This window comes from Pleurodeles waltl, chromosome 4_1, assembly GCF_031143425.1.
Source record: "Pleurodeles waltl isolate 20211129_DDA chromosome 4_1, aPleWal1.hap1.20221129, whole genome shotgun sequence".
NCBI classification, from domain to species: domain Eukaryota; kingdom Metazoa; phylum Chordata; class Amphibia; order Caudata; family Salamandridae; genus Pleurodeles; species Pleurodeles waltl.
The window spans coordinates 134,714,501-134,830,410 of record NC_090442.1 but is presented as its reverse complement, the minus strand read 5'-3'; the positions used below and the strand labels follow the sequence as shown (position 1 = coordinate 134,830,410).

The 115,910-nt window shown below is 44.5% G+C and overlaps 1 protein-coding gene across 1 annotated transcript; it reads right to left on the bottom strand.

The window, feature by feature from the left end:
• Positions 1–21,466: 21,466 nt before the first annotated feature.
• Positions 21,467–95,018, bottom strand: RAB19 (RAB19, member RAS oncogene family). Its single transcript, XM_069227894.1, has 4 exons — positions 94,762–95,018; positions 66,396–66,605; positions 45,296–45,479; positions 21,467–22,125 (listed from the first exon to the last, which is right to left on the bottom strand). The coding sequence occupies exons 2-4, from the start codon at positions 66,588–66,590 to the stop codon at positions 21,860–21,862; spliced, it is 645 nt and encodes a 214-aa protein (XP_069083995.1). The 5' UTR covers positions 66,591–66,605; positions 94,762–95,018; the 3' UTR covers positions 21,467–21,859.
• Positions 95,019–115,910: the final 20,892 nt, after the last annotated feature.

Here is a 115,910-nt window from a genome sequence, read left to right as displayed (position 1 = left end):
TACATTTTAGGTGAAAGAACACTGGTGCTGGGGCCTGGTTAGCAGGGTCTCAGCACACTTCTCAGTCAAGTCAGCATCAGTATCAGGCAAAAAGTGGGGGGTAACTGCAACAGGGAGCCATTTCTTTACAGTCTTGCACTGGCAATTTCTAGGAGCTGTGAAGCTCTAATGCGAGGTTCTGCATTGTCGTCTAGGATGTGGTCGACAAGGTTCTTGTGATGCAAAGTCCTGCATAGAGATGCATCACGCACTGGCTAGCTCCGAAGAAGCTGTAAGGCTTGTGATGCGTAGTCCTGCGTCATTAAGGAGGCCACTGACAGGTTTATGATGAGAAGGTATTCGGCGTGCAGCGTAGGTTCCTCGAAGGCTTAATGCTCAGTTTGAGGATGCAATGTGTTGTGCGGTGGCTCTGATACAGAGTGTCATGGAGGCGATATGTTGGTTCTGATGGGACAACAGTTGAGTTGACAGAGCACCTTCAGGCCCACTTCCAAGGGTCCAGGACTGGGATGGCACCACTTGAGAGGGTGGGACTCAAGGCTGGTCGAGTCCATGTGCAGGTTTCATGATGGAGGAAGCCAGTTCTGTCCCTGAAGCTTCTGATCAGGAGGCCAGCCAACTCGCAGTCACTCCAAGTGATCCTTGGTTCAAGATGCAGGTCCAGCCCTTCTCATTTAGGAAGGAGGGCATCCGGGGAGTGCAGCAGAGTGGCAATCCGTCCTGCAGCAAGCCGCACAGCAGTCCTTCTGAGTCTTCCACAGGTCCATACGGTATACCAAGAGTTATGGTCTGAGGTCAAATATTTATACCTGGTGGCCACTTCATAGCAAGTGACATTTCTCGAGGCATCCATCCGCCCCTGAGGTATCAGGCTTCCCCTTCCTGCTCTGGCCTCAGCTTGTCTGGGGACACAAAAGAATAGTGACAAACCCTTTGTGAAAGCACTCGGGCAGAGCCTTTGTGCTGTGCAAGTGTGATAGGTGACCGTGCCTCCACCTCGTTAAGTCAGAGTGACCCATCCTGCCACACCTATCTTCCCTTTGTCTCACTGTCTAGGAGTAATAAACGAAGACCAACTGTGTGTATTCCTAATTTGGAAGTGATACACAAAGACCAACTGCCAGATGCACCTAGTCATGTGGCCCAGGGACAGACTACAGGCATTTTCAGAATTGTGACCCAAAATCTGACTTTACCATTTAAGAGGGCTTTTAATTACAATTCTTTAGACACCACACCTGAGGTGTCTACCTGCTCCCAAATGAAAGTTTTCACTTAATACATGTAATAAGTTAACCCAGTGTTATCCTATAGGAGAGGTAGACTTGCAGTACTGAAAAACTAATTTAGGAGTTTTTACCCACCATGTAAAACTTAAAGGTACATGTCCAACATTTTATATGTACTATACCCTTACCCTCTGGGCTGTATAGCCCCTATCCTTGGGGGTAATGTGTGTATATATAAAAAAGGGAGGTTTGGGCCTGGCAAAAGGTTTATGATGGCAGGTAAAAATGGCAGTTTAAAAGTGCACTCACAGGCTGCAACAACAGGCCTGAGATTTTTGAAAGACTGCGTAAGTGGTTGGTACGAGTGCTGCAGGCCACTGGTAGCATTTAATTTGCAATGTGTGGGTACATGTAGCACCACTTTAATAGGTACTTACAAGTCAATCAAATGTGTCATTTGACTATAATTCAATTCCAGTGTTTGAGTCCTAAGGCCAGCAGAGAGGAGATCAGAAAAAATAGGAGGGGTGAAGGCAAAACATTTAGGGGGAAAGACCACCCTAAGGTTGACAGGTCTAACATGGTTCTTCTAAGACAGTAGCCTTCTTCAATAGCTCCTCAAGACCTCCCAATAGTTCAACAAGAGTTCGAGATCAAATGCTACATATTTTTTTAGTGCCGCACACACAGTTTAACAACAACTATTAGCTAAACCCTGAGCAATGTTCTTTCCTCCCTTTGCAAATGGAAAGTCCACCAGGGACTTTTCAATTTCATATGGTGTCACCCAGTCAAAGCCATCTTTTGTCAGCCACCTGAATGTTGGATGTCCAAGTTTCTCTTGGATGGAGAGAGCATCTGGATCCGTATGGGTAAGTTAGTTAAACTGTTTATCGGTATTCATGAACAACCTTTTCTCCAATTCCTCCCTTTCAGATGGTTCTTCAGACAGCCTAGGATCTTTGGACCTGGCTTCTACTTGCCTGGCGATGCTCAATTCTTGAACTTCGTCCTTTATTTCAGAAGGTTTAAACATGCTGCCGCTACTGTAGGAATGTTCTATCAATAGATAGAAAGAAGTTCTATATCCTTCCTCATCACTGCACAATTTGAATACATATTCTTTTGAGGAGTTAGCTTTTGAACGCGTTGGTCCCTTTACAGAGTATCTTAACTTCTTGGCGTTCATCTGCAAGTGCTCTATTAGATCTTATCTTAAGAGCTAGCATTAGAGGCTCTCCTTTTGGGCTTTGTGAAGAAAGCTTAATCTGCATAATTGCTCAGTGATATCACAACTGTTTCCCAACATCTTGAATTGGGTACCATTTAGAACTATCAAACAGACCTGAGCAGCCCTTCACCGAACCACACCTCAAGGGCATGATGTACCAGTTTTCTTCGGCCTAGTGACCTACAGTCTTTTGGGACCTCAGACTGATTCTAGCCAGACTGATGGCTCGATGACTCCAAGGTAGAGAAAGATCCTTTCCAAAAAAGACTACTTTCTTGGTGACCATAACAAAAGCCAGACAAACAGGTGAGCTTAAGGGCTTCATACTTGAGAAAATCACACCATATTCCATTGTGACAAGGTGGGCCTTAAGATACTTTGTTTGTCACAAACGTATTGATTGAATTCCATTTGAATGAGATCCCTTTTCGAAATGTATGTGTTGAGCAGTTAAAAAAACAGCACACCACCAAAGCAGAGGAAAATAAAATCGGCTGTCAAATGACAGTTTGAAAACATCTACTTAACAACATGCTTGTAAAAAACTCACACCCACCTCAAAAGAGGAAGGGAAAATTTGGTGAGCCGTGGGTGGAACTGGGAGTAGATACACGGAGAGGACATGAGCAAAATAACACAAAATAGATAATCGGGTGTAATCCCTGAGTAAATGAGGTACGCACGATTGTGAAGTGAACAAAGAAACCGCAAAGCTTCATTCTTGTGGGTGGAGATTGTGCACTCTGGGTGGCAACTTTATTGCTGACGTGGTAATGCTGAAGAAAGTCTTACCCTCTGGCACCGTACCAGAGAAAAGCCTCAAATGTGTACGCCAGGAGTTCATATTTCACTATACTATCACTTTCCCTGTGTTAATCGGGTCAAACTAGGATAAATAGGTAGCCTGCAGGCTCTGAATGTAAGGTCTTGTTTGCTATGGAGACCTCTCTTCGCACAAGCGCCTCAAATGCACGATCAGAGTCCCAGCAACTGGGGTTCTAACTTCCGGTCACCTGGCCAAGGTCCTTGGCACCATGCACCTCCTACAGGATCTGGGAATATGCGTCCAAAATGTTTCTCATGAGATGAATGTAAGAACTTTAAGATCGGCTTCTGAAAGGGGAATTGGGGGGGGGGGGAGGGGAGCGCTAATATCCTGATCTTGAATGTCGTCCATATAATGCACTTCCTGCTCCATTTACAATAACAAAGGTTATTGCACATTTTTTACAAACTCTTCAAAGCTGCTTTTTTCACAATGTGCTAGTGAATGTCCCCACTGAAAACTACAGCTTTCAAGCCATGCTGCGAATGGAGGAAGCAGATGTTGGTCACAGACCTGCACAAGGTGTGTCTTTGGTGCCTGAGCTATGGACTTGATTCTTACGTTCTGTAATAAGTGCACCTTCATGCACCCAAAGGTGATCCGGGAACAGAAAGCAAAGAAGTCACTGAATCCTTCGCATAGGTCCTGCTTCAAATCAGGGGCCTGGGCATTGTCCTGAGGCTGTTCCCTGACTTTCAACTGCAGTCAAGCGTAAGATGTCATCAAATCCTTTGCATATATCTTGTTCCAAGTCAAGGGCCAGAGCATTGTCCTGGGGCTGTTCACGGTCTCTTACACTTCACATTCGAAGTCCTCTGGTAAGTCCAATTGCAAGCATGCATACTGACACTCCACCTCCATCCTGCCACTCTGATTCCAAAGAGAAGGCATCAGGGTGTCGCAATGTAAGTCTCAGCCATGGAGAAGATTCCTCAGTTGGTTCTGATGCACGATTCCCAATCCATTGTCGACCCCGCAGTAGACTGAGGCCTTCAAAGACTTTAAGCTACAAAATTTCAGTGCTCTTCAGCTTCCTCTAGCATGCCTTTGGGCCACATCGAACCAAAGGTGTCTCCATTCAGATTACCTCTGGCAGGTTCCTGCCCTTGTGACTCACTACCCCACCTTTACAAATTCTGTTACTTACATTTTGGCTCCACGATCCATGCTGGTTCCTACTATCCCAATGCTGGAACAAGACAACCAGGGCGGAATTATGCTCCAGTGGCAACACCCATGTTAGATTCCAAACAGCCTTCCGCTGGAGCCAAAAAAAAGACAAAAAAAAAATGTCCCCTGGGTATGGCCATTGGGCAAAGGGGCATGACTCCTGTCTTTGCTAAGAGGAGTCATTCCATTGGGGGTTGTGTCATGATTTTTGACTCAAACCTGACTTGCACCATTTTTTGACGCACAACCTCCATTTTCCCCTTCGCCGGCGCTGCCTGGTTTGAGTCATTTTTTTTTTACTCTGCTCAGCCCGCAGCGCCGGCTAACATCAATCCATAAATAAAGCACCCGCCTGGCACATCGGAATGGTGTCAATAAGTATAAATATGGGCCCCAGAGTCTAATCCTGTGCTTCTACTGTGGCACAACTATCAACAGGGGATCTATCGTCTTTTTGGCTCTGATTCCTATCCTGTGGCAAGGTAGGGAGCATCCTAGGATATTGATGATGGCGGCGTACTCCGCCCTCATTATACTGATTATTCATAGCTTGACTTACAGAAAACCATTGGTCTTGATACGTCTTCTGTGACAGGGCTTGCTTCACCACATGGACCATCAACAGAAGAGTGCGTCTCATTTGCAGTTGTGGTCCGAAGGGGACAATACATGTTATGACAGAAATTGTGCAACCTTGGCCAGCATCTTCCTCTACCACTTTTTGATGCCTTCACATATATTCTGACGGCTACACGGTTAAAACCATTTTCTTGATTGCCTGTGAACAGGCAAGTGGCCAAACACCACAGACTGTCCCTTGTGACCCCGATTTTCTCACTAAGAACCCTACTCAAAACAAACTGTTGTACAGGCCTCAGCTAGTGAGGTAAATTCTAACTCATTAACAACTATTTCTCTGGATGGAGAACCCAAGAGGGTTGATGTTACTGGCAAATTTATATTTTTTCCTGCTACTATTGGTGGTGATATCTTGCCAGCAGTTCCAGAGACTCTTAGGCCCGTATTTATACTTTTTTAGCACCGCATTTGTGCTGTTTTTTTTTTTTTTTTTTTTTTTTTTTTTTTTACACAAAAGCATTGCAAACGTACAAAATACCATTGTAAGTTTGTGCCGCTTTTGCATCTAAAAATGATGCAAATGCAGCGCTAAAAATGTATAAATACGGGCCTTATGGTCTCTTTGGCACAGATGATATATGCTGGGCAAGACGAGGCCGAGTTTGGGCCTGGATACCACAGACTGCCTTGACACAGCAGTTAGTACCAGTGTTGTTTTCATAGACATGCCTGGATAAATCCACTAGGTTCTTTGGCAATATTCAGGCTTCGGTTATGGACCTGCCCTTTGATGCCTGTTTTAAGAGAAAGCACTCTGCTTTGGAATGCATTAAAGAAGCAGTTCCTTGTTGCTGTTAACACCTGCCAAACATTTTCTGCACTAGTTCCAGAAAGTTAGGGGCTATTGCAGAGGGCTGGCATATTGGCAGAGATAGCCTTCCTAGCCAGTGATGCAGCAGACAGACCAGTCCCTTTAAGGCTGTGGACCCCGATCTGGGAGACGTATTGATCAGTCGTTCAACTTCTGCCCACCTGCAACAGACAACAAACTGTAGGAAGTTGGCCTGGTGTGTGGTGGACACCTCTGGTGTTGGCACCTTATACAAGGCCCAGGCAACCCCTATTGGTGAATGAAGGCAGTGTCAATCACCTTGATGCAACAGATAGGGTAATATGTATATAGTTGAATGCTCAGCTTGTATTGTTTAATTTATTTTAATGACTAGTTACTTATCTGCCCAATAATGTCATCTCCACGTCCCATCATGACAACTGCTTATATATTATGTAGCTGATATGTATAGCATTTCTTTTTGATTTATTTTTTGCTAATGTCTGTATGGTGATGCTTGCAGGAAAGTGGATTATTTGGGGTGTCCACCTCAAAAGATAAGGCCACCACCTGTGCTTATTCATGGTAATATGTCACAAAGCAATCAGGCTTAATTCAAAGGCAATGTGTAAAGTATTTAAGCAGAACATACACTGTTGAAAGTCACACAAACCACAACAAAATTCCACAACCAATTTTCAAATAAAGAGAAACATTTTATGAATCGAATAAAACCAAAACAACAAAATCCAATAAGGTGTGCAAGAGATATGAATTTTTAAATATTTAAGTGGAAATGGCAATAAAAATTGAAAAGCCCCAATGATATTCTATGGAAGCAGTGGACTAGAACGTAGGCACACTTTAAGGCCATTTGCAATGGGGCCCTATTAGGAAACAAGAACTGGATTGGCCCTAGTGAAAGTTTGAAATTCAAAAACGTTAAAAAATATCCTAACTCAAATGCTGAAAAGGACTTTGTCACATATTGTGAAGAAAAAGCCTCTTTGAGCAGCTTGCCAATGAAATTGTAGCTGTTGAACCAAAGGCCAGATACTTGAAGCAGGCTGATCCCATTGGAGCTACAGAGCCTTGGAGATTTCTTGCTGAAACATTTCCAAGTCAACAAAGAATGGGACCTAGTCATTTTTATCTGTGTTTTATAGGAGCCGTGCCTGGAACAGAGCTGCCACTGGTCAGCTGGGTACTTCCATAAAAAGGCCTCTTGCAGCTCGTTATGTCCCTTTAGCCCCAAAGAAGATCAGTCAGCTGACCTTTGGAGTCCACATTTTTGTCCTGGGTACGGAGGAGAGCAGGCCCAGTTCTTCAGGGCACATCTTAGCCTATAGACAGCAGGTCAAGTCCTCATCTGATCTTCTTCAGGCCCAGAAAGAGTCCAGAGGATGCAGCTTTGTAGGTTTCAATAGCCTGTGGGTGAAGGACACCCTACTACACTAGTCCCTGATCAATGAAGTTAATATTCATAATTTTTCAATAGTTTCTGTTTGTGATACTGCAAACAATCCCACAGTCCATCCTATTCCCAAAACGGGGAAACTCTTTTCCCCTGGAACAGAGCCTCTGTGCCCACCCAGAGGTGTGGCCGGGGTAATAAGTAGTCCCCTCTGTGGTCACTCAAAACCATGTCTGACAGAAGATGTCCTCCAATTGGGATAGTGCCAGCCTGATTATGAGGACAAAATCTGGGATTGTACCATGAGTCCCCTAACATTTACTTGTGACATCGAAAGTCCGTTTGAGGTGAATTAAGTTTGTGGGCTGACCCCAGCTGGCCTTCCTGCAAGGGGGAGAAAACACATCTCCCACTCCCAGGCCACTGTCCCCCCTCTGGGAGCAGTTTTCACACCTAATTTCAGGCACGTACAGACTGAGCAGCTGCTGGAAAAGTAATGCAATTTAGCCTCCATCAGCTTCAGGGATGTTAAAGGAAGCTTTCTAAAACATACATGCCCCATATTTTTAGAAATGGGGTCTTTGGTTGACAGTCAGGTTACCCCCGTTCAAGCAAGGACCCTCACTCTAGTCAGGGTAAAAGAGAATCACCCTCAGCTAACCCCTGCTTACCCACTTGGTAGCTTGGCAGAGTAGTAGGCTTAACTTCAGAGTGCTAGGTGTAAAGTATTTGTACCAACACACACAGTAACTTAATGAAAACACTACAAAATGACACAACACCAGTTTAGAATAATAGGAAATATTTATCTAAACAAAACAAGACCAAAACAACAAAAATCTGACATACACAAGTCATGAATTTTTAAAGATTAAACTCAAAAATAGCACTTAGAAACACAAAATGCTTTGATGAGGTGTTAACACGGAGTCGGGTAGACCCCCAAGTACCGTACCTTTGGTGAAGAGTGAAAACAAGTCGATGCGCGAAGTCGGGGATTGCGACGTCTGTGCGAAACGTTGAATCCGCGCACTTCGAGCGGCGTCGGTCATGACGTGGTGTGGCGACTTCCACGGGGCTGCAGCGGCGTCGGACCTGAGAAGAGCGTCGCGTTCCAGCGAAGGTCACGGCATCGGGTGCAGGCGGCGTCACCGGATTCAGCAGCAGCGTCGGTCCGAAGTCGATTTCCTTGGATTTCCACCAGCTTTCCTTTCAAGGGCCCAGGGACTGGATAGGACACCACTTGTCAGAGCAGGAGTCTCTCCAGAGACTCCAGGTGCTGGCAGAGAGAAGTCTTTGCTCTCCCTGAGACTTCAAACAACAGGAGGCAAGTTCTAAATCAAGCCCTTGGAGATTTCTTCACAAGATGGAAGGCACACAAGTCCAGTCTTTGCCCTCTTACTCTGGTAGAAGCAGCAACTGCAGGATAGCTCCATAAAGCACAGTCACAGGCAGGGCAGCACTTCTCTTCAGCTCTTCTCCAGGCAGAGGTTCCTCTTGTTTCCAGAAGTGTTCTAAAGTCTGTGGTTTTGGGTGCCCTTCTTATACCCAATTTCTCCTTTGAAGTAGGCCTACTTCAAAGTAAAGTCTCTTTTGAATGTGAAATCCTGCCCTTCCCAGGCCAGGCCCCAGATACTCACCAGGGGGTCGGAGACTGCATTGTGTGAGGGCAGGCACAGCCCTTTCAGGTGTAAGTGACCACTCCACCCCTCACTCCTAGCACAGATGGCTCATCAGGAAATGCAGGCTACACCCCAGCTCCTTTTGTGTCACTGTCTAGTGTGAGGTGCAACCAGCCCAACTGTCAAACTGACCCAGACAGGGAATCCACAAACAGGCAGAGTCACAGAAATGGTATAAGCAAGAAAATGTTCACTTCCTAAAAGTGGCATTTTCAAACGCACAATCTTAAAATCAACTTTACTAAAAGATGTATTTTTAAATTGTGAGCTCAGAGACCCCAAACTCAACATGTCCATCCGCTCCCAAAGGGAATCTACACTTTAATCAGATTTAAAGGTAGCCCCTATGTTAACCTGTGAGAGGGACAGGCCTTGCAACAGTGAAAAACGAATTTAGCAATATTTCACTGTCAGGACATATAAAACACATTACTATATGTCCTACCTTAACCATACACTGCACCCTGCCCTTGGGGCTACCTAGGGCCTACCTTAGGGGTGTCTGACATGTAAGAAAAGGGAAAGTGGGTACACTTGCCAAGTCGAATTTACAGTTAAAAACTGCATACACAGACACCGCAGTGGCAGGTCTGAGACATGATTACAGAACTACTTATGTGGGTGGCACAACCAGTGCTGCAGGCCCACTAGTAGCATTTGATTTCAGGCCCTGGCACCTCTAGTGCACTTTACTAGGGATTTACTAGTAAATCAAATATGCCAATCATGGATAAACCAATCACATACAATTTATACAGCGAGCATATGCACTTTACAGTGGTAAAGTGCTCAGAGTTCAAAAGCCAACAGCAACAGGTCGGAGACAATAGGAGGCAGGAGGCAAAAAGACTGGGGATGACCCTGCATAAGCAAAAAAGTCCAACACATATATTTAATATCACTCAGTTTATCATTGGATTGGACTTTTAATAAACATAAAAATACATTTTGAATGCAGTCTGTAGCTTGTAAAGGTCAGAAGTTCTAGATTAAAGGTATAATCTATACTTCGACTTTTCCTTTGTACCTGTTACAGTCTGAACAGTGGTAATAGCTTTTTGGGCCTCGTCACTGGGGGGAACATACCATTTCTATTCTATTGTGTACTGTACCTTGTTTGCAACAAGGTATACAAACAGGTGACATATTTAATATTTAAAATTAAGTTTTCTTACCTTTGAAAAGGGTGATTTAGACAGATCGGTGCAGCAAAGTTCAAGCTTCTGCTGGCAGGCGACACACAGTAGGCCCAAAGCTATGTTTTCTCCACCACTCTAGTGGAAGGGACAAAGGGTGCTGCAGTGAACAACTGGCATTTAACTTTCCATGCCTTTGGTGTGTTTCTGCACAGTATACTATGACCTTATAGGAAAGTAAAATGTGCTAAGCCGGTTTTGACACGTTAGGGGCTCAGAGAACATACACTGGGCACTGGATAGCAGTGTCCTAGAGAGTTCATGATTACAAGCCTGTGAGTCTAAAAAAACATGAATAACAGAGGGCTCACTTTGCAACAATCCGTACATATAAATAAATAAATACAAGCAACTTCTTAGGCTACTAATGAATTTGGGCTGATTTTGATTATACTCCAGTAATTGTCATTCTATCCTTTTAAAAGCAAATGATTCAGATTAAGAAGTATTTGGGATGTGAAATATCTCCATACAAAAATGTCCCCTTGTGAGATTGTTCATAGATTGACAAATCACTTCCCTTACAATCGCCCTATTATTTGAGTTATTCCCAACTTCAATGAGGTCATATCACTTCATAAAGAACACATAAAAAATAGAAGATAACATACTTGAGCCTAACATCGGAGACTTCATGAAAATGTATTCAATCGACTTCACTTTGCCTTTCTATGGCTATTGTATCCACAGTTTTGCAAGTTCATAATGCTGAACATAACAAGGGATGTCTTTACCTCACGCTTAACATCCTGATTTAAAGAATGAAAGCTGAATTTTTCCCTGCTGGGATTCGAACCTAGGTTGCACTCGAATTTCATACAGCACTTATAAGAAGATCAGTGGTCATAATGAACCAAGCAGAAGTGAGTGCCACTGCATTTATTTGACTATTATCCAGTTCACGGCTACTCACCTGTGAGGTCTCAAGGCACTGGGGAAGAAAGGGGCTGGAGGGAAAGGTGGATCCTCATCCGAAGAGCCACGCCTTGAGGTTCTTCCTGAAGATGGTGAGCGATGGGCTTTTTCTGAGTTTTAGGGGCAGGTTGTTCCAGATCTTTGCTGCGATGTAGGTGAAGGATCGTTGTAAAGAAATGGCTCCCTGTTGCAGTTACCCCCCACTTTTTGCCTGATACTGATGCTGACTTGACTGAGAAGAGTGCTGGGACCCTGCTAACCAGGCCCCAGCACCAGTGTTCCTTCACCTAAAATGTACCATTGTATCCACAATTGGCACACCCTGGCATTCAGATAAGTCCCTTGTAACTGGTACTTCTAGTACCAAGGGCCCTGATGCCAAGGAAGGTCTCTAAGGGCTGCAGCATGTCTTATGCCACCCTAGAGACCCCTCACTCAGCACAGACACACTGCTTACAAGCCTGTGTGTGCTAGTGAGAACAAAATGAGTAAGTCGACATGGCACTCCCCTCAGGGTGCCATGCCAGCCTCTCACTGCCTATGCAGTATAGGTAAGACACCCCTCTAGCAGGCCTTACAGCCCTAAAGCAGGGTGCACTATACCATAGGTGAGGGTACCAGTGCATGAGCATGGTACCCCTACAGTGTCTAAACAAAACCTTAGACATTGTAAGTGCAGGGTAGCCATAAGAGTATATGGTCTGGGAGTCTGTCAAACACGAACTCCACAGCACCATAATGGCTACACTGAAAACTGGGAAGTTTGGTATCAAACTTCTCAGCACAATAAATGCACACTGATGCCAGTGTACATTTTATTGTAAAATACACCACAGAGGGCACCTTAGAGGTGCCCCCTGAAACTTAACCAACTATCTGTGTAGGCTGACTGGTTCCAGCAGCCTGCCACACTAGAGACATGTTGCTGGCCCCATGGGGAGAGTGCCTTTGTCACCCTGAGGCCAGTAACAAAGCCTGCACTGGGTGGAGATGCTAACACCTCCCCCAGGCAGGAACTGTGACACCTGGCGGTGAGCCTCAAAGGCTCCCCCCTTTGTCACAGCCCAGCAGGGCACTCCAGCTTAGTGGAGTTGCCCGCCCCCTCCGGCCACGGCCCCCACTTTTGGCGGCAAGGCTGGAGGGAACAAAGAAAGCAACAAGGAGGAGTCACTGGCCAGTCAGGACAGCCCCTAAGGTGTCCTGAGCTGAGGTGACTCTAACTTTTAGAAATCCTCCATCTTGCAGATGGAGGATTCCCCCAATAGGGTTAGGATTGTGACCCCCTCCCCTTGGGAGGAGGCACAAAGAGGGTGTACCCACCCTCAGGGCTAGTAGCCATTGGCTACTAACCCCCCAGACCTAAACACGCCCTTAAATTTAGTATTTAAGGGCTACCCTGAACCCTAGAAAATTAGATTCCTGCAACTACAAGAAGAAGGACTGCCTAGCTGAAAACCCCTGCAGAGGAAGACCAGAAGACGACAACTGCCTTGGCTCCAGAAACTCACCGGCCTGTCTCCTGCCTTCCAAAGATCCTGCTCCAGCGACGCCTTCCAAAGGGACCAGCGACCTCGACATCCTCTGAGGACTGCCCCTGCTTCGAAAAGACAAGAAACTCCCGAGGACAGCGGACCTGCTCCAAGAAAGGCTGCAACTTTGTTTCCAGCAGCTTTGAAAGAACCCTGCAAGCTCCCCGCAAGAAGCGTGAGACTTGCAACACTGCACCCGGCGACCCCGACTCGGCTGGTGGAGATCCAACACCTCAGGAGGGACCCCAGGACTACTCTGATACTGTGAGTACCAAAACCTGTCCCCCCTGAGCCCCCACAGCGCCGCCTGCAGAGGGAATCCCGAGGCTTCCCCTGACCGCGACTCTTTGAATCCAAAGTCCCGACGCCTGGGAGAGACCCTGCACCCGCAGCCCCCAGGACCTGAAGGACCGGACTTTCACTGGAGAAGTGACCCCCAGGAGTCCCTCTCCCTTACCCAAGTGGAGGTTTCCCCGAGGAATCCCCCCCCTTGCCTGCCTGCAGCGCTGAAGAGATCCCGAGATCTCTCATAGACTAACATTGCGAACCCGACGCCTGTTCCTACACTGCACCCGGCCGCCCCCGCGCTGCTGAGGGTGAAATTTCTGTGTGGGCTTGTGTCCCCCCCCGTGCCCTACAAAACCCCCCTGGTCTGCCCTCCGAAGACGCGGGTACTTACCTGCAAGCAGACCGGAACCGGGGCACCCCCTTCTCTCCATTCTAGCCTATGTGTTTTGGGCACCACTTGGAACTCTGCACCTGACCGGCCCTGAGCTTCTGGTGTGGTGACTTTGGGGTTGTTCTGAACCCCCAACGGTGGGCTACCTTGGACCAAGAACTGAACCCTGTAAGTGTCTTACTTACCTGGTAAAACTAACAAAAACTTACCTCCCCCAGGAACTGTGAAAATTGCACTGTGTCCACTTTTAAAACAGCTATTTGTCAATAACTTGTAAAGTATACATGCAATTTTTATGATTTAAAGTTCCTAAAGTACTTACCTGCAATACCTTTCGAATGAGATATTACATGTAGAATTTGAACCTATGGTTCTTAAAATAAACTAAGAAAAGATATTTTTCTATAACAAAACCTATTGGCTGGATTTGTCTCTGAGTGTGTGTACCTCATTTATTGTCTATGTGTATGTACAACAAATGCTTAACACTACTCCTTGGATAAGCCTACTGCTCGACCACACTACCACAAAATAGAGCATTAGTATTATCTATTTTTACCACTATTTTACCTCTAAGGGGAACCCTTGGACTCTGTGCATGCTATTCCTTACTTTGAAATAGCACATACAGAGCCAACTTCCTACAATCGTCCTCCGGTGGTGTTTTTTTTTTTAATGCGAGGGATAGTGGCCAGAGCAAGTTGAGCGGAGGGATTTGGCAGGGGTGTGGAATGAGATGTGGTGATTCAGGTATGCCGGCCCAACGTTGTCTATCGGGAGCCAGTAGACGGAGGGTCCTCAGTTGCTGGGAGATATTTTCTTGGCGTGGAAGGTTAAGGACCAGTCCGGTGGTGGAGTTCTGGATAAGTTGCAGCTTTTTGATGTTTCTCATCGTAGTGCCGGCTTAGAGAGCCTGCTTGTGACTAAGGTGTTGGTGACTGTCCTGCGTCAGTCTGCTGGTATCCATTTGCAAATTTTCCAGAGGTGGCGGAAGGTGTGCCAGCAGGAGGAGGTGACTGATTTTACCTTTCGGGTCATAGATAGAGAGGAGTCGAGGAAGATGCCTAGGTTGCGGGTGTGCTCAGTCGGTGAAGGCAGGTGCTGAGAGATGTGAGCCACCAGGAGTGGTCCAGTGCTGAGGTGGCGTTTCTGAAGATGATGAGCTCTGTCTTGTAAGAGGCAGCTTTCTCTCATCCAGGTGGGGACGGCTTCCATTCTTGAGTGAAAATTCCTTTTGGCCGTGTCCGGGTCTTCGGTGAGGGAAATGATGAGTTGTGTGTCATGACACGATGTTCATTCCGTGGCTTCTGACAATGGCTGCGAGTGGGGTCATGTATATGTTGAAAAGAGTTGGACTCAGAGAGGTTCCTTGGGGAACTCTGCAGCTGACTTCTGTGGGTTTAGATGTGTAGGGAGGGAGCCTCACCCTCTGAGTCCTTCCGGAGAGGAAGGAGTGGATCCATTTCAGGGCTGTGCCGCTGATTCCTGCGTCATGGAGTCTGGTGCACAGTGTGCTGTGGAAAACCGTGTTGAATGCCGCAGAGAGGTCGAGGAGTATGAGTGCTGCGGTGTTGCTGTGGTCTAGAAGTGATCGGATGTCATCAGTGGCTGCAAAAAGAGCTGTCTCTGTGCAGTGGTTGATGCGTAACTCAGACTGGGAGATGTCCAGAGAGTTTTTGACCTCGATGAAATTTCATAGTTGTGTGTTGATGTCTCTCTCCAGTACTTTGGCCAGGTAGGGTAGCAGCGAGATGGGCCGGAAGTTCTTAGGTTCTGATGGGGGGGGGGGCAAGGGTTTCTTTAGGAGGGGACATACTTCAGCGTGTTTCCACTCCTCAGGGAAGGTGCCAGTGTTGATGGAGCGGTTTATAGAGTTACCGAGCTCAGGACGATGGATGTGCTGGCTCTGACATAGATGTTGTGCGGGAAAGGGTCCGTGAAGGCTCCGGAGTGGGTGCTGTTCATGATGCTTTCTATTTCCTCCATGGTGAGCGTTGACCAGCTGTGGATGGTCCGGGTGGGTCGGTCACAGGTTCTGGTGCTGGGTTGGTTTTCGGGGAAGAAGCTTTCGTAGATGTCTGGGATCTTGCAGTGGAAGAAGGTGGCAAGTTTGTCGCAGAGGTCTGGTGGCTTCAGAGGTGGGATTTGTGAACTCATTGATGACTGAGAAAAGTTCCTTTGTGTTGTGTATGGAGGAGTTGATGCGTTCCTGGAGTGCGTTCCTTCTTGCTTTCTTGATGGGTTGGTGGTGGATGGCGGTTGCAACTCTGAAGGAGGTGAGATTTTCATTGGTTTGGCTATTCCTCCATTTTTTCTCTAGCCGCCTGCGGGTGCGTATGGATTCTTGGAGTTTGGTGGTGAACCAGCTGGCTTTCTTTGGAATGCGCTTGGCCATTGTCAGGCGGAGGGGGGCTAGAATGTCTGCGCATTTGGTGATCAATGTTGAGATTGCGCTCTGCTGTGTTGCTGTCATCAGAGGGAGGTGGGGGAGGGATTTGGCAAGAGTTGTGGTGAGTTGCTCGTTGGTTATTTCGTTCCATTTCCAATGGGGGATCCTGGGGGTGTGGATGTGGCTGCTGGGTGTGGTGATGGTGAAGTGTAGGCAGCCGTTTTCGGTACAGTGTGGGTCGTAGATGGTCTCAATAGTAATCCTGTTGCTTGAGGTGAAGATGGGGTCCAGTGTGTGTCCTGCGATGGGCAAGGTGATCAGCTGTCTGAGGCCGAGGGTGGCGAGCCTGTCGAGTAGAGCAGTGGTGTTTGGATCGTTGGTCCTCGAGGTGGAAGTGCAGGTTGCTTAAGAGGAGGTGGTAGTCGTCGGACACCAATGCCTGGGTGGTAGCGATGCTCACAATGTCGTTGATGAAAACTGGGTGGGGTCCGGGTGGTCTGTAGACCAGGGTGTCACAGATGGAGGATGTTGTGATCGGTGTGGACCAGGAAGTGAAGGTGTTCCATGGTGGTGCACTGTTCTTCTGAATTGGCCCTGATAGGTAGTGAGGACTTGTGTATGATGGCAAGTCCTCCACCCGGGCAGGAGGGAGGTACCTCCTTAGGATGCTGTATCCATCCAGGATGGCACTGTCCGGTTTCGAGGTGGGGTTGGTCTAGGTCTTGGTAAGGAAGACGATGTCCGGCCGAACGGTGTCGATCAAATCCCATAGTTTGGTGGTGTGCTTGTGGAGTGAGTGGATGTTCAGGAGGAGGCAGTTGATGGGGTTGTGGTGGGTGTTGGTGTTTTTGGGTGTGTGGGAGTGCCTTCTGCTTGTTGTCGCCGGCACTGAAGTTGCAGTTCCTGCACAAAAAAAGTCTGTGGGTGTCCTTGGGGGATGTGGAGCAGTGGTTCCTTAGACGTCCAGTGTTAAGGCGCTGGAGGGTCACGGCATCATAATGGATGCTGGCCAGGGAACGTCTTGATCGAGATCCAGGTTTCCTGGTGCTGGGCGCAGTCTGGGCACGGACGGGCGCAGACGGGCTTGCCTTTGGTGTGCCAGCGCCGCTCCCGCTGCGCACAGCTGCCATTAAAAATGGGAGAGGAGTGGGGGGTATGATCAGCTGGGAGGCAGAAGGGCAGGAAAGGTGCTTTGCGTGGAGGGGGCAGGGCCACAGGAGCGGCGCGGGAGGGAGAGGGTCAGGGAATTGACAAAAAAAGAGGTAAAAGCCAAAAAGTTAAAATCAAGTGAAAGAAAAGGCAGAAATAAAGAAGCAGGATTAAAGGGGAGAGAGAGAGAGAGAGAGAGAGAGAGATATATATATATATATATATATATATATATATATATATATATATATATATATATATATATATATATATATATATATATATATATATATATATATATATATATATATATATATATATATATATATATATATATATATATATATATATATATATATATATATATATATATATATATATACATACTTTAAACGGCCAGTAGACGACTAGGGATGAGGTGCAGGCAGGAGCCTCCAGGTGGAGGAGGGCTTCGAACTGAGAATCGGGCAGGCCCTCAGTTCGTTCACAGGCAAGGCAGCAGCAGCCAGAGGGTCTGGGGAGGGCAGCAGGTGCTAAGCTTAAAGCATTTCTCTTTTAATTTAGATTTAATTTAATTTAGATTTGGATTTCAAACTGTGGAAGCTAATTGTTCCATTGAGACAGGCAGAAAATAAAGGATTCTCTCTTTTGACCTGCACCCTCTTCCTTCCAACAGCATCCCCTGTCACACTGCTTCTTTTTAGGTCTGGTTTGTCAGTGCAGCTGTCTGCTGACCTAGTGGTTTAAAGTATTGATCAAGTGGCCTTCCGCCCCAACAAGGCGAGCATTTCCCTCTCGCTTCTTTCTACTGGCTGCTTGCTGCCCCCTACACAGTGAGTGCATTGGTACTGTCTTATTAATAAATTTACTTCTATATTTCATAGATGCATGGCATACAGAAAGTATTTGCTTTTTAAAGTGTGAGTCAGGACTCAGAATGCAAGCCAGACATATTGGATATTGGCTTTGCTAATGCTTGCTTTATTATGCGTCTACCCCTGAGGAGTAGCATGTGCCAAATTAGATCATTCCTCTATCACTGCAAAAGGAATTATTTTAAAATACTTTAAAACTCAATTTTTACAAACTTGCTACATTTGTTTGGATCACAAGCAGTTTTCTGTGATACATTCTGTACCACCCCATCTAACTGTTCAAATAAAAACAGACAAACACAGGATCAAGGAAACACATTTTATGTGCAGAAATACAAGAACCATGAAAATAAAAGTTAAACTTTTAACAGGTATGCAACCGTTTGGGTAGCAGCAAAAAGTCAGCAGTATCTGAGAAAGACATTTCTGATTTATAAATACTGTCTACTTAACATCGCGAACATTTCTCACTAAAAACAAAAACACTGCACTGTATTTCCTTGTGCTTGATTGAACTGGGCCTGAATCAGCCCTGACGCCATCTTGAATCTCAATGCAGCCATGATGCGCGTTTTCATTTCTCCTCTCATCTCATCTAAAACAATGTGATCTATGAAATGCTCTGTATTGAAATGTTATTCATGAAGAACTCCAGTGGTAGTTTTCCTTTCCTTGTCACAAGTACATTTTACCGCCTGTGCCACTGTAAGGCTACTCATCATAAAATAGTCCTACATTTGAATCCGCCATTGTTTTGAGTGTAACTAGACTTGTACTGCCGCATCCAATTACATGACCAAAAGGGAGTAATATTAATATTCATTTAGTGGATGGTGTTACACGATGGAGCGTTCCTTTCTGAATTCTGATTTGTCAACCTGTTTAACAATTCGATCACCTTATGCTGGCAATGCGATTTTCACTGTGTTGTGTTATTTTAAAAAAGTCTCAATTTCGGAGATAAGGCAAGACAAGTTTCCCTCGACTTTCGAGAGCTGACCCTTATCAATCTGTCTCTTGCTTAGGAGTTAGAATATTCTTACTCTAACTTAACTGCATGTCATATTCTTTGCTGCATTTGAATGAGTCTTATGCTAATTCCCTGTTTTGATTTGCCTTGCATTTTGACTAATCGATACTTTTACCTTCTGTAATGCACTTTAAATTTAATAAATCTTCAAGGTTTCTCTTACTGATCTCTTGATCCTTTTTGAGAGTTGAGGCTTATTTAATCGACTATGCTGATTTATTCGATCACAATCTGTTATCTGTTTGCACACATTCCCTCCTATGATCTTGAAAGTAACATCGTCCCTGATCTTGCATAGGCACTTTGTCTAAGATCATCTACCAAGACAGCATCTACACATCCAATTATTTGTTAATAGTTTTACAAAGAGACTACTTGTACCATGGACTTCAACTGGGTAATGACCCCCTGACTTTCCTTTATACAATACTGAATTGTCCTTGCTTACCCATGCTTTTATAGCCCTTTAGGGCAGGAACAAAAAGTGCATAGAGGACTGGAACTCTGTGCCTTCTAAGGTTTCCAGTCCTTGACCTTCACCAGCAAATAAGAGGCTGGTCACAAGCTGTGGGCAAGGGGCCAACCTGGGATGTCATCAAGGGTCAAAGTGTGTGTGCAATGTTTCTTTGCTATCTCTGCCACTTTGTTGAATGTAAAGCCTTGTACCATACCCTTGATGCGCTCAGCACCACATACATCTGCTGATGGTGAACAATCCTTTGATCAGATGATCGGAAGATGCTACTAGAGCCACCCATGTATGTATAATCGAGACATGCTAATATTCCTCCATGACTGTGTACATCTTTTCTGTGGCATCTTTAGTTTTTACACGGGCCATCACTTGGCAGCACGCCGGAGCTTAGCTCATTTACTGCTTATCCCTTCTACCACCGATCTGTACGCTTTTCTCCACATATCTGTGTTCCTGGGATATACATGTGTAATATCCTTTAGGTTAAAGATGATTATCCTAAAACTATATACATTTTGCATGCATGCCAGCCCATCCTTTGGGCTTTGAACCTCTGATATCTATCTGGCGTTTATCCTCAATGTTATTCAGAATACTAATTGAGTACCTTACAATTACTCTTCAAACAAACCGTGTGCATAGCCTCTCTGTTATTGTATTTCCTAACCAGAAAAGTACGTATGACTTTAGCATGGTTGGTGTGGCTTTACTTGCCAACAAATTAAGATATTTAGGAGTCACCCATTCTGCATCTATACCAGCGCTGAGTGAGGCAGGCATCGTCCAGAAAATCATATGCAGTGCTCCACTCCGCAAGCTTGACAGTTCTTGATTTTGTGCACACAACTTGTGAGTGCCCTGACGATCATTCACAAGTGGGAGTTTATTCAGGAGTCCTATAAAGTCAGTCCCCCACTAGTAGACGGGCCCATTATGGAGGTCTGAAGGAGTTCGAATGATGGATGCATATTGCCTGGCTGCAGCTGAAGGAATTGGCAGATGAGAGCTCCATGTTGTAGCAGGTCTCAATTTGAGAGGGGGCGGAGTGTACTTTTTGTGACATAATATCCAAGGCAAAGGAGGGCATTCTCCTGTGGCCAGGTCTTTAGAAATGCCCAGAATGGGTAACAGTGACCAGCATTTCCCATTTGATCTTCCTCAAGTCTGTCCTTCGCGTATGAGGTGTGATTGCACCTTGGAGAGAGGTGCCTAGTGAGTCTCATCACAAAACTCAGCTATGCAAACTGATAGCTTTTAGCATGATGCTAGCCCTAACGCTGAATCACCTCTGAGACCTTCTGAGTAGAACTGCACTTGATTCCTGATGCAAGTCAAAGCTAACATATGCAGGGAATTTAATGGGAAGGAGAATTGCTGTCATTAGGGTGTCACTATCCTCCCTATATCATTAAACAGATGTTCTGTATGATTAAAAACCTAACGTGCTTTCATGTGGCAGGTGTTGCCCGTTGCTATGTGTATGTTTTGTGGTTCTCCTGGTGCTGTGGTGCCCCACTGAAGCCTAAACTGTAATTAGTGGTTATACGTGACTCTTACCCCCCCCCCTCCCCCCTCCCCCCCAAAAACCGCTCTCCCTCCAGCACCATCTCTGGTCGAGGTCTAAAAACAAGGCACCACTGTAAGGATATGAATCTGAACCACGGCTCTTAACCTACTGCAAGATATAGACTTTCCTGGATGAACACGAAGAACTTATTGCAAGAAGGCATTTGGTGTTGACCGAAAGATGGATTTTTAGGGCCCGATTCACAAACTGACTTATGAATCATAATGTTACGAGTGCGGAGACTTCGCATTTGGGGCGCAATGTCCGGTGCTCAGTGCGGAGATTCTGCCCCGAGTTCACTCGTAACTTTACGAGTCGTAAGTCCCTTTGTGAATTGAGCCCATCGTTTTGAATTTGGTCTTCTCCCCCAACCTGAACCCATGAGAGAGAAAATAATAATATAGAAATTCTTAACCATGAAGCTGCAGACCAAGAAATGTACTACCTGAAGAATACACAGGCCATCTCAATTCAGCTGCTGCAGATAACAACAGACTCTTAGAGTCGGGGTGACCGGAGGAGCAATAGAAGAAGGGAGAAGCTATCCGGAACATGGACACTAGATGTTTACCTGCCTCTAAGCACAGCTTTCGAAGGGTGATAGTGAAGGGACATGGTGCCAACTGAACAGCGACCACTGAATTGCAGTCGAGGGCGGATCAAATTATGAATGATTTTTTTTTTTTTTTAACACAGCTACACATTTCTCTGAGGATTTTAATCTGAGGGTTGTTTGCGGAGGCACAGATGGAACAGTCTTTCAGAAGATGGGAGGACATTGATCTAAGCCAGACAGCAGTGTCAAACCTGGGGGAAGAGATTTCACATCCACTGCAGTCAGGCGGTCACTTGAATGGCCAAAGGAACCTTCTGTAACCATCATCAACAAGGCTTCCTTTTCATCAGAGGTGCCATTATTGAAGGCAGTACTAAAGAGGACACTGGCAGTCGTACAGCAATTGTTCCAACAGCAGGAGCTTGACATCAAGACATCCTTTCTCTGAGGAAAGCTTCTTGCCCCAGGAAGAAGTCCTTTTCTTTGTTTCCTTGCAGCACTAGAGATGCAGATTCATCCTGAAGGCAAGACACTGTTCAGCAGGGACATTTGTTGTTTTCTATGTTCTGGGCTGTGATCACTGGGCGGGAATCCAGAAGGATGCTATTGCGCGGACTCCCCTGTTGAAGGTGCATGCTGTTCCTCACCATCAGCTCCTTGGCCATGAGTACAAAGACTTCATCTACGTTCAGTGCTTCCTTCGCAGAGGTCTCCAGCACCGCCAGCAGCCCGTGCTTCTCAGCCAGCGTGCAGGCGTCTTCAAAGAGCACCTGTCGATTCGCCAGGAGGTCTGACTTATTCCCTAGAGAAGAGAAAGAGATTGCATTTACCTCACAGTATTTAAGCAACCAGCATACAAGGACACTAAGAAGAAAAGCACTGTTCCTCAGTCCAAGTCCCAAAATACACTTAATTCGCCAATGCGTATACCTGTACTTTTGGGACAGTGGCATGGTTTTGGCTTTAGCACATGTGTATAGGCACTTGATGTTAGGAAGAGTTTGGGAGTTTCAGCTATTTACAAGCAATGGGGCAGTAGCAAAACCAGTTCCTGCTGCTGCGTTGCTCCCAGCTTTTGTTATGTTATGAATATTTCTAAAGCGCACAAATATCCTGAGGTGTCTTGGCGCTATAACTCTTGCATGTAGTTGCCCCAGCAGCCTACTGACATGCTTCCTGGCGGAGCTAGGACAGGACTACCCTGAGCTGCAAGCCCCAGGCCTGCATTAACCCTGCATATTACTTGGGTGAGCTCTAGTTTCCAGTCTCGGGTAGAGGCAAATACTGGATATGCAATCCATGGTTATTAGAATTGTGATTTCCTGACACCACTTCAGTGCAAACAGATCAGTGTGAACATTAGTGCCCTGGATGTGTGCACCTCGGACTGAAGGATGTAGGGGGTTGAAAGATAGAAGACCCTCAGTCGTATGTGACTGGAGAGAGGCCCAGGAATATTTCATTTCTCATTAAGGCCCATATTTATACTTTATTAGCTCTGCATTTGCGTCATTTTTTAATGCAAAAGCGGCGCAAACTTGCAAAATACAATTTTGTCCCATATTTATACTTTTTTGCACCGCATTTGTGTAATATTTTTACGCATAAGCTGCGCAAACTTGCAAAATACAATTTTGCCCCATATTTATACTTTTTTGCACCGCATTTGTGTCATTTTTTTACACAAAAGCGGCGCAAACTTGCAAAATACAATTGTATATTGTAAGTTTGCACCGTTTTTGCATCAAAAAGCGGCACAAATGCGGCGCTAAAAACGTATAAATATTGACCTATATTTTGTAAGTTTGCACCGCTTTTGCATAAAAAAATGACGCAAATGTGGCACTAAGAAAGTATAAATATGGGCCTAAGTTTTGTAGAGCTGGGGCAAGGCAAAGAGCATCGCAGCGCCTTTACACACAGGAGCAGCGTTTCACAAATAAAATGGAGTAGTTACGTGAAAACAAAATGTATTCTTAGATAAAAGGCATTTAAACATATAAATTCTACCACAAGTACACAGAGCACATAATCGATCGTAGATACAAAACATGGACAGCCTCCGGCAGATGCATCTGTGCAGAGATGTAAACCGTGGTCCAGCTCTCCCAACAGTAGTTGTGGTCAAAGTAAAACCCAACTTTCAAAGCAGGGAGTATAAAGAGCCCCCGCCCACCCCTGAGTACCAGACGGTTCCCCAGGTGCAACTCCAAAGACACTCTTAAAAATCCGTCCAGTGCACGGGGCTCAAGGAGGAAGCAGAAAAACGAGGCAGTCGTTTCAGCTGTTGATGGAATGAGTGACATGAGGGAAGAACGTGGAGGGGGCGGAGTCTCAGCTTTGGGTGCACAAACAGAAGGCGCACAGATGCTGCGTCACCACTTTGCTGAGCTATATTCATGCCTTCTCTGTCCAGAGCTGAGCCAGCGAACAAACTGCTGAGTCAGATCATCGACTCGACGCTCTTCCTCTGCCCTGGGCCAGGGTATTCTCCTGCGTCTTGGAAAACAGAACCGCGACCTGCATAGCAAAGCATCCCCAATGCCACGGAATGCCGGGAGGGCGAAACCACATATTTGATGCAAAACATTTTTTATCGAAATTTGAGCCTGCTTGCTGTAAGAAAGCTATAGAATACAGACTCATTTATAGTGTTTATTACCCTGTAAATTATTGCAGGTATACAATATGTTTGGGGAAACCCTATCTGTTTAATCAGATTTATTTCATCCCATGCACCTAAATTCTAACAATTCCCCACGTCTGCACCATCTCTTAACTCCCTTTTAAAGGGATCTAGGTTCCTCCTGTCTTGTGCAAATTTATTGCCCCTGTAGGGGCCGTAGGGCAGGCAATCGGCAAATCGCTCCTAAAACCCTTCTGCTTCTATCAAACGTTTCCCATTGCAGGAGATACGGCTTAGATTTATGCCATTAAACACAGTAACCGAAGAGCAAACTAAAATCTGCTCTTGTAAGCGGTTATGTCTGCCAAGTGAGACCCAAAAGAAAACAATGTCATCTAATGACGAGGAAAGAGGACAGGTTTTGACAATTCGAGCTCAGCCATGATTTTTATTCTACAATGTGAAACAACATTGATGCAGGATGCCATCAATCCAAGGTTCTTTACAAACAAGGAAAAGGTTGAGTCTATCTACAAAATAAACTTCACTCTTTTAGGCTGGGTACCAAAAAATGACCAGGCAAAGCACAAAAGAGAAAGCCTTCTTCATCTGTGCATTGATGATTTCGAAAAATAATCCTGGGAAATTGAGAATAGCCGCTAACCTTCTACAATTCAAACAGGATTTGAAGCTCCATCTGTTGAAAGAGTAGGACCTCTCTTGTAAATAATCCTATATAATTCCTCAGTGTCCTGGACAGGTGTGCTCAGGTACCAACACCTAATCCAACGTGTTCTCTTGAATGCAGCCAAGTGGGAGCAACTATGTGAAAACTGAAAACGCCCACACCGAATGGTAGAATGTAATTTAATGGAAAATTAAATAATTCATGCAATAGCGGATCTATTATTAGAGCATAGATGATATCCCATAACAGTTACATGAACTGAAAAAATGACAGAGAGCAGACAATATAGCTGAGGTGTCTTATGCCCTGTGACGCGATCCTGGAGACTCCTTTTTGGCGTTCACAACCAATATCCATACACTGCGATGGTAAGGACAGCCGGGCCATAAGTAGCAGTATGTACTCCTCCCTATTTGAAGACTCGAGGATCTCTGGTGATACAGTCTTTAATTACTGGTAAAGTTGGCAATTGCTTGCTTAATTCCTTGGTTAGATATTGATATATTCATTCTTGTTTCCTCTACGCTCCTGAGGTTGAGGCTACCTTTCCATGTGAGGCAGATATCCGTCTTCTCCTCTTGTGCCTGGGAACCAGTTCAGTGTTGCAAACTCTGTAGCACAGATTTCCATCCTCATCAGTGATATGTAAGCTACTGCATGTTGGGGTACCCAGTTCTGCCAGGAAATGTTCTCAACCTTTATCCCCTAACTACTAAAAGGGAAAAACTGGTGAAATACTTAGCCTGCTTTGAAAATCCTTGGTAGCATTCATGCTAGCAAGGGCTACACATTTAAGACGCTCTGAGCAAATGTGGTTTTCTTCACAATGCACGGCCACCCCGCATTCCCCTATCCGGAGCATCAAGACCATCAGTTTATGCACCCCAGGTGGAATCTCTTTCATGTATTCCAGCAGGGCAATGAGCTAGGTTCTCTGGATAAGAGAACTAGAAACTTTCAAAACCATGTGGATTACAGCTGACTGGACCTCAGCCAGAGGTGGGCATCACCATACCAAGTGAATAATGCTTACATCATGGATCCAGCAAAGGATGCCTTTTGAATGATCCCTCAGGCCCATCTTGTATAGGGGGTCTGGAGTGTGTTAAGGTCTTTGCAGAAATGTGATAAAAGGTAGATATAGTCTGTAATTACACAAGAGTGTGCCTGTTTAGCCGCAGTACAACTGCAACTTCTCACTAACGGCGAAAGAGCCAACTAGTCAACCACTTAATTCTCACCTTCAGGACACAGACCGGCGCACTGCTTTGTATAACAGTATATATACGGGAGATATGTTTCTTGAACTAAGAGGATTCTTCAAATGTTGAAAGCATATTTAGCCATGGAGGGGCCACTGTGAAGGTGCTAAGGTTCTATCTGCAAAAATAAGTCAAGGGTGGTGCACTCAAGCATCTCTTGTATAGACGCAAGGAGGAGGAGGAACTTACCAACCTGATCCAGCTCATGAGGTCTGTGTAACTTTAAGTGCGTGAGCTGCAGCCACCAGCCAGGGACAAGAAAGAATTACATGCAAGGGGATCCCAGCAGCAAAGATGCAATGCAATTGTATCCTACAATGCAGACAATCCCAAGCCCAAGCCATGCACCAGACTATTTCAATCTCAGTGGTATGGTGCTGTTCCGGGGAACAAAGTTCAGTATTAAATGGGTACGGATGCACAGTGTCTGTCTCAAGCTTTCAAGCTGGTGGATTATACTGGTAATGACCATAGTTGTCGAAAGCACGGTTAACGATAAAGTTCAAAGTAGGTCAGAGCAGACCATCCTAGTCAAAGGGCAGCATCAGTGTTTCACATCTCAGTCTAGGAACTTCTCATTCACTTTAGAATTCCTAGTGAGGGGAAGTGCAATACTCATAACTAGGTAGAGGAACCTGGAAAAAACGACCATTATTGCAACGGTAATTCTATCAGTCGATGCCAGGGGCAGCCGAAATCAAAAGTGTTTACTTTTTCTTCAAGTCTAGTGGTATCTCTGCCATAATTCTCAATTCATATTGTGTCAAAATCGATATTAATCCAGACCCCAGATATTTCACCACTGATAAAGACCACTTCAATAGGAACTTCATTGGAAACTCAACAATGGCCGGAATTAGAGGGAAATTATGCACTTAGTCAAGGTCAAACCTAATGAGCTCTGATTATAGTCTGTGTTTGTCTTAGGTTCGTGAATCTATGCGACGTCATCCACTTATAGCAAGACTCCCAACGGGGTAGCTGCGAAGCTAAGCAGTCTCTGAGAGTGATGTTGGGGGAAGCCTGGCAGCAACCAGCTTCAATTTAATCTAAAAAAAAACATTGGCAATGGCAATAAGTCTTCTTTAGGAATGAAAGTGTTCTCTGTCATTGATGAGTTTATGCACTCAGTAAGTCATCAAGCATGCACTGTCACTAATTTCTGCACTCATGCATTCCCTCATCCATCCACAGATTCATTCCTGTATTTCCCCTCTGACTCACCTACAATAAAAGACTCGCAAACTCAACAACATATACAAAATAAACTAGAATATAAATAGAAAAAATAAAACATGCTGCCATCTAAACAGGGTGGATATATGCTTGCAATAAAACTAAACACAGTATAGGTTGTCCGTCTTGCAGAAGTATTGGTAAAGCCGTCTACCATTCCAGCATGGTCACCACATCTGGGACCCACATGTTGGCCATCTTAGAATGGTAAAACAATGTTATACTATGGACAACAGCATTATGTAATGGTCGCCCTGCTTAAGGGGAAGTGGCCACTTTGCAAGCAGTGCACTGCAGATAAAATGAGCATCAATCAAGCGACCCATTAGCACTGCATATAGAGCTGTTCTATCCTCTTAAGAAACATTAAAATAAAAAGTGGAGCAGCAAAGAAATGAAACAGGTACTATAAAAGGAGAACACTGAAATTAAAGGACTGGGCAACTAGCCCTGACATTGAAGCACACTACTTTGCAGGTACATGTGCACATATGATCAGAAAATGCTATTATTCACAAGGCAAGAGAGCAGGTGATTGATGTGGACTGAACAATTACCCGATGCAGGACACTGTTACGGCATGAAGCAGGGTGTAGATGACACTCAGACAAATGGCAGATGACAGCTGTAGGAAATCTGCCTTTTCTGCATGGTCACCCTAGATTTTTTGCTTTTTTCCAGACTATATTTTTGCTGGCTTTAGATCTCTGTGGATTGTACTCCTGCTAAGTAGTAGTAAAGTGCCTGTGCTCCCCATATGAACATGGTTGAATTAGCATACTCCTAACTGGCATATTTACCTTGTCTGTAAGTTCCTAGTATGTGGTACCAACTGAAAGTTAAATGTCACTAGTGGACTACTGTACCAATTGTGTCATCCACTACAGTGGCAGTGGAAACACAGCTTCAGGCCTACCATTTTAGCCTGGTTGTAGCTGTGTAACAAGTCAATGCCTCCCTTTTAAATATTAATAAGTCACCGCTAGGTAGGCTTTGTAGTCCACAAGGCAGGGTGCATGGTATTTAAAAGAAAGTAGGCTATGTATAATTTTAATAGGTCCTTAGAGTGACTAGCACCTAAAAGCCATTTTCACTGTGGCAGGAGTGGCTGTTCTATGTGGAAAACCAGAGTGTAGATTAAAATATTACTTCTGTATCTTTGGAATGGGACCAGTTAGAAACATAATTAAGGAGCTGTTTTCAATAGTTATTACACATCAAATTCAATGGTGAAGTTTAAGGAAAAGTAGCTTTCTGAAACTTACCTTCTTCCTGTCTGAAGTTCCTGGAAGCTAATTTGCATTTGGTTCTCCAGCTTGTACCAGCCAGTAATTGGCTTTGCATAGGTGGAATAGGTGTAAAATGCCTCCTGAGAGCAAAAGTAGGCTGATCAGAATTGACAGATGACTCCTTTAAACTCTGCAGAATTTGCTTGGGGGAAGGGAGCTGTGGGCATCTTTTTTGATACTTCAGTGTCACATCCTGTTTCACAAGTCTGTTGAGTTTATGTATAATACTTGGAGCACACTTGAAAGTGGAGAGAAAAGGATGCCAAGATAATTCTTGTGACTCCGCTATCAGGATGCTAATGGACTCTGCTTTTGTCCAACCAGACTTTTGTCTTTGGGTTTATAGTGGGTATAGTGGCTGCCTCAAATTAGACTTTAGTGTTCAATGTGGGAGGACCCAGATTACCATAGTACACTCCCCACACACTCACCCAGCCTTCAGAGCCCAAGTTGAGTTTGGCCAAAAGCTTTTTCCATCTTGAAAATGCCCCAAATGGGTAGAGTTGGCCCAAGGAACGTTTGCCCGATTGGTTAGGGCGTGCCCAGGGATCATCCCCAGCCACTAGCTTTTGCCCGGCATAAATGTGGCATCTCCAAGTACCCAGTTCAGAAGACTTGCTGGATCTGAGGAAGAAAAGAAGAGGACTGGACCTGCTGTCTGTGACCTGAGAGGAGTCCTGAAGGACTGGACCTGCTCTGTATTGTACCCAGGATTAAAAAAAATGGGCTCCAAGGGTCATAAGGCTGACCTCCTATTCAAGCTATGTGTTCAACAAAAATAGCTTTCAGGGTACTACTGAAAGCAGCTTAGGCTCTACCCACATGCTGGTTCTCCTGAGCGTAGAATTTAATTGGGCCCAATCAGTGTGCTTCAATCAAGAACACTGCTTGCATTACACTTTTTGGCTTGTGGTAAAAACGTATACTTGATACAGCAGGACTGAGTTGCTTATGATGGAAAGCCAACAATCATGCCTATAGACCTGATCTGTCCATGATAAAGGCAGTAGGCCTTGCATATGTATTGTGAAAAGCATACGTTAAAGTAAATAGACATTTAAGTGTTAATTGTTTTCACTCTATACTAAAGGCTACAGATAGGTATTTTGTTTCATAAAATCTCACAGCTTATAGTCGTGGGCAATGGTTTTGGTTGCCTGGTCTGACAAACCTGGGGTACAGAAAGTTTGTTCTGTGAGAAGTAGGCCCACTTAGGAGAGAGAGTATTTTGCTTAATCAATTGTAATTTTTTGTATAAGTTTCTAATTTTTGGACTGTTTGTCTGATGATTGTCTTGTGGAAAAGCTTGTGCTCAAGAGTGTAAGCCTGCATTGGTTGTGGTGACACGTCATAGGCCTGATTAGTGCACTGGGAAATGGTATATCTGTAGCCATAGGTCTGGTCCACCTTTTATTCAACATTATTGGTCTGGCTTATTAATTGAAAAAAGCATTTTCTAAAGACAGTAAGCCTTTATCTGCTGGTTGCAACACATTGCGTTGCAGGCCTCAGGCTGGTATTTTGGTACATGGAATATCACAGATTATCGCGGTAGGCAAGGTTTTTGGCACTGATGATCCACCTAAACAAACTAAGGACAGAAGATATGCACTACAATAATACTTATTAGTCTCTCTTAAGTGTACATTTCTACTTTTATGTCTGTGTGTGGAAAGCTTATGCTCAGTACAGTGTGCTTGAGTTGGTTTTATTGTGACAAGCCAGCCCTCATTATTTATTATGAAAAGTTATAACTGACATTGCTTTTGGAAAGCATTTGTTAAAGTGGATAAGCATTTATGGGTGGATTGTTATTACTCTGAATTACTCTGAATTCTTCTGAATTACTCTGAATTCTTTGTTATACGGACTCTCACAGATAACCTCAGTAGGCAAGGATTTTAGTGTTGGTTACCCGCAGTGACAAACCATGGATGCAGACCATTTGCACTGTGACAATCCTTGTCAAGCACTGTTAGGAAAGATAGTAGTTTGCTTTGCTAACTGTAATGTTGTATAGATTTGCCATTTTATGACTGTATGCCTGATAGCTTTCTTGTGGGGAAAGCTTACTTACAGTACAGTTGGGCTATGGTGGCAAACCAATGACAACCACTATAGGTGTGATTGCTGTGCAGTGAAATGCTATAAAATGTTTTACCAAATGTGATAGGTCTGCCTGTTTATTAGGAAAAGATATTACAAAGACTCTAGTCCTGGCTTTTTTTGTATGAAAAGGATATGGTAAAGCCATTAGGACCCTGACAGTGGATTGTTATCCGATTCAGTTACAAGCTGTAGACAGGTATGTGGTTACCTGTAATTTTACGGATCACCATATTAGGCAAAGGTTTTGGTGTTGATCACCCTCTCTGACAAACCCTGGGAGTGGAATTTCAGGCATTGTTAGGCTCTATTGGAAGTGGTTGTATATTGTTTTGTCAAATTACATTTTGTACCTATTTGTGAATTTATAATGGCGTGCCCGGTGGTTTCCAGCATATGTGCACTGCGGTGTTCTACATAGTGTCAAGCGATTTGTAAAGGCTACATAGTTTCACTGGGAAAAATGCCAAATTTTTTTGCTGCAATCGGTTTATAATAAAAAAATATATATAACAAGCTATGCGGTCCCTTACTTACTGTGAGCAGCATGTGTAAAGGCAGTAGGCTTTTAAAAGTGGATTGTTAAAACACTGTATTAAAGCCTATAGTTAGGTATTTCTTTTTTTTAAATAAAATCTCACAGATTGCCATCGTAGGCAAGGGTTTTGGTGCTGGAGATCCATCTGAACTGTCAATGTGAATATACAATTTGAACTATAGTAATCCTTATTTGGCTCTCCTAGTAGAGATTTTAAATTGTTTTGACAACTACATTTTGAACATATATTTCTAATTTTATTACCTATACCTGATGGTTACCTTGTGGTGAGTTTATCACCAATATAATAGGTTTGAATTAGTTATTGTGACAAGCTAATGATAAAGGTTATAAGCCTGATTTTGTATAATGAGAAGGTACAGTAAAGGCAGTGGGCCTAACATATTAATTGTGAAAAGCATATGTTAAAGTCAATAGGCATTTAAGGGTAGTTGCACTGTCAAGCTAGACCTAAAAACCATGTAGATAAGTGTAGCTCTAGACATCCCCCACTGCTCTCGAACACAAAACTGCATTCTGAACTCCATAGTTAATATTGGAAGGGGAGGGTGCTGCACCAGAGATACATTCTTTATGATTACTTTTCTTCCATCTGTACCGCAGCCAGAGTTACGTAAGGCACTTTAAAAGCATAACAATGTCATGTGTGTGTGCCCCTGAAAGTTCACACTCAAGCAGCCAAGCAATTGTTTCTGTGGCAGCACACAATTCCAGTGCAATCAAAATATGTATTCTTGGATACCAGCATGTGGGTAGAGCCAAAGCCCCTCTCTTGTACCTTTTAAAGTTCTGGGCCCAATTTAGATCTCGGTGGACAGGTTACCCCATCACAACATGACGGATATCCCGTCTTGCGAAATCTAGATCCCATTATGTGCTATGGGATTTAGATTTCGGTGGACGCGACGTCAGTCACCTTTGTGATGGAGTGACCCGTCCACCGAGTCCTAAATTAGGCACTGTGTTTTTTAGCTAGGTCTAAATAGGATTGGCTTTAATGTGCTTAATAGACACACAGACTGGTATACATAAATGATGCCTGCATGCAACAGCACATTTAAGTCAGAATTACTGGCCTTGCCCGTGCTAGTGGATGCCGGTTTCACCGATGGGCTACAGTAAAATGGCTTCATCAGTAAAGCAGGGTTTTCATCTGGAGCACAAAAAACTCAACAGCCTGAGAATCCAGGAGAGAGGATTCACGATGTTAAAGCATAATCAGGAGAGGTCAAGGTTACGGACACATTTCCCAGTAAATATATGCAAATTATTTTATACTGCAGTATAACCTACTAGTACTTCACATAGAAAGCAAATGGGGTTGTTTAACTCCATGTGTTCATAACACATGAAATGTCAACGACTGCAGTTATCTAGCAGAAAAATCCGTTCCAGAAACCTCATGTGAACTCGTTTGTCTAGTGGGGGAGAACGTTGGGAGGTAGACAGAGAAGGCGAAAGAGAGCGTGGCACAGGAAGGAGGAGGGGGAGGGAAAGAGGAGCGAATGAAAGAGACAAAGAGGAAATCGGTGGGAGAAAGAGAGGGCAAAAAGTGTGAGAACAAGAGGGAGTGGTGCCAACATGAGAATGCAGAACACACACAACCGACGGTGGGAGAGAGGTGGGAGGTTGAAAGAAAAGACGCAACAACCAGGAGAGAGATAAGAGATGAGGGAAATATAGAAACAGAAAGATAGTAAGACAGAGTGGTAGAAGAACAGAGAAAAGAATGGAAGAGAGAGATATTGAGGGAGAAAGAGATAAAGGAAGGGAAACTAGGAGGGAGAGAAAAAAGATAGACCTAGATATTTACATAGGTTTTATTAGACATTTATTGTAAATGGCATTTTCTAATTGTACTTTCTTTTGCAGTTTCTTTGTCAGATTAGATTTGAGGCCTTCGGGTGAGCCCTGCTGGACCTCTTGCGGTGTAGCTGGCCTCATGACATATCGCCAGGACCCTTTATCCTGAACTTTTGCAGTTCCGGCCCAGGATTAGCCTCGATGGCAGGTGGTCTCCCTAGTCGGTGCTGAGTGCTCTGATAAGCAAGTAGTTTTATCACGCTCGGAATCCTGCGAGCAGTATTCATCTTCGCCTGACAGCTGAAACCAGAAGGAGCGGCGACATAAAGCCAAGGCGTTTCTTGGGACGGCCAGCAGATGTCAGCAGAGGCATAGTTAAACGATTTGAACACACAAAACCAACATTACATTGTCTCTTTCAGCAACCAGCGTTCTCTAGCTAGAGGCAGAGCGTTTAGTACCACCTATTACCATCTGTTGATTATACTTAAGAGATGCTTATAGATGCCTCGCCACGTACTGAGGTTTAGAGTGATCTGCTCACACAGAAATAATAAGCACTTTTTTTCCGGAACAAGCACATAACGTCTGCCCAATCAAATCCTGTAGCCTCGGTCTCTACCCTCCCATGTGGGCGGGGCCAAAGTGATTTCCTGGGGATTCTCATGTAATTATCTGATGACAGCTGCGCTGTAAAGCTAGACCATAACAAGCAATGGCAAAGACAACAGGCCTGGCTTCAAAAGAATGTTGTACAATACTGTGAACAGTGGCGGCCGGCAGCTTTAGGAGGGAAGGGGTGGGCAGGAAGCAGACACACACACTCATTCTTTCACACACATGCACGCACATCCATTAACAACAATCATAACATTCAAACATGCACCCACGTACCAAACATTCGTTTTAAAAGATCACAAACTCACACATTCATTCTTTCACACAGACACGCACATCCATTAACAACACTCATAACATTGAAGCATGCATGCACGCAAAAAACATTCATTTCAAAAGATCACACACACTCATTCTTTCACACACACGCATGCACATCCATTAACAACACTCATAACATTCAAACACGCACGCACGCATGCACCAAACATTCATTTAAAAAGATCACACACACACTTACCTTCAGCCTCAGGGGTCCCAGGAGGGTTGGGACTGCTGCCTTCCCTCACTGGCTGACCTACATAAGGCTCCAGCCTCCTTTTCTGCTCATTTTTTTATTACATTAATAGTGATTCATAATTTATCATTCACTATTAAAAGGTGGAACAGCAGGATCTGGAAAGGAACCTCCAATGGCATCTTAGGTAAGTGAATAAAAATATTTTTCAGTATATTTTATATGTGTGCATGTGGGTGAGAGAGAGTTTGGGTGAGGGAGTTTGTGTATGTGTGAGCATGTATTTTAGTAAGTGAAATAGTGCGTGTGTGAAGGTGAATGAGTGAGAATGTATAGGTGGGTCAGAATAAGAGTGATCAAGAGAGTGAGAATGAATGAGTTAGGGTAAAAGCGAGTGCAATTATTGTGATGTCATGAGGGTTAAGGTCATGTGATATCACTTCCCCTGACATCATTAAGGTCAAAGGGTGTATGCTGTCACTTCCGCTACCCCTGACATTTCGGTGAATCAACTCCCATTCCTTTCCTTGGTAAAAGTTTTGATGTGCGTTGTGCAGCCTGGATTTGAATGAATACCCAGGTGAGGCGTGGAGCCAGCAGCATACGGTGCATCTTTAAACCATTTGTGAACAAGGAGAGAAAATAAACAAGCATTTGCAATGTAACGGGTCTCGCGTTACGTCGAGTTGGAGCTATTAGCTTTGTAAACTCTTAACCGGACTTTTCTTGCCACCTTAAATGGAAAAAAAAAAAAAAACAAGTGCGATCACGCTGTGTAAAACACAGCGCAATCGCACTGCAAAATAAAGAGAAAAAGTAGTCCAGAAACCATACAGAAAACATGGAGCCCCATAAATTTCCAGTAGTTTACCGGTGCTCTCAAGGAGGACTAAACACCGGAAAAGGCATGACGTATGCCTGCCTTTCACAAATGAAAACAAGCGGATTTTAAAAGGTAAGCCCACGAATCCAATGAAAGTGACTGACGTAACATGGGCGTGGTTAAAATCCCCCTAAAAAGAGAGATTAGAAGAGGGAAGGAGCGCTTCGCGCTTGCCCCTAAAAACATGGACTGGAAAAATAAATGAACTTGTGCTTACATTAAGGAAAGCGTTCTTTTTAAATAAATTATCCACACCTGAGTCGCACTCTTCTGCAATTCTTTGAAAATGCACTGACCGAGAATGTATGTACTCAAGCTTTTAAAGCTCTGTGAAAAGCCAGGGAGTCAAACACTTAAGTCGTGTTCAGGAATACCACTGCCGCCCCAACTTTTTGGTTTGGTGCAGCAATGTACACTTTGTCTGGAGATTGTGGATAGGGGTGGGCAGGAAGGAAGCTGGAATAGTCAGGTTTATTGAGAATGGGACACAGGTGTAGTACCCACTTAGAGATCAGTTTTGCCAGTATCTTATCTTTAATACTGATCATTGAAAGGGGCAGATAGGAGTTGCACTGTTCAGAGGAATTGTCAGACTACAGGAATACCAGGAGGCTGCAAGGACCAGGGAGTGGTCAGAGAGGGTTCTGGTCAGACGTTCTATGCACAAGTTCCTGGTAGGAACATTCCTGGTAGCTAACCTGTAATCTATTCTAGACTGTGTTACGTTCTTCATTCCATTAGCTGTAAACTGTGATGGGTTTCGTCTGCACTGTATTTTGCTATACATATTGTCCGGTTGTACAGACATTAGTTGCTCAATGAGTGTTCCTTCCCACCAACTAACCTGACAATCTATCAGAGGAACAGTAGCAAATCATCCAGCCCAACAGACCCACATACAGTGTAAATAAATCTATAGGTGATCATTGGAACTTGGACATATGAGAGTAGGGAGCAATACCTCCACAAGCAAATTAACTCAAATAAAGCAAAACATGTACGAAGCCAGGTCAGGCATTCTTCTCTTCTTAAGAAAGAGAACAATGACAGAGGATGCAGATTAAACAGAGTGCCCAGCAAAGTGGTTTGCTAACTTGTAGTCAGAGTGAAGCAGTTAAGGGGGGAAATGGAGGTATCCGGTGGGGGTTCACAGAAGCAGACACGGTGGCAGTCAGCAGAGGCAAGATTGCATACATGTTCAAAGTGGGCTATTTAGAAAGTGGGTTGGTGGTTTACTGGGGTGTAGGTTCTGGTCAAGCAGCAAACACAATCATACTCAGGGTAAGACACAAGCAAACCCTAAATAAACCTGTGCTCACCCTTTGGTAGCTTGGTACAGAGCAGTCAGGCTTAACTTAGAGGCAATGTGTAAAGTATTTGTGGAAAACTTCAAACAGTAAAACAGTGAAAACACCACACAAGAAGATTCCACACCAGGTCCCAAAAATACATCTGAATACAATAAACATGACAAGAAAACAACAACAAAAATCCAATAAGAAAAACTGAAGATTTTCAGTTTCAAAATAAAAATAGCACCAAGGGGGTATGACTTGGGGTGTCAAGATGTCGATTCCTAGGAGTGTTCCGGACCCCTCTGTCATCCGCCGCCATCCTTGTCACTATCCAGTATTTACTCTTTCAAGCAGTCAAACCTGTTTTAAGTTTGTCTGTTTTGGAATTAATCATGGATAGTCTTTGCTACACTTTGGTCAATGAGCTACGTAGATCCTGCTCTGGAGGAGCATCGGCAGGGAGAAACATCTTGAAGGCCCCATGACTCTGGTCTTTGCTGGCAGATCTCGCCAGGGGCTGCATAGAATTTAGAGCCAGCAGCATAGGTGTGCGTGGTCACCAGGGTCCAGCAGGGCTGACGACACAATGCAGATGGAGTAGTGCAGCAATCCACCACAGGACCCCCACTCTGCCAAGTGTCCACCCACACCCCACAGACTCAGCACATCAGACTTTGTGCCAGATGGAGGGGGCACAATCAGGCCCAGCATCTGCAGCAAGGAGGGCTGCACAAGCCATTCCAGGACTGGGTAGGCCCGAGCGGCTGGGAAGAGTTGGCAGCAACTTCCAAACAGTAGGGTTCACTGAGGGTAGGCAGAGCTCGAGCCCCCGATAATTAAGGGGGGGAGCTGCCTTCACAGAAGGCACCCAGGCCAACAGGCCTGCACAGCCAAATTCTCCTCGCAATTCACCGGGCCATTCTGCCACTCAATGGCCACCTCACTGGAATCCAGAAGTGTGCAAGCCCAAGCTATAGCTCAGTGCAGCTTCCTTCAGCCACGGGCTGCAGGGACCATTGAGCCACGGAGCCCAGGCCTGAGCAAGCCCACCAGCAGTCAATGTCTCAACAACACAGTTGGTGCAGAGGATCCAAGAAGGAGGAATCGTGTCTACCTCCAATTCCGGAGCTCCGCACTGCAGTTATAGGCAGGGATAGTCACTCTGACAGGGGTATAAATGACGAATTGGCTTCACAGAAGGCACAGCCTCTCCTGAAGTTGGCCATGTTGCATCCTTACTCTCTCACGCCACCCATCAAGGTTCTAACACACACTAAACCCTGTTCCTTTGTAGGGCCCACATCCTTTGTTAAACTTCTCTATTGATATGTTTGCACTATTTATGTACCCAGGCATAAATACATACATACATACATAAATACACACATACATATGTGATTCTTTTTGGAGGAAAGAAAGCCATGCTCTGGAAGGTGAGCAGCAGCCACCTGTGACTTCAGTTTGTTCGCAGGGACTCGAGCTGTTTGATGAAGAATCCCAAATCAAAACAGAAATGTACATCAGCTTGAAAAGTTGATGGATCATGGACTATGCCATGTGGGAAAGATCATTTCAATGAAACCTTATATCCATTAGAAAACAGAATTAGTAAAATCCAACCAGATGGATATGAATTGGAAAAGTGATTCACGCACTGTGAGAACAAGCTATAAATGACTGTCCACAGCATTTGATGGAGAACTAACATGTGCTTGTATAGGGCATAATTAAATCTGAATTTAGAGGAAGATGTGTCCTTGATACAACAAACTTAAAAATCTAATTTTCAATGCTAAGAAAAGTGGAGGAAGACATTGGAACAATGCCACCAGTGTAGGTGATTATGTACCTCCACCCTTTCCAAAATATTATTTTAATTGCATTTTAATATTTTTTCATTTTGAAGTCTTACCTTAACTTTCTAACTATTTTTGTAAACCTTTTGTAATATTTACTTATCTTACCCTTTAACTAATTGTCTATTTGCTTTTATACATATTTTATTTATTACATAACCCTTACATTTAATGTAAGGTAATAATATATTCATTTTTATTACACTAAAATGTACTACACTTAACACAAATTTCCTTCGGTTTTTATATTTTGCTGAGCATGTGTTAATGTGTATATGTATATAAATGTATTTATATAACACAAACCTAGCCAAACTGCAGTGCAGAACTGTTGATGGTCAAAGACAGGTATAAGTCAGTGAGTGATAGGAGAGGTAGCTGGAGTATTCATGGCTAATGCATTGCGATGCTGGGTTCTTCAAAGAGGCGAGTCTTCAACTCTATCCTAAACTGGAGTAGCGCTGGGACAGCCCTGAGGGATACATGGATGTTATTCCAGATACTAAGAAACTTATTTTCAAGCCCAGTGGGACGCCGGTGCGTCACTTTGTGATGCACTGGCGGTGCATTGTGCAGGCTCATATCTACAAGGATGTGCAAAGCCACTTTGCGTGGCTTTTCATGGCCTTGTAGATATGGTGAAAATCAACATAGCGCAATTCGCTGCGTTGCCCTACAGTGCGTCAAGGAGACATTCCATGGGCACTGCAGTGGGTTTTCCCACGCAACACCCATGGGTTTTGGCGCATTCCCACATTTACACGTCAAAACTGTACGCCTCCACAGAGGAGACGCAACATGGAGAAATATAATTATTTCGTCTAGTTTTTTCATCTTTCAATGTATGCAGCATTATGCGTGGATTGTTGGTGTGCAGAAAGGTGTGCCTTCCTGCACAGGAATAATCCTGTCTACAACGTAGGCTCTTTACACCTTGGTGCAATGGTGCCTGCGTCAGCGCTAGGCAGCCCATTGTGCACCAGCCCATGGGGAGAGGACAGAAATGCGTTGTATCTTGAAGATACTGTATTTCTGCCCTTTCCTCATGGTGCAGGGCAGTGCACTAAGGTCACTTGCTCATTGCCCTGCACCACAAGGCTCATAAATAAGCTCCTAAGTGCCTAGAAGTCTTGCTTCGAGATTTAGGAGTAGGTTTGTAATTTTCACAGGTGATCAGCAAAAAATGATATTTATGAATTGTGATTTGTCGGAGAACGTTCTTCAATGCAATTATGTATATATAATTTCTTGTAAGAGTTATTTTGCTAAAAGTGTAAATATTTACCTAGATGCCTTGTTTTCTTTTTTACACTTCATCACAGTCTGATGGTGTCCTCACTGTGAGTCTGCTAAAGAACACCAGAGATGGTGAGCTTGTCTGCAAGATAAGCGGGGTGCTGATCATGGTGGCTTTGTAAATGATGCAGCTGGTTTTGAGGATGACACGGGCAGACAAAGGGAGCCAATTGAGTTCCTTCAAGACAGGGGTGGTTTGAACATATTTCTTCAGTACAGCATCCATTTTAGGACATCCTCATTCCTCACTCCTCATCCCTACTTCTCATCCCTGCTTCTCATCCATCATCCCTACTTCTCATCCATCATGCCTACTTCTCTTCCATCATCCCTACTTCTCATCCATCATATATTATCCCTACTTCTCATCCATCATCCCTACTTCTCTTCCATCATCCCTACTTCTCATCCCTGCGTCTCATCCCTGCTTCTTATCCATCATCCCTGCTTCTTATCCATCATTCCTACTTCTCATCCATCATCCCTGCTTCTCTTCCATCATCCCTACTTCTCATCCATCATCCCTACTTCTCATCCATCATCCCTACTTCTCATCCATCATATATCATCCATCATCCCTTCTTCTCATCCATCATATATCATCCCTACTTCTCATCCATCATCCCTGCTTCTCTTCCATCATCCCTACTTCTCATCCATCATTCCTACTTCTCATCCATCATCCCTGCTTCTCATCCATCATCCCTGCTTCTCATCCATCATCCCTGCTTCTCATCCATTATCCCTACTCCTCATCCCTGCTTCTCATCCATCATACATCATCCCTACTTCTCACTTCTCATCCATCATCCCTACTTCTCATCCATCATACATCATCCCTACTTCTCATCCATCATCCCTACTTCTCATCCATCATCCCCTGCTTCTCATCCATCGTCCTTCATCCCTACTTCCCATCCATCATCCCTACTTCTCATCCATCATCCCTGCTTCTCTTCCATCACCCCTACTCCTCATCCCTGCTTCTCATCCCTGCTTCTCATCCCTACTTCTCTTCCATCATCCCTACTTCTCATCCCTGCTTCTCATCCCTACTTCTCATCCATCATTCCTACTTCTCATGCCTCAGCCATCATCCCTACTCCTCATCCATCATCCCTACTCCTCATTCCTCATCCCTCAGTCATACTAACACATTTTCAGTTTTGTGAAACACACCTTCACACTGATTGGTTGGGAACAGCCAATCAGAGTTATGAGAGAGAGCTGCATTCTATTTCAATGAAAAACAGCCTCCTCATTGTACATGGTGGGTGAAGAGGGAGGAGAGGAAATGCAACTGTGTGTTTGTTTCCAGTGAATTCAAGGCTGCATGATATTTCATTTTATTTAACTCAGTGTTTTTCTGTTTGCACAGGCCTCTGCAGAAAGCTCTGCTGGTTTGGGAAATACAAGGAGTGCACAGCCTGGGCCATAAATCAGCTCTTGGAGAACCGGTTATACAGGTCATCTACAGTTCAACCGCAAACCTTTCTGGTTTCAGTTTCATATGTAGAAACAAAATGTTTAAAATCAACTCTGGTGACAGTGCAATCCAATTCATCCAAATCTTTTCTGGTTTCATTTTTATTTGTAACAAATAAAATGTTTAAATCTGAGCCTGCTTTTTATTTGTAACAAATAACATGTTTACATCTGAGGCTGCTTTTATCTCTGAGAGCTGTTTTTCTTTCTTTTCTGAAACTAGGAAGATTTTCGATGAACTGTATAACCCTTTCTCCAAGAGCTGATTTATGGCCCTAGCTGTGGGCTCCTTGTATTTCCCAAACCAACAGAGCTGTAAGAATGCAGCTCTCTCTCATAACTCTAATTGGCTGTTCCTAACCAATCAGTGTGAAGGTGTGTTTCACAAAACTGAAAATGTGTTGGTATGACTGAGGGATGAGGAATGAGGAGTAGGGATGATGGATGAGGAGTAGGGATAATGGCTGAGGCATGAAAAGTAGGAATGATGGATGAGAAGTAGGGATGGGAAGCAGGGATGAGGGATGAGAAGTAGGGATGATGGAAGAGAAGTAGGGATGAGAAGCAGGGATGAGGAGTAGGGATGATGGATGAGAAGTAGGGATGATGGATGAGAAGTAGGGATGATGGATGAGGAGTAGGGATGATGGATGAGGAGTAGTAGGGATGATGTATGATGGATGAGAAGTAGGGATGATGGAGGAGAAGTAAGGATGATGTATGATGGATGAGAAGCAGGGATGAGGGATGAGGAGTCGGGATGATGGATGAGAAGTAGGGATGATGGAAGAGAAGCAGGGATGATGGATGAGAAGTAGGGGTGATGGATGAGAAGTGGGGATGATGTATGATGGATGAGAAGTAGGGATGATGGATGAGAAGTAGGGATGATGGATGAGAAGTAGGGATGATGGATGAGAAGCAGGGATGATGGATGAGAAGTAGGGATGAGACACAGGGATGAGAAGTAGGGATGATGGAAGAGAAGTAGGGATGATGGATGAGAAGTAGGGATAATATATGATGGATGAGAAGTAGGGATGATGGATGAGAAGCAGGGATGAGAAGTAGGGATGAGGAATGAGGATGTCCTAAAATGGATGCTGTACTTCAGGCTCTGGATGAGATGTAATGTGGTATGTAGTTTGCCTTTGAGGGAGACCAGTGTAAGGGTTTAAAAGGCCATCGAGTAGGGCGTTGCACCATTCAGATGGAATGGAATGAGCCGTTTGAACAGCAGTTCAGAAGTCACTTTCTGGAAGAAATGGTTACACTTTCTTTAGAAAACATTGCTACCCGGCAGTTTTTGTGTTTTTTTGGCAAGGTGTTCCTTCAGTGTGAATCCAAGTGACTTGGCATTCGGTGAAAGCTGGAGGTTAAAAGATTCAAGTCACTGAGTTAGGTTGCACTATTTCTTGTTGTTTTTGGCAAATAATAGGAATTCTGTCTTGGAGGGGTTGAGCTTCAGGGAGGCACTCGACATTCAGGTATGTATGATGTGCAGACAGGGTTTGAGGCATCAGATGCCTGCTGCAGGGGAGACTTTCAAGTCGAGTTGTGTTTCATCTGCATATTGGTGAACCTTGATGCTGTTATCTGCGAGTACAGGACTGTCAGGATATTGCACTAATACATTTAAAGGGCTGATGCACAAGACTGAGTGAGAGTTCTAAAGGATGAGGGCCCTGGCACAAATAAAGAACATCTGTGCAGCACAATATTAAAAGTCAATACCATAAAGAATGTTTCAAAATTAAGAATCATTACATATGGCAAAAAAGGAGGTAGATTCAAATCTCCATCAATAATGCATTACAAAAGCCAATTGTGAGAGGTCATACACAGGGGAACTGGCCATGATCAAAATATAGTTTAGTAATTAACTAACATGAACTACTCCATTTGTAAGTTAAGGGAAAGAGAAATCGGCAGCCAGTCGAACATGGAGACCGTCAGCTACACAGAGGTCCAACTATAAAGTCAGGCAGCAGTTCGACATGGGGACTGCTCAGTAGGAATAGGAAAAAGGTCTCATTAACATCTGAGAAAACAGCGCTATGAAACAAATCCCATTTTGACTATTTTTTTTAAAGAAAAAAAAAGGTGAGAAAAATACATGCACGCAGGAAACTTATTCATGCGACTATAAAAGCCACATTCTCTTCAGCAACTTTAAAATGGATGTCAGTGGAAATGATCAAAGGTTCCCTAACTAAATCTGTGAATTACTTATGCTAACTGAGGCACGTATAAATAAAAATTTTTTATTCACGTGTGCTTTAGTCAGCATAACTAACGGTGTGCCCTAGTTCTGCTAACTAAAACCCACTTAAATAAACATAGTTTATTTACATGGCTTTTAGTGAGCATAACTACATTTGCGGCTAAGTTATGCTACCTAAAACCCACATAATTTTAATGTATTCATGTAAAGTTAACATAACTAGGCCACAAGTTAAAACCTAGCCAAAATGGAATTCATTCCACGGTGCTGTTCGCTTATACTGGATCCATCTGTGTGCCTTAGGAGGAAGTTAGGTCAAGATGTTCACATATGCTGCAATAATCAAGGCTTTTGCTGCGCTAGCCACAACTGCATTGTCTCTGCATTTTAGAACGGCTTGTTGCATAGTTTGCTTCAATAGTGCAATCCTGTTTCCCTTGCTTGCAGAGTAAAGGGGATTCATATTTATTAGTGAGTTAGACATTACTTAAAGTAACTCATTTTATGTAGCACAATTTCTATGATGTTAATATGTTTATGTATCTCGATTAGTACAGCCCTATGGAACCACTTCACATCATGTCAAAAGCACTGTTGTTCACTTCTCAAACTATAACATGGGGCTTTTCTGGGATGTGTACCAGAGCCTTTCACAAAGCCTGACTCCACGACAGCCTGTTTATTTGATTTATGCTTGGAGTCCTTTTCTGTGCTTTCCCTGATGTCTGAAGCAGAGGAGACTTTCAAGTAGAAGTTCTGTATTGTCAGCATATTGGTGAATATTGATTATATGTGAGTAGGTCAGTGCTTACATTGAACTTGTGGTGGGCTGGCACTTATTTTTCCCGTATATGAGCACTAGTGGTCAAATAGCAGGAAAAGATCTAAACCTAATTTACATTCAATGAAACTCTTAATCAATCATTGGAAATTATTTTTCCCACATCAGGTATTCACCAAGTTCAAGACAGGGGAAAACATATAGGAAAGACTTAGGAAGAAAAAGACAGCAAAGCCGTCACAACCAGAAAAGAACCCGCATGTGCAAGAAAAAGGGGGGGGGGGGGAGGTGTCTGGTAGAGAATAAAAAAAAAAAACTTTGATATTTGGCGCGTCAACCTTTAATTGCACCGGCCTCTGAGCAGAGTTTTAGACACCAGCACTCTTTCTTTCACAAATTAAGCATTGGAGTAGAGCTCCGTGTACAGGTTGGAGATAACAGGAGACAGTATGGAACCCTAGGGGGCTATGCAGGTTATAGAGATCTTTGGGGATCTGGAGGTACTAATGTGAACAAGCTGGTGCCAGCTGGAAAGATAGGCAGAGAACCAGTGAAGGACACTGCTGGTGAATCCCATTCAGGACTCAAAGGCTCCTATGAGGGTGGAGCGGGCGACTGTGGCAGCTAGGAGCATGAATCATCTTCATCTGTGGTCAGGAGGGCATGGATATGCATCCATGTGTACGTGTACAATATTATTTTACTGTTTAACATTTAATCCTTTTCTATTTGCTAATTACTGAGTGCCAAAGCCATCAAATATGCAAGTACTGGAATGGATGTATGATTTATAGTTTCAGGGAAAATTTATGAATTTTATGGTTGAAAATACTAGGTGTCAATAGTGTTTCCAGACCCTATATGTATTACTCAAAAACCTAAATTTAAAAGTGAGCTGGTTCAAGATTTTTGAATCCAGAATGGAAATGGTGACTTTAATTTCCATCTATTTGAGATTTAACTTTGGAACCACCAACTGTGCATAGTCACAGACTGTAAAGTTCTGAATGGAGAAAGCCGTTTTCTAATTAAAGTGGGTGGCGTTATGCAAATGCAGACAGATGTGAGGAATATAAACTGAGACCCATCCAAACAATCCAAACATAATGTTACTATAAACACATAAAACACCTCCAAATAGTGACACAAGCAGTGATGGCAAGGTGTCCCTTGCTGCACATAACAAAACGTTGGATGTCAACTTGACTCAGGTGTAGTTTTCGACTATCACTCTGCAATACAAATCATACTACAGACAATTGGTTTACCAGATTTGGGTGCATTTTAGCTGTGATAGGAAACCACTAGCTAATTTGCACTTCAAATGATAAGTATGAAAGCCACAGTTACTACTCACTGTCTTCCTCTAGAAAGGATGGAGTAATACAAAAATGGTTTTGTTAGGAAATACGTAATCCTACAAGAAAGACAAACGGACATTCACCTACCAATTAACATCAGGACTATATTTGCTGCTCCAAATTTCTCAACCTCGTGAATCCAGTGAGGCACTGATTCGAAGGACTTGCGCCCAGTGATGTCGTAAGCAATGATGGCACCATGGGCGCTGCGGTAGTAGCTCTGTGTGATGGTGCGGAAACGCTCTTGGCCAGCAGTGTCCCACACCTGGATCTGATGGAGACGAGATTGTGTTAATGGCAAAGCTACAATGACATCCATGGCTCTATAGGGTTCACTGTTAGTGGCATGTTTGACAGCATCAACTGCATGAAAAAATACATGTATACCAAAGAAAGAGACCAAAGTGTTTAATGTAAGCATGCAGCTGCAAATGTGACTGATCCACATCATAACTTGGGATATCAAATTTGCAGTACATGCAGCAAGACATAAAATATGCATATGATGTCCAGTTAAAACCAATGTTTGGATGTCACAGCTAACAATCACTTTTTGGGGTATTAGACGGTTTGTGTGCCAGACCCTAGTCCTTCACAATACTGGGATGTTTTCAGAGTTAAAGGCATGAGGATGAGAAAGAATCCAACAACTCAGAAATAAAGTTATTCAGACTGACAAATCATGGGTGAGCAACCTCCAATATTGAACCTAACCAAGGTATTCCATGTGACCAGATATTGAGCCACACACCACACCCTGGAAGCAGGATAAGAAATTAGCAAAATAGAGCCTAATATAACTATTATCTCCAAAATTCCAAATATCATTGTCACTTCTCCAGTTCATCAACCTAAATATAGGATACCCTCATGTCTCGCCCTAATCTGATGCTACTGAGAGAGGGGAGCGGACTGGAGTGACAATACCTCAAAATGTTAACATCTTAGGAACTACCTCATTTGCATAACACATGCACCCAAATGTCGAGAAGTGGGCCCCCTCTTCCCCTTGCAGCTGGTGGCAACACACTTTTAACAACTTCAAGAATTTATTTATAATACGTCTATTCAATTTAAATTTGCGAACCAAAAAACCTAGAATACAAATGAAGAACAAAAACCCAGAGCAGTTGTAAAACACATGACAAAAAGTCACAATTTTCTAGTTACACAATTATAAACCTGTAATGGAACAGTATCACCATCTAAATAAAGCGTGAAGCACTGCACATCCTAAAGTTACATGGTGAGTGGAAATTAGCACCCGAAAGGCAGCAAAAAATACCCCCCTTTAGGGTGTCCTATCCAGGCATCCATTGTGGCCCAGAAGACCCACAGGCATCGATATTGAGAGACTTCCTCAATGATGAAGAACTCAGACAGGCCTGCACACTGGACAAGACTGAACAAGTAACCCCGCTGCTTAGAAAGCCGGGACCGACTCGAATGACCTAAACAACTTTCTTCCAGTGACAACTCTCCCCTTCTTGATGAAAGGTCTGGAAACTTCTTTGAACTACTCAACAGCCACCAATTGGGTTTCATAGCAGGTTAGACCACAGAGATTGTCATGCTACACATCATGGATGCTGCACTCAAAATTATGGAACAAAAATTCCTGCCTCCTGACCTGAAAATTATTCCTAGGAAACCTCAAAACACACCAAAGACTCCTGTAGTCAGGTCAGTGAGTAACTTTGAACAGCTATAGTTAGTAACCTCTGTATTTGTGAAATGAGTTCCAAATACAGCACCATAGAAAACTCTCCAAGTTTAATTGAAACAAAATAAAGATGCTTATCCCCATTGTCCTTTCTCACGTTTTCTTGTTTGTCAATGCTCTTCCTTTCCTCCTTTAGTGTGAGACTCCTACTTTAGATACTTTCCATAGCAACAAAAAGAGAAAGATCTTTAACAGTACTTAATTTGAGCTGGTGGTTGCCGGTGGAGCCACCACCACACACGGTAAACCCCTATTTTATACACCACGCATGCCTTGTGCATTTTTATTATCGCTTAACCCTATTCCACTAGTGATAGGTTTCTGCTGTTGACGGTTCTTTAGCGCTAAGATCCTCTGCCAGGGCAGCTGTGCGCTTTACAAATTCTAAACATATGACATGGGTAGTAGGATCTCCTGTATGCTTTTTCTGGATGAAGCACTTTCCTTTGCCTCTTCCAGGCTCCTCAAGAACGCCAGAATAAGTGTCTGTTTCTCTACAAGTGTGGGGGATACCAAGTCAAGAGTTTCTGCTCCCTCTTCCTTTTTTTACGCTGCAGGTCGGATGCATCTCCCCACGTTTACATCCTCCAAGTCATTGCAATTGGACACCGATCAAAAATGGCCTCAGAGTTCTCCAACCAAGGCAAATGGGACTCTGCATTTTTGGGCCTGCTGTCAGCCCCATACTTCTGACGTTATCACACCTCACAGTACGTGGTGTGACGTGGCCCAGTTCCACCAGGCAATGGTTCCTGCTGGTTGCTTATCTCCTCTAGCCTTCAGTTGCCAATGTACTTCAGTCCTGATTTGCCTGTTGCTGCGCTCCAAGGACTCTCTACAGTTCCTAATCAGTGGCACCACTGGGTTGACTCAAGCACTGGCCCCACATGTCAGGCCTAATCTTCACTTCAGAGTCAGAATATTTCCTACTGTATACTTTGGCTGCATGGGAAACAAGGGTCTGCAGTTCTCTTCCTCGCAGCAGTGTAGTAAGGGGGTGCCATGGCCCTGGTACAAGCAAGGAACATAGCCCCTTAGATTGCTATTGGGGTAGTAACGTCAGCAATTAACAATGTTCAATTGTCGCTGGTGCCACTGCACCTGCTGCACCGTTGGTAGCTATGCCCCTGTCTCGATCTGGAAATACACTTCAGCTTTAACTAACACAATTTGTACTGCATCCTGAGGGGCAGGAATATACTCGTCACTCAAAAACTCTCGGCACATATAGTCACCTGGATCGCTTCCTCTTGGGTGGGGGGACTTGTTGTCTCACAACTATCTGCAGCCTCGCACTTGGGTAGATTCTTGTCCGACCATGCTATGGGCTTGTTGAAGCTTCGTTGGGGTGCCGGAAAGGATTGGGTGCACTCTTGGCGTATGACTCCGGATTTCCTTTCGGATGCTGAGGGCCTTGAGGAGCTAGCATTGTTCTAAAACTATTTGGAGCTGAATTGGGGCTCCATGCAGAGTAGAGTGGTGGAATGGGAGGCATTAAAGGTTGTCATTAGAGGAATGTGCATAGGAACAGTGTGTGGAGTTCAGCATTAGCTGAAGGCTGAACTCAAGGCATTGGAGGGGCGCATGGCAACCCTACAAGGGGGAAAAAGGAGTTCTGCTGCAGCCTGTGGGGAACTACTGAAAGTACATGGGGACCTGCATGAGATATGGGGGAGACTGGAAAGGATGTCTCTGAGGACTTATCATCAGGGACTTCACAGAGAGGAGGACAAATCAGGCAGACTATTGGCTTTGATTCTGTGGTGGGAGGCAGAGCCTCCCCCCATCCTCTGCATCAGAAATGGTGCCGGCGAGGGGGTTACCAGCAAACAGGATATTTTAGGCGCCTTTGCAGACCATCTCTGGGCTGTTTATATGGCCAGGCATGCGAGCTCGGAAAAGGGGGTGGATCTTCCTCGGCTGGGTCCTGAACAGACAAGTGAGCTGGAGGAGGATATCACAGTGGATGAATGGGGGAGGCCGTGAAGGCGCTAAAAAAGTTGAAAGCACTAGGCGGGGATGGCTTCCTCGTGGAGTTTTAAAAGTTATATAATGCCACACTCAAAAATAAACTGCTGGAAGTGTTTCAGGAAGACTCAATGTCTATGGCACATTGGAGAGGGGGAGGATGTCTCCTGGCAAGGGACATTTATCCAGGGAAGTGTTTCATCTCCCTTCAGAAGGCACGGGCAAACATCTCGTTTGGAGTAGGCCCTGGGCAATTTTTACAGAATGATAAATTGGAAACGGTAGTACGAGAGGTGTGGAGTGCCTTTCCAGATGCCCCTTAGGCCTCGGAGGTATTGGGGGGGCTTCTTTGGTGGGGGGGCTTCACTTGATCACACGGTTTTATAAAGCACTTCGAGGAGATATGTAGACTACACCATTCGTTGCCTGTGGCACCTGAGAATGAGACATAGGAGAAGCAATCTCTGATTCCGATTGGGGACAGGCGTTGGAACTGGTCAACACCGTTTCATGCAATAATAGGTCAAACTGTTGCATTTCAATTTTCTGCATTGTACCTACATAACACAATATAAATTGAATGAGATAGATCCTGCCAGGGGAGCCAGCTGCACGCCTTGTGGAAAAGAAGGGGCGACATTCTTACACTTAGCGTGGGAGTGTGATGGGGTACAGGGTTTTTGGCAAGAAGTGGTACCGAAAATAACAGGGGCTACAGAACTGATTTTCCATTTCTCCCTGATACCTGTCTGTTGGGTGTAATAGCAAGCCCTTAAGGATGGAAAATTCCTTATAAGCTCACCAGGCTGGCCCTTCTTTTAGCAAAGAGGAGGGTGGACATTGCATGGATGGTAACCGGGAAGCCACTGCTGGAGCAGTGGCTGAAAGACAAGATGGAACGGGGTGCAGTGGAGGAACAGCATATGCGATTAATGTGCACGGATGAGGGTGCAGGAGCGGAGATTTTAGTTTGGGTACAGCTCTTTGAACAATTTACAGATGAGAAAGATTCCAGTTCAGATTTCCTTGGAGGGGATGAAGGGTGAATACCTAAAGATAATATTACATAAATAACAATGGTGACGACCAGATGAGTACAGACCTCCTATGATGTAACAGATTGGTTGTCATAGCTCGTTGATTTGGTTCGTCTAAAAGTTGTATGTAGGACTCACTGCCAAGTTGTGTATGATTGCCTAAGTTAACATCCCTGTAGTAATTTACTCTTAAAAGCTTGGTTGTCTCTGTCCTCTATCCCTCTATGTAATGCGACGCAGCAATAAGACACTGTCTAGTTGAGTAATAGATTGTACTTTCTTGCATGTTTTCATTGTGAGAAAAACTAATAAAATAAAGTTTTTAAAAAAACTAACACAATTTGTGATAAGGAATTATCTCTAAACGGCCTGTGAATATTTTAACTTAATTAAAATGTGTAACACTCCCCAGTGTTTTTTTTATATCAAAAGTATTCTCTCTCCTTTTGTACAGCTGCTTAATTTGCAACCCAACAATTTACAATCGCTTTAACTCGATCACATGGAAGACAGTCTGAATGGGTTCTGGCTTATGTCACTGAGTTTACCTGTGGATTTAACATTAACTACGAGGATGCAGACTCAATTTACTAGAAAATAAAATATTGTTTTAAAACGTTTTCAATATCAATTCATTATGTCTGTTATTATTAGGAATAAATACCATGATTTCTCTCTTATGTGATTTAAAGTTGTGAGATTAAACCTTCTACCATCCACCCCATGAGACAAATAAATCCTGCTAATTTTGTTGACTGTGGTTTCAAACTTGAAACCTTTCCTTTTTCAGCAAGAAAATGAAAACGTTCAACGTTAGAAGATAAAACAAAGTGTATTAAAGCTGAGAGGAAATCTTGGAGTTAAAGTAAGAAAATCTATTGCTAGACATCAGGGTGTATAGATATGTCCTGGGCAGCATCAAATAAGTCAAAGGTGTAAATCATGCACTGCACAACTGTGCTGATGAGCTCAAGTCACAATGTACAAACTTCTGCATCTATTTTCTACCCTATAAAAACAAAAATTTAAAGTCCTTTTTAAAGCACAATTTTGAGCTTAGAAATTCTAACCCTCTCCCCTCCTTTACAATCTGGACGCCCATTGGGTTGATCATCTCAGAAGTCCTTTCTGTCTCCACACACCACCACACGCCACTCCAACCTCTCATCCTTACTCAGATCCCTCAATCTGTGGGTAACATCCGTCAGAGTGCACCACCCCATTTCCTCTGCTGCTCTCTACGCATTTTGCGTCTAGGCTCTGCATTTTTCTCATAAGTCTGTCTCACTTTCCCTACAATTATGTGAGTGTGCATGTGCGAGCTCGAAGACTATGCGGTAAGCATGTGTCAACTAGAAAGCAAAGGAAAGTAGGTAAACCAGTATGGAAGGGTTTTATAGATTTGTGAAACTGGACGTTATTTGAAAACATCCCAGTGTACTAGATTTGTTTTTCTAGGAAATTAACAGTTTTCAATTTAAATCCTGTTAGGTTTAAAAGCAATTTACGAAGAATGAACTAGCATTGGCAAAACTAAAAGGCAAGGCCACAAAAAATTATCAACTCAATATTACAGTATATGCTTGCAATACAATGTTAATATTAAAAAACAGTTATTGCATATAGAACATGGTGGGTCGTTCCTAGCAGTCAGGTGTTTTAGAGTAGGTACGGAAACCCTTTGTAGTTTTAATACACACCAGGGAAGATCGGATTCTACCCGGTACAAAGAAAGTTACCATTCGCTTTGAATTAGTGTAACATTAAGAAATAGTCTAAACACATAAAAATGGCTGGAACAATAAAAATGATAAAGAATGGAAAGTAAAAAAAAAAAACATTGGGAAAGTAAAGTACAGGCCCACCACGCGGCAATGAAGTGTGCTTCTTTTTAGGCAGATGTGCACTCCCAGTGCCAGACAACCAATAGCCGAATTGGTGTGACAGACTGCCATTCACCTGCTTCTGCCCCATGTGGTGGGCGGAAGCAAAATGTGAATGGCAGCTAAAAAGGCCAATGGCTGAAAGAGAGAGTGGGAGTGTGCTGGGGGAGGTGTGCATTTTTAAGTGTATATTTTATTTTTACATTTTGTGATAATATAAGAATGGACCAAAAAAGGAAAGTGAGGTTTATGTGACAATCTGCATCCAAAAAGGATGACTATCCTCTTGGAACCAATTACCATTTGATTGCTAATTCCTGAAATGTACAAAATCTTCTGACAGCAAATTAAACCAGTCTCCTGAGTAACACACACCATGAATGAGCAGTGAACGATCATGTAGGAAGAGAAGGTGAAAGCTGTTTCACATGCCCTATCTAAGGTAAGATTTAGGTAGGTTCCTTAGGCTTGGGATCACCATCCATTTCCTCTTGTGTCTCGAAGAAAGCCATAGACCCGAGTGGCTGTGATATATGGCTGACACTTTGTGGCACTAAGGATAACATATATGGATCTATGGAAACAAACAATTCCAGGAACATCTGCTATTCAATTTGAAATCCACTCCCAGGGCCGTTATTCACAAAGAGACTTAAGACTTGTAAAGTACGCCCTCGTGGTACAATATCCACACTGCAGTGCGTAAATTCAACCCTGAGTGCGGGGATTCCGCCGCTAGTGCAGAGACTACGCACTCACAACTTTATGAGTCTTAAGTTCCTTTGTGAATTGGGTCCCTGGTGTATGAGAACCAAAGCTCCAGCATCTTGTTTGAGCTTGGTACAGCAATAATTGTTCTGCAAAAGGATAAATCATTCTATGATGAAGCATGCCACAAAATTGACTTTTTATCTTAAAAGAAAAAGGATTCCCTACAAAGTCTAAGGAAACTTTTCCTCGAAACCTCACCTAGTACATAAAATAAACAGTCATTCTTTTTCTGCCTTTTTGTTGTGTTTGTATGTGTAGTTTACTCTTACCTGAAAGACTGGCAGAAAGAAGCCTCAGATATTATCAGGATGACAACATCAACCCTGTCAAATTTAGAATTAGCTAGCAACATGAAGAAATCAATTCTGAAGCCCAGCCTAAGACTTGTTGTCGTTCCCCAATGACAAAGTGACATTATTTACGAATATTAGGTTTCCATTTAAATCGAAATATTTCTCTGCCACCATTTTTCCCACAGCTCAGCACAATAGCAGCACAAGTGCTACACTCATTAAACAATAAAAGATGCATTACATTTTATCTTCAGAGTACAAAGCACTTTGATCAAGCCGTCTATTCATAACTTACGGTTCCTCAAATAAGGGTAAGCCTAACCCAAAGCATTCATTAGCTTCATTTACACAGCTGGCTCATGCTTCTATTATCAGAACAGTCATGGCTCACTTTACAAGAAGTATGGCAGCAATGTCACTTGATGGGATCTTGCTAAATGACATTTGTAAAGCAAGGACACAGAGAAGGATGCACTCTGGCAAGATATTACTGAATCGACATTTAGCAAGAACACACGCACCGGTCAGAGCATGGGTGCTCCTGAGCCTCTTTTCATAAAGTGAATCTCATCCCCACCTTTCCCTGTTCACTGTCCTGCTTTGATAACTTGAATTCAAGCAAGTGAATCTATGAACAATCCAATGCTGGAGAAGAAAGGGAGTTACTCAGTTGTAACTTTGGTTCTCTGGTATTGGTATCTTTCATAGATTCACAGATAACCCACCCGCCTCTCTTTCATGAGGATCTAACTTAATATCTGGTAAACTGTGACAAGCTATAATATATGGACTTTGGAAACGTCTGCCAGGGTTCTGGCAGCTGATTGGCTGACGTTAGGAGACATATAATGATATGGACGGGCTATATATACTCATAATCTATGGAAATTCATATGTTGTTGAGCGTACTGGACACTAGGTTATCTTGAGTACCGAGGGCCACCAGCATAGTGACAGGAAATAATTCAAGCATGTGAATCTATGAATGGTACCAATGGTAAAAATATAAGTAAGTAGATGTTTTTCATTTCTTGACCATGATCATTCCAAAACTATCATTGGAGGCAGATTCAGGGTCCAGTTTGGAACTTTCCATACTTCCATAATTAGGTCAGACCTAAAGATTTGGTGATGTTAGGGAACAGCATGCAACACTAAGGATTTGAACAACCAGGAGAGGTTAGCTGTTAAGTGTAGTCACTGGCGAGGATGACAGTTTCGAAGGGCATCGACAGAAGCACCTTGTGGATCAACTCCTTGGTGGACTTAGGAATATTTCCTAGAGAAGAAAGAACCAGTGAACAAATTGACTGTCACAATTCTGAGCTAGATAAGAGGGATTGAGACCCTTGGGGGCAGAGAAGGGTGCAGACTTTAGAGTATGAAATGTGACCTTTAAAAATCTGTTTGTAGGCAGGAAAGAAGCTGATGATCAAGGGCATAGTTGTAGGGGTGGGGTTTGTATGGGGGTGTTATACCCCCTAAAAATGCATTCTGTAGTAGATAGTTGGGTACAAGTGCTCTGGTATGGTGAGGTGTCTGTCGGATTTCACAGACCAAAACACACACACTTTCGCTCTGTTTCTCTCATCTCTACTTTGAAGGTCTTAAAAATGTTGCTTGTTTTGAAATTTTGAAAAATATTGTGTTTTAAGTACTCCTAACAATGCTCACTGCCACTTAAGCTCGGATTCTCATATAATGCATTTTCACAAGCTATGTCAGTGTTAATAACCCCCCCCAATAACCCCACCAATTGTACTGACCAAGCTAGACCCCTGCTGATGATGGTCCACCGTGCCAAAGGCCGTCAAGAGGTAAACAGGACTCTGTCAAAATCGCGTCAACTTATGTAAATCGTACAGGGACCCTCCTCAGTCTCAGTCAAAATCCTGCCCGCGAACGGTGCTGTTTGCTATTGTTCTCAAACACATAATAACTGAGGGGAAAGGTCAATTAGCAGCTGGTACCTTGTGCCGGTATACGGGCCACACGGCTATTTGCATCAGTTGTACCTTCACAATCTCCAACACCAGACAACAAGCCATCTGTCGCCATCTGCGTCAAACCTTTGTTTCACACTTTCCGACTAGAATGCAGGCAAACCCCAGTAGGTAATGCCAGCATTTTGAGTTTGAGCATAGCAGCGCGCAAGCGCTGCTTTTCCGACGTGTTGGTATGTATCTGGGCTTTTAACCACACCCACCGCACGCCCATCTCTCTCACTCGTTCATGGGATTGACCTTCAAAATTCCTTTATTTTCGTTGGTAAATGCAGTATGTTTGTCCCTCCTTGGGGCGTTTTAGTTATCGCCTTGGACATCGTCCCTGTTACATGGATAATTGCACTTTTGCAGATAACTTTGACTGCGAGCGAAATTCTTTTACCTTTTGTGTCTGTCCTTCGCTCTCATGGCGGCGCTTTGAATCGGCTTGCTTATGTCAACTGTTTTACTTTTTATTTTTAGTTTGTGTGGCAAGAAAGTTCCAGTTAGAAATTTACAACGTTAGTAGCTCTAACTCGAGCAAACGAGAGACCTATTGCATTGCAAATGTTTGTTATTACATGAGAAGACAATATTGGCATTCCATAGTGTGTGCTAAAGAAGGGTTAATGCCCTCTGCTGAGGACCTAAATTGTTTTTTTTTTTTTTGCCTGAACCAGAGCTGACGGTAGGTACACATAATGAGTAAAAGGGTAATTACCAGATGTTAATGCGTGCTAGTTACTAGGCTACAGTAGCCATGCGACTAAACGCCCTTGTCACAGGCAGACAGGCAGGGCAACTCCCCATGCTGGATTTGTGTCCCTACTTCACACTGTCAATGAACTTGGAATGCAGGCAAACAGGAAAAGTTTGTTAGCATTCGAAGCATTCTGATTGGGTGACCACATCTCATCATTCCATGAAGGGTGCCAATTATCAGGGAGGCCACTTTTATAACAAACGCACCAGTCGTAAACCCTGACTAGCCGGTTTGTCAAGGCAAGTTGGGATCACTCACAATATTGCCATTCTAGCAGTCGGAGATGGATTGCAGGTCTCGTGCATTTTTGGAAATAACGTGGACAACTCCATATTGGACTTTAAATCATTGTTTTACATGGGGTACGAATTTAATGAAATCTCTGCCTTTCGCCTGCCATTTTAACACAACTGCATACATTCAAAAAGTGAAACAAAAGCATTAAACTTGCTCTAAGGTACTTCATTTGCTCATCTTCAGTTTCACTCGGGGGCGTCCCCGGGTTAGGGGCCGACCGGTGGTCAGATAAATCCCATACTACTGCGGTGCCCAGCCACTGCAGTGCCACTTTCATGGCATTTACAAACCTTGAAGGGCCCTTCCCACACTAATCTGCTCATTCAAATGCCAACTGCTGCAGACACTGTGAGAAAAAGCTCCAAGCCTCCCAGCTTCCGTTGGTCGGAGGAAGAAAGGATATCAGTGAAAATATATTTTAAGTGAATAAAGGAAAAATGCAAAAAAATATATATAATATTGTGTCTAATCAACACACCCTACGCTACAGTGCATCAGTCAGTGCGCGAAATATGCCTTCCAAAGGGAAAACCGTGATAACTTGGTTAAAACATCCCTATTCATTGGCAAGGAAGAGAGTAAATTCTCTCCAGCACAACTTATGAACAGATGTAAAGCATCTAAGAAGAGTTGCAGGCTCGGCCAGGTGGACAATGCCTGTTGTACTATTACTACTAAGATGTATTTGTTTGTTTTGTATACTCAAGAGCCTGCTGGGGATTAGAAGGGCCCAAAGTTCACCAACTGCTCACGAAGAGGCGGCAGTAAAACGCCATGTGTTGTTTACCTGTCTCGCAGGGCCTGGCGGGATCAGCATTCTTCACTGTTGCATCAGACACACTCACCCAGGCTCAACCACTTCCTGTACTGCTGTCACGTGCACCCGGCTCTGCAAAGTGGCAGGGGTTTATATCCACTGGCTTTCTTCACTCCCCGAAGACAATCCCAAATTTCACGGATTCAATTTAGCCCCCAAAACTGGTGACTGTGTTATTTTCTAAGCCAGGTCAACAAACTACGTCCCACTTCACCATGTGTACTCTGCAAAAGTAACAGAGCTCACAAAATAAAACAAGCATTTGCAATGCAATAGGTCTCGCATTTTCCTGAGTTAGAGCTATTGGCATTGTAAATTCATAACTGGACTTTTCTCGCCACATAAATGGGTCAACCCTGCCTCTTAATTTTGTCTTTTCCTGCCATCTAATTCCAGTGGCCCAGCATTTAACTAAAGCACTTCCATTTACCTTCGTCCTCTACTTCAAAACATATACAATTATATAAAGCTTTATCAGAAATAAACTTTTGGCGTTAGAGTGTAATGCTTAAAACGCCATAAAACAAATATCATTTGGGACGGATAGGAGGATGAAAGGAAAGAGGGAGTCGGGAGCAAAGATGGAGAGGACAAGTGGTGTAGTAACAGTGTGAAGGGCCCCAAAGTAAGAAAGGAAAATGGTTGATTGGAATTTCGGTAGGAAAATACAGCAGCAATTAGAGTGAGGTCTGTAGGTCTCTGGGCCCCGGTGCCACTGCACCTGTTGCTCCATTATAACTAGGCAACAGGAGAGAAAGCGGATGAGGCAGAAAAAGAGAAGCAAAAGGAATACAAATGGAAGAAAGAGAAGGGGTCGCAAAGAAATAAAAAAAGGAAAACAAAGAACAAGAAAATGAAAACACAACTAAGAGAAGAAATAGAGCAAATGTGTGAGAGAAAAGAAAAAGGGAAGGAAGCTAATGAACAAAAGATAAAGAGGAAAAAATAATGAAAGAAGTGTGAAAAGAAAGAGAAAAATGAACATTAGATAAAAAAAAGAGAGATGGTGAGAGAAGCAAGCAGCCAAAGAACCAGGGCATGTATGTACTGACACGTTTCCCACAGACACAGAAGGGGAAAACCACTTTGACACTTCGGGTCCTTACAAGTAACTTGTGGTTTTCCACATACAGAAGGGAAAAAGAGGGAGTTATAGTAAAACGTGAATTGACAGATAAAGATAAGAAAAACACCAGAGAAAGGAAGAGGAAAAAAAAGTTAAAGGATGCATACTGAGTCAAAGGAAAGAGCAAATAAAAAAGACAAAGAAAGAATTAAGGGAAGAGAAAAAAATAGTGAAAGAATGAATGCCTGATGAACAAAAAAAAGAGAAGAACGAAATAAGGAAAGAAATAACCAAGCTTTTGCAAGTTCAAAAGAGGAAGTAGCAAGAGGAAGAGGGAAATAAAAAAAGGGAGAGGAGCAGAAATAAACAGTTGAAAGAAAGAGCGAAACTGTTAATGTGTGGATTTTAAGAGCTGGAAAGAGAAAAGAGTGAGATAGGTGAAACAGACCCTCCCAAATAAAGATGGCAGCTAAGAATAGATTTAATTGGCTCCCCCACGTCCTCAAACAGAAGTCAAAGTGTGGAACAGCAGGGGGCACTGCAGAACAGCAGGAGGTGCATTAGCAGAGTTGTATGTGAACCCCAATACAGCAATATTGGGGCACTTCAGATCAGGATTGTGGTATAGACAGAGCTCTGTTCTGGCCCACTGCTGGAATAACAGGAAGGCAGCGGGCGAGGAATGAGAAACGGAGCGCTGTGTAATTCCTGGTATTGGAATAATAGGGCGCTGCAGGTTATGGTTGAGGTGCCCTGACAAAGTTGTATGTGGGCTGCAGTACTGGAATAGTGACGGGCACACAAGGCCAGAAGTGAGGTATGTTAATGGAGCTACGTGTGGAACCTAGTATTGGTGTGCCAGTGTTGCCGAGTGTTAGCCTCAAGGTGCCCTGGTGAAGCTGCGAGTGGGGCCGAGCATGGGTGTGGCATTGCCTCTGAACCATAGAAGCAAGGAGTCCTGAAGGCTGTGTGTGTGAGCCTTAGTACGGAGAAGAAGCAGGCACTGAATGTTAGAATTGATGGATTCTGGCGGAACTGTGGTGGTTCCCATCAACAGTGGCGTTGGATGTTAGACTTGAGGTGCACTGGCTGAGCTGTGTTTTACTCTTTTGGGTACAGTGTAGGCTTGGCAGTGGGACTGAATATTAGAATTGAGCTGTTGTAATGGAACTGTATGTGAGCAGGGTTCCAGTATAGGAAAGGGAGTGACCTTGTTGAGGTAGAACTGAGGTGCACTGATGGAGCTGTGCCCGAGGTCAAAGTACTGGAGCAGCAGAGTGTACTGACTGCAAGAACTGAGGTGCTCTGGCAGACAGTGTCTGTGTGGTTCCTGGCACTGGCATGGCAGAGGGCTTGGGGTGTGTGAACTGAGGTGCACTGATGGTGCTGTGAGTGGGATCCTACTATGGAACAGAACTGGGCACTGTCTCTAAGGATTGCGGAGCCCTGGTAGAGCTGGGTGCCTAGGCTACAAGCAATTGCAAGTGATCCTCCGCCCTTGCTCTCAGCACCGGGACCACAGGCAGGCACACTTGGTAAAGAAAATCCAAGCCAAGAAAGTGCAGGAGCCAGGCAGCTAAGAGAGGATGCAGAGTACCCACAAAGACCAAATGCGACCAAGATAGCCTGATTTATAGCCTTGTTTACAGCTAAGCTCCGAGCAAGAATGCTCAGCAAATGAAAAGGAAACCTTCTCTGAACAGGAGCAGGAAACAAAGTAAAAAAAAAAAAAAAAGTTTCCTACAGACCAGATAAACAGGACAAAGCTTCCACACAGAAGGAGGAGGGACAAAGATACCTTACTGACCACTAGCAAACAAGGATTTTTAGAGGACAATAAAACTAACAAATTAAATAGCTGGAAGCCAACAGAAGAAGTATACAAGAGGTTGTATTGCTTATGCTCAACCTAAACAGTATTTGAAGAAGCCATCCAGTGCAGAGGGGAAAAAGTAGTTCTCTCTACCCAGTCCAGCATCTCTACCAGTCACCAACAAGAGCTATTCCAGAATGTCTCTTTGTTTGATGACGTCAGCTTGAATTTTGAGATATGCATCTGTTCCCTTCCTATAAGGCCAGATATACCTATGGGAGAACCTAGAGGCATTCTCATTCTGTTGATTTTGGAAACTGAACAGGCACTTCCCCCGTAGTATTAAGACTGCTGCATTATGTAGGCCTGTATACGCAGCCGAGCATCTTTCCAACACATCCCAAGCCTCAATATGGTGACCAACAGTAAAGGCTACAAAATGGTTACAAGCGGTGTAGGGTTCTAAGGTGAAAGCTGTGAGGAGTATTCTTTGCCTACAGTAGGCATGGTATGCCCACATCGATTGGCCAGTTCCATTATTCAATGCAATTTGAACACTAATTTCATGGTTTTGATCATTCTGGAAGCCCTGTCATCCTCTTCTGGGTTTCCTGAAGTTCCTTGGAGTAGATCTAGTGTTATCTAATGATTCACAAAAGAAAAGACTGTTCTACCCGCAGCAGAACGTTGTGTGGAATCATTCACATCAGATCCCGAGTCTGCAAGTCTGTAGAATAGGGATGCTTTGCAAGCACTGCCTGAGAAGTTTCAGGTTTCATTCTCAACCAGGATACGAGAGATGCAGTCCATTTCCAGTGTCCGTGATTCAAGTGCAAAGAGTTAGAATGCTACCACCAGTGACCACCAGTGGTTAGACAAAGTGAAAGCATTTCTCCCCCATCCCCTTTTGTGTGTTTGATGTACCACCTTAAGTGGCAAGGGCATGCCCATACACGAGTCCCATGTTCACAGTGCCACTGGTTGAAAGCTACGCTCGACTGACAAGCCCCAATCAGGGTGAAACTGGCCTGGAGGTTCGGCTGCACAGTTCGTATTGGAGCAGGGTCAAGACTGATTTACACATGGCTGGGTCCAATCGGAGTTTGCATGATGGACAAAAGAACAATGGGTTGGAATGCTACCTCAAGCAATTACATGGTTAGATTTATTGAAAGCAGCACTTTCAACACCTTTTGTATGTTTGGTTGGATGATACTGCCTGCCCCTAAGGGCTCTCTGAATCCAATCAAACAATGTAATTTGTACAGCATTCGGCTGCTTCAGAAGAAGTGTCCTGGCACTAAAGGCACAGACTGAGAACAAGACCAAGCAGTCAAATCTAATTCTGTTCACAAAGCCAGGCTTTTAATTCTGTCATGAAGCAGTGTTAGGACTCTGGCATGTGGATTTTAACAGTGAGGGTGTTCCAAAGGTTCACAGTCAATACTGAGAAAGAACTGCCACTGTGACAGACTTTGACAAACCTGGGAATGTGCATAAGATGCAGGTGGTTCAATCTTGGCGATCTCTCCTGTTGGTACCGGCTGAGCCTATTTCTCGGGTATAAAGGACCCTTGCAGCAAGGGCTCTGATTGCCAAGGTCAGAACTTGAGGCTTTTTGCCACAGGAAGCCAATGAAGCTGCCTCAGATGTAGCAAGATATAATTGGCAGAGAGAGACCTTCCAGATTAGTTGAGCGGCTGCATTCTATATAATCTGGAGCCTGTGGATTAGATAAACAGGTAGACCCAGATAAAGGCTATTCACATAATCCAAGCGTCATGTCACAAGAGCATGGATTACTGTTTTTCAGGTCTCAGCTGGAAGCAGGTGAACACCTTCCTGCCTCATCTGAGGTTCAAGAAGGAGGCTGAAGAAATTTGCCTGGTCTGGGAGGAAAAATAGATATCACAATCAAACAGAATCCCCAAATTTCTGGCAGATGCGGCTGGTGCCACAGGGGGATTCAATTTGGCCAGCCACCAGAGGTTTTGGGGGGGTCCTTCTGCTTGTTGAAGAAAATAACTTCTGTTTTATCTGTATTTAATTTTTAAAAGTTTGAATACATCCATATGGCAATGCCTCTTAGGCTGTCTTTACATTTGAGGAGGGCCTCTTCAGAATGTTCTTGAAACGTGAAAAGCAGTTGCGTGTAGGAATCTACCTTTACTACCCGGGATTCAACAATAGTGGCCAAGGAGTTAGGTAGAAGTTTAAGAGCAGTGTGCTGAGTGTGAAGCCATGAGGCACCCCACAAACCAGGGGTTTCAGAGAGGAGGAGAAAGAGTGGAGAAAACCCGTTGCAAGCGTTCTTCCAGGAAAAAGGAATCCAGGACAGAACTGTGCCCTGAAAGCTAGATTGGCTTATCCTTTTCAACAAGGTGAAATGTGCCACCGTGTCGAATGCTGCTGACCGATCTAACCGAACCACCATGGTAGAGGAGCCGCTGTCCACAGATTCCCAGAAATTTCCCTTAAAGTAGTTCTTGCAACAGCCAAGTGTTATCTATACTATGCAGTGAAACATGCAACAGATTTAAACGGCAATCAGCAAGGTTTAAACACAAAAGATTTAAATCAAGTTAAAAAAAAGGCCGGCTGTTCTCAGGAGCCCGCTGTGCATGAGCGGTATGGGTCTCCTTATATAGGTAACTGGGAGCAGGTCTTACAAACACTGGACCGCTCACCAATCCAAGACGGATCCCAGGATTGGCACATGGTGACAGAGTATGAATGGCACTCCGCTCTGTGTCAGTGCGCGATCACAAATGCCTCCAGTACTATCAGATACTGCCTCCAGTAAAGTGCACCGTGCTAGTGTGCAAACAGCAAAAAGATTTCAATGCACGACTGATGCCCCCAAGAAAGTGCGAGTGCTCAAAAACAGATCAGGTTCAATTTTTAACCATCAGCTTAGCTAGCGGCGATTCCCAGTAATTTCCCACAGTATTTCTTGCAAAAGCCGAATGTTAGCTATACTATATAGTAAAACATGCAACAGATTAAACAAGCAATCAGCAAAGATTAAACACAAAAGATTTAAATCAAGTTAATACAGTGCTGGCCTTTCTCAGGAGCCCAGGAACTCTAGAATTGCATGGTATGTAGGGGACAGAAAAGCAGGTAAGAGTGGGCGGGGGCGCATGCAGACAGAGGTGACCACATCATCTCTGCTTTTGCACAAACCAGTGTGAGTCTCTGGGTTGCAATAATTTTCCATTTGTATTAATTGTGGATCAGCTAGGTGTGTTCAATCATCTTTGCATGACTCTATCCTGAATATTGGCATCTTGCCCTTTTGTCTCACTGTCAAGCCTGCTTTTGTATGTCCTAGGGTGGGGATCTCTTGTCTTCCAAATTCCTTGCAGGGACACTGGTAGACATTATGGAGCTCCAGCAAAAAACTTTGGTGTGTACAAACCTCTTTCGGGCAAATGTTCCCAGGAGGCGGCAATTATTGAGCCTCCTGGTATCCAGGAAGTCAATCAGAGCACCACAACTGCCTGTAAAGCATGCTGATACATCAGGATAACAGCAACATTGATGACTCCTGCTAGTGTCCGTGTTGGCACTTTCAAAGACCTATGCAGAAGCCATAACCCAAACATCCGTCTTATGCACCTTTGCTCTCCAACTTCTAAGCACGATTAGAGATGGATTTCAACTCCGCCTGGGGATGTTGTCAATTATACACTACAACTTACACAATCAGCTACCTCTATTGGCTTTCAAATGGTGACTGTAAGTCCTTCTTTTGTACAGCCTTTGTCATTTTGCTGTAAAGGAATCAGGAATATAGAGTGGTGTTTGGGATCTATATTTTCAAGGTGTTGAAGAAAACACTGCCAAGAAAATTGGGTCAATATCCTCGGGGGGGTAGACGATGAACACTGAAGCTGAGAAAATGGTATTGCATGCTCTCTTCTGTATCGGAGGCAAGGTCTTATGTTGAAAACAGTGATGTGAGCAGCGGGGACAGCTAAATACAGTTTGCTGAATTAATTGATTTATGGAGAAATATCCTGATGGATGTGTGTGAATCATTTAATGTTCTGGTGAAGCACACTTTAGTGCTCCAAAGGACCTGAAAGAACCCTCATCACCTTTCATGCCTTGAGCATGTGTCATCAACGTCCCAGGTAGTGAAGGATGGTTCTTAACTATTTGGGATGCAAATTATTCTGAGTATTGACTTCATACTAAGTATTTGTTGGGTCACACCTCCTATAAAAAGGAAGGCTGAGGCTATAAATTGAAATGTAAAATGAGGACTTTGTTTTTATCTCAAAAAGGTATTTCAGCATCGAAGGAAACTATTTCCACTTCACAACCTGGGCGAGGGGAGCAGGGGGATTAAAGAAAAAGCTTTACATGCGCCAAAAGGGGGGAGGAGACCATAGGTACAGACAGAGCACAGAGAGAAACTTCAACAGGGTACATTTAACCTCCCTCCGTCCAAACAAAAAACAGGTTTCCAACTTAAAAATTGGGAGCTTGCGTCCAATCAACAAAATAATTTGATTTTTTTCATACTGATTTGGGTCATAATTACAGACTAATAAGTGATTTTTTCTGGGCATCTGGAACCAAACTTATGGCAGAGGTGTTCAACATTTAGAGGGCTGGACATATGCCACATTTTCAGAGTAGCCTCATATCTTTTCCTTAAATTACTTGATCTAAATCAGATTCGGATCCGGGCCTTTTCCTCCACACCCCTGTTTTATGGGTAGTTAACAAACTGAACTCTGGGGATGCAACAACTGTGGAAGAAGGCAACTATTTGGGACAATGTTTATTTACCGGCAGAAAACTGGTAGATGGACTCCAGTACCACGTCTGTTTCAGAAAACGCGAGGCACCGGCAGCCTTGCCACGTGCATCTTTCACTGGAAAGGGGGTGAAGAGAGCGGAAGGTTTATTTTAATAAGAAACGACTGCTTTCCTTATAGGGTTTGCGTGACACGTATGGAAGGTTCCTTGATATATTGCTTAACGTTACATACAATACAGGCCTGACTGGAACCTAATATGGTAATTGTTTGTGCATTAAATTTACTAGGGTGCGTGGTGGTACAGGGCCTTGCTCGCTTATACGATCGGTGTGCTTGATGGCCATGATTTCTGACACTAAAAGGCCAGAAAAGGTAAAATCTCATTTTCTGATGCCCTTTCACAAGCACAGCAGCTGAAACGTGGTTATGAAGAAAGATGACCTCGCACGTTCCATCTGGCAGAAAGGAAGGAAAAAGTAGCAGCAAAATCCTAAATGTGTCCAGAGGTATTGCTCACCTTCCTGTGTAGCACAACGGGAGTCATACATGAGCTCCAACCCTCCTCACACCACAAACCATACGTGAGCAAGGTGTTTGAGATACCCGTGCAGGCGAGATGCGAGGCACAGGGGCTGCTTGCTGAAGGGATGCTGAAATGTGATGATCTGATTTCAGGCCTGATGGTCTAATACGGCATGCAAGGAGGCTTTACCTGGCTTGGCATATTATGATGATGGACTAGTGCTGCCAGGCTACCAGGCAGCTGGTTATTACCCAGGTTGTGTTAGAACAACTGGAGAGGGAATATCTTGTGAAATATGATTGGGGCTTATTTAACCTTTGCCATAATAAGTTTAATAATTGCCGAGTTGTTCATAATCGCTACAGGCATTCTAATTCACATGAATTGCAGATGAATAGTGTGTAATAAATAACCATATGGAGTAAAATAACAACCTCTGTCCGTGGATATTGATTTTGGAGGCACGGGGGGGGGGTTCTATATACCACCTGCAGATCAGAGATTCTCTGATGGGTTTTGTCTGACTCCTAACACTCACTTACACAAGCATAGCTCTGTAGGGAAGGATTAAGGCACTTGCCAGTTTTCCTTTTCTATGAAAAGGTTATAGATTCATTTCAGGTCTTAGAAAACCTACCTCAAAAAGAGGCCTGTTACGCAGTGGTAAGTAAAACAAGTTTCACTACTACCCAAGACAATGAGATTCATTGTAGCAACTTTGGATGGATGAAAGAGCTGGGTGGGTGGTGCTGGCACTGAAATTTGAAGGTCATACACAGATCTTACCAACCAAAGTTAAACTTGCTGAGTTATGTAACTGGCCATTGACACTCACTTTGATTTACAAATCCTCTGCGACTCATTTTTATACACATATTGATTGGTGCCGCTTCAGTACTGTGGCTCTTTAACAGACACCAATGGTGACCAAAATCCATGATGTCAACTCCAGCACTGGGGCTTATACAACCACCCAGCACAACTCCATGAGCAAGCAGATCCTGATCCTGAAAGGTCTGGCTGGCTTTTCTTCCATCTCATAATTTAGCAGTCCTGGCAGAACATCAGGCAAGGTCAAGTCCTAAGGCAGAAGATCTTCCAACCACTGAGTTTCTCTTACTCATGTTAACTCCTGAAAGCTTTTGGACTTCTTGCATCTTGGAGTCACTGGTTCTTTAAAATTTAAACAATTTGCTAGCTTTGGACAGGACATAAACTTAAGATGATGGTTTGAGAATTTACTTCAGTCTTTGTTGTTGCACCTGCAGATCTGCAAGTTATGTCTTATCACTGTGAGCTTTGGAACTCAAAGTGTGCTTAGTTGTATACCTTCGTAAACGCTTAAATAATGACCACAATCCCACACTCTAGCCCCTCAAGTCTCCTTTCAGCCATCCTTGGTGACCCCGGCTCATAAAAATCAGCAGTATGTCGGCGACTACCTCAGACCTCCACCCAAGCGCCCAGTCTTACCTTGACTCTCTTGCCTTCGATGTTCAAGGAGCGCACAGTGAAGTCCACACCTATGGTGTTGTGCTGCTTCTCGCTGTACAGCCCAGACTTGAATCGCTGAACCACACACGTCTTCCCCACGTTCGAATCACCGATCAAAATTATCTTAAAGAGGAAGTCAAAGGGGTCATCCTCTCCAGAATCAGAGGCTTGCATGGTACCTCACATCCCCTGTACAAGGCATAAGGAGAAGAGAAAATCACCAGGAGTACAGGAACGCTTGCAATACTTCACTCACAGCATATCCCGAGTGCCCATGCCCAGATCTGTGCTGCCCTCTGCATTAATGAAGGAATTGTTCAAAGCCAGAAGAATGCAACTGTTCAATGCACTCCTACAAGGCTATAGCACATTTTATACAGCGTAAATACATTATACTGCATCTACATTGTGCTACAAACCACCACACACATGCGTTTGACACTCAAATTTTCCACCTCATCTACTGTGAACAGGGGACTTGCCCAGATCCTCATCTCTGTGCGTATGTATGACAGAACACAACACATACTCCTACAGCACCCTATGCATTACGTATAGCATACCTCGCACTGTTCCTGCATTCTCCACACAGCACTCTCTATACAATTACAGATGTCTACGTCCACTCTATTGTGCATAAGTATATTCTTCCCATTCTTTACCCCCTGCATAGCATTTTCTTCCTTGCATCCAATCAGTCGCATGTGGTGCACACTGTGTGCACATTTGTCACAGACATGTGTCACACCTACTCATCTGCACTCCACACATCCTATAAACTCCACTGTAGCTGTTGTATTAGCATCAATGTATAACCATCCGCCATATTTTCTATTCCTTCTCCCACACCATGTGCGTAGACATCCACAGGCTTGGACACACAACTCTTCATAATAATTCTCCATGCCTATCGACAGCCAAAGCCCACATTGTGCATGGTCAGCAGCAGCACCTCACGGTGCCTCCCACGCACACAGCCGCATAGCCACAAGCCACATATTGTATCCCTCCACTTCACTCTGTGCATAACCTTACATCTCATCTGCTGCACCCTGTGCATGATCATCAACCAAGCCCCACTGCATATTTTGTTCATCGAGTAACCACAGACACCACAAAGACTGTTGTGCACGTTCATCACCTGGAATCCCCGCACTCCATTAAATTTCTGCAGCACCGGTTTTTTTAAACCTCACCAATTCACATTCCTCAAAATGATCAATGTGCAGCTCACCAACAGTGATCGACGCATTAGTATAAGACGTGCTGTGTTACAGGACTGAAGACATTTAACCAGGAGAAGCGCAGGTGACGCCCCACCTCAAGAGCTCACCCCCCTTGGTTATACCCATCACTCAGTGAGGCTAGTGTTCCAGGATGGGAGAGAGGAGACTGCTGGCCCATTATGGGGGATCAGGGGAATACGGAAACATACATTTCCTGATTCTGCAGCCACAGACTTGATGGAGCATGGATGTAGATGGGGTGGCAAAGATGCTTTCACGTTAATTCGATGAATGTCACCAACTTAGAGATGGTGAAAAAACACCAGATTGGGAATGGCTAGAATTCCTGTACCCTGCAATCCTAAACTCTTCTCACAATCTATGTGTCGGTGAAGGGAGGTTTCGTATGAATCACTGCAGCTGCGGATAACACAAATCTGAATGCCTTTATGTGCTACCATTCCTTTGACGATAGCATTAGCACAGCCAGAGCTTTTCCCAAGAAAGTCAAGTGCTCATGAGCTATGTATTGAGTAGCAATTACACAAACAAGCACGGCTGGACCGAAAGTTAGAGTGGACATCGGTAAGGAGTCTGATGCTACCCCTGGCTTGAACTATGCTTCAAACCCTAGGACCTGCCCCACCTACCAATGGTCTCAGGTGTAATGAGTTCAGCAGCAGAAACAAGTGTCCTGGTCACTTTCCGCAGCTTGCACTCCTGGCCTTTCCTGTACCGCCTAGAAGCAAGTAAGAGTTAGTAGATGGGCCAGGGGACAGACATGCACCCACTCTTGTGAGATAATCAATTGTACTGATATCAGTGGTGAACTGAAGTCCATGGAATACGTCTACACATCAGGCACAGGCACACGCAAAGTAAAGCTAAAACCCTGGACAATTTGTCCCCAGTGTATTTGAGATTCATGTAGGACATTTTCTATAGTAGTGTGTTGCGTATAGTTGTAGTGTCATATCCATGGATGGTACAAAGGAATCCCCCTCTCACCGGCACTGTGCCACCTTTGGGCGACCTCTTAGGACTTGGTATCCTTTCTCCGGCCGCCTGCCAAAAACCTTCGCCTTGCAGTGGCATCGGTCTCAGAAATACTTTTTGGTCTCTGTACTTGATAGTGAATCAGTTCACCAATAAAGATGAAGCCACAACTGGTCTGCTTAGTAATCTCTTGGCTAAGGGGGGGCGCTGGAGCAGAGGTGACCCTGAAGTTAGCATCGTGGCTTCTTCCAGTCTCACTGTGAATCTTAATTCAATCAAGCCAGGTGACTCATGAGAGCAGAAACGATCATTATAAGCAAAGTGTCTGGCTCCAAGCCGCTCCTCTTGCTTCAATCACCCCCATCCCCCCCACAGTCAGCAAAAGAAAAACAAAAACACAAAAAATGTATATAGAGAGAGGGACATATTTAAGGCGTTTGTAAAGATTTCACAGAGATCATTTGCTAAATAAATTGCAGGTTTCATTTTTTTGTAGCTTAAACGGAGCAAAAGTTACTAAAGTAAAAGTGATACACATGGTGCAATTCACTGAGAGGTTCTTTAGCAAAACTCAACTGCTCACCTTCCAGCTGACTGACTCATGAAGGTATTGAAATGACAAGGCGTGGCTTTTGCCAAGACAGGATTAATGTCCCCAGATGATGGACCGAGGAAAGGTCTGCGGCACGAAGAAATCCCACGCACTTAGATGAAAGTCAAACAGGCTGGAAATAATGACCCCCTCTTTGCAATGAAAATGTTTTGTTTCATTATTTGTGCAGATTTAGATCTAAAAAGAAGAACGAGGAAAGCGACATCCAGAACAAAGTCTTTTTTAATGTTTACAGTGCCTCTAAGTAAGGCATTTACATTATCCATATGTTAAGTTCTGTACTGTTTACGTGTCCTCAGGGACTTGCTGTCCCTGGCAGAGTGCTCTCCTGTGCCAAAGGGTAAACCGAGTCTAGCCCTCCCACCCACTTGTATCTGTGACTCCTGGGTGGGCGGAGAGTTTGCTGAGGTGTCCTAGCTTGACTGGTCAGCTACCACGTCATCAGGCAGGGTAAGTAGAGGGTTGTCTGTCCCTGAAGGGCTTTGTGCACAAAGACAAGGCCTGCATTTAGGCTCCGGTTAGATGGCATCAGTGCTGGCAGCAATGTCCTTCTGTGGAGTTTGGACATCTTCGCAGGATCTGTCCCCAGATGCTCTCAGGTCATGTACAGATAGAGGGTTGGACTGTTTCAGAAAACACCGGAGGGTTCTTACCCAGGTGTGTGTGTGTGTGTGTATATATATATATATATATATATATATATATATATATATATATATATATATATATATATATATATATGTGCGCGCAGAACGCAGTCAAGCCGTGGCCTAGTACAAAATCTTATATTTTAATATTATTTCCACACACAGCATTTGCTATACACCAACAGCACAGACATAATTCTAAATATGCACGTTACAACAGTTTATGCATGGAAAAGCGTTGCAAAATAATGTTGCAGGTGTGCAAAACGTGTGAAAGTGCAACCATTCACCTTCAACAAATCATTGTGAACGCTTGTGTTATGCAATGTGCAAAAATAAAATGCAAACCATAGAAAATTAAATATCAGTGTTATGCATATTTGTTATAGGCACTGGATGGTATATGGATGCAAAAGTGCAAATTTGAAGTCTTTGGGGGTCATTCCTACCTCGGCGGGCGGCGGGTGCCGCCCGCCAGGCGGTGACCGCCAAGAGACCGTACCGCGGTCAAAAGACCGCAGCGGTCATTTTGACTTTCCTGCTGGGCTGGCGGGCGACCGCCAAAAGGCTGCCCGCCCGCCCAGCGGGAAAGCCCCAGCAACGATGAAGCCGGCTCCAAATGGAGCCGGCGGAGTTGCTGGTGTGCGACGGGTGCAGTTGCACCCTTCGCGATTTTCAGTGTCTGCTTTGCAGACACTGAAAATCTTAATGGGGCCCCCAGGGACCCCACGACACCCGTTCCCGCCATCCTGTTTCTGGCGGTGAAAACCGCCAGAAACAGGATGGCGGGAAGGGGGTCGGAATCCCCATGGCGGCGCTGCTTGCAGCGCCGCCGTGGAGGATTCCCTGGGGCAGGGGAAAACCGGCGGGAAACCGATGGCTTCCCTTTTATGACCGTGACTTTACCGCCGCGGTCAGAATGGCCCCTGAAGCACCGCCAGCCTGTTGGCGGTGCTTCCTCCGTCCCCTGCCCTGGCGGTCCATGACCGCCAGGGTAGGAATGACCCCCTTTATCTGAAGGTCTTGATGCTTTAGGTGTCTTTTGGGGAAGACATGTAGGGGCCGTTGAAGTAATGTCTATGATTTCCAAAACATTCCCATTTCCAAAGTTTTCAGTGCTGATAACTACGTATGTATGAAGAACACAAGTCACATCTCATTCCTTGCATATTTCTCCACTTGCCTCTCTGGGGTGTTGCACTTCATGGGTGCAAACTTTCAAACAAATTAGATTTTATTCTCATTTTACACAAAATCTCAATCTATGGAATAAAATCTAATTTCTTTGCACCTGCAAATTGAGAGTGCACGTTTCTATACCATGTGTATGTATGTATATTCACTGAAAAAACAGTAGGTTATATTGTTATAGTTAGGTAAATATGTCAGTGACAGCATTAACATTTTCACCTAAACAACCCCACAGAAAATCACTAGTTATAGTCACTAGAGCTAACTATGACGTGCTTCCCCACCATGCACTGCGTACGACCTCACATATTACATCACACATGGCATGTTCTGTGACATCATTGAAATAGGGGCCACACAGCTCCCCTCCCTGAGCCTTGTTAGGCCCTGGAGACCCCGTTTCCCAGTGGCCCGTTTTTTCTTTAAATTAAAGGAGATGAGGGGGTCACATGCCCCCTTCCCCATCTCCAAGCCTGGTAAGGCCCTGGGGACCCCATCCTCTGGGGCCACTTGTTAAAATAAGGGAGGGGGGCGCACATGGAGTCCTCTGGCTTCTGCGGCCCCAGCCGGCTCCCCGCATGCAGGAGGACCTAGCATTGTTCCTGCACACATGGAGCAACTACTTATGCTGCTCCTGCAGGTGGGAGCAATATTTTGATGTTTCACTGCCTGCATCAATGCAGGTAGGGAAACAGTTCAAAAGTCTACTCTCAGCTGGCAGAGGCGTTTTCATGATTTTGGCACCGGGGGTGGTCTCTCTGGGGCCTTTAATGGCTCATGGAGGGGGCCATGCAGCCCCATTCCCCTTACCGAATGTGGCCCCGGGAGTGGGCTTCCCAGGGCCTAAAATAAATTAATGCAGCCCTGTTGCCATTTTTTTTTTATTCCATAAGAGTCCAGCAGGATCATTTTTATTTTAGGACCGGAGGGAGTCCCTCTGGATCTCCCCAATGGCAGTGGTGTAACAAAATGTGGGGGGGGGGGATCCCGTGCAAGAAATGCTGAACACTCACATGCTTAGGGGCTGAGGGGCCCCTCCATTATGGGTAAGCCTGGGAGACCCCCGCACTATGGGGGCTGTGGGGGAAGCTCTGTTAGCCCCTGCCTCATGTTGATTAGGGAGCAGGCTGTCTCTACCCTGTCCACATATCTTTTTTTTTTTTTTACTAGTTCAAGACAGGAGACAAAGTCCCCGAGTCCTGTAATGGCTGCAGCAACATTTTTCTGATGTTGCTGGCAGCCAATCAGAGCGCTCGCTCCTGCAGGAGTCTGACTCCTATGGGAGAGAACTGGCTCAAGAGGAAAAAAGGTCACTGGGCCAATCAGAAGGCTCCATTTTTAACCTGGGGCTCTTGCTAAAGTCTCTTGAGCTTTTTCTGGACTCAACTGTCCAGGTATCTATATAATTTTTTAAACTTTAGTTTCTCTAAAACTACTGAACAAACGTACGTCTAATCACAAAAAGCACAACCTGTGGACAGAGATCTAGCTTCCTGCCACATGGCTCCCCGTCACAGGGCCCATCCCGGCTCCGGGGACCCTATCCCCCAGGGCCTGTCCATGTGACGTGGGTGCCCCCCAGGGCATCCAGTCATAATGTTGGGAGCTGTGGGGGTGCCTGAATTACTCCACGGTCCCAGCTGTCTCCCCACCTCCCGTGGGAGCCAGCATTGCTGTCACAGAGCGGGAGCTGCTAGAGCAGTTTCCTCTGTGGGCCTGCCTACATCTCCTTGGGCAGGCACACATAGGAATCTCCGCTCCGATGAAGGGAGAGGTGTTGGACAGCTCTCCCTTCATTGGACCAAAGTGTGCTTTCTCTGACTTTGCAGCAGCTTCAAAGCTGCAACCAACCCCAGTAAAAAGCTATGTCCCGGGGGTGGGCACCCCGGGACAGAGCAGGAACCGGCTCTGGGGGGTGGCAGTCCGAGGGCCATCAGTGGCTCCATGAGCGCGTCCCCCTTCCAACAAATAGCGCTATGGACCCTTTATTTGTTTTTAAATCTGCCCCAAGGAGGTGGGATGGGGGGGTAACGGGGGGGATTGCGCGGCCCCCGAACATATTTTGTTAAATGCTCCGGGTAGGTGGTGGTCCCAGAAGGTGCGGGGGCTGCGCGGCCACCTGCACATATTATTTTAAATGCCTTGGGGAGGTAGTGGTCCCTGGGGCTGTGGGGAGGGTGTCTGGCCTCCCCCACTTATTAAAGGCATTTTGCCCCTGCGAGGTGGTGTTCCCCAGGGCACGGAGGCACCACGAACCCTCCCCTGCATACCCGGGGGCTTATTGAAAAACAAGCGCAGGAGCCCGTGCTTTGTAAAAAATGTTTTTTGCCTCAAATTTGCGAATTCGCTGCTAAATTCTTTAAAAAAAATTTTTTTTTTTGCTATGGGGAGGTACCTTCGTGACCCAACCACCAGAGCTAATGGGTCAGGGTGTCCCTACACTGGCCCCTTTTCTTGTTTTTGTTTCTTTCAGGTTTCCATAGAAAAAGCGTTTTTTGACCTGCTTATATCTTTGGCACCATTTGACGAAACTTCACAAAAGTTTCCCAAAAAAGTGCCACGGTGATTCTTGTTGTGCACAGAAAGTTTTGTGGTGATCTGTCAAGATGGGGACGAGAAAAAGGGGGCAGTCAAAAAAGTTGTGTTTCCCATGGAAATTCCCATAGGACCTTTGAACACGACTACAGGCAGAACTGCTGGACAGAATTATACCAAATTTGGAAGAAAGCTAGCTTTCGGTATGCAGATTGTACTTTCACTTATTTGGTGTAAATCCGTTCAGTAGTTTTAGAAACATTTTGGGAAATCCAAATTTGTATATCTCTGGTCACAAAGTATTCACGAAAAAAGACGAGCTAGTCTAGGGAAATGCACAGCTCTGATTGGCTGCCAACACTTCAAACCAAGTAGGGCTGCCAGCGATCTTGGAACTCAGCTTTAGCCGAAGAAAAAAAAAAAAGAAAATGGGCCAGGGTAGAGACACCCTGACCCCTTAGCTCTGGTGGTGGTGTCACAGAGGTACCCCCCAGAGCAAAAAAGCATTAAAAAATATATATATATAAAGTTTTGCTGCAAATTTGCTAATACTGCAAATTCAAGGCAAACATTTTTTAAAAAAAAAGTGCAGGCTCCCGCGTTTTTTTAGTAAGCCCCCAGATGGGCCATATCCCGGGGACATTCATAATGTTTAATGTAGGGGGTGCTACCGCCGCCCCCCGCCTCCCACCCACAGCCCCGGGGACTACCACTTCCCCAGGGCAATTTTTCTCATATATGCAGGGAGTCCCACTGCACCTCTGTGCCCCGGAGACCACCATCTCCCAGGGGCAAAATTCTTTTGGACCTACACCTGGACTCTGTCAGAGAGACTGTCTGGCTGCCCATATGACTGCTTGCTGAAGGACTGCTTTCCTGCTTGTTGCCCTGCTGCCTGGTGCTCCTGACTCTGCTGGAAGGATTCTGCCTTTCTCCTAAAGTGCTCTCCAAAGGCTTGGATTGTGCTTGCCTCCTGTTTCTGAAGACTCATGGCCAACAAAGACTTAACCTCTTCAGGAAATCCTTGTGCGTCAGAAAATCAATGCAACGCCTGCAGAAATCAATGCAGCGGCTGCCTCACAGCTGAAATTTGGCTGCATCACCTACTGGATTGCCGCATCGCCTGGTCCTTCTACCAGCATATCAAAGACTTTCAACGCATAATCTCTGGACGTCAAAATATCCACTCATCGTAGTGAGGAACCAAGGCTGCGCTTCTGGAATTCGACGCATCACCTTGCAGCGTGGAAAGAAACGACACATCGTCTGTGCCGCGCCAGAAAATCTGATGCAGTGCCTTATTCTTCAATGCATCTCCTCATCTGCGGCTCCCTGTGCGTCATTATGTTTGACGCATCCCAGATACTGTGCCTTTCAAGGATTCAACCACTGTTTCTTAAGAACTGAGACTCTTGAGAACCTTTAAAAATTGATATTTCAATTTGTGCTTATTGGATCTTTGTCGTTTTGATGTTATTTTATTCAGATAAAAATATTATCCATTTTTCTAAACCTGTATTTTCACTGTGTTACTGTATGAGTTATTGCACAAATACTTTAAACATTGCCTCCTAGGTTAAGTTTGCCTGCTACGAGAGGGTGCCAAGCTACCAGAGGGTGAGCACAGGAAAATTTGGTTTGTGTTGTGACTTACCCTGTCTAGGATTGTGGTCCCTGCTTGGACAGGGTGCATACCTCTGCCAACTAGAGACCCAATTTCTAACATATATATATATATAATAATATATATATACACATATATATATATATATATATATATATATATATATATATATATATATATAATTTATCAAAAAGACACCGCACTCCAGGAATTTTGCTATATCCCAAATTTTCTAATCAGCACATTTCCCCACACCAATGCGTTTTGACAATAAGTCTTGCTCAGGGTAACTCGATAAAAGAATTTGGGATATAACGAAACTCCCAGAGTGCGGCGTCTTTTTTGACAAAAATTACTTGGCAGAGACAGGTCAATCTCCAATGGCAGCACCTTGAGCCCTGAATTTGTTTGTATGTATGTGTGTATATATATATATACACACATACATACATACATACATATACACACACACACACACACACACACGTATATATATATTTATATATATCCATACATACACACACATATGAGAGAGAGAGACTGGAAAGGGAAAGGAGTGGGGCTGATTTGAACACTTTTACTATGGTTCCTTTTGCTTCTCACTCCTTGCTCCTCATTCCGTTGGTCAGAACCAATGCCCTACACTGCTGTTGGCAACCATGCTGGGTGCATGGCTCAAGCTCGTCTGCTTTTGGAGCAGCTAAGTAGTATGCCAGTGCAAGTGATGAAGTTCACAAATTTGTGATTAAATGTTAGCAAGATACAAGCCTTCTGATTAATCTCATGCACCATTCATTGTAGTACCATACAACAGACATTTTAACTTTCTGTTAATCACGGTCAGAAAATTTGGACATAAAATTCATCGGCTATTCACCTTATATTTCCATTTTTTAATTTTATTTGTAGATTTATTTTTACCTCAGGATGTCTAACCCTCCGCTTCTTCCAGTGTCATCCTAGGCTCCTTGGATAGAGTTGATCTTGGTTGGTGAGCTAGTCGCTTCACTGATCTACCATGCATGTGCAGACACCCTCTCAGGGATCAATACGAGCTCACAGCATGGCTGCACAGTGGGCGCACCCCGCGCTGGTGCAATGGCGACATGCCCAGCTAAGCACAGAGGCCGGAGACCCTGCCCTCCATTTGGATCAGATGCTAGTTTTGAACAAAACTATCAATCTCAGGTCCTCAAACTCTGAGACCTACGCATGCTGTCACAGTCAGATCCTGACACCTCTTCTTGCTCTGTATCACCTGGTCAGTTTACAATGATATACTTTCCATTACAGGAAAGTACTCTTCACGTGCCCGACGGCTAAATATACTGCAGAGATGCATTATATCTGGATAAACAAAAAAATTGATACACTGCTTATCACATAATCATGGCTTAAAGACTGGCCATCATCATCTTTGATGGATGCCACTTCATCTAGCTGCACAGTATTGTTCTGATCGATGTAGCCACAAGCGTGGCGGCCAAGTTGCCATCTTTGTTACAATGTTCGATCCCTTTACTGTTCCCTCTCCCTGAACAAAGAACCTTCTTGAAAGATTTCTTGGAAGCCATTGTTGCCTTCATTATCACTCAGGCTATACCAATTATTATGGGCGATTTCAACATGTATCTTGACATCCCAACGGAGCCCACTTTCTCTATTCCTACAGATATTTTAAGTTCTTGTACCCTATCACAGTTATTTGGTTTGGCCACTCAATAGACAGGGCATATAGTAGGTCAAATTACTGGCATGGAAGGGATCACCTCCGCACCTACCCCCTTGTGGCTGGTTGGACAATTATTTCATTGATTTTTCACTATTTATAAAACATAAACCCATAACAATCCTATGACTATATAACTCTTCCAGAGACTAGAGAAATATTTCTCCAGAAACCTTGGAACCTATTCTTGACTCTTTCCTTAATTTCCTTCACTTGTGAAAAGATTATCATACTGTGACCTTTTTACAACCCTCTGTTACAGTGAGGTTTGTCAAAGCAAAACCTAAACTTTGTCCCTGGTTTAATGACTCTTTATGTCCTCTTAAATAAGATACTAAACATGCAGAGCACCTATAGAAGAATAATCACAGCCCCACAAAAATACAAACACAGCTTATGTAAGTATAATTGTGAAAGATACTCATTGCCATCATTAGTCAGCAACAATATCAACCATCAATAAACAAAAAGATCATTAATGAATTGACATAGAGCAATTTGCACACTAACCTCTATGTTCTGCCTTAAAAGTTTTGTGCAGATATTGTCACCTTTTTCATCTAAAAAATTCAGTCAGTAAAAGTGTTTGTCATTTGCGCACCAACATTTACTGAATGCATTGGGATTTTGTGAACCGACCTATGTTCTAGTTGACGACTTCATAAAATACTATATTAAAAAGGGTCGCAACTTGATCAACCTCATGATTATACATGAGGTAAGTTGCAAATTGCGAACCATTACCATGCCATCACAGAGTTGGTGGCCTGCTTGCATCAGCAGATGCTATGGGCCTCATTACGACCCCGGCGGTCTTAAGTCTGCCAGGGCCACGGTAATGGTCAGACCGCCGCCACTCTGGTGGGCCGACAGCCACATTACGACTGTGGCGGTTGCACCACAGTCGGCCTGATAGCACCTCCGGATTTCCTCCATAGGAGGGGCTGGCTGTGCTGGTGGTCCTAATCCATCGGCGATTACATGAGATAGCCCCACCATGTAACTGCTGGCGGAGACTGGGTGCAGGGGAGGTCCCAAGGGGACCCCTGCACTGCCCATCCACTTGGCAGTGCAGGGGCCCCCATGGGCAGCTGGTGCACCCTGCACACTGCAGCATTGCAGTCTGCTCAATTTTGAGCCGGCGTCAATGCTGAAAGCTGTTTCCCGCTGGGCCAGCAAGCGAAAACACAGTTTCCGCCCACTGGCCCAGCGGGAAACTCCTAATGGGGCCCGTGGGAAGGCCTTTTCCGTCCGCCAAACTCATAATGACCCCCCAAATCTGTGGTTGCTTCAAAATAAAACATTTTTTTTTGTTTTAATGCAGCTCATTTTCCTTAAAGGAAATGAAATGTCCCATTGATCACTGCTTACTCTTATAAAATATTTTTGTCAACAATCGCAACATTCTTTTGGGGACCCATTCCTGTTTGTGAATCGGTTGCCTTGTCCTTTGAAATATTAATGTTTTGCAACCGTATTTGGTTCAAACATCAATACATACCACAAGAAATCAGTATTTGAAAGGGATGCCTTAGGCACCCTTTTTCCAAATACCGATTTGGTGGGTTTTCTAATTCCATTTAAAGATTTGGAAAACCTTTTCCACATCATTAATTTGCTGAGTACATTTGACAAAAGGTTTTAGCGTTTGCAAACCCTCTTATTTACCGAGTCAGAGTGTTTGCAAGCAATAAAACCCAAAACCCATTGTACATGAGATCCCTTATCATTCAGCCATTTTTTCCACATTTGATATCATACCCTGGAAACATTGGGCTGATATTCAGTTATTAGAGCAAGCTGTGCTCTTGCATTTATTGACACATTGCGAATCAGGGTCTCTTTTGGTGCCAATCCCGGTATGTTTCCTTGTATTGCTTAATGGCATCTTGGTGCTTTCCCTTTTATAGACTCTGACTTTTTCTCTTGTATCCAGCTGTGTCTCTGCCCCATTAAAGCGTGACAAACTGGCTTGTGCCAAAACTGCAGTACTGAAATTGTTTGCATAGCAGTTTTGGACTGTCTTTATCTGCAAGCTGGTGGCGACAATGTCAATGTCTTGATTTTACTAACTCATAAGTTACATCAAGGAGAAGGTCAGTGAGTAGGAATTTCTGGTACAGTGCTGGAAGGGGTTGTTTGGGTTATCTTTGACCAATCCTAGCAAGTAATTCTAGGCCAGTTTGTTTATTCATTTATCTTGGTCACATCTGGACCCTACCCTATCCTCCTATGTGTTTAATCTGTATGTGGATAACTCACCACTCTCAGCCACACTTGGTCATAGTTTGTATTCTCATGCGGATGACACACAGATTTTATTTAGATTGAAGGTAAGAGGTTACCTACAATTCCTCTTTTCAATGTTTGAAGACACAATTTGTGGCCTCTGCTTCCAACCCTCAGCAAAATGCCTAGGAGTCAAATTTGACTTCTTCCTTCACTAAGAGCAGGTTGCCTTGTTACATTGGTTTGCACCTTCTATATGAGGAAACTTTGTCCTGTTCTGTAGCTCTTGTCCGAGGACAAACAATGTACTATTGTAATGGCACTCTTCGACTCATGACTTTATAACCATAATGCCAGCGACGTAGGTATTAACTCCTCGTTAATCAGACATCTCCAGATCATTCCAAATCAGACCCTGTGGTTTTAACTGCTCTTCATTTGAGCCACACACTCCAGACTCTGGAATGATTAGACTGGCTCCTCATTACTAAGAGGGTCATTCCGACCCTGGCGATCAAAGACCGCCAGGGCCGCGAATGGAGAAAGCACCGCCAACAGACTGGCGGTGCTTCCCTGCCCATTCTGACCGCTGCGGTAAAGCCGCGGTCAGAAAACCGGGTCCGGCGGTTTCCCGCCGGATTTCCCCCGGCTGGGCAAATCCGCCAGGGCAGCGCTGCAAGCAGCGCTGCCCAGGGGATTCTGACCCCCTTCCCGCCAGCCTGTTTCTGGCGGTTTACACTGCCAGGAAGAGGCTGGCGGGAACGGGTGTCCAGGGGCCCCCTAACAGGGCCCCAGCCTGCTTTTCACTGTCTGCCTAGCAGACAGAGAAAAGCGCGACGGGTGCAACTGCACCCGTCGCACACCTGCAACACCGCCGGCTCCATTCGGAGCCGGCTTCAATGTTGCAGGCCCCCTTCCCGCTGGGCCGGCGGGCGCTAACATTGTTAGCGCCCGCCGGCCCAGCGGGAAGGTCGGAATGGCACCAGCGGTCTTTTGACCGCGGTGCGGCCAAATGGCGGTTATGAATGACCCCCTAAGTGTTGTTCAATGTTCTATTAATGGAAGGATAACCAGGTTTATTTTCAATCACTTTCACAGATAATGTCCAAAGAGATCACTTTCTTCAGATAATCATACACTCTTACAAATCCTTAAATTCTGCGGGCCTGCCTTGGTGGCCAGGCCTTCTTGGAGATGGCCCAGTCACTTCAGGATGCTCTGCCCCTTGCTACTTGGAGCCACCTCTTTCACTCTACAATTCGGAAAGGTGCTAAGCACACTGTCATTGCCACGGTGTTTTTCACAGCATCTTTCTGCCATGATTCCTGTTCAAATTTTAGGATCAGAGTCAGGAGACCCTCTAAGTGCCAGTGTGCTCTAGATGAAGATACTAATATAACAAAACATAACAAAGTGAAGAAGATGAGCTGATACATGACTGGGCAAACCTGGAAGGAACCTGAGGGTTGCTCCCCTTCATAACAGGTGTGGGGATATACTTAGGGAACTAGAAAAAAGTAACAGTACAGGGGAAAGAACCACCACAGTGATCCCAGTCGTTGTGGAAAAAACTCTTCACATGAGCTCACACATTTGCACTAGATCCATCGAGATACAGGTACATTACATAGTCGACCTTGTGTTCTAAAACAACAGGGCTAGGTCCAGCAGCTGACATCACATATTCACACAGCAGAGGACCTTTATCAGGGTTGGTGAGACCACTATCATACCAAACATCTTGGCTCCAACCACATTATCTAGCCCCACAAATGTAAATACCGTCAACAGATCACTTCAAGTACACAAGGCATAATTAACCCCTCGGGTGCCCTAGACGAGGTGGTTACATCCGCTGCCGTGGCGCTCAGTCGCCAGGGACGTAACCACCCAGTTCAGGAATGGGCCCTCGGGGGAAGTGGTAGCACTCCCACAGAGGCCTCGCACTCCCCTCCCATGGGCAGGGATGGAATGGGAATCGCTTCCCCTTCCATCCCCGCACCCCCCCACCAATCCCCCAGTGACGTCTGATGACATCAGCACGCAATCGTGCACGGACCTCATCAGAGGCCGCCCCACCGCGCTGGAAGCCGAGCTTCCAGCGTGTATCGAAAGAGAAATACAAAAGCATTTCTCTTCCGATCACAGGCTGGGGGTGGGAGTGGCATCAAAGGAAAGGAAAGGCATATCCTTTCCTTTGATGTCTCTCTGAGCATTTCGCATTTCTGCGGCCCGATCGTGAAGCGATCGGGCCGCAGAAATGCCCACTAGACACCAGGGATTTCTTTTTTTGTGTGTTTACAATGAAGGGGGGGGGCGACCCCTTAGGCAAGGGTCGCTCCCCTGGGGGGCATTTCTTTTAAGGCCTTTTCTAACTCCACCCCCCCCCAAGGGGCCAGATTGGCCTATTGTTATTGTTAACAAACCTCTAGATGCCAGGGATCATTTTTGTTTGTTTACTTTTTTTTACATGTGGGGAGCGACCCCCTTACACAAGAGTCGTTTCCTGGGTGGGGGGGCAAATTGTCTTGAGGCCATTTCTGCCCCCCTTGGTGGAAGATCGGCCTACTTTTTTAAAAGAAACCACTAGACACCAGGAATTATTTTTTTAGGTCAACGTCACTCAAGGGGAGCGACCCCTTAGGCAAGGGTCGCTCTCATGGGGGGGCAAATGCATTTTAGGCCATTTCTGCCCCCCCTTGGGGGCAGATCGCCCTATTTTAATTAGGCCAATCTGCCTCCGGGGGGGCAAAAGCCACTAGGCACAGGGATTTTGATGTTTTTATTATTTTTTACAGGTGGAGAGCGACCCCTTATGCAAGGATTGCCATCCTGGAGGGCAATTTTATTTTCGGCCATATCTGCCCCCCTTGGGAGCAGCTCGGCCTATTTTTCTTGGACCAATCTAAAACATTAGACACCAGGGTTTTTATTTTTGCGTCAATTTCAAGCAAGGGGGTGCGACCTCTTAGGCAAGGGTCACTCCCCGGGGGGGGCTAATGTATTTTAGGCCATTTCTGCCCACTTTGGGGGCAGATCGGCCTATTTTTATTAGGCTGAACTGTCCCCAAAAGGGGAAAAAAACACTAGGCCGATCTGCCCCCAGCGGGGGGCAGAAACCTCTTAGGCACCAGGGATTGGTGTGTGTCTGTATGTGTGTTTTGTTTGGGGGGGCAGCCCCTTGGGCAAGGGTCGCTCCTCATGGAGGCACATTACTGTTGGCCATTTTTGCCCCCAAGGGGCAGATCAGCCTATTTATGTAAGGCCCATCTGTCCCCAAGGGGGGCAGAAAACCCACCACAGACCAGGAAAGATTTTTTTTTAATTTTTTTTTTAAAGAGGGTGCAGGTATGGCCATACCCCCACCCCAAATAAATGGGGACAAAGTTGTTCTGCCCACTGGTGGCAGATGAGTAAATACCCCTGATCCACTCCCCAGGGGAGCAGAAAGCCTACTAAAAATTGTGGGGTGGTAGCTACCAACCAGTATGGGCATGGTTATGCCCCCACCACAACTGAAGGAGGTAAAAGTCTTTCAGCTCTCCCCCCGCACACTAAAACATCTTATCCCACGGCAAGCAAGAGGACATTTGATTATAATCTACGAGACCTAGACACATCTGAAAACTAAACATCTGGGTGAGTCCAGGGTGGTATGCTACACATGCACCCACACCATTTTCTTACCCACAATGCCCTGCAAACCTCCAACTTTCCTTGAAATCACACATTTTTCCCACATTTTTGTGATGAAACCTTCCGGAATCTGCAGGAATCCACAAAATTCCTACCACTCAGCATTGTCGCATCTATACCGATAAAAATTCTGCCCCACTTGTCGGCCTAAGAAAGTTTTTTTTTCAAACTGCCCTTTTGGACCCGCTTTGATTCCCCCTCATTTTCGACATGTTTTTGGCTCTTCCCTGTAACAGGCACTTGGCACATCTACACAAGTGAGGTATCATTTTTACCAGGAGACTGAGAGGAACATTGGGTGGTAGGAAATTTGTGTTGGTGCGGTGATCCCACACAGAAATGTGGGAAAATGTGATATTGTTTAGCTAAATTTGAGGTTTGTGAGGATTCTGGCTAAGAGAACACTGGGGGATCCACACAAGTCACACCTCCCTGGACTCCCTCGGGTGTCTAGTTTTCAGAAATGTTTGGGTTTGGTAGGTTTCCCTAGATGGCTACTGAGCCCAGGACCAAAAACGCAGGTGCCCCCCCCCAAAAACAAAAAACAGGTAGTTTTGTATTTCATAATTTTGATGGGTCCACATAGTGTTTTGGGGCATTTCCTGTCGCGGGCACTAGGCCTACCCACAAAAGTGAGGTACCATTTTTATCTAGAGACCTGGGGGAAGGCTGGGTAGATTGAAGTTTGTGGCTCCCCTCAGATTCCAGAATTTTGCAGCACCGAAATATGAGGAAAAAAGTGTTTCTGTTCCCAAATGTTGAGGTTTGCTAAGGATTGTGGGTAACTGAACCTGGTGAGAGCCCCATAGGTCACCCCATTCTGAATTCCCCTAGGTGTCTAGTTTTCAGAAATGTCCAGGTTTGCTAGGGATTTCTAAGTGCCAGATGAGCTAGAGGCCAAAATCCACAGCTAGGCACTTTGCAAAAAAACAGGCCAGTTTTCATTGGGAAAATATGATGTGTCCACGTTGTGTTTTGGGGCATTTCCTGTCACGGGCACTAGGCCTACCCACACAAGTGACATACCATTTTTATCGGGAGACTTGGCAAAATGCAGGGTGGAAGGAAATGTGTGGCTCCTCTCAGATTCCAGAACTTTCTATCACTGAAATGTGAGGAAAAGGTGTTCCTTTTGCCACATTTTGAGGTTTGCAAAGGATTTTAGGTAACAGAACCTGGTGAAAGCCCCACAAGTCACCCCATCCTGGATTCCCATAGGTGTCTAGTTTTGAAAAATGCACAGATGTGTTAGGTTTCTCTAGGTGCCGGCTGAGCTAGAGGCCAAAATCCACAGCTAGGCACTTTTCAGAAAACTTGTTAGATTTCAATGTAAAAATGTGATGTGTCCATGTTGCGTTTCCTGTAGCAGGCATTAGGCCTACTCACACAAATGAGGTACCATTTTTAATAGGGAGACGTGGGGTAACACAGAATAGCAGAACAAGTGTTATTGCCCCCTACATTTTTTCCTTCCAAACGTAAGACAGTGTGTAAAAAAGACGTCTATTTGAGAAATGCCCTGTAATTTACATGCTAGTATGGGGACCCTGGAATTCAGAGATGTGGAAATAACCACTGCTTCTCAATGCCTTATCTTGTGCCCATTTTGGAAATACAAAGGTTTCCTTGATACCTATTTTTCACTCTTTATATTTGACCAAATTAATTGCTGTATACCCGGTATACATTGAAAACCCATTGCAAGGTGCAGCTCCTTTATTGGCTCTGGGTACCTAGGGTTGTTGATGAACCTACAATGCCTATATATAACCGCAACCAGAAGAGTCCAGCAGACGTAACAGTATATTGCTTTAAAAAATCTGACATCGCAGGGAAAAGTTCCAGAGTAAAACGTCGAGAAAAATGGCTCGTTTTTTTTCACTACAATTTAAAAAAAAAATAATCAGCTGTTATTTTCTGTAGGAAAACCTTGCAGGATCTACACAAATGACCTATTGCTGAATTCAGAATTTTGTCTACTTTTTAGAAATGTTTAGCTGTCTGGGATCCAGCATTGGTTTCACACCCATTCCAGTCACTAACTAGAAGGACGCTAAAAGCACAAAAAATAGTACAAATTAGGTATGTCTCAGTAAAATGACAAAATGTGGTTTTCTGATTCAAGTCTGCCTGTTCCTGAAAGCTGGGAAGATGGCGATTTTAGTACCACAAACCCTTTGTTGGTGCCATTTTCAGGGAAAAAAACACAAGCCTTCTTCTGTGGCCCTTTTTTCCCATGTTTTTTAAATGAAATTTTCGCTGTATTTTGGCTAATTTCTTGGTGTCTTCGAGGGGAATGTACAAACTCTGGGTACCTCTAGAATCCCATGGATGTTGGAAAAAAAAGGACACACATTTGGCGTGGGTAACTTATGTGGACAAAACGTTATGAGGGCCTAAGCGCGAACTGCCACAAATAGCCAAAAAAGGCTTGGCACAGGAGGGGAAAAGGCCTGGCAGCAAAGGGATTAAAAGAGTTTGCTATGTGGCCTTGTGGATTTCACCTCGCACGATAGGAAACTGACCCCAACCTGCCCCTTCTTGGAACGTTTGTTCAAAAATGACTCTTCTGAGCTGGACCTGCTTTAGAATCAATACAACCCCTGTAACTCATGTGTCTGTTATCTTAACCTTAAAGTGGATGTGGGAAAAAGGTGCCTGCGTGCCCCCGCCCCACAAACCTGTTTTGCTGTGAGAGTAGCACAGAAATAGGGCAGCATTTGGGAGATTGCATGCACTAGCTAAAAAGTAGAACAGCAACACATTTTTAACACTTTCCTGGTGGCCCAGTCAGGAAGATGGGAGAATACCAAAGATTTATCAGGAAGTGTAAAATCAGAAAATATGGGACTTTGTTATGTTTTTCTGTATTTCTGATGTTATGAGCGATGGAAACCTTGCAAGCAGTGATCCGATCATAGTACGCTTATATGTGTACGTATTACAGTATTGCCCCTATGTACAAAATACCCTACTAAAACCATTCCCTCTCAACCTCGCCAAGGTGGCTGTTTCAAGATTTATATCACACAATCTATTTTGTTTAAAAAATAAACAGTAATACACAGACATCCACTCAGAGTTTGCTCCAATAGCTTTGCTTGTGCCAACAACAAGATATTGGTTTTGCATGTGTACTACAAGACAAAGGATGAAAATGTAGGAGGAGGTTGGGAGCACACTACCTCACATCCCAGCACTCAATTTGCCGCAGTGCATCAGGGTAAATGCAGGCATGATAACACTTATTTCAGTAGAAGTCTACTTTTTTACCCTTGTTGGTGCAGCCGGGGTAACTCTAGACAGGCGTTTCTGGATTCATTCCTTTACCACTAGAGCACAACAAGTCGTTTTGGGGTTGCCGACCAAATACTTCTCAGATCTCTGTACCACTCACTGGGCACAGGTGCATCAAAACAAGCTTGTCAGCTCAGTAGCTCAAGGGAGCTTTTCTCAACAGAAGGAGGGTGGCAGCATACTGCCTCACATCCCAGCACTGAGTTGTCCCAGTGAATCATGGTAAATACAGTGCACAGTAACACTTACTTCCGTAGTCGTTTTTAAACTTTTCACCCTTGCTGGTGCAGCCCTGCTATGTAACTCTACAAATGTGTTTCTGGATTTATTCCTTCATAAGTAGAGAGCAACAAGTCGTTTTGGGGGTGCTGGAAATGCTGCCCAAATTCTTCTCAGGTATCTGTACCACAAAGTGGGCGCAGGTGCATCAACACAAGCTTAGTGGTTCAAGGGATCCTTTTCAAACAGTTGGAAAGTGGGAGCATACTATAATATTAATGTATTATACACCTTGGAGGTAGCACCTGTATAGGTATAATCAAGATAGAGGGACTGATTTAGAACTCGATGTCCTCCGAAAAATAAATCTCATAGGATTTAGATTTCAGCAGACGAGATATTCGTCACTGTTGCGACGCAGTAACCCCCCCACTGAGTTATAAATCAGGCCCAGAGTTTCCATAGGAAAAAGTGTTTTTTGTTTTGTGATGACGTTTCATAAATCTTTACAAAACTTTCCAAAAAAAACTTCCTTCACCTCAGCTCTTTCTTGGAAAGTTTCAGGGTGAATCATCAAGAAGGGTCAAGAAAAACAGGGTGTCACAATACATTATTTTCCCATATTATTTCCATTTGCAATTTTGGGAAGTGAGACAGAAAAAAAACGGCCCTACGGGATTACCTGAAGATTACCAGAAAGTTGGAACTTTAATCAGAAAGCACGCTGGTCTTTTTTTGGGTATAAATCTATTAATCCGTTTAAAGACATGCTTGGGGTGTTCATGAATGGACTTAAATTATAGTGATATCTGGACAGTTGGTCCTGCAGGAGTCTTGTAAATATAAAAAATAAAAAAAAACGCCTTTGTTTGTCCGGTAGAGCTTTTTCTCTGATCTGTCTTTTTAGTCTGCAGGACCAAACAATCTGATTGGCTCCTTAACTTGAAGAAAAATGTTGCAGTCACCAATACAGAACATGGAGTCTTGGTCACCATGTTCCAATGTTATGAACATATGATGTCATCTGTGATGTCATGAATTATGTGATTTGAGTTGTTACCACTGACATCATCAATTATCTAATTTAACATGTCATGATGGATTTAATATGTGTGGTCAAAAGAAGTGGGTGGCCTGGGCACAAGTGATATTTGGTTCAGTAAACTAGAATGGGTGAATTTCAGTGGTCTTTAAACATTAGTTTTTGTGTTATTTCAACACCTAGGCACTTTATCCTTTGTGTTTTTTCAGTGAATACAAGTGTGTGTGTTCTTAAGAGAAAGATTCAATTATTAACCAATGGAAATGTGCCATTTCAAATTGGCTTTTTGCTGGGTAGCACTATTAACAATAATTTGGAAAAAGGAAGATGGTTTCTGTCTGGTATGCTGCATTGAAATGTCAACGCATCTGACTCTACAGACTGCCCATTTGCATAAACAGTATATGAGATTCAAGTGTTCTAACAAGGACTAGGAATGTCAACTAAAACCGCAAGAGAATCTAGGAGCCAAAATATCTGTGGGCCACTGGGGTAACCAAGGACATATATTTGAAAGGGGCCTGTACCATGTATTGTCTGGGGCTGTGGGGTTGGTCAGGTTTAGTCCTGATGATCACTCGTTTGCCTCAAGACAAATACTTGCAGAGCATTTATATAAAATGCTCTATCTGTGTGGCACCGTATGTACGAAAGTACCCTCTTTTTGGCATGGTTACTCCCATTTTTTGCCTGCTATCAGCATGCTTGGACTGTTTTCACTGGGGTCCTGCTAACCAGGACCCCAGTCCTTCTAAATGTGGTCACTTAGGACTTTGCACACCCCACGATTGGCATACTGGTGCCCCCATATAAGTCAAGAGTATATTGTACTTTGGTACCCAGGGAAATGTGGCACAAGGGGTTCCCCAGGGGCTGCAGCATGTATTATGCCACCCATGAGAGCCCATGCAAAATGTGTCTGCAGGCCTGCCATTGCAGTCTGTGTGAAAAGGTGCATGCACCCTTTCACCACAGGTCACTGCACCAGGTCACTGTAAGTCGCCCCTATAGTAGGCCCTCCTAGCCCAGAGGACAGGGTGCAGGTACCTGTGTGTGAGGGCACCCCTGCATGAGCAGAGGTGCCCCTACAAACTTCAGTTCCATTGCACTGGACTTCGTAAATACGGGAAAGCCATTTTACCTGTGTACTGGAGACCGATGTCCAGCTACATAATGGTAACTCCGAACCTGGGCATGTTTGGTATCAAACATGTCAGAAACATACCCCAATACTGTTGCCAGTATTGGTTGTATGATTCCATGCACTTTGGGGGGATTTCTTAGAGGACTGGAGTATTGCTCCTACCAGTCTTCTGGGCTTTTCCAGGCAGCCAGTGCTGCTGCCATCCCACAGACAGGTCTCTGTCCTCCTGCTGCTTTACCAGCTCAGGCAGGGGAAGGCAGAACAAATGATTTCCTGTGAGAGAGGGAGGCAACACCCTCTCCACTTGGAAATAGGTGTTACATGGCTTAGAGGGGTAGCCTCACCAAGCCCACCGGTATGCTCTGAAGGGCACCTTTGGTGCCCTCCTTGCATAAACTGGTTTGCACCAGTCCAGGGACCTCCGGTTCCTGCTCTGGCATGAAACTGGACAAAGGAAAGGGAAGTGACTACTTCTCTGTCCATCACCACCCCAGGGGTGGTGCAGAGAGCTCCTCCAGGTGGCCACTGGATTCTGCCATCTTTAATCCAAGATGGGCAGAGGCCCCTGGGAGCATCTAAGTGTCAAGTTCAGGTAGGTGACATCACAGCCACCTCCTGATAGTCATCACCTTGCTAGGTGACCAATGCCGCCTTCCTGGGCTATTTAGGGTCTCCCTCTTGGGTGGGTCCTCAGATTTGACGTGCAAAATTCCACCAGGAATCTGCATTGTTTACTTCATCTTCTGGCCACTGAAACCACAACTGGACTCTTCAGGAACCGACAATCTGCAACTCCAGTGACGACTGGAGTTGCAGATTGTCACTGCAACATTGTTTCTCTGGCTCCTTACAGCAACTGCAACATTTCCCCAGCTGTGCATCCTCTGAGGTTGGCGAGACTCCAGCCTGCACCAAGAAGTAAGAAGGAATCTCCCTTGGAGTGAAGGAGTCACTCCCTCTGCATCTACAGGCACCAACTCCAACGACAATAGGCTGCATGGATCTGCTCTACCCTGGAACTGTGAAGATCCTGTATCACAGGTGGTAATCTGGAGTGGTCCACTTGGTCTTTTCTGCCAACTGTCCTAGATGGTAAGCCCTTGCCTCTCCTTGCTGGACAGTACCCCTATGCACCACGACTCTTGCAGCTACCAAGGCTTGTTTGCTCCTGCTACAAGGGATCTTCAGGCTCCGTGTATCCCCGGCCCCTAGCACTTCTTCCTGCCAAGCACAGCCTCCTATCTGCTGCTCCAGCAATGTGCGAGTCCTCTTCAGGTGTACTGGGTGGGCCTCACTGTGACTTGCTGTGACTGCTACCAGTGGGTTCCCTGTGGGGCTGCATCCTCTTCTGGTGACTCTCACAACTACTGAGGGTGACCACAGACTCCCATCCTTGGGTCGAGTCCTCTGGGTCTTGCTGGTCCTCTTCAGCTTAGTAACTCGTCACCCTGTTCTTCTGCATTTGCCAAGGCTTGCTGGTGGTCGTCCTGCAACACTGACCCACTGCAACCCGACAGCTGACGTGGGACACCATCTGCATCACTTCCGGGTCTCCTCTTCAGCTCCTGTGCTGCACAGCTGGTCTTCTTCGTCCTCAGTCGACCTGGTCCTACAACCACAGGAGGGAGGGTAGTGGCTCCTGCCGCTACCAGACACTCCATCACCAAACTGACTTAGTCCCCTTCCTTTGCAGGTCTTCTTCTGCCAGAATCCACCTTTGGGTTCTTTCAGTCTGGTCAGGGTCTTGTACAATCCTTTTCCAAAGTCCTCCTGTTGGGTTTGGGGAAAAACAGGTACTTATCTCTGCTGTCCGGGTCACTCTAGTACTCACCTCTTGGGGTTCCTAGTTCCTCCAGCTCCCCTCTAACAATTCCACATCCTTGAGTGAGGGACTGTATCTCACATTCCACTTATTTAGTATTTGGTTTGGCTCCCCCCTAGGGCCTATACGGTTTTCTAATACTTTTGCCAATGCTTGTTGTTTTTATGCTCTTTACTGGCTGCTAATGTGTATATAATTAGTGTGTTTACTTACCTCCAGTTGGGGAGCTGCCAATTACCATAATAACGTATATTTATTTTTGGAACAATGTGTAGTTCTTTCATGTGTGTAAGTGCTGTGTGTCTAAAGTGGTTTTGCATGAGCTTTGCAAGTCTCCTAGATAAGCCTTGGCTGCTCATCCACAGCTACCTCTAGAGAGCCTGGCTTCCTCAATTCTGGCTACACTTTACTGATAGGGGATACCTGGTATAAGGCGATAACATCATAGGTGCTCACCACACACAAGACCAGCTTCCTACACCTTACCGCTTGGATCCTTTTGTGATTAAAAAACACATGCTGTGGCCAAAAAATTATGAAACTTATAAAGCCAGTCAGCATTGATAAATGAGACAATATCTTGCATTGCCAGCACTTAACATGCTAAAATTTGAGATGAATAAATAGCATGCCCCTCTTATATTTTTACAGATGTTTCTGAATTAATCTTCAATGCATGAGGTGGGAATAACAATAGTGTAAAATAATTAAATCTACACGAGCCTGAGAATTAACCCTCTCTTTGCAGGCTCATGCATCCGAGGTTTGAACTAAGTTAACAACTTTCACAGTCGCATACGTTTTCAGAGCTTTACACTAACAAATTCACTTCATGAGTTAATTCTTCTGGGCATCAAAAAACTGACACTTGACCCACAAGACCTCAAGAACTATTGCTATATCCATAGTCTTGCCTTCCTGTTGATTCAACCATACGTGAACCATGTTTTTTGAAGATCATGGGCTGCTTAAGTCAACCAGGAGGTTTCCGCATGACCAGGAGCAGCGAGTAAATCCACAACGACATCTTGGAAGACACAAGAATGCTCAAAGAAGATGGCGGCCAAGGCACCTTGCCCTTATTTGCCTGGTGTGTGACTTTTGTCACCTACCACTCCTCGCCTTGTGATCTAAGGATACTGTCATCTACACCACGCGCTACCACAGACAGATTAGAATTGACCTCCTTCCACCCAACCACCAACAATTTAGTGGCCTGACATATTTTGTTTTGAGATTAATGTAAATGCCTGAAATTCTGAGCTTTAGATTTGTTTCAATTGTACAATGGATTTTCCTTTGTATCCCTCCTCTCTCAGTTTCACGGATGTACCATCTATCACACATTCTATCATACAAGTACATCACAATTCTTTTGTTGCGTAAATACCACCAGGCTCATAGATTATGTTCCCAGTAGGTTTGCAAATAAGTTGCAGGCCTGGAGGCAGCATTCTCCCTGACTTTTACCAGGTGTACTCCTGTGTTTCATTTATTATGTACAAAATACCAGGCTGGTGAAATATCTTCTCAGTAAGCCTGCACTTAAATTAGAAAGACATAGAAATGCCCCCCAGTCCAAATGAAAATGTATCTAAATGTTGGAAACTTGTCTCAATGACTTTGCACAAATGCAGCAAACATTGTTTTTGTGCAGTGTTCCAGACTGGAGAAATCTTCCTTTGTTTGTTGTGTGACATTAGTCTAGACGGTATTTATGTTTATATAATGAATCTTATGACAATCATCGAAAGCCTGCAGGCTGTGATTTTGAATGTCAGCACACACAATATCCAGGCTGCATAGAATTTATTCCACTCCTTGCCACTTTCATTCCGTACCAGGCACTCCCTGCCCCGTTATCGAACTCTTGCAGGTTCCTCCTTTCTACCTTTGGGATGTTTTTTTCGTTTGTTGTATTCCTCCATTGTTCCACTTTGTATATTTTCCCTTTCTTGCTATCAGTACATGTTTAATATGCAAAAATAAGTGCTGGTCCACAAAAATGAGTGCCGGGGGCATTGAGTTTCATGTTGCAGAGCGTGAGTTTTTCTATATAATTTCAATGAATCGCAGTAGCGTGCTATCCACGTGGATAAGCGCTTGAGCACCACAGATGGAGTTGGTGAGCACTACGCAACTGCTACACTCCTTATACCACATGGAAATAATGCAGTTTCCTTCTACAGTTTTACATCTGAAGATTGATCGTATCTTCAAAAGCTTCCCCCCACAGTGTCCCCAAAACGCTGCATGAAAAAATGATCTTGACTTAAAACTATTGTGTTCCTTTACTTTGTGCTGAATGACTCCAGTGCATAATTTGTAAATACAAACGTGCCGTGTCCAAAGCTGTCCTCCGAAACACGTGGCTGATGCAATTAAATGTGCAAGCATGGAATAATGAGGCAGCGTAATCCTGAAGTCATCTCGGGCCTCTTTAATCCATTTACAGTCACTCCCTGCCCCTTCAGTTTACTCTTGCAGCTTTCTCCCTTTGTGACGCTTTTTTATTTTTCTCTTTCTCTGCCTTTCCCATATGTGTCTTTTGCTTGCAGTAAATGTTTGAGACAGCAAAATAAGTGCCGGCCCTAAAAAAAAAGTGCTGATGCCCCGCAACAAAACCACTGGCTCAAATTAAGCACGGAATGACTCTCTCCTACCCTCTTTCCTTTCCAAAGAAACTGGGGTAAATGCATGAAAAGTTTTCCTTGCGAGCACAAGACTACTCCCTGTAAGCAGCAATAATACAAACCAGTAACCTTGGGTCCCGGAGTAGCGTGAGACCCGCCATAAAGCATTTCTACAACTCGTCGAGGGTAGCAAGAGCCATATAATTGCAATTACAGTACAACAGCCCTTCAAGTGAAGATTGAAAGGACCACCAACAATACATTCACTTACCTTGCTGACAGCACAGATCCAGCACTCAGCCTGTAAGGGGGGCCTCAGAACCTCTTGGGACACCAACCCGGAACTACAGAGAGCGCCGTGGTAACATAATAGTGCCCGATTGTGTGCACAATAAATGCCAAATAACAGACTCCGGGTCCGAGGCCTCCCTCCTGTTCACCTTCCACAAGCATATTCACTAGCAAGCCCTCTGCTGGGGCGCCTAAAGGAGCCCCTTTCTCAAACAGAAATGTGCCTTGGCCTGCATCCGCGAAGGTCCATCTATCGCCATCGCTTGTATAGCTTCTAGGATGCGATCCTACTGAAATGCTGTTGGTAGTTCTCTTTATTTATTTATTTATTTATTTGTTTAATAAATCGTGTTTTGGAGTTAAGTCTTAAACAGATATTTGGCAAACCTCTGCCAAAGTTGACGCATTTGTTTTTTTGGGTGAAATATTTAACATCACTCACTAGAAGTGAAGTTGTTACAAGTGCTTTTCGGATGCTGAGAAGAAGCGAACAGAGGTCCTGAGGAGTTCTTATTAGGTGTATTCAGTGCTTGAAATTGAAAAATTAAAGTGCAGGTACTCTGTGCCAGAGTACCTGCTTGTTTCTGAGAAGTGCCGGTACTCTCCAATTAAAGTATTACGGTTTTCTTGAGATGTGCCGGTACTCTCCCTCTCAAAATAAAAAAGTGCCGGTACTCAGTACCGGCCCATTTAAAGCACTGAGTATGTGTATAGCGCGTTGGTACCTGGCTGTTGGCACTATACGTGAGACGAATCAATCCACTTAATGGCGGAATTCAAGCAAACAAAAAATATTAGCATGTGTGATCCAATGCAGTGGAATAGGGCATCGTGGGGCAGGTCACCAGGGAACGGCCTTCACAGATAAGTGACGCAGCCTTGATGCTTATCACTGAATAGCCCAAGAGAGCCATTTAGTGTCCTGTCGACCTCTTTCTCCCATGTTATCTGTGATGCGTGCCCCGCGTCCCCAACTGCTACTCCGGACACCAACAGAAGTGACAATACCAGTCGGAACTTTCGTTGTGCTTGCTTTAATCTTATCATCCTATTGTATGTTTTCTAGGTGTAAACGCTCGAGACACCGTATTTCTCGTAGTAAACACCCCCAGGCACCTGCATGTTCCTCTTTCACGTATACCGATCCAGTGTATCTAGCAAGGATGACACAGGCCTCGGTGCAAGCACGGGCAACAATCCATTTAGTTGTCAGTGCTGTGGTAAATTTCAACATTGTCAGAATTCACTGGGCGCCTGAGGGCTCTAGGCACTCGTGACACTGTGCCAGTGCCTGCTACGCCCTTTTCTAGACTTCTTGAGCCCCTCCTGCTGATGGAGACCCTCCTTCCCCACAAGTCCCCTCTTTCACCTCATGTACCTGCCCCCCCCCCCCCCGCCCCGCACTGCTCACCTGCCGAAGATCTTGTTTTCCCGGCTCTCACCTCCACTCCGGTCACCTGCACAAGCAGAAGGCCTGGCGTCCGAGAGAGGGATTTCTGGGAGATGTAGTCCAAACGAGGTGCTCTAGTGGGAGAGTGTTCTCAGCGCCTGGTGCCCTTCACCTGTCTAGGCCTCGTATCCCAAGCCGGCCTCACAACTCAGCTGCCCAAACCACGCCCATCACCTGTTATGACTCCGCCCCATACTCCCAGGTACACCTGTCCAGGGTACAGGCAGGCCTTGCCATCCAACTATGCCTAGGTACGTACTTGCTTTCCACTTTTTGACCACGCCCCTTCACCTGTCAAAGCCACGCCCATCACCTGTAGTGACTCCTCCCCGCTTTCCCGGCTACAGCTGTCCACATGGCAGACCCCGCCCCGTCAGTCCTATATGCCGTGCTTGTTATTGCATCCCACTTTTTTTTGCCCCTTCACCTGTCGAAGCCTCGCCCATCACCTGTCCAGGCTGGAACCTCGCATCTCCAGGCACCTGACGTCTCCTATCCAGACCCCGCCCCTCTCTTAGCCCTTCCCCACCTGTCTAAACAGCGTCCTTCACCTGCCCGGCCGCGCCCGAGCCGGGGAGGGGAGGAAAGTTCACAGAAGACTTTCCGAGAGACAAGACGCCTGAGAGCAGCTCAACAAAGAATCTGTTTCCGGTGACACCTGCTCATCCCGCTCACCTGTCTCCTCACAGTCCCCACCTGGCGCGTGCCGAGGCTATCTCTATGTAGGGTGACCAGACGGCCCGGATTTCCCAAGACAGTCCTGGTTTTTAGAGGACTGTCCCGGTATCCGACGCTTCTCTTAATTTTAAATAAATGTCCCAGTTTTTGAGATAAAGGTCAGTTTATTAAATAAATGTCCCGGTTTTTATGACAAAGGTCAGATTATATAGGGAAGCATAAGTTAAAACGCCTACAAAGTATGAAATAATTAAAGTAATGTATCTTTTACTGTCAGGCAACACAGTCCCCTGTCTGCTCCCGGCAGAGAGACAGAGTGGGGATCAGAGAGAGGTGGGTGGGGCCGGGTTGGGGGGTGCAGGGTGGGATGTCAAGCCATAGCTAGTTTTATATATGTAGTCTTGTAAGTGTGTATAAGTATGTATGTGTGTTTATATATATATATATATATAAACACATATGTGTAGACACAGATTCACAAAGCTACGCAAAAAACAGGGACAGGCCAGATATAAAAGTGAGTGTAAAGTCGTTAGTCCTTCTTTTATGTCTGACCTGTCCTGGTTTTTGCTCCTCAAAATCTGGTCACCCTATCTCTATGGTTCCACACCTGATCCCGCTCATGCGCACACAGCTTTCTACTACTGCCCCCCTACAATCTCCACACGTGACACCCCCTGCAGCAAAAGGATCTCTCTATGTCCACACCTCAGGCGGCCGGTGACATTTTAAGGGGTTTTGTGGCCCTGGTACACATTTTTCGGTTGCCCTGTCCAGAACAACTTTACATCTAGTTTCAGATAACTTACGCACACTTCTATGGTATCAAATATGCTTTTTATATGTTAGATTTTCAGAAAGAGGTGACAATATAAATAAACTGAATTATCATGGTAAGTATACCTTGAGTTGACAATAGTCAATACACACTTACCTTGATCTACTCAGTTAAGCGAGAGACAGGTAGACAAGAGGTAGAGAGTGGTGACGTGGGGATAGGTAAAGGAGGCGGCTACATGTTGAAGTGGATAAGGAGAGGGACTGCGATAAAGAAAAAGAGAAGGGTGAGATATAGAAACAGTCTCTGACTGTCCTGAACATTGTACCAGGATCCCTTTAGAAAGTGGACGCCCTGGTCAATTACCCCCTTTGCCCACACCTTAAAATAGGTCTGCAAACAGTTGTGGAATCGCAAAAAACAAACTACCTACACCTGGCATTTACTGCAGCCCACCACTCCACAGTGCTTAATTTTAAGGAAAACAAGCATTTGCAATGCAATGAGTCTCACATTTGCTTGAATTAGAGCTGTTGGTGTTTTAAATTAATAACTGGACTTTTCTTGCCACAGAAATTGGTCAACCCTGCCTTATAATTTGGTCTTTTCCTACCACATAATTCCAGTGGCCCTGCATATAACTAAAACTTCCATTTACCTTCTTCCTTTATCTGCAGCCCAAAAAGAAAATGTTGCCATGTAGCATCCTAGTTTAAATCTGCCTTGCTAATTCCAATAAAATACCACTTTCACCACCCCACCCTCAGAGTTGATGGCTGGCTAACACAATTCCCAAAACAAGACAGCCACGGAGGTGTAACGAGAGCAATAACCAAGAAGGGTCACCCAAACATATAACTAGTGTTCAAACAGTCATAGTGTAATAAAGATGTTAAATTGGCCTGAATCATGGTCATAAGTGCAATAATAAGAGAATAATAAATCTTACACAATTATATAAATCCAATAAAAACCTTTATTAGAAATACACTTTTGACATTAGACTGTAATGCTCAGAACAGCCCCCATGGGACACCACAATGAAAATAGCATTTGTAAAGCATGGTCATGTAACCATATAGCTAGCCCCTAGAGGACATAACCACACAAAAAGAAATGTCTGAAAATAATGCAATGTAACCATATATTAAGCCCCTAGAGGGTGTAGTGCCTTACATGTTTCCAGGTCTAGCAAGTCTACTGCAATGATATTACAAATAAGGCTCTTAAAAACACAAAATACTCCCAGCAGTAAAACAAAAGTTACAAACATGAGAGTACTTAAAAAAATACTGACTGGTGGGTGGGATTATTATTTTGGGGTCCCCACTAACCTAGTGTGGGCACCCGGAGATGTCCTAGACAGAAAGAGCACATTGTTGTGAACGTTCTGGTGATGTTCCCATTGTCCTAGGAACACCACAGGCCGAGTTATCATAAAAAATGTTTTGTAAAAGTATTGGCCTGCAAAGCATTATGGGATGAGTTTCCAGAGTGCAGTGAATATTGTTGTAGCGGCTCTCCTGCTGTGCCGGGAGAACTGCTTTCACTTTGATGATTTCTGTTTTATGTAAAGCATTTACCAATTTCAAGTGTTTTAAGGGGAGAGCCACAAGAAATGACTCTGATTAGGTAACTGTGAACAATCTGACCAGCACTCCATTACCACCAATTGAGTTCATGCTATTGTGCTTGTTAGCGCTGTGAGCACCATGGCCACCATGCAGCACGAAAGGGAGAGGCAAAAGAAAGAAAATAGTTCCTCCATGCTGAGGCATGTGGGCAATCGTGCAATAATCCATGTAACAGGGGCAGTCTGCAAGGCGTGTCAAAAACAGCAAATGTAAAGCATTTACCAATTACATCAAGTGGTTTTTGAAAGGCAAGCCCATGGATGAATGAAAATGATGGGCGTGAGATGGTCGTAGTTAAAAGGGTCATAGTTAAAAGGCCTCAATACTTACAACAGGTCAAAGCACTCGACCTAAAAATGAGTGCCAAGTCAGTGCTGTCGATGCTCGGTGTGCCGAATACCAAGGGTGTGTAGTCTTGATTCCAGCTCATGCCTCTTTAATCAACCACCAGACACTCCCTGAATCTTTATCTCCATTTCACAGTTTCTTTTTCATCCCTGCTTTACCCTTGTGTCACTGTTTTTCCACCTTTCTCTTCCTCCTCACTGGCTCCTTTTTGTGTCTTTTTTCTCTCTCTTGCTCTGCAGGGGTGTAGCTTTAGGGGGGTCTTTGGGGTGTAACACCCCCCTAACAAATGTATTTTCTGATAAATAGTTGGGTCTTGGTGCTTTCAATTGGGGATGGTGAGATGTCAGTCGGAGTTTTTCAGGAATTGTTCCATACACACAGGCACAAACGCCTGCACACTCTCTCCCTCTCTGTTTTGAAAGTCTTAAAAAATGCTGGTAATTTTATAAAATATTCTGTTTTCTTTCACTTTAGCCCTTCTTATGCACCCTGCTTGTCGTATAACGTAGTTCAACATTATATGGCAATGTGAATGTTGGAACATCTGAACCCCCTCCCCAATCTTATGGCTCGAGCTCTTCCCCTGTTGCTCTGGATCCGTTTATGAAAGAAGAAATAATTGCATCCTCAAAAACAAGTGCTGGTAGGCCACACTTACCTACAACCACTGACACAAATTAAGCACCAACACTTCTTAGACACACTGGCACGGGCTGTGGGCCTATTAGCAAACTCCCCACCACTGCCATCTACTGCGACTCACCTGTCCATGATCGCACTCTGGTATCGCCCTCAGCTCTTCTGACAGTCCTCATACCAGTGAAACCTGCTGCAGCTAACCTGTTTTCCAGCTATTCACCGGCTCCAGGTAATGCAGTCCTGCCAAGTTTTCCAGGTCCGTGCATGATGTGCTGTTCCAGCCCGTATTTTTTTTCTTTGAATGTGGGGATTCTATTTTTGTTTATTCCATTATAAAACAGGACTACAAGTCTAGTCTAAGAATTAAAAAAACAACCTGAACTGGATTAACGCATGGGCATGGGAAACTCGGTAGCTATGCCAAAAGGTCTATCCATCAACAACACTTCTGACAGCATCTGCGCCTCTCATAACAAAGGGTACACCACTAGCACTTTTTGCAGCTCACTTCTTCATTTCCGAACCCTTGCACCTCCAGCCGCTGACCTCTCAATCTCCACATCTGTGGCACTCACTGCTGCTCACCTTTCCATCTTCACACCTCTCCAGAGTCACCTTAGAATTTTTTGAGACCCAGGAAAAACATATTTTACACCCTTGTTCAAAACAACTTTGAAGGCATTACCTATTTGGCATGGTGTGTAAAATAATGATGGACTAGGATGAGGCCTGTGTAGTTACTAGAGGCTCAGATTATTTCAAACATTCCATCTATAATTTTTTGTATTCTTTAGTGTGCTGCCCTAAGTGGATCAGGTATGCTCAGGCATGGGTCCCATGCACATCAGTCTTGACCCTGCTCCAATGTTAACAAACCAGGCCAGGTCCTCCCTGAACCTGAACACACCCAACCCAAGATAGGGTTTTCCATTATTAGGGCTCACCAGTGAGGTACAGCTTGGTTCCATACTCACACTGCCAGGCGAGGTCCTCCCTGAATCAAAACACAAGCAACCCAAGACCTGTAACATGGCTGGGTCCAAACTGAGGTTGCACGGTCTGCAAAACAAATCAATAAAGAGATTTATTTTTGAAAAAAAAATCTATTCATCAGAAAGTAATGGCTTGCAGACCCATACATTCTGTGGTTAAACTGCTGATTGTGTGGGTAAATTGTAAGCCCATTAGATTATCATTAAATCATCAGCATATTCTATGAGAGTTTTGGGGTCGATGTCCAGATAATAATAATCAACAATGGTGTCTGCAGGGTCACCCCAAACGTTTTGCCTTTTTCCCTCCATTTGTTGCTGAATTCATTTTGTTGGCCTTAGGACTCTGGACACTTTACCACTGCTAACCAGTGCTAAATTGCATGTGCTCTCTGCGTAAAACATTGTAACCTTGGTGTACCACAATTGCAATATTGAATTTACTTATAAGTTCCTTGTAAAGTACACTACTCGTGTCCTGGGCCTGTAAAGTAGACGCTACTAGCGGGACTACAGCACTCATTGTGCCACCCACTTAAGTAGCCCATCAACATGTCTCAGGCCTGCATGTGTAGTTTTAAACTGCCATGTCGACCTAACAAGTTAGTCCTCTTGCCAGGCCCAAACCTTTCTTTTTAATATATATGTTATCCGTAAGGTAGGCCCTGGACAGCCTAAAGGCAGGGTGCAGTGTGTTTAAAAAGTAGGACATGTACTTTTAATTTTTAACATATCCTAGTAGTCAAAAACTCTTAAATCCATTCTCACTACTACAAGGCATATCCCTCCCATAGAATAACATTGGGATTACCTTATTACATTCTTTAAATGTAATTTCAAATGGGAAAAGGATGGGACCCGAAGCTTGGTGTCTCTGGAATCACAATTTGAAATCATAACTTATGATGAAGTCGGATTTCAAATTGTAATTCTGAAAGTACCGCTTTTAGATAGTTGGCATTTTCCTACTTTAACCATCTGGTGCCTTGTGTCTGTCTCTGAAGTCGCGTCTGGGTGGGTGACGGCTGGGCTTTGTGCATTTTCTCTAAATAGCCACACACAGAGGGAACTTAGGTGTGACTGATGGGTCATCCACATCCTGATGTGCCATCCTGGGATGGAGGAGCTGACACTTACACCTGAATAGGCTGTGCCATGTCCCCACACAAAGGGCTGCATACCCCCTGTAGTAAATCTGGAGCCAGGGCAGGAAGGGAATCTGTGCACTTCCATGGCATCTCTTTGAATTCCCCCCCAACCTCAAAGATAAAACTGAGTATAAGTACTGGACCGCAGACACCACCAACTCAGAACACTTCTGGACTTGTGGATACTCTGTCAAGACGAAGGGCTGTCATGCTGAAAGGACTGCCACTCTGCTGGACTGCTACTTTCCTGGACTCCTGCTCTGTTGTGCTGACCAGTCCTCATTACCTGGGATTGAGAAAGACTGGACCTTCATCTCTCCAACCCAGAACCAAAGTGACTCCAAAGACTTGCTGACTTGCTTCCAGAATGAAGTCCCAGGGACATAAAAGACTTCCAACTCACCTACTACAGCACCTGGACTCTGCCAACTGTTAGTCTTGCCCTGCCAAGTGGTGCCAATCCAGTCCTGGGCCCTTGGAAGTGGGTATAAAGTGTTGACTAAGTCAAAATCAATACATCACCGCAGTTGCTCCACTTGGAACCAGCGGATGTCCATCAACGTTGGTGCATCACCGCGAGGAATGAGGACACTACATCACCGTTGGCGAACTGCCTTAGTCTCCAGTCGACTTTGTGTGACTTGGAACTGATCCATCACCTACATCCTAAGGATCGATGACAATGCCATCACCTCCCTTGCTCCTTGCACCTCCCTTGATGCAAACAAGGTACTTTTTCAGTAGGACAAGGCTAGTTCCTCTATCCGACCTGTGGTCCATCGTAGTCGGCCTGAACTTCCAGATTTGACCTGCTCTAGCGCGACTTGTTAGCCCCGGCTGGCGCTTTATGCTTTTAAGCACTACATTTCAGTTTATTTTTAAAAAAATCATATCTCAAGTTCTTCTTATTGGAATTCTGTCATTTTGGTCTTGTTGTGTTCATTAAATTAAGCTCTATGTTTCTAACCAGGTGTGGTGATTTCACTGTTTTATTGTTTGAAGTATTGCACAAATGCTTAACACATTGCCTCTCACGTTAAGCCTGACTGCTCTGTGGCATGCTACCAAGGGTTGAGCACAGGTTAATTTAGGGTGTGTTTGTGACTTACCCTGACTAGGATTGTGGTTCCTGCTTATACAGAGTGCATACCTCTGCCAACCAGAAACCCAATATATAACTATCAACAATCAATATAATGGATCCAAATTTGTACATGTCAGATGTTTCTCTATGTTTAAGTACTTATAAGAGCCTCTGCATTTGTTTTAGCGCCCTCTACACTCAAGGCCTTGGATTTATTTGACTCAACTTCCCCAACATCAGGACAACTTGCCAAGGACTTTCTGAATTCTTTGTTTTTGTCCTTACACAACTCTTCTGACCAACTAGTTTTAAGGAAGCTTCTGAAAACCTGGTTATTTATTCTTTAACCGGATGGCTTTCCACGCCCTCCATCTAATCCCATCAAGAGGGCACCCTAACAGGTATTTGCACACCATGGAAACCAAATGCATAAATGAAAATAAAGAAATAAAACTTGTGCAGAAGTTAGGAGGTCACCCCTTAGATGTTTAGCATAATTATTGGACAGTTTTCGACCTGCTTACTTTGAATCAGGATTCTCAACCTGCTTGTAAGCAAGTGAAGAAAATGACTAATAGTAATTGAGTCATTAGAAAGCTCATTAGGAATCATAAGGAAACTCAGTTACCCTGGTTATTCTTAGTAGGTTATACATCCAAACCTATTTGCTGTTTATGAGTAAAGTCCAGATATTTAAACGTAGCTCACTATTCCTACTACCAGTCTTGCATCACTTATTAAAGTTTGTAATCAGGTTAAGTAGGTATTCTTTCATATACAGAGACCACATACATAATTGGTTTTGCTCAACCAATCTGCCCACAATGTTGCTACTTTTATTGTGAGAACCAACTGAGTTAATGGTGGATGAATGAGTAACTGAGCACATAGATGGATCAATGAATGCATGGATGAGTGACTGAGCATTAGTGGCAATAGGGAAGACCAGCCTACTGCTACCAAAGGGGAATACAGCCACCACCAGCACCCTACCCTCAACCACGTATGCCCTCATTTATCAAATTACCCATTCATCCTTGCATATACAGCTGTTCTTCATTATTTCATGTCTATCCACTGTCATCCGTCTAAGCATTATTCTCTCCATGCATTCAGTCACACATCCACCCATGCACCCAATCATTGACCTATTTATCCATTTGTGCACTATTTACCCATTAATTCACCTGTTCGCTCATTCATCAATCCTTTGTCCCATTTCGGTTTTCATTCATTCCACTCCACCCGACCAGACTTACAGATGCCTACATCACAAGTTAGATTAACCATGCTGGACTTCCTAAACAAGGTGCTGCGGAGGGAGATATGCTGTTCCACTGAGATATGCTCAATAGGACTTACGCAAACAAGAACCATTGGGTGTGTAGGCAACAGATTTTTAGGTCGCAACCTCCCATACAACTCAGCTGTCAGGAATGCGAAAGACATCTTGGGGAGTTTCAGAAAGTTGACCTGGCAAAGCATTCTGCATGCTGCTTACCAGTGGCTTTGTGGTTTGTAACTCACACTTTCTTGCTTTTTATTTACCAGCTGAGGGGTTACCAGATCCACTCACTCACTCCCATGCCAAAACCTTATTTATAGTATTCTTCTGAGAGAGCCCTTTCTATTAACAGGCCTGTAAATCTTATTCTTATCTCCTCACATTTGCTATACATTCAAAGACAGAGGGCAAATGCCAAGCTGTGTCTTCCAGAGAGCTCTCTGACTTCAAAGTAAGAGTGTTTATAACAAAGAGGAATACAGACTCCACTGGTGCCCCTTCTATATTTATTAGGCTGCAAAATATCCCTTAATTAGCACATCATGTAACATGTGGATGACAGATCTTTTTTTTTAGGCAAGGAGAGATATGTGGCTTGCCCAGAATCATACAATGTTACAGTGGCGGACACCGTTCCTGCTTGTTAACTTGGCAAGTGTCCCACCTCCCAGCCGCCACCTCACTTCCTTTGATTTTGCAGCTTCCTGCCAAATGCCAGATTCACTGCTGCCAGAAGTTTGAAACATAATTTAGTACAGGCAGATTACGAAAAGAAATAATGACTATGTGGAGGTCGGAAGTGAGATTGCAATAACAAAAACCAAATAATAAAACTGAGATATCAGCAATAATTTCTGGTTGTTCCTCAAAAGAGGACAAAACCATGATGAAAGCGACCTACTGTTGCAACACAGGAAGCAGAAACCAATGCAGAAGAAACATTGAAACTGCACAAAATAAAATAAGTGGTAAAGAAGCAAAGTTCTCCAGCCAACTGGCGTTGTCAAAATTTGAGAGCCATATTGTGTCATCAGCCTTTTTCCTGCTGCTTTATTTCTTAAAAACATACAAACTGCATCACGCCAAGGAACTACAAGAACGGTGAGATACATCTGTGATTGTTGAACATTATTGAGTGTTAAAGTGATTAATATGCTATTTTTAGGTTGAGCCTAAGCAACGCGCATGCGCTCACTCTCGACATGCTGTAATCTATTCTGTGGGCTTTCACCGCACCCATCACACACCCAACACTTTCATTCCTTCCTTGCCCTGCCTTTCAAAATTTCTTTGGTTTGTTAGGTAAATGCTTTAGGAATGTCCCACCTTTAGACTGTTTTGTTACCGCCTTGGAGATTGACCCTGGTACATGGATTATTGAACGATTGGTCATATACCTTAGTGTTAGCGCACTACTTTTGTCTTTTGCCTCTCTGTTTCGCACTGGTGGCAGTATGTTGTTTCTTCCTCTGGCATCTCACTTTTTCTTTGTGTGTCTGCACCCGACAAAGGCTGCAAGCTGGAGGGGGATTCTTTTTTATTTATCTATATAGCACAAACTTGGCCAGAAGAGTGGAGCTCTTTACATGAGCACCTGTTAAATTTGCAGCCCCATTCCTAAATTTTTCCCAAGTTTAGCAGTTGAAAAATATACAAACTGGCGCCTTTTAAATAGAAAAAACACAGGGGAAACCGTCACAGTGGCTCTCCCCCACAGCAGGAGAGCCGATAATACAATATTCACTGCAGTTGGGAAACTCGTCCCCTAATGCTTCGTAGGCCATTCCTTTTACAACACATTTTTGCCCATAACGCAGCCTGTGGTGGTTCTACGACAATCGGACAATCGCCAAAACATTCAGCACAATGTGCTCTCTCTCTCTCCAGCTAGTCTTCTGGGTCCCACACTGGGTTGGAGGAACCCCCAAATCATAACTTCTCCCACCATTCAATGTCTTTTTAAGCTCTCTCATGGCTGGAGCTTTTGCTTTACATCTGGGATTAGTTTGTGTTCTAAGGGCATTGTTTGTAATAATAGTCTACCAGGTCTGCTAGGCCTGAAAATGTGCAATGCACTATGCCCTCTAGGGGTTAAATATTAGGTTACACTGCAATGCCTTGTGCTCTTTTCTTTTTGTGTGGTTGTGCCCCCCAGGGGCTGACTATATGGTTACTTGACCATGTTTATTTAAACTGACACCTCTTAAATATCACTGTGGCTCTCCCCAGCGTAGCGGGAGAGCCGATACTACTCCACTTCACAGGGGGAGACCCTATACTACAATATTCACTGCACTCAGGAAATTTGCCCCATAATGCTTTGCAGGGCAATTCTTTACAACATAACCGTGCCCATAACTCAGCCTGTGGTGGTCCTAGGACAATGGGACCACCACCCAAACGTTCAGCACGACATGCTCTTTCTGTCCAGCCCTGGTTACATGACCATGTTTCTTCCAAATTCTGTTTTTATTGTGGTGCCTTCTAGAGGATGTTCTGACCATTACAGTCTAATGCCAAGTGTATGAAGGAATGCACAAACACAGTGTATTTCTGATAAAGATATAATGTGCTGCAGAGCTAAAAACGTATAAGGTCCCAAAGGCAAGACTTATTGGCTATGCCAATGCTTGTTATTTTAAGTATTTGAGACAGAACGGTAAACAGGATGGAGGAGAGTGCCGCAAGACCATATTTAATCATAGCTGGAGTATCTCAAGGCAAGAATTGTTTTAACGCACTATCTTTCTTCACGGATATGAGTGCCTGGGGATGATGAAGGTTGCTTTCAGCGTTGCTCTGGGCCCGTCACAAGGGGTCTGGTGCCCTAGGCATGACACCTTAATAATTTGCTATTCATAAACCCACTGCTGTAGTGTACAATTTAGAAACAGGTCAAACTCAGGCCTTGACGTCACAGGAAGTAACGTGGGACTCCGCACCAGGGAACTTGCTGAAAATCATGACATTAACACACCCTCCCCCGTTAAATGCAGAATAAGCCTTAGCCTTTAGAATGATATCTTGAAATAAGGCGCCCATATGGAAAGGGAAAAAACAAATATACCGGTGAGAACTACGTTTTCTAGACCCTTCCTTAGCGTCAGGGGCAGGGTAGAGGTCTAACACATCCGCTTGCTGCTGGCCTCTTGCTCGAAAGTGAAAACATTTGATTCAACTAAACTCTCTGAGAGCACTTTTAGCGGCTCAGGCAAAGTGCAAACTAGTGTCGGCAAATCTCCTTTGTGAGAACGCAATGAAAACAAGATGCAGAGGAGAGAACGGATCCCTGACTGACCAATCTCCAACTGCAGGGCGAGTACACCGGGAATGATGCTGCGCCCGCGCACAGCCAATCACATCTTCACTACAGAGGAATCTTAAAAGGTGCGCTTGTTGCCTTGTGGTCTTCACTGTACAGCGATGGTGCTTAGCTCGTTTCTAAGCCCTACACATTCACGGTGAATGGAAAGTTTGCTCAAGTGCACACATGTGGTTCAGTGATGGAATCAGGTTCAGGAATATGATTAGACAATGGACACCAAAGTGGCCCGAGCCTCGAGGACACAGGCCCAGCAGGGGCTAGTTAGCCTACGTCACAAACATTTCCACTCAGGTCGGCGCCGCTGAAAGACTGGAAGGGCTGGGGCACAGCCAGTCACATGGTCTTGTTGGGTCTCCAGTAACTCTCTGCCGAGAAGAGCGAGCCCCTCTAACCATCTAGAACAGCGGATTTCCCATGATTCCTGAGGCATCTACTTGGGTTCCATATAGGGTCCGGTCAGCAGCGTGCACCAGGCTGTTTCACAATACACCATGAACATCATTAGCTCACAGTGGCCCGGTGGCTAGCACCGTGCTTGTGTACCCCGCAGTCTCAGCAGTGAACCGCGGGGCAGGGCCGTGGCCTGATTTCAGTGGGGGACAGTGAGTGGGCCTTGACAAGACCCTCAATGCCTCCCACCGTCACTACAAATATCCTGACGAGCCACCATGACACTAACTATCTCTCACTCCACATGGTAAGAGCTGCAGAGCAAAGGATCTGCCGAGCATGCGCAGTCCAACACCAGGAGGCCAGGTTCAGACTTGAGTCCTAGGGAGAGCACTCCTCCAAGGGTCCCATTTCACCATCACCCACACGGCACCACCCACCCACCCACAGGGGCTCCTGCGCTCACCCAAGCCCAGGGCACCAACGCCTTCTCCACCACAGGGCACTCAGATAGGGGACTTTCACGACCACTGGTGCATTCACAAAGCACTAAAGACCTGGCTGTTCCCCTTCCCCAGGTCACACCATGCACCCATTCGACAGGCAGCCCCTTTCCTATATTCAGCTAGGGCTTTAAGTGGGCCAGGTCCTCCCGGATCTCAGACTCATTATTAATTAATAACAGATACTGAAAAGGGCTTCTATTTGGCTCTATATTCATGTCCTTAACTTTACTGGCAATTTATATAAAAAAAAATAAGAGAACCCATGTCAGCGATTTAGATTTTGTTTATATTTCCACGTTTTACTTCATCTTTCATGTACAGAGTGTTGGCTATTTCCAGGGTCTTATGTTTCTCTATTTTGTTTGTGCAGCATATTACTCTTGTATAGTGCATACGTTGTTCTTGCATAATGCATACGCTGCTCTTGTATAGTGCATACGTTGTTCTTGCATAATGCATACGCTGCTCTTCTATAGTGCATACGTTGTTCTTGCATAATGTATACGCTGCTCTTGTATAGTGCATACGTTGTTCTTGCATAATGCATACGCTGCTCTTGTATAGTGCATACGTTGTTCTTGCATAATGCATACGCTGCTCTTGTATAGTGCATACGTTGTTCTTGCATAATGCATACGCTGCTCTTCTATAGTGCATACGTTATTCTTGCATAATGTATACGCTGCTCTTGTATAGTGCATACGTTGTTCTTGCATAATGCATATGCTGCTCTTGTATAGTGCATACATTGTTCTTCCAGAGTGCACACATTGCTCCTGCATAGTCAATTCGCTCCCACATACTGCACACATAGCTCTTGCACACTGCACACATTGCTCCCGCATAGTCATTCGCTCCTGCATACTGCACACATAGCTCTTGCACAGTGCACACATTGCTCCTGCATAGTCATTCGCTCCTGCATAGTGCACACATAGCTCTTGCACAGTGCACACATTGCTCCCGCATAGTCAGTTCGCTCCTGCATAGTGCACTTCCGTCTTGCACAGTGCAGCACATTGCACACTTTGATCTTGCACAGTGCACACTTTCCTCTTGCACAGCATGCACTTTGCTCTTGCACAGTGCACACTTTCCTCTTGCACATTGCACACTTTGCTCTTGCGCAGTGCACACTTTGCTCTTGCACAGTGCAGCACATTGCACACTTTGCTCTTGCACATTGCACACTTTCCTCTTGTGCAGTGCACACTTTCCTCTTGCACAGCACACACTTTGCTCTTGCACAGCACACACTTTGCTCTTGCGCAGTGCACACTTTGCTCTTGTATAGCGCATACTGTGAAAAAGATCGCCTCTAGTTGTTTATAACTGGCCACAATTGAGAACTCTGGACTGATGCTGGAGGCGGCAAGAATTTCTCACAGGGCCTGTCAGGTGGTCAAATAGGTGTTCAGAATAGATGCTCATCCAGTCCTTGGCCTCTCTGCAGATGCAGCCTCCAGTGGTCATGTTCCACATTTGCAATTGTGATTTAGTGCAGGATTCGGTGTGAAGAAGGTGCACGGTTGTCAGAATATTGGCAAGGTAAAAGTAAAAGAAAATGCAGTGCTTACAAGTGAGTGGATGTGTTGTGTGTTTGAGGTTCATGAAGTAAATGAGACGTGGGGACGTGCATTCACGAAAGAGCAAAAACAGGGTGCCGAAGAGGAAAGAGAGGAGGTCTAAAATGTGCAGATGGAGAGAAGAAGGGCACTCGTGCCTGACATAGAGTGAACATAAGAGGAGTGAATGAGACTCCGAAAAACATAACCCATTCCACAGGCCTTAGTAAGGTTTAATTCGGTGTCCCACAAGTTCAGCACTAAAACATTTTTAATATTAAGTAGTTGCAACAAAATCATTGTTGTTACTCATTTATTTTTAACTCCTAACAACCATTGGCAAAGCCAATAGTCCTGGTAGGGTTTACGTGTGTGTTGGTTGCTGTGTTAAATATCTCAATACAGTAGGAGAACGCTCAGAGAGCAACCCCAATACCGGTCAGGGGGCACTCTATGGGAATCACAGAAAATTAGTTTATGTGTTTAAGCCTCACCCATATTTATACTGGCCATGACCCCTTTGTAGCCCTCACCTTTTTCATCCCATTTAAAGCACTGTCTTCAGCTTCAGACAAAGTCACACCTCATAGTAAGCAACCACAGGCCCGAAAATGTACGGGCTGGCTAATGTGGGTGACTATCAATCCAATGACTGAGTTCACTGGATTTCAGAACCTTAAAAGAAGCAGCTCCTGTTAAATATGTTGATACTCATGAAGTACACTGTCACATAGCTCATAGCGTTATAGCTGGAGCAACCTTCAACTCTCATGCACATCCTTCACACCCATGACTGCATGCACCTGCATTATCCTTTACACCAACAACTTACACCTGCATGATCTTTCACACCCATGAATACTTGCACCTTCATCATCCTTCACACCATGAATACTTGCACCTTCATCATCCTTCACACCCATGGCCACTCACACCTGCATCATCCTTCACACCCACAACTACTCACACCTGCATCATCCTTCACACCCACGTCCACTCACACCTGCATCATCCTTCGCACCCACAACTACTCACACCTGCATCATCCTTCACACCCACGTCCACTCACACCTGCATCATCCTTCGCACCCACAACTACTCACACCTGCATCATCCTTCACACCCATGTCCACTCACACCTGCATCATCTTTCGCACTCACAACTACTCACACCTGCATCATTCTTCGCACCCACAACTACACCTGCATCATCCTTCACACCCACAACTACTCACAGCTGCATCATCCTTCACACCCACAACTACTCACACATGCATAATCTTTCACACCCATGACTAGTCACACGTACGACTACTCACACCTGCATCATCCTTCACACCCACAACTTACACCTGCATCATCCTTCACACACACAAATACTCACACCTGCATCATCCTTCACACCCACAACTACTGACACCTGCATCATTCTTCACACCCACAACTACTTACACCTGCATCGTCCTTCACACCCACAACTAATCACACCTGCATCGTTCTTCACATCCACGACTAGTCACACCTGCATCAGCCTTTACATCCATGACTAATCACACCTGGATCATCCTTCACACGGACCAATACTCTCACACACAACTACTCACACCTGCACCATCCTTCACACCCACAAGTACTCACAACTACATCAAGAAGCACCTCACTGTGCAGGGGGGCATTCACCAACAATGAATGATTCTGTCTTGTATTCATTTACAAGGACACGTCATTATCAACTCTGTCCTTTACCTCACAGAGTGAAACAATTTAGGTAAAACTATGTAGAGTGTGTGCACTCAGCAGTCACGCCTGCACATGCACGTTTTTTGTAATGCAATGTGTGCATATTTTTAGGTCACAGCCTCCCAGACAGCACAGCTGTCTTGTTTGTGTAAGACATTTGGGGACTTTCAGAAAGTTGACCTAGGCCTGCAATCCGCTTGTTTATTACCATCAGATGTGTGGTTTGTAAATCACACTTGTCTGCCTTTCTGTTTGCTGGCTTTATTTGTTTAAAGCTCTCCAAGTTCAATACATCCCTCCTGTTGCCTAAATCATGTTTTCTGTGTCCTTCCACGAACTTGCTTTCTGTCAATAGACCTTTAAATCTTGACTGCCAAGGGTGCTTGCTTACTTTCTCTGACTTCAAAGTGAGAGAATTTATGTGACACTTTTGCTGGATACTGGAGGCAGGAAAGAATGTTTTTCTAGCACACAACAACGTTTAAAGGAACTGTGCATATTTCAGAATATAACAGAATTATGAACGCACAAATGAAGCACATTTTTTGTTATTTCTGAAGTGTGATGGAAATAAATACTTTAACATGATCAAATCGAATCCTTAAACTAGGTGATTCAATTTCCACACATTTGCTTCTGTGTATAGTTGTATTAGTAAAACTGTGTGTCTGTGCAAATGTAATGGTAATTTCAATTGAAAATGTGTTGTCTGTAACAGCAGTGTGCTACCACACCATGAATACTCCACTTTACGCCACTCCACTCTACTGTACACCACTCCACTTTACACCACTTCACTGCAACTAAGCCACTTCATGCTATGCCTCTACTCTACCCTGTACCACTCTACCCTATGCCAATGCACACATTGCTGCTGTACTCTACACCACAACACCCTTCGCCACTGCACTCTACACCACTCCGGTCTAGGCCACCCTAAACTACTCTGCACAACTCCTCTCTATGCCACTGTACTCTGTACCACTCTGCAACACGGCACTCTAAGCCACTGCACTCTTTACCAAACCACTCTACACCAATGTAATTTACTCTGTAACACTCTACTCTATGTCCTGCACTCTACGCCAATCCACTGTAGGCACTCTAATCTATTCTGCACCTCTGCACGCTATGCCACTGCACTCAACACCACTTTATGCCATTACACTCTATGCCACTCTATGCAACTGCACTCTACTTTGCACCACTCCACTCTACACTACTTTACTCTAGCCTGAAACAATCCACTGCACCCTATGCCACTCTACTCCACTGTATGCTACTGCACTCTACGCCACTCTACTCTTAACCACTGCACCCTACACAACTGCACTTTATGTCACTGCACTCTACACCACTACACTCTACTCTGCATTACTGTACTCTGTGCCACTGCTCTCTATGCCACTCTGCTCCACTGCAGTCTGACACTCTACTTTGCAACCCTGTACTCTCTGCCACTGCACTCTGTGACACTATACTCTACACCATTCTGTGCTACTCTGAACCACTCTTGGCCACTGTACTCTATACCAATACACTCTACAGAATGCAATTTACTCTGAAACACTCAACTCAAATCCTCTGCACTACGCAAATCCACTGTAACCACTCTAATCTATTGTGCACCACTGCATTCTGTGGTACTGCACTACACCATTTTATGCCACTCCATGCAACTGCATTCTACTCTGCACCACACCACTCTACGCCACTTCACTCTACTCTGAAATGTACTCTATGCCACTGCACTCTATGCCACTCCACTCTATGCCACTCCACTCTTAATCACTGCACACTACACCAATGCACTCTACACAACTGCACTTTGTCACTGCAGTGTACGCCACTGCACTCTACTCTACATCACTGCTGTCTATGCCACTCTACTCTACTGCACTCGGACACTCTACTCTGCAACCGTGCACTCTCTGCCACTGCACTCTGACACTATACTCCACTCTGCACCACTCTGTGCTATTCTACTCTGCACCACTCAATACCACCACCCTCTATGCCACTAAACTCGATTCTACACTCTACGCCACTGCACTCTCTGCCACTCGACTCTACTCTGCATCACTCCACTCTACTGTGCACCACTCTAATCTATGTCACTACATTCTACAATGCTGCATTGTACCCGCTGAATTGAATGTGCCAGCACTCAATGCCACTGCACTCTCACCACTATACTCTGCAACACTCTAGGTGAATGCACTGTGTACCAGTCCACTCTACTCAATGCCACTCTACTTTATGGCACTGTACACAACTCCACAAAATGCCACTCCAATACACAACACTCCTAATGGCGTCTGAGCACCCAGACCCTACACAACCCTAAGACTCACCAACTTAGTTTAAGAACTCACTCAGTAGCACAAGTGTGGGAGGCGCGATTATTGCCCCCGCATCATGCATGCCGCGAACACATGGGAACATAGGAAGCAGCGTTTGCAAACTGTACCAGTGACTGTTATGGCCACCATTGCTGTACTGGTATTTGGCTTGGGAAACCAAACCTGTTGTCCTTGAAGTAGCTGCCAGTCCAGAAACGAAACTGTACTGAGAGTCAACCTTGTAAACTGCAGGATTGTAATGTCTGAACTGGAGGTAAATCCCTGTGACTACAATCTAATACCAATGCACTAAACTGGAAATGCAATAAACATATTTTTTTAGATTACAATTTACAAGGAACAAAAGGAACACGTTTTTATGTGTTAATTTAGCTCCGTCTGATTATAAGTCGATTTACTGGGTGTGGGAGGACTTGACCCATTTTTTTTGAGCTGGTAATCCAGGCCAAGGGTCATTCAGTGTTTTTTCCATAACAGGTAGGAGCATACAATGCTCCTCCGATTGAAAAATGTTTCCACTTCTCTCACTTGCTCCCTCACTCCCCACCCCACCCACAGGCCCACGCTCTGAGCTGGTGGTAAATATATGCGGTAAAACCCCCATGAAATGTCACTATCGGAAAAATCAGCCCCTCGCCATCATTTTCTATTCAATGCTATTCAACTCATAACTGCACAGTGCTGGGGCGATTTTACCCGGTGGTAAGAGTAAACTCTTGTGCAGTTTTACTATGGTCCCGTGCAAACCGCCAATCAATGAAAAGTCACTTCTATAAAAAGAGAGATCTGTTGGGTTTGCCAATGCTTGTTTCGTGTGCAATCCATTTCCTGCTGCACAAGAGTACACTGCATGTGTAGCAGGCTCATGAAGCTGGTTTAATTACATTTGATTTAGTAATGTTCATTCATTTACTGGATGCTGGATCTGAGAGAGTGGCAGCTGCCTTGCTGAGAGGCCATGCACCACCCTTTGATCCCCCACACTTATGAGTATTTCCTATTGTTTATGGTATAGATGAGCAGCTTAATGTTGTCCTTCTAAGTTCTATGCACTTTTGAATCACAAAACAGGGTGCCTCCATTTTAAGGAGGGGTAGCGACTCAACTTTGTCAGGCGTATAGCGTATATCTGGGTAATATGTTATTTGTGGGTGGTGATCTGTGACCATACTGAAGATCTGAACCTGTTTATTGTACAGTCTGTTCTATTACTAGTGCCTTCAGCTTGTCTCTGTGTTAATGAGAGAATAAGCAATCTGTAAATAAATATGTGATAACGTCAACGCAGTAAGTTGGGCGTCCAATGTTGTATTGCTTGAGGGCTGTAGTTAAAAAAATATTTTAAAAAAGGTGATTGTATGTGATGAGGTGTTCACTTCCCTTTCCCCATCACATCCTTTGCACCAAGTTCTCCTTGTTGCAAATCAGTGGCGCTCAGCATTTTCTCTCACTAATCAATGGGGTTTAGGTGGCGGATTCATCCTTGTGCTCGATACAAATAGACAGACTGCTGGAAGTAGCCTGGACCATGGTGGGAGCTCCAGCATCTTGCATATTAATATCAACACTTTGCCTTTTAAGTGATCCAACTTGTACGTCTTTGTCTAATGTTAATCCGCTGCCTTTCCTGCCAAGGTTGCACTACGCAAATACAACTGCATGCATATTTACAACCCCTTGCTAACACAGGGCCCGATTTAGATCTTGGCAGAGGGGAATACACCATCACAAACTTGACGCATATCCGCCATATTACGATCCCATTATATCCTACAGAGATTGTAATATGGCTGACGGGATATCCATCACGTTTGTGACCGAAAATTCCATCCGCTGAGGTCTAAATGAGGCCCAAAGTCTTCACTGAATTTCAGTGTCTGAATCTCAACATTCCAGCTGCTAGAATGTAGGCAATACGTACACTTCCAATGGCAGGGGAAGTTGTGTAATTAACCCCTATCTTGTGCCATGTCAAACCAGAGGTATTCAAAGTGTATCCCACTTAGCTTTACAATTAATACTGTGAGCCATATGTAAGAAGACATCTGCTCCAGCATTTGCAGAATCTCCTTTTAAGGTTTGCACCCAACCATTATTTTAATAGTTTTAAGCATTATTTTGAGCTTCAAACCACTGAGTTGATCAGCAGTCCTTGCTAAAATGGTGGCCATGGGGAAACCTAGAACTGGACGACTATTCACCCAATTCTAGCGCCTGTCAAAAGTACAGAATATACCAAAAATTTCACATGCAAACGTTGTTGCTTTTGTCAGGCTTGAATCCTGAGACTGCATGCTGTCTCAAAAAGCATCCTCTATATTCGTAAAATCCAGCTTTAAAAACTGATCTTAACATAAAATCTCCGATTTGCCTTTCCTTTTTCCTTTCAAATGACCATTTTCTCCCTTTCCCATCATCTGCACGCATTTTCTCTATTTTCTTCCTGAGCACAACAGTTTTTAGTCACTTCCAGGTTTGCGTTTAATCTTCTTAATGTATTTCTGCAATTTCTGCACAACTCGTTTCAGCGGTCATAACCTGTCCTTTCTGAAAGATGGACCCCTGCAACCTAACAATACCTAACCTCCCCTACTTCATCCATTAATCCTCCCCTATGCCCTACTAAGGATAACAC

Coding starts and splice junctions, on each gene's coding strand:
- RAB19 (XM_069227894.1), bottom strand. CDS start 66,590: ATGCAAGCCTCTGATTCTGGAGAGGATGACCCCTTTGACTTCCTCTTT. Junction 45,480..66,395: donor TCGAAGGCAAGAGAGTCAAG/GTAAGACTGGGC, acceptor CGTCTCCATCAG/ATCCAGGTGTGGGACACTGC. Junction 22,126..45,295: donor TATAGTCCTGATGTTAATTG/GTAGGTGAATGT, acceptor TCTCTTCTCTAG/GGAATAAGTCAGACCTCCTG.